This window comes from Phyllostomus hastatus, unplaced genomic scaffold, assembly GCF_019186645.2.
Source record: "Phyllostomus hastatus isolate PE091 unplaced genomic scaffold, TTU_PhHast_1.1 phas_scaffold_129, whole genome shotgun sequence".
In the NCBI taxonomy this organism is placed as follows: Eukaryota; Metazoa; Chordata; class Mammalia; order Chiroptera; family Phyllostomidae; genus Phyllostomus; species Phyllostomus hastatus.
Window position 1 is genome coordinate 8,264,883 of NW_025334009.1, and position 121,896 is coordinate 8,386,778.

Sequence of the window (121,896 nt, forward strand, 5' to 3'; positions counted from 1 at the left end):
GGGAGAGAGGAGAGGACAGAAGAGGAGAGGGGAGGGGAGAGAGAGGAGGGGAGGGAAGGGAGGGGAGGGGAGGGGAGGGGAGGGCAAATACTGCAAGGAGAGGGCGCAGAGTAGAGGGACAGCCTACGAAATGCTGCAGGGAAGGAACCAGGGTCTGACCACCCAGTCTCTCCCCTCCCTCTGGCTCCTCTGCAAGGCCCCTGGCCGATCCCTACCCGGAGTCACAGGCGAGGAGGCGGCCTGGGTGTGCCTTTATGATCCAGCCTCCTGAGACACACAGCGGGCTGAGAAGGGTGTGGGTGTCCCGTAGGGACACAAGGAGAATGCACAGCACACTTGCTGGGGACCTGGCTCCACAGATCCCCTGACAGCGCACCTGGAGAGCTTTCCATCCTGTTCGCTAGTGTGGGCTTGATAATAACATCGCTCGGTTCCGCTTCCTCACCTTCTCAGCCAGCACTGCCGTCAGACTGACGCTGACAGCGCAACGCCCCAGTGTGATGGGCCCAGGGTCCCTGCGTCAGCTCCCCTGCTGGGCTCACTGTCTCCTTCAAAACCCCCACGAGACGCTCGAGCCGCCAGCACTCCAGCACTCTTGCCTGCGTCTCCAAGGACTTCTGGGTGTCACATTCGAGAAGGGTGCCCACCCCTCGTCCTGCACCCTTGCTCCTCACCTTCCCCGCTCACCTCTGGTCCTCCGGACATCGCCTGGCTCTTCACCGTCCTCACCTGCCCTGCTTTGCCGGAGCAGAAACAGCTCCCCCAGCCCCACACAGCCCGACCTTGGGGTGTGCGGACAGCCGAGGAATACCGTAGCACAGGATAGGAACCACTTAACATCCACCACCCGACCTCACTTTGGTGGACAAACTCCCTGCTGGCCCTGCCTCGGGGACTCAGGGGGCCCTCCTCGGCCACCTGTTTCCCGGGTCTACGGCCGCTGGGCCTGTCTCCCCAAGACCTAGCCTGGGCCATACATGCCTGACGTTGGCCTATTCCGCTACTTTCTCTTTCCTCTTTCCTTCCTTACACCAACCAGTTGTGCTCCCATTTGCCTCCCAGTCTCTCCCACATCTGGGTCCGATAACTCGTCCTCCTAAACCATAGGGCTGATTTCTCCACCCCACCCCCCAGTTTCCCCACACCCCCACCAGCGCCGTGCAAGAGGAGTAGGATGTGAGCCACACAGGAACGGTGCAGGGTTCCAGTTGCTACCTTGACAAACTTAAAAGAAGTAGGTGGGACTGAGTTCCGTATGCTCTATGTAATCCAATGCACCCAAAACACTCTCATTTCAGCATGAACTCAGGGCAACATTACTAATGAGGTATTTTAACTTCGGCGTGTAGCCAGATACTTTAAATCCCACGTGTGCTCTGCGTGGAAGCCCACGCTGTGTGCCTAATGCACACATAATTTCACCCACAGCCCCATCATTTATTTCTCTTCCTGTTCATGAACACTTACCTGATTTCCGGGAGTCGCTGCATAAACTACGGTTTAATGAACATCCGTGTTCATAGATCTGTGCGGACGTGGGGAATGAACGTTCCTGCAGAATGCATCCCTGAAACTGTGAGTGCTGGCTGGGTGACACTTCCCATGCTCACAGCTGCAGCCAAGGCGCCCTCTGGGAGGCGGTGGCGGAAGACGTGTGTGAAGCCGCTGACTCGGCATGTGGGCGCCGGCTCTGGATCCCAGGGTTTGTTTCGCTGATGCCAGTTTGTGGGTGCAGAGTATAACTTTCTGCTCCCTGGTGTTACGTAAGATTGAGCTCTTTCCACCTTTGTTTTCAAGCTCTTGTCTGTGAATTATCTATGTCCTTTAGCCATTGTTCTAGTAGAGTTATTTCCTTTTTTAAAACAATGAGCCTGGTTTGTATTCTTGCTCAGTTCTCTGTGGGTCTTTTTCTATCTGAAGTACTTCTTCAGCACTAGGGTATTTTCTTCTACAATATCTTTTTTTTTGTTTTCTTCTATCCATTCTTTGTGTTTTTCCTACTGAGACTCCTATAATAAAGGATTTTTATTCTTTCATGTCACTTAACTTTTAAAAAGATGACATGTTTTTATTTTTTTCTAACACATTTTTGGAGAATCACTTAAGCTTGGTCACCCAGCTTACTAATTTGGTACTCATGGTCTGCTTAGCCCATTTATTACATTTTTAACGTCAGTAATCATGGCTTTAATTTCCAAGAACTCTCTTTTTCATAGAGACTTTATTTTATTTTTAAATGGATACGATATACTCTTAACTCTCTCTGGGATATTCATTTTAATCACTTAAAGATTTCTTTTGTTTTAGATACTAATTCTGCTTTTTTTGGAGTCAGTTCTGGTTTTGCGCCTCTTTCAGGCTCTAGCTTTTCTGAACTGCCTGCCAGTTCTTGGTCTTCTGTTGATATTTGCAAATGAGCACATGCGCTGAACAGTGTCGGTGGCTGGAGGACACTTCCTTGGGCCTGTGAGAACCCCCTTCCTCTGGCAGGACCATAGGAGATGGAGTAGGAGCTGGAGTAGGAGATGGAGTAGGAGATGGAGCAGGAACTGGGGTAGGAACTGGAGTAGGAGCTGGAGTAGGAGATGGAGTAGGAGATGGAGCAGGAGCTGGAGTAGGAGATGGAGTAGGAGCTGGAGCAGGAACTGGAGTAGGAGCTGGAGTAGGAGCCAGTGTAGGAACTGGAGTAGGAGCTGGAGTAGGAGCTGGAGTAGGAGCCAGTGTAGGAACTGGAGTAGGAGACAGAGTAGAAGATGGAGCAGGAACTGGAATAGAAACTGGAGTAGGAGCTTGAGTAGGAGCTGGAGTAGGAAATGGAGTAAGAACTGATATAGGAGATGGAGTAGGAGATGGAGTAGGACCTGGAGTAGGAGCTGGAGTAGGAGATAGAGTAGGAGCTGGAGTAGGAGCTGGAGTAGGAACTGGAGTGGGAGATGGAGCAGGAGCTGATATAGGAGATGGAGTAGGAGCTGGAGTAGGAGATAGAGTAGGAGCTGGAGTAGGAGCTGGAGTAGGAGATGGAGTAGGAGCTGGAGTAGGAGACGGAGTAGGAGCTGGTATAAGAGATGGAGTAGGAGCTGGAGTAGGACCTGGCCTCAGGGGACCATGTGTACAGGGCACAGTTAAGGACAATGGAGAGGAATTAGCTCGCCTGTCCTACAGCCCCTCCTGAGCTCACCCTCCCACGTGGCCCATTGCCTTTGCTCTTGAACTCTGCTGGCAGAATTCACTCTGTGATGACGCGGTATCCAGCTCTGTGGCCCTGTAGCTGCCATTCCATCCTGCCATCCATTTTTTCTTACAGTTGTTGTATATTTCTCAAAATCGCTTAATCTTCCGGATGTTGACCCCACTCCGCCTGACTGCCCACCACCTGCAAGATTCACTTTTCTCTCTGCTTTTCTTCTGTCGTTTCAGTGGGACTTGGGGGAAAAGAGAGGCACACACCAGCGTGTTCTTAGCCACGCTGAACTTCGGCACACTTATTCCACATTTAGAATTATTTCATGAGAATAGGTTGCCAGATGTGGGATTATTACATCAGAGAGCAGTAGCATTTTTGAGGTTTTCGACACATATTTCAAACTGCGCTCTGGACCGAGGAACAGAACAGAAGGAAGGCGCTGGCTTGGGCAGGGAGAGAGCAGAGTTCCAATCTTAGTGCCTTCCCTCCCCGGCTGCGGGACCTAAGTGAGTGAGGGCGCTTCTCTGAACCTCAGTTTCCTCATCAGTAAAGTGGGCGTGGCAATAATGCCAACCTTTAAGAATAAGCTGAGGGCGAATTGTGCAAAGCATCGTCCCCAGGGCCCAGCCAATAAACGGGGTTTGATAAATGCTGTTACTCAGCGTTGCTTCAAATAAGTGGTTTGTCAGCATCAAAGAATTGTGACTTCAATTAGGTGCTTGGAAAAGCATTCCCATGATTGGTCACCTGCATGTCACGCTCCCAGATCAATCACTTCCGAGCGTGCTCTGCTCGCCAAAGACAGAAGCCTCCCTCCTACCTGCCTGCCTGTGAAGGTGTCTGAAGATCCGCTGTCACTTCTGAAGCCCTCAGAGACAGCCCCTGAGAACCCCTGGGTGCGTTTGGGGTTGTTTTCACCGGAACGGTGGGCCCTGAGCCCCCGCCTCCAGCTCCAGACTGAGCCCCTACATGCCGAACGCCCTTTCTGAGGTTGGCCGAGGGTAAACTCCCGTGGAAAAAAAAATACCTGATCCTTATTCTGGGCCAACTTCCAGAAATTTAATTTCTTCCTCAGCTGAGATGTTGGTTCCCGTGACTTCCTTTTCCTATTTGACAACTTATTAATTGGAAATCCCCAGCGAACCTGCTGGGGTGGGTGGGGGTGGGGGGCAGGCGGAGCCCTCAGCACGCCCTCCCTCCAGGCCCAGGAAGGCGGGAACAAGTGTTCCTGCTCTGCAGCGCCCCCACCCCCCAGGAAGGGCAGGAGGGAACCTTGCTAGAACCTCTGACGTCACTGGCCCAGGATGCAGTGGCCTGGGGCGAGGGGGTCAGGAGGCATAAAGGGTAAGGATATTTCCAAAGAGACCGGCTCAGTGGCAGAGAGAGAGGTTGGTACTTGCAGAACCACGGCAGGGCCAGCGCGAGGTCGGCCAGGGGCCAGCCCTGGGAGAGGTCATGGAGGCAAGGTTCCGAGAGCCAGGCCAGAAGGCAACCTGAGGGGAGGGGTGGGAGGGGCCAGGAAGGGGAGAGCCCGTGTGGAGAAACAACAGGCGAGTTACAGGGCAAGCGCAAGACCTGAAGGGTGTTTCTTGTGTCTTTTATTCTACGGTGTTTCACTCTACTTTGGTTTTGACTCGGTAAGAAGTAGACAAACCCACAAGATGCAGGCGTGAAGATGACCGAGAGCTGGCCAGTCACTTCGCCCCTCTTCCCCTTTCCCAGCCCCACCCCCAGCAGGGCTGGCGGCCACCTGAGGCCCGCAGACAGGCCCCCACAAGGACCACGACTTCACCCTGGCAAAGAACCAGGCCTCCTCCTCTGGGTAACCGCTCCCAGGATGCAAAGCGGCACCCACCGAGGTCCAGGAGCTGTGCCTCGGCCACTCCGGGGAGCGGGTCCGAGCAGATTTGGCAGGCACGCAGCGGGCACCGTCGGCTGTCACCAGGAGCAGAGGAACATCCTGTGCCATTTTCACAGAGTCACATTTCCGACTCGATTGAAAGGAGAATCTTGAACAATATATAGATTTTCAGGGACTGAAAGCTTGCTCTCGCCAGATCCCAGCATAAAGCGAATTTTTACAGCTGGGAGGATAAGTCTCTGAAAGATGGCATTTACCATGGAAACGCTGACACAGCCTCTCATTCCCTTCACAGTGATTACAATCCTCATTTCAATTTGTTTTTCTTTATTTTGAGCTGGAGTCATTTGCAAGCCCAGGAACCTATCTGGCAGGGACAGAAAACTAAACACTGCCCTCTGTCGGAAACAAGGTGGAACTGCCGCCGACTTGCTATGGTGCAGATCGCGGTTTGAATTTTGGGCACCCAGGAAAACAGCCTTTTTTACTGAGAAATTCCCGCAGGACTTACCTTGTTTCCTAGAGGTAGTGAGGCAGGGAAGAAAAAGCAGTCATAAAGGGTGCTTTAACAAACCAGAGGCCCCTATGGGCAACTGGCCATTCAGCCCACTGGGGAATTCTGGGAGACCGTGTAGACTGTGCTTGTCAGTCATCCTGCCCGCAGGGCAGGGAGGAAGCCCATTGGTACTTGCAGAACCATGGCAGGGCCAGCGCGAGGTCGGCCACTGGATGTAGGAAGCTCACTGGGTGTATCAGTTCTCGTGCACCTCTAGCCTGCTGGCCTCCGCTGGCTCCAGCAGCCACAGCAGGTCCTCAGGCCGAGATAGAGATCCAGCCTTTGCCACACTGAGTCTCCCGTGGAGATGGGCAGCTACTGACCTGTCTGCCACACCCACTCCCCATTCATACTTTCATTCTCTTCTGGACTCTTTCACTTGCAGGCATATTTTATGCCCTTGAAAGTCAGGGACATAAGCCCTCTGCTAATCCAAGGCCTGTACTCTCTGCTGCCCCCAAAGCTCCGTAACCCTCCTAACCAAATGCCCAAGAACGGCTTTCTGCTTTCTTTGATAATAAAATCCATAATGGACCTGACCACGCTTCTCCATCTGCCGCTGGGATCGCGGTGATCTGGGAGCTGATGCGGTCTCAAATTCTGCCAGCTACACAGGGCTTCATTCGCTTATACACAGATCACGTTAGGACGTGGCCCGGCACCCTTCCCCGATTCTGCACACAGCCCGTGCTGGGGAACGGGGTTTCCCAAAGCATGTGCCACAGACGACCAGTGGGCAGAGGTACTCCTCACAAGAGTTCAGAGCCTGAATCAGGCTGGCAAGGTTGCTAGCTGTAGTGCCCTCCTAAAGGTCACGACACCATTGTCTGAAAGACTCTGCAGGGAAGAAACCCAGTTAACTTGGTTTTGCTCAGTGCCATTTATTTCCTCGTGGGACCACTTCTTCACGGAACATTCATTATCATCCTGTAACACACGGGGGTGCTTAGTCTTTTATTTGCCCTCTTTTTCCCTTTACTGAATTAAAAAAATATTTTTATTAGACAAAACATCTTACATGTTCATTGTAGAAAAACTAGAAAAATGCTGCCCTGGCTGGTGTAGCTCGGTGGATTGAGCACCAGCCTGTGAATCAGAGGGTCACAGGTTTGATTCCTAGTCAGGGCACATGCCTGGGTTGCAGGCCAGGTCCCCAGAGGGGGGCCACGTGAGAGGCAACCACGCATGGGTGTTTCTCTCCCTCTCTTTCTCCCTCCCTTCCCCTCTGTCTAAAAATAAATAAACAAAATCTAAAAAAAAAAACTAGAAAAATGCAAATAAGCAAAAAGCAGGGGAAAGGTACTGAGGCATCATTACCGTGGACATTGGGGTTCCCACGAGCGTGTCGGCGCTGTGGCCGTCCTTTGTGGAAAGGGGTTTTTGGTGCAGCAAGAGTTAGTCTGCCTTCCCCGAACTGTGTTCAATTTTATGGCTCTGATTCTAAGTGGCAGGTTTCATAAAATAAAGCCCACATTTCAGCCAACAAGGCCTGGAGAATCAGTTTGAATCATTTCCAAACCTCAGGTAGAGGAAAATTCCTCTAGCATATGTTAGAATTTTTATAGGAAGTGGCAGGCCAAGAAAATAAATGAATTGGTAGAGAGAGAGAAATAGGATACATAGTGATTTGTCATGTGAAAATATTGTTTAAAAGATTGGAATGAAATATGCTCTGGAAGATGAGCTCAAGGTGACTTCTCGTCTCTTGACTGTTGTCAAAGCAAAACTTAAAGTATATTTTAAAGTACCTTCCCCCCCCCACTCCCCCTCCCCCACACACAGCCAGTTCCAGCGGGGATTAAAGCAGAGCCAGGGATGCGGAGTCTGGTGGCGGGCCTTTGCCTGGGAGGGGCAATTGTCTAAGTTGTGGGTGTGTGGTGATGGGGGGTGGCGGTTCTCATGTCTTTTCCACCCAAGAGGTGCTGGGCTCGCTCAGGGTGTCACCACTTTAATTTCCTCCAGCTGCAACAGGCTGTGTGTGCGGGGAAGCAGGTGCTGTGGTCGGTTCACTGGCCCTCCAGCCAGGCCTGGGAGCGAAGGGCCTTTCTGACCCCTCTTCACAGATGCTCTCTGCACACAGGAGCGCCCCTCGGCCCTACAGGCTTTGCACTGGCTGACCCCTCGGCCTGGGATGTTCGTCTTTCAGGACTGAGCCCAGAGAGGGCCTGTGAGGACCCCTCCCCCCAGAGTGCACCGCAGGGGGCCGAACCAGTGGCTGCCCAGCTGCCAGTCTCACAAGCAGAAGCTGAGCCCCCAAAGGGTTCTCAGGCGACACAGTTGGAGGATGTTCCTGTTCTAAGTTTGACCCAGGAGGCCAGGGTGCCACTGAAGCCAGGTCTCTCCAGATCGCCTTTTTAAGGTAAGTCTGGAAGGCTGAGGTGTTCCGGCAGGCAGAGCCAGCCCCCCACCAGCGATAGTTGATGTTTACCGCGTGCCAGCCGGGCGCCCCACTGGCTCCACAGCTGACGCCTAAGCGCAGCACCCTCCCGCCTCGGGGGAGGGACCCGCAGAAAACCGTGCTCTGGGACTCATGGCTCTCCCCGACCCCATGCAGTCCGGCAGCCTCCGCCACTCTCGAACTCCCGCCCTTGTCTCTTTTTCTTCTCAGCATGTGTCACCCACTGCTGGGGCATTACTTCTCTCCTTCCCAGTAAGCAGATGTGTGCCTCGTCCTGTCCACCTCGACTCCCAGCACCCGGAACCCTGCCTAGCACAACGGGTTCTCTAACGTATCTGTTATTGAATGGCCACCTGTTATTTTGGGAGGCTGGGTATATCAGAGCATCTGGAGTTCAGGTAAGGGCTGTTCTGGGCGCTTCAGTCTACTTGACTCAAGTTCAGGCCCCACACCCAGCTTCAGTGATTGCAGCCGACAATGCAGACTTCAGGAGTAGGGATTCCTCCCTGGACTCAGCAGTCCCAGCAGCGCAGGGTGATGCTCAGGGACCCGGGCTCTGACCCCCTTCTCTCTGTGACCTCTGGCGTGTCTCTGCTCCTCCATGCCATCAGCTTCCTCACTTACATAAGGAAGCAGGTGCATATCTTAGCATAGGTTCCCTTGACAAGCATTAATGGGGAAGCACTCTGCATTAAGGAAAACCAGTAGGGGAAAGGGGGACCGGGAAGGAGGAAGGCACAGCGTCAGGCAAAGTCCCCTGAGGCTCCCACCAACCTCCATTCCACAGGGAACCCGGGACAGTGCAGGCCACACCCCAGAGTGTCTAGGTTGGGAGTCAGAGTGAGAACACCTATACCCCTGCCTCCCAGTGGGTGTCCCTGGAGGGGTGCAAATTTCCAGGCACCTCCAGCTCACCCAGGCCAATGGGCTCCAGCGGCCTGCAGGCAGCCCCCAGACAGAGCAGAGCCTGCCCCTGGGAGTGACAGTGGGGATGCGGGTGGAGTTCTGACACCATCTCTAACATGACAGGTAAGAGGGCCCTTCCCCACACAGAACTCTACACAAGCTTTGGAAATGTGGGCTTAAGTCCTGACGAAGGACTCGCCCCATGTGCCAGCCTTTGCCACTTACTGTGTCTCTTTCAGCCTCAACACACTTAGCGGGGAAACCACAGAGGATACGGTCTCCTCTGCTTGCATCCCTGCGGGGTGGGAGGTGTGTCCCTGATGAGCTTCGAGGTTCGCACAAGGGGCTGGTGATGTGACCACGATGCTCCCCATCAGTACTCACAGCAATTTCAAGCAATTTGGAGGTCTGCTCCTCATATTACTGTCTTGCGACCTGCCTGCAACAACCCCCAAACTTTAGTGACCTAACACAATAAAGGCACACATCTTACGTGTGTAACAGTACAAGATAGGTGTTTCTAGATTGTGGTGGGGGACCAGGTGGGTGGGGGGTATCTGCTCAAACCCAGGGACCCAGGCTGACAGCTGCTCTGCATCCTGGAGCTCCCAAGGTCACCCTGGACATCAACCTTGAGCTGACAGGGGAATAGAGAAAGGGTCACACTTAGGAGGCTGTAATGGAGCATGTTGCTCCTGTTCCATTGGCTAGAAGTTGGCCATGTGACCTCATCTATCTGCAAAGGAGGCTGGGAAAAGTGGTCTAGCTGTGTGCCTAGGAAGACACGGAGAAGGTTTGGCAGCGAGTGAGCTGGCTCAGCCGCACTCCTGAATTTTGCAGCTGTCATCGTGGGGTCATAAGGCTGCTCTCTCAGGAGCTCCTCCTTGCATAGGTGGTCTGTGGGCACCGCTGCACTGCCCCTCACATTGCCTACACCCTCTCTGCATGTGGACCGAGTCCTGGACTTCGTCCCAGCCTGGAGGACGCCCCTGACCACAGCAGGTCCTTCCCGGGGCCAGTGATGTATATGTGCTGTCTCGCAACTCCTCCCACAGACTCTTACTACCCAGCAGGTGAACCCCAGGCCTCCGAGTCGGCGTCGAACCCCAGAAAGCTTTCCTCCCCTGCCCTTTATTCCCGCCAGTGCCCGCCACTCGGGGGCGGCTGCTGCCCGCGGTCTCTGACCACCGCTTCAGAAAGATGCTGTTTCCACCCGGCCCGATGCACTGCCAGCACCTGGACACTTTCAGGAGGAGCCCGGTTCGCCCGCAGGCCGCACCCCACAGGCCGTAAATATTCCATTTCATCCACAAGACAAGCCGGGCACTGCCTGAGGGTCGGAGACCTGCCTCTGGGACTGGATTTCAAAGGAGCAAGGCCAAGTTCATGCCTATGAGAAAGAGGCCTGTGGCTACTGTTCAGATCTCGTGCTTCGGGACAGCAGTCTGGTTACCTAACCGGCGCAGACCGGAGCGACGGCCTTCTTCCGGGGCTTCCCATCCCTTCTCCCCGTACCTCTGGGATCTAGAAGCATCCATGATTGGAAGCTTGCCCTGTCAGATAAAGCACCGCGTGTCTGTGGGTTGTCCTTCAATTCCTCCCCCAGGCCTTAGATTCTTTGGAACCCAGCAGGTTTGGGGCGATACACAGCCACAGGAGTGACAGCCCAAATCCTGTGGCTGACTGTGGACACCGCCCTGTGACTGTGCAGCGAAACCCCCAGGGCGAAGGGTATTTTCCGGGCAGGCCCCGTCCTGCCGGTTTGGAGGTAGTGATGGGCCATGGGGATCACATGTGACTGCAGACTTGGAAGCTCAAGTCCACTAACGTGGTCTAAGGACCAGAATGAGTCCTTTCCCTCCGTGGGCCTCCATTTCTTTGTGTGTACAGTGGGCTGGCTGAACAACGGTATCTTTGAGGAAGAATAAGCCTCTGGTTGCAGCGGTTGCAGTTCCCAGGCGTGCCAGGAGAGGGCAGCAGGCAGTAAACGCAGAGGCAGGCATTCAGAGGAATGCAAGAGAGGTGTACCCCAGCCGCAAGGGAGAGTTTCGGGAGGAGTAAGAAGGAGGGCTGTTGTGGCCCGGGCCACTCCTCTCCTTGTCGCCCCGTTGTCATCACGTGGGCTGGTGCACCCGCCCCCAACCACCACGCCGCGCACTCGGAGACCCAATGGTCCTCTGTGCTTTCAGATTCGCACTGCTTGACTCCGGCAGGGTGACCTGGGTCCCAGGCCTCTCACCTGTTCCAGCCCCTGACTCCACATCTTGATTCACTTCAAAGAGCAGAAAATCAAGCTGAGTGACCTGAGCAAAATGGAATATAAGGTATCAGGGACATAAGGCATCGGGCAGGAAGCCGGGTAATCAGATGTGGGAAGAGGGCAGCAGGAAGGACCTGGTTGGACAGCTGAGGGGCTGGCCCTGGGACGGGCGGGCTCCATCCATCGCCTCACGTCACTCTGCCAAGCTGCAGGAGCCTGGGAAAAGTGACTGGCCCCGAGATGGACAGCGCACCGGGTCCCTGGTTTACAGCCTCCCGAGACCGACCGTATACCTCCAACACCGTCATAACCTGGGGAGGCATCCTCCGAAGAAAGCCGGGCGCTGATTGGAAGAAAGAGTGGCTGCTGGGAGGCCCAGAGCGCGGACCCGCCCTGTGCCGCGGTGCGCGGTTGATCGGCTCCCTCTCCCGCTGGACCGTGAGCGTGCTGAGGGCAGGGGGCCTGTCCCGTTCGTCTTCCCGGCCTCAGCACCTCCAGCCGCGTCTGGCACACGGTCCAGGCTCAACAGTTCTTCGTGGACAGAGGAACGAGAGAACAAATGGTTGGGGGAGTCTAAATCCTGTCCTTAGTTCTTGCCTGCCTGCCTCCCTCTGCGGCACGACCTCTCAGTGGGCTTTGGTGGGTGGAGCCAGTCGGACTTGACCATGGCCATGAAGGAAAAGGGTCAGAGCCGGTGCTGAGCCAAGGCCTTAGGAGACATCGTGTACTTCTGCCCACGGTCCTGCACACCTTGCTCTTCTTAGAACCAGTTAGAGAAATCCAGGAAGAGCTGTTTTCTGAGTCAGTGTCCATCCCTGGACCAATCAGTGATGGTTGAGAGGATGTGTGTCATGTGGCACAAAGGAGCTAGTGTACACCAGGGCTGTTCTTGGGGAAGAATCATGGTGAGCCAGGAAGCAGCCCCAGCCGGCGTGTGCAAAGCCCCCACCCAGCCAACACGAATTCAGAGAGAGAAGCTCCATCGTATAAATTGTATAGCCCTTAAGACAGGGCTAAGCACATAGTAAATGCTCAGTGAATATTGCATCAGGCTGTTCTTTCCCACGGATGGCTGCCCCAAAACCTCTCAGCCCCCTTCTCTTTTTTCAAAGTGACATTACTATTCCTCCCATTGAGAGGTTGGATCCATTCCCTATTCCTGCCCCCTAATTTTGGGTGGACTTGTGAGGATCATGGAAATGACATTTGTGACTTCCAAGACTAGATCCTAAAAGTTGACATAGCTTCTGCCTGACTTTTTCCGGATGCTCACTCCTGGAACTCGGCCTCCATGCCGCCAGGAAGCTCCAGCCCACATCCACAGATGTTGTGACCAGCAGCCCCGGCTGGGAGCCCGGCCAGCATCCAACACAAGCCACTGCGACATGTGGGTGAAGTGACCGGCCTTCAGCTGGTTCTGAACCCCAACAGTCAAGTCACCCCCAGCTCTCAAAGCCTCTCCAGCTGAGACCCCAGATGTCACAGAGAAGAGACAAGCTATTTCTACTGCGTTGTTCCTGAATTTCTGACCCACAGCACCCGTGGGCATAGTTACATGGGTGCTGCCTCCATGCCGCTAATTTGAGGCAGTTCGTGACGCAGCAGTGGTAACTGAAGCAGACACCGATGGCTTGATTTACGCACTTGTTCCGCTTTCAGTAACGCTGAGATCCGCCATGGACTGCGGTGTTACCAGTCTGATCTGCTCCTTATGAAGTTCCTCGTCAACATTCCACCCAGGGGTTTCGGCATGCGTGGGTGATCATTACCTACGGACATCACCCTGAAAGGTTTGCTAATTGTATCTTTCCATCTGCACTCACCAGCTGGAATTTTCTACAAAGAACTTTCACCAACTATTTGGTTTCCCTGCAAAGCAGTCCATGCAGAAAAGTCAGGACAAGTGTGTGATTCTTCCCCCCTCCCTCCCACTTTTTTTTTGTGAGGATCCTTAACAACTGCTGAAGATTGACAAGTTTTCTTCTTATAAATACTGTTATAAAGTTACAGATTTTAATTCCATCCATTGCAATTCCAGTCTATGGCATTAATTTTTTATGTCCAGATTGCTCCATCATTAGCCAGCAGGAGACCCTCAAGCGGACCCCTGGGTGCCTTCGATAAGAGACCATTCATAGTTGACGTCTCCCTCACTTTCCGGCATAACCCCGTGCCCCAGACTCTCCAGCACGTGTTCTGCCCCAGGTGTGGAATCAGCCGTTTCTCGACGATCCCCGATTCTTCTGGGAAATGGGATTTAGAGACTGAAACTCAGTCATGAAGGCCATGCGTTGCTTCTAGTTCTTTTCAGCCAACAAAGCTAGGAAACACTTCTTTTCAGAAAGGAGCAAAAGAAATCACGAGTTACTGAGATTTTCTATTTCAACATAAGGTGACGGAGTTTTTCCATTATTTCATTGATTACAGCTCTTTTCTTCTTCCACCCCCGCCAGGTTTTCCAGCTTCCCCAATTTTGATTGTACAGACCCAAGACCTAGACCCCCAGCGGGCTAGAGCTCTCCCTTACTTTCCTCCCCTCACTTTTCCACCTGAGCACCTGCCCACTCCGACAGGTAATGAGCAGTCTGACATTCTCCTTCGCTGAGCTAACGCCGTGCAAATCAGAAGGGCTTGAGGGAATGTGGTGAAATTCTTCCCACCCAGGACAGCTCAAGGTCATGTGAGCCACTGGATTTCTAAACACCAACCATTTCCACGCAAGTGCTCCCCAGCCTTCCCGGGAAATCACTCCAGGCAGGAACACCTCCCCCAGGGAAATCACAAGGAAAAGTAATTAAATGAGTATGATCGCTGAGAGCATATCGACAGCAATCCCATCTCCAAGAGTCCCTGGAGAGAAAGCGGAGTGTTTTTTGCATTCTTTTTTTTTTTTTAAACAATCTGGTCCAGGTTAAACTGTGTTCCCTGGCAACTGGCATCAGTGGCGTTGTCATGGTTACAGGTGAACCTGAACGCTAGCTGTGACAGCCTGGGCTCTGAGCTCCCTGGGCTGCTTGTATCCTTTCAGATGTGCCCGTTTGTCTTTCTGTCCTGGCTGGAAAAGTAATGAGGGCTAGTAGCATTTCCTGGCAAGGCGCAGCCTGTGGCCAGGTGCAGGTGAGGGAAAGGGGCCGCCACTGGCCTCTTCAAATACATCCCGGTGTACTGCCCAGGACACACCACACGATCTTCCCATGCATCCATCCGCCCACGCGTGGGGAGCAGCGGAGAGTGACTCTCCAAACAGAGAAGCCATGAGCCACTCCCGGAATGCTCCTTAGACAGAAGGTAAGAAATAGTATCTTCCTTCCTTCATCCATGGCAGGACGCCAGCCGCCAATGCGACCCACGCGTGTGGTGTTGCATTTTACTTAGTAGCCATACTTAAAAAGTTCAAGGAAATGGGCGAACTTAATGTTTTAATAATTTACCTTTAACCCGCTATGTCCAAAATATCAGCTGCCCCCTTCTTCACCGCCCCCCGCCCCCCTTCATCTACCCCATTCCTTCTTGTTCTTCAGCTCTCAGCCTCAATAGCACCTGTTAGGGCAGACCCATAGGGACCCCCTCCCCAAGCCTGCAGGTCTGGGTCAGTGCCCAGCACACCTTGTGTTGTATCTGCTTATTAAATTGTCTGTCAAGAGATCCCAGCAGACAGCGGTCCCCACCACGGTGGGGACTGTCAGTCTTGCTCACAGTTGCACTGTGTCCTCTAAAGCAGGTTTGAGGCCGGTCAAAGAGTAAACAGCCAACGAGTATTTGTTGAGCATTGTTGAGAACCAGGAAAAGAGGACCATGGAGAACCCAACAGGACGGGTGACCGTGGACAGGCCGGAGCAACTGACCCTCAGAAAAGCAATAAAGGCAACAACCCAAGAGACACCGCTCGGGTTGTTTCCAAGGGCAGAGCTCATGAAAAAGGACTCCAGTGGGTGTAGTTGTCAGGGGGGCAGCTGAAGCCGTTCTCCGACATTCAGATGGAATAGGGGGTTGCTGTCCACGGTCTCTGGAAGTAAGAGAGAACTCCGCCCAGGCCTGGTGTGGAAGCAAGGTGTGCTGGCAGGAACAGGCGGAGATGCAAGGCCTGGGTGCTGTGGTGCGGTCAGACTCGGGGGGGGCGGTGCGCCGGGGCAGGGTGGAGACAGTTGTGCAGGAAGACGTGTAAGCTGCTCTCCTTTGTCCTGGGTTCTTGTTTTTTTGGGGGGTGGCCATTGCTTCTCCTAACCCTGGGGAGAAGCCAGGGGCCCCCTCTCAAACCTCTTCAGAGATTCTGAGCCGGTGGAGAGAAGGCAGGGAGCATGGAAGCCATGTGGAGAGATCAAGAAGTAGGAAGAAAAATGAGAGAGGTGGGTGCAGCTACCGCTGAAGGTGCAGATACCGCTGAAGGTGCAGACCGCCCAAGATACTGTGGGGGCGGGGAGGCACTTGCGTTTCCACAGACTTCTCCAGTGATCGCAAGAAACACAGACCCCAGCCAACCCCTGCTGAAAGCCAGAATCCTGGAGGAGAGCACGGTGTTTGTGTGCTAAGACGTGTAAATTCCGTGTGCACGCCAGCGAGAACAAACAAGCGTGCACAGGCACCGGCCCCGGCTGGCTCGCGCCGGCGTGATTCAACGTCCTTGACACTGAGCCACACCAGCGTGTGTCCAGATTTTCTCCGATTTTATTTTCTCCCTTGAATGAAAACTGTGGTTTTTACACTGTCGCAGATCAAACACCACCACCGCTGGCCCATGCGCACAGCGTACACCTCCTTCCCTCTCCCTGATGCCGCTGAGCCCCCGAGGGGCTAAGTCAAAGGGTGATCCGTCTGACCGGACAGCGATGAAAATAAGGAGCCAGGAGGAGAAGAATAAGGAGACAACAGGAAAACAGGACACGGTAATGGCCACGTGACTCTCTGGGTTGTAAAGAGGGATCATGCCCTTTGAAATGGCCTGGGTTGCCCTGTGGAGCTCCCACTGGGGCAAAGAAGCTACAGGAAAGGCCAAGGCCAGGAGCCTTAGGTAAAGGCTCCTGGAAGACCAGTTCTCCTCCTCATCACCCCTCTGTCCCTGGGGGTACCAGCTGCCAGTTCCCCCCCAGAACCCAGCAGGGGCCGGGTCAACCCTGTGACCGTCGCCTACCCGGGTGTCACCCCTGGCAGCACAGTAGAATCACCTGGGCACTGTTGGGAAGGGAAATGATGCCTGCGACCCCACCTAGGGACCGTCCCATCAGAACGTGTGAGGGAAGGGCCTGGGCCTGGGCATTATAAAAGGAGTCGCTTCGGGGACTCACAACTGCTGCGCTGGACCAGTGGTTCTCAGACTAGAAGTGTACCCAAATCACCCAACTGGCTGTTATAATAATAATAACAACAATAACAACAACAACAACAGATTGCTGTTTAGGGGGACTTCTGATTCAGTAGCTCTGGGATGGGGCCCAGGTCCCCAGGTGGTGCTAATGCCACCAGCTGGGGACAAGTCACCGAGGACCAGGGCCACAGAAAGTTACCTCCAGCGTCCAGCACCTTCCCCCGGCCTTTCCTCGGTCCGCACAGGCCACCGCATTCCTGCGGCACAAGCCCCTGGTCGCTGGCGGGTCGTTGAACTGGAGAGTCATTCGACGGCTCCAGTGTCACCTTCGTCACACCCTCCAGGGCCTGGGCTTAGACCCATCCTCCTGCTCCCTTTGCCATCAGCCCTGACCTTGAGGGACCCCAGCCTTGCAAAGGCATCCTATTCTGTCATCTGCTCGCGTGACCAGAGTTTCCCCTGGGCTTGCACGGTTCCGGCCCCGGGATGGAGGGCACAGCTGGGGGGGTGGGGTGGGGGGGGCTGTCACTCGATGGTCACGTCAGGGGCCCCTGCCTTGTCTCAATGCAACACCAGTCTCAGACCTTTCTGCTTACGCTATTTCCGGGCATTTGGGAAGACGTGCCAACCCTTTCTGGGGACTAGAGATGTGCCATTTGCCGGCTTTCTGGCCCAAGTCCATCTACCCTGGCCCTCCGTTTTCAGGCCCATAAGAGAAGAGGATCAGACTGAAACATTGCCACAGCCTCTTCGACCTCCATGAAATGAATCATTTCCCTCTGATCCGAAAGGCTGAGCAATTAGCTCACGTTACCGGTATAATTAGACTCACCCCAATGGAATAAAATGTATTAATCTGGAACGGAGTGCGAGCGCGCACCTATGGCAACAAAGACGATCACGGGCTTTATTAAAAATAGAAAATTATAATTTAAAACTCTCTGCATTCATCTCAAAGGCACTTAGAGAAAGTGGTCTGGGCCAAGCCAGATGAGTCAGCAACCTTATTCCAATCTATCTCTGATTCTCGGGGGAACCGCTGTCATCTCCCGAATACTCCCCTTCCCCAAGCCCACGACCCCTCCGGGAGTGAAAAGGGGAGGTTTCAAGACGGTGTGCGCAGGGCGGCCGCACCTTGCAAACTGGCGTAACCCCGCAGGGCCAACGGTCTGGAAGGCGTCAGAGCAAAAGGCTCACGGTGGCCCCCTCTGGCTGGTGAGAGGAAGGGCAGTTTTAAATCGCCTGCTTCTAGCTGGTAGTGCTGCTTTCACCCACAACGAACGTGTCATTGCAGCTTCGATAAAGAAAACACAGAAGCTGTTTCAAAAAACCTTTCCCTTCCGGACTTGGGCCTCCTGCGCGGTACAAGCCTGTGGAAAGGACACTGTGTCGCAGGCATCACTTCCTCGGCAGCAGGAGCAGGTGGGGTTCCCTGGGCGCCTGTGTCCCAGCCGTTACTGCAGGTCCCGCCCTCCACCCACAGCGCCGGGTCTACGACGTCCCCCAGGGGAAACAGGTGGCTACGTCCTCACGTTTCCCGGCTTCTGTGTACGTAGGCAGTTTGGAGAGGCCAGAGAGGCGAGTCCATTGGTTTTTTAAAATCGTGCGTGAGGAAGGAAGAACCTTCCCGCTCCCTGCCTAGGTTCTCTCAGTGGGTCTCATAGTGGGTCTTAAAGACGTGAGACAGATTCACAAGAGAAGGCGACCCGATTTAATCCCGCGCGTCCATATAAAAACGCTGCACGCGTGAAAGAACAAGAGATTGCACGAGGCACGGGAGGCTTGGGGGCAGGAAGGGGAAACCAGGGGGAGAGGAGCTAAGGCCGGGGTCAGGACCCTTGGGCTTCCGAGGGCAGGAAGGTCAATGGCAGGATGGTAAGAATGCAGATGTTCTGTGATTGGAAGTTTGCCCCGCCCAACAGGCAGGTCATGAAAAGCTACCTGGTGCTCATGCTTATCATGGGCAAGGCCCCTGATTTAACTTCTGGAAGGGAAAAGTAAGTTTCCTGTGCTCTCCAAGCACAGGAAACTGTGCTTGCCTTCTGTTATTGCTGCCTTCAGCTCGAAATAACCCACGTGCCCAAGGAGCACGTCGTGGGGAGGCCTGCTCTGAGCCCTCCAGGTGCTTTCCACGCTAACATGTTACGTGCACGGTGAGCGCATTGCAGGGACTTTGAAGAATACAACAAAGACAGTGGGTTGTCTTTGTACGGAGGTGAGTCGTTCCACCCTTGTGCTTTCTCACAAGCACCTCCCCACACGCCCTCAGCCCTCCCCATGCCCTGGCGCCGTGACGGCTGCCTGCGGAGAGGACCAGGGATCCTCCAGCGGAGGGCTTTCTTCTGGAATGTTCAGTCCGAGGGTGTGGGGCGGAAGGAAGTGCCCCAGAAACAGGTCCTGCCAACGTGAACGGGAGTTGGAAGATAACATCTCCATCATTACCTCTCTCATGTCAGGTGACTGCGAGGAGTAAGTCCGGGCAGTGCCCAGAGTTCCCCAGGGTTCCCTAGGGGGCCGGCCACCGTTTCCCACAGTTTCCCACAATGGCGGCCTCCGTGTTGGCTTCTTCCCTTTCCTGTCTCCCTTCTCCACGCCCTGCCTGGAGCTTCCCGGGAGCACCTTTCAAATAAACTGCCTGCCCTCAAATTCTTGTTCTGGGGGGAACCCAACTTCAGAGAATGCTACATCGTATGGAAGGCGTGGGGCCGGGGGACACCGGGAGAGCCCTGTCAGTGGGGGTGACCTGGACTGGACAGGGGTTCTGCAGAACCCAGTACGTTCACTGGGCTCTGGAAGGCTGTGGTTGGGGGAGGGGCACGGGGGGAGCTCTGTGTGCAGAACTCCAAGGGGCAGGTGCGGGAAACAAGCAGCTGGGTTGTGGTGGTTCTTCTGGTCCAACGACTTGTCTTCGGTTAAGCAGGCTCCTCCCTCCTCTTCAGAGCAGACTGGGGATGCTTAATGTGCCGCCGAGACCACTTGTTCTTCAGGTCACGCTGCCCGAGTCCACCTTATCTCTGCTCTCACAGTGCGTCTCTCCCACCAGCCAGGATCGAGTAGTTGGCAGGAGGGAAAAAGATGGGACAAAGCAAATTCGAGAACCTGGCCTTCACCCCCTCAAGGGCAGGCCTAGGGCTGGCACTTTCTCCTGCGGCCTGGGGAGCGGGCCATGGCCTCCCGACGTCAGCAGACAGACAGACAGATGGAGGGTCTCTTCCTCCCCCAGGGTCCTGTGGACTATCTGTCAGGTGGCTGCCCCCATCCATACAGCTGTGAACCAGGTGAGTTCAATCAGATTAGAAGAATTTTCCCAAAAATAAGGGAAGCACGACCAGCAAGGCTTCAGCCTTGTGGTCGGTGCGTGTGACTTGACCCAAAGGCCTTCTCTGAGGTTCTGTAGCCCGAAAACACACACTGGAGGCCCCGCGAACACCCTCCCCCAGGTGGCGTATCGCGCAGAGAGTTTACTGGGGGAGGAACACAGGTGAGGCATGCTGCTCCCTGGGGAGGAGTGGGGACCCAGGTCTCCCTCCGGACCTCAGGGGGAGACCGCTAGCAGGGAGCCATGCCGTCCCACAGCATCTGGGTACAGGCCGACCTGCCCGTAGCTGGACCCCCACAAATTAACTAAATGCCCCCCCCCCCCCCGCAGGTGTTCTCTTGCTAGAACTGTACTGGGTACCCAGCAGGTCGTTTGCGTGGTTTGGAAAGAAACTGGTCTGTTGGGCTGCTAAACAACTGAGCGCCCACGAGGTGGCGCCCCTGAGCAGGGCAGTGGTGGCCGAGGAGGGCCGTCTCTCTATGGTTGGGGCAGCGGAGGTGGTTTGATCCTGGAGGCGGCGGGAGGCAACGGTTCGCTCCGCAGTTCTGTGGCAGGAACTGCTCTTGGAAGCCCAGGAACACTGCCGCCAGTGCACAGCATGGGTTAGACTCAGAATACACCTCCCTGGGGTGCCTTTCGAATGAAAACCTCCACTCCGCTGTGGGCTGGTGACTGAACACAGTCAGAGCTGGAAAGATGAACACAGCTCCCTGGTGCCTACAACCGAATAAATCGGATCCCTCTTCTCCGACTGCCCCATTCATTTTCAGGAAGGACAAAACCGTAGTTGGACGGTAGCTCAGGCTTTATTCCTCCCCGCAGACGGGGCTGTTCCTGAACAAATCTCCTGCAAGTCTCTTCCCAGGGGCCTTTTCAAGTTTTCACCGGGCAGGAGCTTTTGGTGAATGAAGTCACCGGGGAAGCCCTTTGCTTTGCGCCATTCGTCCTGCGTCATCATAGACTGGCAGGCCGGAGTCCCTGAGCAGCCCCCACTCGTGAAATGCCAATGTGGCACCACCAGCTGCCCCTCTTGGTTTGGAATGTGACGCTAAGAGGTCCCTGCTGTCAGCAGGGTAGCCGTGGGGGCCTTAGAGGGTCGTCAGGCAGACGACCTCCAACAAACAGAACACTGCCATCACCCTGCCCGTACACCCGTCTGGGCCTCCGCCTCCCCCTCTGAGGATGAAGGGTGGACCCGATGGTCTTCAGGAGTCCTGACCACTGACAGCCACGTTCTCCATCCTGGGCACAGAAGCCACTGAGATGACCTGGCTTTCTGTCCCTCCATCTGCTTGGAGTCTGAGTGTTCCTTTTAAACATCCTCATAGAGGCACGGGTCTCAGGCTGAGTGGAGTTAGAACAGGTTGCTACACTTTCCTCATTAGTTTAACAGACATGTCCCTTTTTCTTAACCTTATGTTTTTATGAAATAGCTAACACAGGTAGCACCACCCTGAATGCGGACCGTAGAAGCAAGGCTGGAAAAGGAGGAGCAGGAGAGACAATGAAGGGGTTGATGGAACTTGGCAGCAGGAAGCGGGAGGGAGCCGGAGGGGTGAAAGGTTCGGCGGGTTTGGCCCCTGGGAAAGGACGGGGAGGCTGCTGTGGAGTCGTGCTGGGGCTGCGTGCCTCTCCCCCCTCCATCCGCTGCGCCACGCGGCCTTGGGCAAGATTTGTAATGACTCTCCGCCTGTTTTCTCCTGTGTAAACTAGGGACAAAAATGGTCTCCTACGTAAGGTTGTAATGAGGATTAAATGAGATCATTTCCATCTGAAGCCAAGCACATAATGGAGACGGAACAGATGGTGTCTCTTGCTGTCACCGTGGGAGCCAAGAAGGTCTTCAACGGCCCCCTCCCTGGGTGTTCACGCCCATGCCTGGCCCCTCCCACACCGAGTCAGTGCTGGTCTGCAGGGCCAATAGAGAAGCCGCACAAGGGACAGGGGGAGGGGCCTCTGAGGCTACTGAAGCTAGATCACCACGGTCTGCTTCTGCTCAGCCTCTTGGACCCCTTGCTCTGGGAGGAAGCAAACCAGCTGGAGACGAAGACATTCAAGGGGCCGAGCAGAGAGGGCCACGTGCAGGGGGGCCTCTGAAGAAACCAAACCTGCCATCACTTGGATCTTGGACTTCCAGCCCCCAGTACGGTGAGAAAGTACGTTTCGATTGTTTAAGCCCCCCAGTCCACGGGACGTTGTGATGGCAGCCTGAGCTCACTAACAAAGCCATGCCTGTCCTTTACGTGTGGCCTGGGCTGCCTCACCGCAGGACGGCTGAGTTCCAAAGACACACACACACACACACACACACACACAGAGCAGCTGTATCATTTTTAGGACCTAGTTTCGTAAGTCATAGAGCATCACTTTTGATACACGCTATGTATTAGAAGCGAGTAGTTCAGGCTTGCCACTGAGTCGCTAAGTCATTCCAAGCAAGGGGAATTCGACTCCACCTTTTAAAGGAAGGAGAGCAACATAATGTGCAGATGTGTTTGAAGACCGTCCCCATCGTGACCATCATCACGCTGGTCACATAGATTTGACGATGCTGGCAGGCGGGCCAGGGGGAGCTGTGCCCCAAGCGACTTGATCACGAATGTGGATTTGGAATGTGTGTGTCTGGGGGTCACTCGCACGGAGAAATGTAAAGGCAATGCAACCCCAGGGAATGGGGGCAAGGCTCGGCCTTAAGGAATGCCAAACCCAGCTTGGTGCTGCATAAGTGTTGTCGATTTGCTGAAAATATTGGCAAGACCTCAAAAAGCCAGCTACCCAGCCCACCTTGGGCATTTACTAAAAGGAAAGTACTCACTTCTTCCAGTCTATTAAAGCTTCTACCAACAAACAAAGCACTACCTCACACTCCAGGGCCAGAGTAGGCTTTAAAACATGATGGGCTCATAAAACAAAACATCATCATTGTCTGCAAACTGGGTCCCAGGGACCCACAGGTCATGTCCTTTAGGGTCCTGACCAGAAGATTCGGCTTTGACCAGAACACAAACCCGTGGGAAGTGGGGATGGCTGGGGTGGGCGGGAGCGGTGCGAGGGAAATGGAGACAACTGTACTTGAACGACAATAAAAAAAAAGTTAAAAAACAAAAGAACACAAACTCCATCCACCTCCAGTGACGGGCCGCTCCCCTGGGCTGTCTGGTGCCTCTCTCTGTCAGCTGACCATCACTGGCTTTCTTGCCGAGGACCACGCACTCAGCACAGGGGCTTTTTTTTTTAAGATTTTATTTATTTATTTTTAGAGAGGGAAGGGAGGGAGAAAGAGAGAGAGAGAGAGAAACATCCATGTGCGGTTGCTGGGGGCTGTGGCCTGCAACCCAGGCATGTACCCTGGCTGGGAATCGAACCTGCGACACTTGGGTTCTCAGCCCGCGCTCAATCCACTGAGCTACGCCAGCCAGGGCAGCACAGGGGCTTTTGAAAACTAAAACCAGAGCAGGCCCTGGCCGGGCAGCTCAGCTGGTTTAAGCTTCGTCCGGATAAGCCAAGCTTGTGGGTTCAATTCCTGGTCAGGGCGCAGGGAAGAATCAACCAATGAATGCAGAACTAAGTGGAACAGTAAATCGATACTTCCCTTTCCTGCTCTCTCCACGATCAACAAATAAAGATAAATGAGTGAAACTCAAATCTCTCCCAGCAAAAACTCAAGAGGCCTATAAATGAAGAAATGGAGCATGTGTGTATTTTGAGCGCTGGCAGTAAGCGTCAGACGCAGCAGCCCTGAGAGCTGGGACTGGCTGCCCTTGAGGAGCTGGACAGTCTGCAAGGGGGAGGGGGAGGTCGGGACGATGGAGGTGACGCACAGGAGGAATAGTGTTTGTATTTAAGTAACCTGTCATACCACATTTTTAAAGCACCTACACGTATTACCGCATTTTGTCGTGTATAACGCGCACCCACATTTTGGTGTGTGTTACACATGGGATCATTATATGTAATATAATATTATTTTGTGTGCATTATACATGGGATTGCTATATGTGATGTAATAATGTATTACTTTGTGTCCATCATACACGGGATTGTTGTATATATTATACCCATGATATTGTAATTATTATACCCATGCATAATTAGCATCCTTATTTTTCCTTCAAAATTTTGTTCAACAACTGTGCGTTATACACAGCAAAATACACACTTAATTTGATTTTATAAATAGCATCTGATTATTGGCTTAAGTTGCATTTAAATTTATTATCAGGACTCCCATAATTGCATAAATTTAACACCAAGTAAAACAGCCTCTCCCAGAAAGCAAACTACAATTCCCAGGATCCCGCTGATTACAGAGACGGTTTGTTCCGGATTCAAACTACAATTCCCAGAAATCCGCGAGGCAAGAGGTGAGGATCTGGCCGAGGGCTGGGTGGCTATGCCCGCGACCCTGCGCACACGCACGGACTCCCGCGCCCGGGTCGCTCGCCAGCCGGCGCGCAGCGGGCACCCGCGAGCCTGGCGGTGGCAGACCGGACGGCACGGAGCTGCCTGCGCCCCTCGCCTGGGCCTCCCCGCTCGGAGCAGGCGCCCGGGCTGTGTTGCAGCGGCAGATTCGGACAAAGCTGTCGCAGCTGAAAGCACTCCTGCACGTGTGGGCGAAGGTGGCTTCAACCCCGCGGAGCCCGGGCTGCGGGTGAGACGCGCGCGCTCGGCGCTGGCGAGGGCTTCCCGACCCGGCTGGGTTTGGAGTTGCGAGGTGGGCCCCTAGACATCCCCGGGGGGTGGACGACCGGGCAGCCGGGCCTTGGGGAGAAGGGGAGCCGAGGGGAGTTTGCAGAACGGAGGGGTGATGTGTGATGAGGGCTTAAGGAGGCGCAGGAGGTGGGCAGAGGTCAGGGGGTGGACCCTAAGGGTCCTAGTGTCGTGGGCCCGGGCCTGCCCGCAGAAGCCCTCAGCTCCTGGCATGCGTTGCAGCCGGTCCCCAAGCCCTTCGCCTGGGGGATGATGGTGCGCGTGAGGCGCGGGTGGCGGGGAGCCAGCCGAGGTGTGTGAAGAGGGCCTGCGCCTCCCGAGCTCCCTTTGAAGGCAGTGCCTGGGCAGGCCTGCAGCCGATCCCTGGGCTGCTTGGGGCTCAACGGGGCACGCACTGTGAGTCTGGCCATAAGAGCCTGCCACACGTGCTTGAGGTGCCTGGGTAGCCCCTGAAGGAGGGGCCCCGTGGCCTCTGGGCCGCATGTGTAGGAACCAGTGTTTGGGTCACTGATGGAAATCCTCCGCCAGGGTCTGAGGTCCTCGGGCCAAAGCCCAGCACTTGGTGGTGGGCGCCCGGGTTCTGTTTCTTTCATGCCAACCAACTCGGAGAGCCTCTGCCTGGGGGAGGCAAGGCTGGGCATGGGCGGGGGCGTGGGGGGGGGGGGTGGTGGTTGCCCAGCTTAGCGGGAGGGCACAGACTGAACAGCTGTCCTTCCCCGGATGCTCCCTGTTCGCGTGCTGGACATTCGCACCCTGACTCTGGCTTACTGGCTGTGTGCCCTTAACCAAGTCACTCACCTTGTGTGGGCCAGTTTTGCCCTCTGCCAAATGGGAGTAAAAGCACCCTCATCACCGAGTGGCCATGGCAATTAAATGAAACAGTCCCGACAAGTCGTCAGCCCTGGGTCTGGCTCACGATGTCTGTCTGGCAAATGTCAGCACTGGTGGTTGCAGCCAATAGAAAAGGTTAGCAGTGGTGAGCTCGGAGCCCAGCTCTGTCTTCCAGCGGGAGCTTGCTGCCCTCTCTGCTCTCAGTGGCCTTGGAGAACCTCCAGGTCACCTTTTCACATAACAGATGGGGAGCCTGAGCCCCCCGGAAGGCGCAGCCGGGAAAGAACCTGGGGTCTCTCTTCCCCGGGGATGGGCAGCCCCTCGGGGAGGAAAGTGGAGAATGGAGATGCCCAGCCAGGAGGAGGGCGGGGCGCTGGTGGCCGGGTCCCCGCACACCCTGGCCGTGTGGGCCTCCTGGTGGCCTCCACATGGCGGGCTGTCAAAGCAGCTGCGGCTTTCTTCATCCTGGCCAGGAGGTTGGCAAGCTCTTGCTCTAAGCTTCGCTTTAGAAAATATTTAGCTACAAACAAAGGCTTCCCGTGACTATATTGAGCTAACTGGAAAATTAAATTACCAAATGCTTCATTCCCCAAGGATCCTCGTCTCTCCCAGTTTGGTTGTGAGTGGATACCCTCCCCCAGGACCCGCTCAGCACCTGAGGGGCTTTGTACACCGGTGTACAAAGGACGAGTGTGAAAGGGGGGCCCACACGTGTCACCACGGGCTGCGGAGTCACACTTGGGCTTGAATCCCAGCCCCACCATTTAATGGCTGTGTGACACGGGGCAATTCGCTTAACGGCCCTGACCTTGCGCCCTCGAATGTGAAGTGAGTAAGTGAGATAATGCTCATAAAGGGCTTCACATTGCTCCCGGCGGAGAGTAAGGGCCAGCAAATGGGACTTGTTCCGTCGTTATTACGACGAAGAACAATGATACAGAAATAATTGTCAGGCAGTGTGCTTGGCTTGTCTTGTCTCTTTGAATTCCCAGAACCACCCTGGAGAGAGAGGTGTCCTGTCTGCTCTTCAGACCAGGATGTGGGGGTGGGCTGGGGTGCAGAGCCTGCCCTCACAGACGCAGAAGAGCAAATCCTGCGTGACGCTGCGTGGGTGGTGGATCTGAGTCAGTCACACTTATATAGACGCGGAGAGTGGAGAGTGGTCACCGGGGCCTGCGGGGAGGGGACGGTGGGAAGGTCTCAGTCAAAGGGCGCAAAGTTTCAGGTGCACCAAGGACTGCAGCTTAGAGACCTGCTGGGCCGCACAGTGGCGACAGTTAACGACGCGTGTACATTGCTGTACACTTGAACTCTGCTAAGGGGTAGGTCTGATGTGCTAAGTGTTTCATCACAGGACATTGGCAGTCACAACAAGAAGGCAGGAGGGAGCGCGTGCAGCTGGCGGACAGGCCTGTGCAGATGGCGGCGATGGTTTCACCGGCGGATCCTTATCTCCGGGCCCTCACGTTGCGGGCATGAATTATGCACGGCTTTCTGCGCCTGAAAAGGAAGGAGAGGAGGTGATCTGGCGTCACGCTGCTGGCTGCCGCCGAGCGACAGGACAGGAGCTCACTTCCTGGCATCTTGGCTCCGGAACCGGTGCCGTTTAACTCTCCACCTCCCGGTCTTCGCCGCTTTGTAGCGCAGTCGTGGCCCGGGGCAGCCTGCCCTGCTAGGGCCGGGGGTGTTCTTGGACCACGTGGAGACGCCGCCGGACTCAGCAGCCTGGCTGCGTGTTTCCTGGCCCCGTCTGAGGTCCTGTGAGGCTGGAGGGGGCTGTCCACCGGTGCGTCTGGGAGCCGCAGTGTCAGGAAGGGGTGGCTGAAGCAAGCGAGGACCCACAGGGCTGGGGGAAGGTGCCGTCCAGTGAGACGTGGAGGGCTTGGCTATGAGAAGAAGTGGTCTTGCTGAGGAGCTGGGAAGGGTCTCGGAACTGCCTTCCTCTCTCTGGGCCTGCTCTCTCTGCTTTTGGGATGGGGGGAGGCCCACCCATGATGAGCCTGGACGTGAGGAGGAGCCATGGGCTGGCCAGCACACAGCAGTTCTAGGCTTGGTGGCCCGTGAGGGCCCACACTGCCCCTCAGGGCCTCTTCTCCAAAACAGGATGGAGCCCATCGCTTCTGAGGGCTCTTTCAGCTCTAAAAGTGGGATTTTGTGACTCTAAATTGATGGCTCACCCGTCTCGGCACGGCACCAGGTCAGGGGTGATAATGGTCACGGCAGCGTGCACCCAGAGGTCCTTAGGGGAGTGAGAGGCTCGCATGGAGCATCCAGCCGGGCTGTAAGCGGGCACCGTGAGGACCCGGAGAAGCGGTCCAGCCTTGCTCTGTTCCGGGGGCTCGTTACTCAGGGGGCCCGCCTCTCCCCGCCAGTGGGGAGGGGCATGCGACACAAGCTGCCGCTGGATCTGGCCTCTCCCTGTGTCTCCCCCTGGTGGCTGCTTCAGGCCCTGGGCTCCACCCTCCCTCCCGTTTATCTGGGGCCGAGAAAACCGGGGGCAGATCTTTGCCACTCACACACGCCCCAAGCAGTGCCGCTTGTGCGAGGGGGAGTGGGCTGGGGAAACTTTCCTCCAGAGGGGACTCTGAGTGTGGCGGGCCTCTCCGTGTGCCCTGGCGTGTGGCCTTGTGCATCATCTCGGCCGAGGCTGGGGACAGGATTTACTGAGCCTCCATGGAGGGGGTGGGTCATCCCCTGTTGAATCGGCTGGTCACCCCGGGCTGGACAGAAATGCCCTGCTGGGTATCGGGAAGCAGGGAATTGCAGAATTGGGGAGTGTTAGCAAAACCTCCGAGCCGTTCTCGTGAACACTGAGCTCATTCGTGTAAGAATCCCCGGGACACACAGGTTCCTGGGCACCCCTCAGAGATCCTGGGTCAGCAGGCCCGGGGGAGGCCCAGGAGTCTGCATTTCCCATATCCCAGGCGCTGCTGGTCCTGGGGCCCACCTCCAGTCCCAGCATGAGCCCTGCCCGGCCGGACCCAGGACCAGCCCCGCTCCGTGCCTGAGAATTCGCCCTCATAGGGTGACCTGGTTTTGCTGGCCTCCCTCCAGGCAGGGACCCACCGAGTGGCTGGCCCCTCCATGTGCAAACAGCCCCAACTCTTAGAGAGTCCTCTTCCTGCCTGCCTGCTGGACGCCTCCTCCCTGCAGACTTCACTACAGGGCCTGGGCCAGCCCACACCGCTACGCTAGGGGCAGGGGCAGGGCGGCAGTCCACTGCTGGGAATTAAGTGTGTGCCCGCAGTCCATACACATGCCCAGGGGCCTGGGTTGCATGTGGCATCACCATGCACACGCGTCCAGTCCGTCAGAAAGGGCTACAGCCCCCCCCCCACCTTGGGGTACCCTTGTTCTTGCCACACAGCCCCTCGGGTGTCGGAAGACTGACTGCCCAGGGTGCGGGGCGTCTCTTCCTTGGAGAAGTGCCCTGCCTGCTTCTTCAAGGATCCCCCCGCAGGACAGCGGTTCCTGACCTTGACCATGCCGGAATAGCGTCGTCTTTATGGTTGAGCCCGTAGGCTCTGATTCCTGGCAAAGGTGCACAGCCAGAGTACGCTCGTGAGGAAACATCAGGCACATTGAGAAAAAGACTGGGAAGGAGCTGACCCTCACTCTTACCACAGTCAAGGCCACGAAAGTCAAGGAGAGGCCGGGGAGCCGCCCCCGACCGGAGGGGACTAGAGAGACCTGATGACGGGGTGCCACGCGTCACCCTGGGTCGGGTTCTGGGCTGCAGGCTAGGGACCACAGATTAACAATCATTGCACACCAATGTTAACTTCCCGAATTCGTGTTGCATAAGAGAACGTTCTCTTTCTCAGGAAATCCGTGTCGGAGTATTAAGGGCTAGAGGGGCAAGATGTCTACAGCTTATTTTTAAACGGTTCAGGAGAGACAGGGAACGACAGAATGTGTCAAATTAACAGTTGGTGAATCTGTAGGAGAGTTCTTTGTATCATACATGCAACTTTGTGTAAGTCTGGAATTACTTCCAGATAAAAAGAAGAAAAATCAAGATCACAGATGCCGTCGCCAGCCTGCCTGGGTTCGAGCCTCCTGGTCGTTTCCTGTGTAGCTTTGGGCAGGTCCAGACTCTGGAGGTGCTTTTACCATCTGTGTAAAGTGCAGGTTGTTGTGAAGTGGAGAACCTGGCACCTAGTAACTGGCCAGCAATGCTGCTGCTGCTGCTGCTGTTGTTCTTAGGATGCTGAAGAGGCCAAAGGAAAACCCAAGCCAGCCCTGACTGGTGTGGCTCAGTGGGTTGGGTGTCATCCCACAAAGCGAAACGTTGCCGGTTCGATTCCCCGTCAGGGCACATGCCTGGGTTGCAGACTCGGTGCCTGGTGGGAGGCGCGTGAGAGGCAGCCGATGGATGTTCCTCTCACACATGGATGTTTCTCTCCCTCTCTTTCTCCCTTCCTTACCCTCCCTCTAAAAGATAAAGAAAACCCAAGCCAAAGCCTGTCACCTCCCTCCCTTTGAGGATGTTGCGTTCCAGGCTCCCTGGGTGGCTGGCAGGGACCACTGGTGCCTTGGCCCCTGGTCACACAGCTTCCCCTGCAGAGCCTGGGGCCCTGGCAGCTCTGTCCCCCATGTCTTCCCCTGACACCCATGCCCACGCTCCCCGGTTTCTACCTGCCTGGTTGTGCAGGGCCCGGCCGCCACTGCCCGAGGATGGGTGAAGAGCCTGGCGGCCTCAGGACTTGCTGAGCAGGCAGGTGTGATCGCTGGGCATAGCGGTGCCTGCTGTGGACTGTAGCGGTCACTGCTCATGGGGACATGTGAGCACTTAGCGGAGATGCTTGTCCTATCCCCCACGACCACCAAAATACCTTCAACCCCTCTCTGAACACACCCTTGCCCCCCCAGGTTGATTCTCTGGCGGGCCCCAGCCCCGACCAGGGCACCTTCCTGTCACGCACCTGCGCACTGTGCGCACTTCATGCATCTGTGAATTTGTATGCTTCCTATGATGAGTTGTTCTCGGCCTCTCTTGACGTGGCAGTCCTCTCAAACCGGCCCCGGGGGCCCTCTGGCTGTGTGTCCACAGTGGGGTCTGAGCATCCCTGGAAGAATGGCTCTTGTCTGAGTTTGCAGTTTCACCTAGAGAAGCCGATGCAGGCGTGTTCCGGGTCTCGTGTTGGAGCATCTCAGCAGCGGCTCCCAGGATGCTGCTCCTTGCTGGCGTCCCTGCTTCCGGCCACACGGGGGCGCCGTCGCGCCGCTCCCGGATGCGGGAGAGGACCCACACAGGCAGCTGTAACTTGCAGGGGACTCACGGGTGCCGAGCAGAAACCAGATGGTGTCAGAGCAGGCTGTGTGGCGGAAGGTTTCTGCGTTGGGAGGCTGGGGAGGGGGTGCAGGCGAGCCGGAGGGAGGCTGGGCTCGCCGCCGCCACCCTCACTGTCCTGCCTGGGCGGAGGTCCTTGGAGGCTGGGCTGTCCTCAGCCAAGCCTGACGTTGTCCACCGCGCCGAAGTCCCACGGACTGGGATTCTGTCGGGGTCCCCCTCTTTGAAGACATTCCATCCCCCTTTGCTGATGAGGAAGCCGAGTCCCAGTCACCAGCTGTGAACCTAGGACCCACGTCTCCAGCTCTGCCTCAGCTTTGCCCTTTAAACAAAGCAATGATTGATGTTAAGGTTTAGTCTAAGAATGTGAGCGCTTAACTGAGTGTTAAATGTGCCCGCCCAGTTAATCGCCAGGTTTTCCAAGGAGCACACAGAGGCTGCCGACATTTTGGCAAAGGGTTAAAGACTTATATCGGAAAACCCGTGGCCCTTCAAATGTCTAATCTGGGGGCACATTCCGGCAGTAGGTGGCCAGTCCCAGTTTTATGTGCTGCTTCTGGTAACAGTAAGGGGTGGGAGAGATCATTCTGAGGACATCTGAGGTTATCGGAACTGGTTTGCGCTTTTCTGACTGATGGGATGCGAGACACATCCATGCAGGACCAAAAGCCTCCGTCCATAATTCAGCTTGAGTAATCTAGGCCGCAGCTGCCAATGCAGTGCTTCTTGGGGACGAAACAAGCGTGCTGTAACTCTTGGTGAGCATTAGGAACAGCCCTTGGGAGTGAAACTGTTGGAAAATTATGTGACACCCTGCGTGGACGCTGCCTTGGCCGGTGGGTCTTCTGCAGCCGGGGGCTGGAGGGGGCTGGAGGGGGCTGGCAGCCCCTGAGCTCCACCACCCTGCTCCCGGAAGAGGGGCCGGTGCACAGCAGCTGGTTCTGGCTGTCGTGCAGCTGGGGCCTCGGGTGCAGTGGGGCGGCCAGCAGCCCCAGCCCTTGGGCCTGTACCTCATCTTCATTCAATGCGAGTGTAGTTGCTGGAAGTTACCCGTTAGCACAGTTCACGTCTTAGGTGGATTTCTGTCTCCCCTGGAAAGGCCCGCAGAGTAGTGTGATGGACTGAGTTGTGTTCCCACAAATTCACGTAGTCCAACCCTAACCCCCCAGAGGCCTTTCAGAAGGTAATTAAGGTTCCACGCGGTCCTCAGGGCGGGGCGCTGGCCAGGTGGGGCTGGTGTCCCTGTGAGGACAGGGAGAGAGACCACAGGCCCTGTCCCCTGTGCACACCCAGGGAAGAGGCTGTGAGCAGACAGTGAGCCAGCCAAGGACAGAGGCCTCAGGGGAGACCAGACCTGCTGACACCTTGATCTTGGACTTCTAGCCTCCAGGACTATGAGAAAATACTTCTGTTGTCTAAGCCCCCAGCCTGAGGCCCTTAAGGGTTAGGCGGCCCGAGCAGACTGCTACAAGTAGGTAGCTGCCTGCCTGCCCAGCCCTGTTACCCTGCGCTGTGCCCTGGGTGTTCTGTCCCCAGTCACACGGCCCAGGCACTGGCAGACCCAGAACAGTGACAACTGGCCTGGAGAAAGGGGACGTCCCTGGGGCTGCCGCCCACTAAGCGACGTGGTCTGTTCACCATTTTTTTAAAAGATTTTATTTATTTATTTTTAGAGAGAAGGGAAGGGAGGGAGGATGAGAGGGAGAGAAGCATCAGTGTGTGGTTGCCTCAACCACTCGCACACCCCTTACTGGGGACCTGAGCTGGCCCACAACCCAGGCATGTGGTCTGAGTGGGAATCGAACCAGCGACCCTTTGGTTCGCAGGCCGGCGCTCAATCCACTGAGCCACACCAGCCAGGGCCGCTGGTTCACCATTTTGAATCTTCCTCTTGGGAACTGTGTTCATTATCCAGGAACGTTTTATCCGGTGGTGGGGGAAAGCCCCTTTGATCTTCTCCAGAACTAGGGGTCTGATTAACGTACTTCCTGCCTCCATCGGTTCCCCTTTGAAAACCTTCCTGAGGATTTTGATTGATCTTTCAGTTCTACTGGTGTATGCCAAGCAGCATGGGGGGTGGGGACCCCGAGGGGAGTGTGGGTCCCCTGAATGGCCATGACTGCCCCAGCACTTGCTGTTGGCTTCGCCCCACATCACTGGGGGTGACTTCCCAGCAGGTGAAAGTCTGAGGGTGGCTCTCCATCTGTGTCCGAGGTGGTGAAATACCGTCTTATCTGTGGAATTCATGTTGCCCCGGAAGCAGACCCTGAGGCAGGGGCTCAAGTGCAAGGAGACTGTTTGCACTGGCTCCCAGTAAACATGAGTGGGGGAGCGGAGGAGCGAGACAGGGGAAGGGACGAGGTTGTGCGTCAGGCCCGTCACCACCACGAGCAAGCGCTTCGTCCTTAGGTTACTCCGACAGCCGGTGCGAACCTGCCTCGGCGCTCTCGCACCCGGGAGGGTGGTGTCCGTGCATCCGTTCCCACCGGGCACCGGTGCGGGCGCTCTGGCTGGTACTCGGTCCAGTCAGAAACCCAGGCACTCTGCACCGGGGCCCTGTGCTTCAACATGCACGGTTTCCAGCACGATATTCTGTCATCCCCCGGAAACCTTCCTCTCCACGCTTCCCCGGAAGGGTTCCCGAGAGCCCGCAGGGCCCAGGGGAGGTCCCTGTGCACGTCCTGCCTGCTGTGAGCACCAGCCTGGCGGCCCAGGGGGTGGATGGAGGACGAGCATCAGTGACAAACAGTCCCCTCCCATCCCCAGTCTCCAAGACTGGCTCCTGCCACGTTGCCCATTTGCCCCACAAGTTCCCAGCCCCCCTGGGTCACCTGGTTCCCATAAGCTTTGCCCCAAGGCCTGAGCTCAGTGGACTGGCTGCTGCCCACAGTCCCCCAGGCCCAAGGGAAACCCTGGCCTCCTTCCTGCCTGCGGGCCCCGCCCCACATCGCCCCCCTGCTGCCAGCCTGCCTTCACCGCAGCGCACGTGTGTGCGAGAGGGACAGGTAGCAGAGTGCCCACCGGAGAGGTGAGTGAGTACCCAGGGCTGAGACGCCCACTCAGGTTGGAGGTGCTCTTTGCCCTCTTCTCTCCTTGTTTTCCTGGGGGTGGTGCTTTTTGACAGTCCCAGGTGTATGGGTTTTAGCTTCACTTTGTGTTGGAAACTGCTCTCTGTATGATCAGAGCAGAACATGCATCCGCTTGTGCCGTGCAACCTGCCTCTCGTGCCCCCAGGGAGAGCTTCATCGTTTACCGCTTCTGAATATCGCTTTATGAGTCTTCTACTCTCCAGAATTCTGCATTTTTATAGTTATTTCTTTGATTCTTTATTGGGGTTGTTTGTTTGTTTGTTTGTTTGTTTGTTTGTGGCCTAGCCCAAAGCCCAGGTGAAGAGATGTGCACTGCCCTGGGGAAGCGGTGGGGTCTGATCCACTGTACTGCCTGCGTGCGCAGCGGCGCCCGGGTCCCCTGCGGCGGCGGGGCCCCAGAGCCAAGCCCCGCGCCTGGCCCACAGCGCCAGCCACAGACAGACGGTGCCAACACCTGTCCCCTGTTCTTCTTTCCTGTAGGCTTTCGCCCGTCGGTGCTCAGGGTGCCCGCCGGCATGGCCTGTGACACTTGGCAGCCGCCGTCGCCTCACTAGCGCCCCCACACGGGCGGCGGCGTTAGGATGCAGCTCTCCGCCGTGTTCAACGCCCTGCTGGTGTCCGTGCTGGCGGCCGTGCTGTGGAAGCACGTGCGTCTGCGCGAGCATGCGGCCAGTCTGGAGGAGGAGCTGGCGCTGGGCCGACAGGCGCCCGAGGCGGCCCCGGCGCTGAGGATCGACTACCCGAAGGCGCTGCAGAGCCTGATGGAGGGCGGCACGCATATGGTGTGCACGGGGCGCACGCACACCGACCGCATCTGCCGCTTCAAGTGGCTCTGCTACTCCAACGAGGCGGAGGAGTTCATCTTCTTCCACGGCAACGCCTCCGTCATGCTGCCCAACCTGGGCTCGCGGCGCTTCCAGCCGGCGCTGCTCGACCTGTCCACCGTGGACGACCACAACACCCAGTACTTCAACTTCGTGGAGCTGCCGGCCGCCGCCCTGCGCTTCCTGCCCAAGCCCGTGTTCGTGCCCGACGCGGCCCTCATCGCCAACCGCTTCAACCCCGACAACCTCATGCACGTCTTCCACGACGACCTGCTGCCCCTCTTCTACACGCTGCGCCAGTTCCCCGGCCTGGCCCGCGAGGCGCGGCTATTCTTCATGGAGGGCTGGGGCGAGGGCGCGCACTTCGACCTCTACAAGCTCCTCAGCCCCAAGCAGCCCCTCCTGCGGGCTCAGCTGAAGACGCTGGGCCGGCTGCTGTGCTTCTCCGACGCGTTCGTGGGCCTGTCCAAGATCACCACCTGGTACCAGTACGGCTTCGTCCAGCCGCAGGGCCCGAAGGCCAACATCCTCGTCTCCGGCAACGAGATCCGGCAGTTCGCGCGGTTCATGACGGAAAAGCTGAACGTGAGCCAGGCGGGGGGCCCGCTGGGTGAGGAGTACATTCTGGTCTTCAGCCGCACGGAGAACAGACTCATCCTGAACGAGGCGGAGCTGCTGCTGGCGCTGGCCCAGGAGTTCCAGATGAAGACCGTGACGGTGTCCCTGGAAGACCACGGGTTTGCTGACGTCGTGGGGCTGGTCAGCAACGCCTCCATGCTGGTCAGCATGCACGGGGCCCAGCTGGTCACGGCCCTCTTCCTGCCGCGGGGGGCCACCGTGGTGGAGCTCTTTCCCTATGCCGTCAACCCCGACCACTACACCCCTTACAAGACGCTGGCCACCCTGCCCGGCATGGACCTCCACTATGTCGCCTGGCGGAACATGGCGCCAGAGAACACGGTCACGCACCCTGAGCGGCCCTGGGACCAGGGGGGCATCGCCCACCTGGACCAGGCGGAGCAGGCCCGAATCCTGCAGAGCCAGGAGGTCCCGCGGCACCTCTGCTGCCGCAACCCCGAGTGGCTGTTCCGCATCTACCAGGACACCAAGGTGGACGTCCCGTCCCTCATCCAGACCATACGGCGCGTGGTGAAGGGCCGCCCGGGGCCGCGGAAGCAGAAGTGGACCGCCGGCCTCTACCCGGGCAAGGTGCGGGAGGCGCGGTGCCAGGCGTCCGTGCAGGGCGCCTCCGAGGCCCGCCTCACCGTGTCCTGGCAGATCCCCTGGAACCTCAGGTACCTGAAGGTGCGGGAGGTGAAGTACGAGGTGTGGCTGCAGGAGCAGGGGGAGAACACCTACGTGCCTTACATCCTGGCCCTGCAGAACCACACCTTCACCGAGAACATCAAGCCCTTCACCACCTACCTGGTGTGGGTCCGCTGCATCTTCAACAAGCTCCTCCTGGGACCCTTCGCAGACGTGCTGGTGTGCAACACGTAGCGAGCGTGCGAGGCCAGGCCCCGGGGGGGGGGGGCGGCTCCCCTGGCCCAGGGTCCCTGGGCCCGCCACCCCCACCTCCCCGGGGTGGCTTCTGGGAGGCGTTGGTTTACTGATTGAGCAGGCCTGCCCCAGGCCTGTGCCTCTGTGTCTTCTCACTGCGCCTGGGGTGCGGGGTCCGCAGCACTCCTCTGTGTCCTGTTGCCGTGGGACACTCCGGCCCCTGTCCCCTTCTCCCGTCCCGAGCATCCACACCCCTGGAGAAGGTCCTTAGGGGGAGGAGGGGGAGGGAGAAGGAAGGTAAGAATCCCATGGAACCTCTTTTTCTCAGTGATCATGTTGGTCCCTACCGAGTCTTTCTGGCCAGTACCCAGGTTTCTGGAAACGACAAGTAACCGACCATGTGGTGGTTTGGGCAGGCGGGTTGTCAGCTTCCGTCACCGTGAAATTCACCTGTAGCCCAGTGCAGGGACACGCATTAAATGCTTCTCAACATCTTTGTCAGGTTTTTTATTGGCCAGCAGGAAGTAGGACTGGGAGATGCCCTCTGGTCCCAATTGTCGACCACAGGGGTGCGGCAGAGGGACAGCGTCAAGTACTGGGAAGCCGGGCTGGCTGATTGGATTTCACCTTGACTGCCGGCTGAAGATCACAGTTCTACCTAAGTGGGACGGAAGCCTAGGAGTGGGTGGGGGAGGGCGTGGTGAGGAACAGCAGTGACCACCAGCGGTTCTCGGGGTCTGCCGGACATCTGCATGCAGGAGGGCATGACAGACACCCCTGGCAGGGGGTCCACTCAGAAGGACATGGGACAGGACGCTCGGCGGGGTGGCGGGGCAGTGTCAGGCGCTCGTCTTCCACGGGAGAGGGGTCCTCACGCCAGTCCAGAGTCCGTTCTCTCGCCCCCACCCAAGGGACTGCTCAGGGGTGAGGAGACGAGACCCACGGTGGGACTGTGGGGGACGCTTTGGCTCAGAAGCCCCACGGAAGCCACTGTCACTCACACAACTCCCAGCCCTAGTCCCCAGGGTCCCTCGGGGGACAGGACCGGCGTGAGAGCCCCCGCCCACTCCCAGGAGTTGGGTTCATCTCTCTGGAGCCCCTCCGCCCAGGCGTGGCTCGTCTCGCAGAGGTCGGCTTCACGGTCAGCAGTGTCACCAAACACACCTGACATTGCTTCTGCCTTACCTGGCTTCCATGCGCACAGGGCTGGAGAGTCACCCCGGGTCACATCTGTCCTTACAGGAGAAAGAGTCCTCACCTCTCCTTCAAAGGGAGGCTCTGCTGCTGGCCCGACTCCTGCAGAGGAGAAGGGGGGGAGGGGGTCAAGGAGGGAGTCCCAGCCCACAGCTCAGCTCTGAGAGGTGTGCACCAGGATAATCGGGCCCCTGAGCGGAGGTTGTCTGCCCTATGCGTGTCCAGTCCCTGGCTGCGAGCCACCGTGGGAAGGGTGGCCACAGTGCCGGTGTGGGTTCACGGCAGGAGACCCGAGGGGCAGGTTGTCGTGGTCAGCATGTGCCTCCATGACATTTTACCCAGAATGCCTTTCCCCCTAACTGGACCCTCCCCCACCTGCCCTCATCCCGGACTGCCGCAGAAGCCACCGTGACACGGCCGTGCAGTGGGAAGTCTCGGACCCTGCCGGGGCGGGGGTGGCACGTCCACGCAGCAGTCCCACTAAAGACACGTCTCAGCTACCGCTTCTCTCAGTGACTCTGCGTCTAGATACACACCCGGGAAGCGAGTGCCCATGTCCCCAAAGGACGGGCACAAAACTAGTCCCAGTGCTGACCGGGCGGAAGCTGCAAACAACCCAAATGTCCACTGACAGGTAAATTCACGCACAGCGCACGACAATGAAAAGAGAGCTTTGGGCTCGTGCAACGATGTAAATCTCACAGACAGACACATCAGACCCAAAATATATACTGTGTGGTTCCATTCGTGTGAAATCCTAGGACGAGAAACCCATCTGTGGCAATGAGGGTCAGAACGGAGGTTGCTAGGAAGGACTGGATGAACACGGGTGGGGGGGCGGGGTCTGGGAGGTCGGAGAAATCTTGATTTGAGTTACAGGGTTGCTGTAACTCGGGGTTACATGGTGTGACTGGCTGTCCGTGTAAGCCAGCATCAGCTTGCCCTGGAGGTTAGTGGGCCTCACACGCTGTATATACGCACGTTGCCCCTCGGTGACAAAGGGAAAACTCAGCTCAAGGGGTGGGGAACCCCGTGTGTGTCCCCTCCGGCCCCCTGGTGATTAGCCCTGCCACATGCCCCAGCTCCAGCTCCGCTGCCCGCGGGTCCTCCGGTAAAGCACTCTGCCCCCACAAGGGGGCGCCCACCGCTCAGTGCGGGTGTCGGAGTCCCTGCAGTGACCCAAGGGGCTCCGGCGGTTCCTGGGTTCCGTGAACCAGCGGGTTTCTGCCTGTGTCCAGGTCACTTTCTCCGAATCGGAAATCCTGCCTTACGTGAAGCCTCGTCCTGGTACTCTTTTCCCTTAACGTCGTAACATGAACCCTCCCCACGTCACCAAACATGCTTCTTGGAAGGCAAGGCTCTGGCTGGCTGGAGAACTTACCAGTGCGTGGCCTAAGAAATGGGTACCCTTTCCCCAAGTCCCACCCTTGGACAGCCCTGAGTATGGCTGGCTCTTCTCTGGCATCTTTTTTTAACGTATTTTTTTAATTGATGTTTTGCTAACTTGTGAAATACACGGGACTTCAGTGTAGAAATCCCTGAGCTGGACAAACGCGCCGGCCCCACCCCTCCGCGGTGTGGATGGCATCCACCGTCTCCATATTTGCACTTTTTTCCACTTCAGAAATTTAGCAGGCAAGATTTCTTTGTTATTATGTAGGAATTATTAAAGTGTGGTTACCATTAAGGGCATTATTTCTCGAGGCCGTTTGCTTTAAACCTGCCTCTTCTTAAACACAACGGCCCATCAGTGACTCGGGTGAAGGTTCAGGCGGGAGACGGGGAGCTGGCTGCTCAGGGAGCCCCTCCCACCCGCCGCCCGTGGGCCGCCTCCTCCACCAACAAGGCAGCCCGGTGCGTGTCCCGGCCCGGCTCCCCTCACTCATGTCCGGCCACCTCTGGGGCTCCCCGGGCTGCCGGCTGCCGCCTGTCTCTCTGCCGGGCACCGCCGTCTCCTCCCCGAGGCCTCCCCGGGGAAGAGTCCTGCCGTCCAACAGTTGCCCCAGCCCGTCACCTTCCACGTCCCTAGGACCAAACCTGAACTGTCTCCGCTGTGGAGTGAAACCTGAGTTTCCACCTAGAGATGCCTTCCTCGCTGGTTAACTTCCTCAGAAACCCGGTGGCTCTCCTTTTATCGGCTGGACAGAACCAGAGGTTACCCAGCTCTCCCACTCACCCTCAGAAAGCCTCCGGCCCCCGTACCCAAATGCCCTACCAGACCCCACCCCCAAAGGAGCCTCCCCTGAGCAGTGCTCACCAGAACCCCAGGTGGGCCCGCAGAGGTCTCCGGTGAGGGGCAGGAGGGCCGGTGATGCCCAGTCGAGGGGGCACTGCACGCTGTCCCTCCGAGGGGTCATAAGAAGTCCGCCCTCTGCCTGCCTTGGGGCAGAGTGCAGGCAGTTTCAAGGGGAAGAAAGGCCAACGTCCATGGAAAAGTCCCCAACCACAGAGACAGCCCTTGCCTGCAGGTGGTGGGAGTGGGCCCACAGCAAGGGTCTTACCTGGGCCGGCTGGCGAGCCTCGGGCATTCCAGTGGGATGTCCAAAAGCCCAGGCCACTGAGGAACATCTCAGGGTGTTCACTGAGGTCTCCATCCCCTCCCGTGTCTCCTGTGGCCTCCTCTGACCTCCTCGGGCCCGCAGCTGCATCCGCGGTTACAGGGGCCTGCGTTCCAAACACAGTGCCAAGGCACGCGCTCTGACGACCAGATGGAACATGCAAAACCGGGCCCGCCGCCACACATCTGGGCCGTGTGGCCGCCACAGCACACGGCCTCTGACTGCTTCCAAATTGTGTGTTCTCCGGGGGGATGTGCTCAGTAAGATTTTTAGAATGAATTGGGGGAAGGGAGGGAGAGAGGGAGGGAAGGAGGGAGGGAGAAAGAGAAGGGTGGGAGGTACGAGCAGAGGCTCTGGAGTCAAACAAACCTAGGTTCAAATCCCAGCTCCACCAGTTATCTGCTCTGTGATCTCGGGCAAGTAACTCGACCTCTCTGAGCGTTGGTTTCCTTGACTGTCAAATGGGAGCAGTAAAGCCTACTTGGAGTTGTTTTGAAGGTTTGCAATAAGGAGCACAGGTAAAGCTCTTGGCATGGAGGCCGCTGTCCGTGTTCAACTCATGCCGGGCGGTACCCCCAAGTTCACAGCAGAGTCTTCAGCCTCTCTCAGCGGCCACGGGCAACTCGCTCCCTGCCCAGCTGAGCGTCTTCATCTGCAGTGAGGGCCTGCAGCTGGGGCTGCTGTAGGCGTTTTAGGAAGTCATCTGGGTAAAGCACCACACCTGGCTTATAACAAATTAGTCATGACAGCTCTGGAATGCCTTACCCCAGCCCTGGAGGTCAGATGATCCGAAAACCTGAATTTTTCAGATAGAGAAAGGTGCCAGGTATGCAGTCTTCCTGGCAGGGGCTGGGGTTCCACCCAGTAACTGCCCACGGAGGTGTCTCTGCCGCGAAACACGAATATCCACACAGCGTGGGACCAGAGTTCTGGCGCCAGCCGACTGAAGAGGCTTTCCACGTGCAGAGCTTGGGGGCTGCTGGAGTTGCACCCAGGGCATCCTGGACCTCTGCTCCCGTCATCAGCCTCTGCTGCTTGGAAATGCCATCGTTTTCCTTGGAATGGCCTTTTGGGGGCAGGTGCAAAGGAACAGGGTCAGGCCTGGGCGAGGCCAGTCGGGCAGCCTAGTGGCAGCGGCTGCCGCGGCCTCACTGGCGCGCTCCGTCAGGGCTCTCGCTGAAGGCCGGTCCGCGTGCAGTGGAGCAGACACCCCTCCCACCCCGCCCCTGCCCTGCAGACCGAGGCAGCTGCTGCCTTGCAAGCATCTGGCATTGGCGGGCACGTCCTCGCCCCCACCCCTGGCAGTTCGCTTCCCTTGGCACATGCTCCTCGTTCCAGAGGTAATGGCAGGGGGCACACAGAGCACGCAGTGCACATGCGGAGGCTGAGCGTGCTTTTTGGAAAGGATAAAAAGCAGATGAAGTTTCAGGTGTGCAGGAAAGACGCAGTTCGTAGACTGAGCAGACTTTCCAGTGAAGAGCAACGGGCGGGGAGCCAAGCGCACGTGACCGAGCTTGGCCAGAGCCTCCACTGGCCGCTCGCTCCACAGTCCAGGGAACAGGCGGCCTCCCCATCGGCCCTGAATCCAAGGGGGTCAGAGGAAGAGGCGCTGCAGGCCAGGCGGGAGAGCGTGGTGGGAGCGGCTTTTACTGCTGGCCTTGGGCTCCAGAGGAGTTAGCACGGCTCCTGCCTGGGTTCGAATTCTGGCCCTTCCGCCTACAAGCTGGGTGGCCTTGCACGAGTTACTTACCCCCTCTGTGCCTCATCTTAAAGTGGAGGTAATAATCAATCACATCTGCCCACCAGGTTGTGGTGAGGCCAAGTGCTTCCAATCATGGGAACCACGGTCACCGTGGCTGGTACACAGTCACCGGTCATGAAATGCGAGTGGACTATGCGAGTGGGTTTTTCTTTTTTGAAAAAGTCAGTAAACTAAGCACACAAATAAACTTTTTAAACTTAATAAAAGATATTTATCAGAAACTATCTCTCTGAACCTGAAAATACTCAATGGTGAGATTCCACAGGTATTCCCATTAAAGTCAGGAGTAAGATGAGAATGTTCACTGCTGCTGCTATCATTCAAGTTCACCCAGAGGTCCCAGCCAAGGTAGTAGGACAACAAAAATAAGTAGAGGTCTTCATAAAGCACACACATTCACACACACGCATTTATGAAATAAAAAAGTAAAATTATCATTATTTAAAAATTATGTAAAAGAAATTCTAGGTGAATACTAGAATAAAGCAGAGGAGATTATTTCAATAATCTGGAAATAGGAAGGCATGAAACTCAGAAGACTTAAAAGGAAAGTCAAACAGACCTGACTCCATGGAAATTGAAATTTTCTACTTGGCAGAAGACACCATAAACAAAATCAAGAGACAAATGACAGGCTGGAAGGAAATATTTACAACAAAACCAACAGGAAAAAGACTGATTACACTAATTAGACTCAAAGATCTCTACCAAATTAACAGGGAAAGAACAAACATCTCAAGAGAAAAAGACAACTCACAAAAAAGCAAATATAGAGAACTAGTGAATCATTGAAAAGATAACTTCATTGATGATTACGGAAATACAGTTTTAAACATAGGTGTCCTATCTGTTGAGTAAAAAGGAAAAGTTTGAGCACAGCCAGTGCTGACGAGGTGGCGGGAAGACATTCAGGCCCCTCCCTCCCTCTTTGTCGGGGTAGAATTTGACACCACCCTTTGGCAGTTTCTCTCCAAAACAATAAATACTCATACATACCCTTTGATGCGGAAATCCACTTATGCAAATAGAGCTACCGGAAATAACAGCACACCACGCAAAGACGTTCACGGCAGCATTGTTTATACCTGGTGAAAAGTAGGAGCCACCTAATGTTCATCGTAATGAGAATAAGTAAAGCATGGCCTGTCCCCGCCTTGCAGTTCTGTGTAGTCACTGATAATAATTGAGTCCCCCTGCCCCATGTGGCTCAGCTGGAGGGGCATTGTCCCATGAAGCAAAAGGTGGCCGGTTCTATTTGCCGTCAGGGCATGTGCCTGGGCTGCAGATTCAGCCCCTGGTCGGGGCGCCTACAAGAGGCAACTGATTGATGCCTCTCTCTCTCGCATCAATGTTTCTCTTCCTCTCTTCCCCCCTTCCCCTTTCTCTAAAAACAAATAAATAAATAAAATCTTGAAAAATAAAACTTTCCCTGTTAAAAAAAAAGAACTGGGTCCACTCAGGTGGCTGACACAGAATATAGAAAACAGTAAAATAAAAGAAGGGAGCTGAGAAACATAAGTGACACTGCTTTCATTACAGTTTCACTTGCACGGAGTGTCAGTGTGAATAAAATCTCTAGGAAGTTCGTGGGACTTTCTTACATTTTATCTTCTGTGCTTCTATTATTTATGAAATTTGTTGTTGGTGAGTATGTGCTATGTTTATAATTCTTAGACTAAAAACATGGCTGAATGAGAACTGAACATCCAAAGTCTACGAAGACAAAACGTTTGGTGTTTCCTTTCTCAGACCTGAGTCGGCTTTCGGCCCGAGCGGTTCTGGGCCACGAGGACAACTCTGTGAAGACCCTCAGCTCAGCTCAGCTCACATACATGTGTGGGCATGTACACATGTCACACATACATGTCTACATGCATACACACACCGTTGTCCAGCTCTACACAGGCATGTGGGGTGCACAATTTTACAGTACACGGAACAGTCCACAGAACATTCTTGAATGTTTTTATTGGTGCAAGGAAGCACATGACCAGAGCCGACAGGGCAGAAACGAATGTGGTGACAGTGAGAACTCACCACCCACCCCGTGCACCGTCCCAGGGAGGTGACACACCCGTGACACCTGTGGTGCCCTCCAGGCTCTGGCTTGTCCCCTTTTGTCTTCAGATGAGCGAGCCCAGGGCAGCGTGGCCATCAGCATGGGGGCGCGTCCGCTCAGGTCGTGTCGTGAGCACCCCACCGGCGAAGCGGGAGCCCTGCCTGGGCGGCGCGGGGCTCATGGGTCCTCGTCCCCGAAGACTGTCAGGTTGTGCTCCCGGATGTGCCGCAGAAGGACCTGTCCTCGCCGCTCCAGGGTCTGCAGCGCCTGCCTCAGCCCCTGTCGCCCGCCTTGGCTCTCCCAGAACACGGGGTCCCTCTGCAGCGACCTGAGCAGCAAGTTCTGCAGACACCCTGACTGGAGGACCTTCACGGCAGACTCAGGGAACCTGGACGAACGTCCCCCGGACGTCAGAATGGAAAGGAAACACAAACGTGATCTCGGAGCGTTTTGGCGACAGGCGAGGCCAGGTGGCTAGGCGGGACACAGCTGGGGAGCCCTGGCGAGGCCAGCCTGCAGAGTCCCAGGGGCCGCCCGCCCTCAGTGAGAAACAACCCGGGGCTCTCCCTCCCGCTCAGCTGTGGAAGCAGGCAGCGGGTGAAGCTTCCAGGTGGGGCCCGTCCCCCAGAGTCACGGGGCGAATCGTCTCTGCCCTCCCGGCGCAACGCCCGCTGCTCCGCCTGGCCAATGCCAGGAGGAGTCCTAGGAAGGCTGAGCTGCCTTCCAGGCCTGGGCAGGGAGGACAGGCGGCCAGGCTAGCCGGCCATCCACTGGGACGAGGGAAGGGTTTGCCTGCCCACAGCCCGGCAGGGCAGCCGGTGTGCTGTGGGGCCAGGAGGCCCTCTGGGAGTTAGGGGAGGGGGCGCTCCATCCAGAAGATGAAGGGCCTGCTGCTGGCTCTATGCCTTCTCAGCTTCCCCCGGGCCCACCCCCCTTCCCGAGGCCCAGGTCTAATGGCTCTTGTCTGAGGATGGACGGAGGGCTTCTCGGGCCTCACGGTTGAAGGCCCACAGTGTACAGCAGGGCCGCCCAGCCTCTGTCCCTGAACCTGCACCCAGCCCCTCCGGCACTCACCCGTCGATGCCCTCCAGCAGCCGGAAGTTCAGCTTGTCCTCCGGCCGCTGAAGGTGGCCGGCGTTATCGATGTAGACCAGGTGAGACGGGTCACTGCTCCGGACCTCGGGGAAAGAGGGGCGGGGCGGAGACAGAGGTGGGTGAGGGTGCGGCCTAGCTGGTGCCCGTGGGCGCTGTTGGGGGAGTGGAGGGGCTTGGGGGCCCTGAGCTGCCGTCCCACCACCCGCCCTGCCACTTGTCCAGATGCTGAGCCGCCAGCTGGCCCGGCGCTGACACTGCTCAGTCTTCCAGGCATCGTCCCAGGGAGCCCTCCCAGCACGCTTAGAAGGGGGCCCCTCGTGTGAACCCCCCTTTCCAGAAACAAGGCACAGAGAAGTAATTCGCACCAGGTCCCACTGCTGATAAGTAGCGGGCTGGTTCAAACCGGGCCCAAACCACGGTGCCACCCTGGGGGACTGCAAGGCAGAGGGGCCGAGTCTCGCTCTGGTGGCCCGAGGGGTGAGGGGCACCGTGAGAATGGGCAGGTGCAGAGGTTACACTGCCCAGCGGGACTGCGGGGTGGAAGGCACCCATGCACCCTCACCCCTTGCCCCCCAACACACCTGGGCGTGTCCCTGAGAACACACGACACTCTCCTCCTCGGGGAGCAGAGTTTAGCGTCTCCTAGACCTCCTCAAAACTAGCCCAGCGGCGGAGAATTCTTTCGCACCTCCCCCACCCGGTGCACACACCCCATGCCTGAACATTCTCCAGGATGTCGTGGCAATTTCCCATAACTCTCTCCAGTGGCCTCGGTTCAGATGATGAATATTTGTCTCCAGGACCCCGGCTCCCCCCGTTTCTGCCCCTTTTCCCTCCTCACCCCTCTCCCCACAGCAGGACTCGTCTGTCTCTCGAAGCCTGGTGACTCCTCCCTCTGAAGACCGAAGGGTCAGTTAAACGGCTGCCCATCAGGGTAAATGATGGGCAGAAAGCCTTACCTCTGACTGAGGAAGGGGCGAGCGGCTCTGGGGGCCGGGGATGGAGCATTCCCAACACCCAGCGGGAGCCCTGGCCGCCAGGCTGGTGTGTGCCGCCTGAAGCTCAGCCTGGGACGCCGCCCACCAGACCACCGCCCACCAGAAGCAACCGGTCTGGTGAGGCCGCACGGACACCAGGCCTCACTGGGGGAGAGGCCCTGCCTGCACAGGGGCCCCTGACTCCTCGTGCGGGACGGACGAGTGGCCATCCTGCCCCCGAGCGCATCCCTCTGATGGTCTGGGCACAGCGCTTCCCGCCCCGGGTGCCAGCTTCAACGGGGGCAGCAAGTCAGTGTTCCTCTGGTTAGGTCGCCTGCCTGGGAGTTATCGGGCCCACGGAGAGAGCTCCGTCGCTGCCCCCAACCAGCCAGGCTGGTTCCAGGTCACAGTGTGCGTGTTGACTAGCACAAGGAGGCTGCCGACCGCATGCACGGCTCTGACTCTCTGCGTCCAGGGGCCCTCGGGGCCCCCTGGCATCTCCTGGGGACCGTGGAGTCGGTGAAAAAGGCTCCTGCCCCACCCGACGCCTCGACCCCATTCTCAAAGCTGCACTTCTCTCAGTTGTATGTATTGTTCACACAACGGGCTCTGCTGCTAAAATGCACAGGACTGGGAACCCCCAGGCGGCACAGTCTCTGCAGCCCGCTCGCAGCATCTTCCGCGGGAGGGGGGAAGACGGGCGTCTGGGAGACGAGGGCGCCTACCAGGATGTGGACCAGCCGCAGCTCGCCCGGGTTCCCGCACTTCTCTCGGAGGCCCTCCTCCGCGCAGGGCTCGGCGGGCTCGGGCTCAAAGCCGCAGCAGTAGCGATCCAGGCGGTCGTGGACCTGTGGGGACACCCATCTTCTCAGGGTGGGCGGCACAGCGCGTGTCCCCAGCGTGTGGCCCAGCACCCAGGCCTGGCCCCTGGGCCACACGCTGGGGACGGTCCTCGCTGGCTCTGGAGCTGGCCTCCGGCTCCTACTGGGACTCCCGCTCCGCTTCTCTGGCCGGCGGCAGCCCGCCCTGCACACCAAGAGCCGTTTCCTCAGGCCTCAGCCCGGCATGGGTTTCCAGCCGCACCCTCGGCTCCATCTGCAGCTGCTCCGGAGCTCTGGCCTGAGGCCTGGGTTCTGACGCTGACCATGGGTCTACTGGGAGACCACACAGGCCATCCCGTGCCGATTTCAACCTGCAGCCATGTTTGTCTCCAGAGAAAGCTGCTGGGAATTTTGGGCCCTCCAGCAGCGCGTGCATGGCTGGCTTCCCCAAATCCTTCACCCATTTAAATGTCTAACAGAAAGGGCCTGGCCGGGCCCGATTTCCAGTTCGATTCCTGTGCCACACCCTCCAGCTATTCTTTCCACTTAAGAGAAATGCAGTTTAAGCAACAGCAGACTAGCAACCAAACCAGACCAAGTGCAAGTGTCATTCCCACAGCCCTTCAGGATTTGACTCTTTTCCCCCTTTTTGAAAAAATGACCTGGGTCAGTGGATTCCAGAAGAGCTGCTGGCTGTCCCTGGCGGCCCGTGTCCCCCATCACCCCTGCCTACCAGCCCACCAGGCCGGAGCCCTCCCTCAACGTGGGAGCAGCCACGGGATCCTTCCGAGTGGAAAGGGTGGCTCTGGGCTGGGCTGGCCTGCAGCCTGGGGTCAGGGCACGGTAGGGGGGCAGCTTCCCTCTCCTGGGAGGGCAGGGGGCTGGTCCCACACAGACTGGCTGTCTGTGAAAGGTTTTATGAGGCTTCGGGGAGGTCAGGGCTTGGGGGAGGGAACTCGCACTAACTCTCACTCTCCTCTGGGGGATCCCGACAGAGGGCGGTCTCCCAGGAGGCCCTGGGGAGGCATGGCAGGGTGCCCCACCTGCACCAAGCCTGGGGAAGAAGTTGAGACAGCAGCTTAGGATTTGGATGAATAGCTGATGGGCTCTGAGGAGATGGGTGGAGGAGAACTAGATCTGATCTGAAAAGACGTGTGTGGATCACTCCAAATTTTAAACATCAACATAGAACCCGGCAGCTATTAAAAGATGAATCCGCCCTGGCTGGAGTGGCTCAGTGGATCCTGGCTGATGTGGCTCAGTGGGTTGATTGCTGGTCTGCGAACCAAAGGGTTGCCGGTTCGATTCCCAGTCAGGGCACATGCCTGGGTTGCAGGCCAGGCCCCCAACAAGGGGCACATGAGAGGCAACCGCACATTGATGTTTCTCTCTCCCTCTCTTTCTCGCTCCCTTCTCCCTCTCTAAAATAAATAAATAAAATCTTTTTTTGAAAAATGAAACTTCCACAACAAAAACACCAGAAATTTCCCCAAGTCTGCAGAAACAAGTCACGTCCATGGCACCATCAGTGTTTACCGCTGCTCTGGAGGCACCAGCAATGCAACGCGGTAAGAGAAAGAAGAAAGAGGTGAGGAGAAGACAGAACAGTCATTACGGATGAAACGAGGGTGAACTTGGAAAACCAGGGGCAAACCCAGCAACTGGTGAGGCAAAATGCGGTTAGCAGGTGGCCAGTAACCAAAGTAATTCACAGAGATAAGGGCCTTCACTCAGACCGAGAGCTACCGGTCAGAACACATAAAGGAGGAGAAAGGTCCCATTTCAGCCGCCACGGGAGAAGAGATACCCAGGAATACCCCAACACGAAATCAAGGCTCCAGCCGAAGGGAACGTCGGGATGCTTCAAGGGGCGTGAGCACATGGAGAGATGCGTCCTGTTCTTGCCTAGAAGACGCTACATGTCAGGGTATAAAGTCCCTCTATCTAAGTCCACACAAATCTAACTTGATCCCAATAAAACCCCGAAGGGACTGGGGAAGGAGATGGAGCTAACAGGCTGACTGAGTTTTCCCTGAGAACCGTGTGCGGGAGTATCAGGGAAATCCTAAGAAAGAGCAACGAGAGAGCCCACGCCCCGCTGGTTATTAACATGAAATATGAGCACAGTCATTAAAACAGTGTGATTCTGGCCTAGAAATAGAGCCTTTACCGGAACGGAACAGAGCCCAGAAATAGACCCACATACACACGGAAACTGGCAGTATTTCAGACCGGGGTAAAGACTGATTATTTAACAAATGGTGCTGGAACATTTGGGTTGCCATTTGAGAGAAAAAAATCGCTGTTTTGTGCCTTATCGCTTCAAAAAAAAAAAAAACCCATCCAGATGGATCAAAAATATATAAAAACACATGGGAGAGTCTTTAAAATAACCCTGAACTGAGGATGGCCTCTTAAAATAAAATACACGAACCTAGAAGTTGTCAAAGAAAAGCTCGATCATTTTACCATGAACGTTTTTTAAATGTCTGCCCAGCAGAGAGGCTGCAAACAGAGCTTAACAACAATTGAACCCGAGAGAAACCGTGCAGTACGGTGAAAACAAAAGAACAACTTCCCCAAACTCTAAAGAGCTCTCGAAACCATTAAGAAAAAGACCAACAACCCAACAGAAAATGGGGCAAAGATATGACCAGACAGTTCTAGAAAATGTCCCAACAGAGACCAGACTCGGGCGAGGAGGAAGGAATGGGGGTGGGGATGGGGGGAGGGGCTCTCTCAGGGCCCCGCAGTGCAGGGCTGTCGCCTGCAGGGGGCCCCCCACTGTGTTCACCCCCATGGCCCTCCCTTGTCTCACAAAGTCCTGTCCTGCTGCTGCGTAACAAATTACCAGGAGGTTCGTGCCTTAAGGGAGCACGTATGTCATCTCACGGTTTCTGTGGGTCGGGAACCTATCACGCGTTTGCCGGGCTCTCCGCTCAGGGTCCTCGAGGCTGAACGCAAGGCGTCGGCGGGGGCCGCCTCTCTGTTGCAGCTCAGGGTCCCCTCCCACACTCATTGCACGTTGTTGGCAGAAACTGTCCCTTGAAATTGTAGGTGCTTTAAAGCTGCTGCGTGTTGGAGAGGTTTGTTACGCAGCATTATCTCTGCAATCACTAACTAATGCAGAGTGCCTCACGGGATTTGCAGAGCATAGGATGTGTGGGGGTATGAGGAGGGTGTCTGTGTGCAGGGCTTGCGTGTTTTGTGTCCAGGTAAGTGGTACATCGTGACACACACACACGCGCGCGCTCACACACACGCACACGCAGGAGAACAAGGGTTTATCTGGATCACACAGGACAGAGGAGCAAGCCTACCACAGAGTGGGCTGTATGTGGGGTTTGCAGCCAGCTCCCGGTCAGCAGGTCCCTCAAGCTCCTGAGCTGGGAAGCCCACAGCCCGGCCTCTCCCGCTGGCCGGCGGTTTCTAGGAAGAAACAGCATCAGCCAGACAGGAGTGTGTGACTTGACCAGTCTGCAGCAGCCCGGGGGGAGGGGGTGGCACGGGGCCAGCTGAGTGGCGTCTGACCGCACGCCCAACCTGTGTGTGCTTTGGCTGCCGCGGCTTCCATCCCGCAGCGGCCCCAGGCGGCGGGGGTGGGCCCCCCACCGCAGCCCCAGGAGGCGGACAGAGGGCCTCTGTGTGGAGCAGAAAGCCGCTGTGTGTGCATCAGGGGGACCCGGGCTTTGCAAGGAGGTGCCTCCAGGCCCCAGGCGTCCCTGCAAAGGTCCCCTCTTCCCGCCCTCCGTCGTGGCCAGGTGAATGGCGGCCGGGATGGAGAGGGTGAGCTCTGGAGTCAGACTGTCCAAACTGCCTCTCCGTTCTGCCATCTGCGACCTTGGGCAAGTAACCTCGCCACTCTGGGCCTGTTTCTCAACTTTGCAATAGAGGTAAATGTAGTACCCGACTCATACGTTTGCCATGAAGATTGGATGAGTTGATTCGTGTCGAGTGTTGGGGACAGTGCCTGCTTATTGTGGAGCATGTCACCACTCACCAGGCACCGTCTCAGGTACATTCCACGAAGCATCTTGTGTACAGAAACCACACTAGGCCAGGTGACCCCTGGACCCAGCTCCTCCAGAGACACACCTCAAGATGAGCATTCAAGCCAACGTGGTTTATCTGTGAGCTAATCCCAAAACACAAGCAGGGGGCGCTACTCAGGGAGGGCCAGGGGTCACCACGGCGGGGGCCTGGGCACCGTCCCCGTGGGGCACTCAGAGGGACTCACGGGTGTATGCCACAGAGCAGCCCGGGCCAGCCCACAAATGGCTGATGCCTGCTGTCCCCCAGGTACCCCCTGCCCTGATTGGGGATCCCTGAAACTCCAGCCCCTTCCCCAGGGTCCCTAGAAACTCCAGCTTACTTCCCAGCACAGCAGGGACCTCGGCTGCCCTGTGGCTTCCTCCTCACTCTTCAGTGCCCGGACTGGACCGACACCACCTCTCTCTCTCTCTCTCTCTCTCTCTCTCTCTCTCTCTCTTTCTCTCTTTCTCTCTCTGCCCTCTGTCTCTCTGTCTCTCTCTTTCTTCTACCTCTCTCCCTCTCTCATTCATAAATTACACAACCACCTCGGGTCCTTGCTGAGTCATGGATGTAACGTTGTAAACAGCGCTGGGCTGATAAATGTTTCACTCCCCGGGGGTGGGGGAGGTCCCGACACATAGCCTGGGCTGGTTCTCACGGTGTGAATCGCCCCACCCCGGCCAGTCCCAAGCTGCCAGCACGGCCGGGCGTGAGGCTGGCGGAGGCGTGTCGCCACCATCACATAGTGTTCACGAGGTAGACAGTAATAACCTCCACAGCCCGGGGAACAAGAAAAATGTAGTGAAAGAATTAGGAAGTAATGCGTTCTGAATGTTTCTTCTCACCTTTGTTGCTAATAGAATTATTATATTTTTGGTTCCTATCATTTCATTGTTAAAACGCCTGTGTTTCACAATCACGCCACACGATTCCTGAACATTTTAACCATCAGCTCTCAGGAGCTGGTGCAAACCGTTCTAGCTCAGGGTGACTGGAAAAATAACCCCAGGGACTGACCACGTGGGGCTTGGTGGTCAGAATGCAGGCCTGCGGGGGAGAGGCCCCGGCCGTCCCCCCACTCCCGCGGCTCTCCGGCCCCGCCCGGCCCGGCCCGGCCCGGTCCCCGTACCTGCAGCAGGAAGTCGAAGAGGGCCAGGCGCGCCCACTCGGCACGGTGGATGCCCAGGCACGACGCCGCCGGGCCCGGCCCGCTGCAGCCGCGCGCCAGCAGGGCCTGGTACTGCAGCCAGCCCAAGGCCAGGGAGTTCTGGTCGTCATCTGGGTCGCCCAGGTGCCGCACGTCCGGCGCCCACCAGATGACGGGCCTCGCGCCCCCGTCCGTGTAGCGGTAGGGCAGCAGGGGGCTGTGGAAGCGCCGGGCCACGGCGGGGAGGCTCCGGCGCAGGCCCAGCACGCGGTCCAGGTGGAAGGACAGCACCTCGGACAGGTCTCCGGGCCTCTTGATCAGGCCGCAGAGCCCCCGGGAGCAGAGTCCGCCGAGCCCGGGAGACGGGTCCTGAGGGGCGCCCTCTGCGGAGAAGCCCACCTGCAGCACCTGCCCGTGGCCGGGGACCCTGGCTTTGCCCACCACCTCCCCCTGGGCCAGCAGCTGGAGGGTCTGCACATCGTGCTCCGTGAGCCATGGGGGCACCTGCCCGCTGGCCCCCCGCCCCGGAGTCTCAGCGGCACACCAGGTGGATCCTTGCAGCTCCCGGACAGAGCCAGGCCACCGACGGGTCCCTGTGGCTGAGGTGGGACCCCACGCTCTCTGCCCACCAGTCAAGGCTCTGTTCCCAGCTCCCGGCAGGTCCCTGTTGCGGGCTGGATGGGGCCGGAGGGGCAGTCCAGCAGCGGCTCTCCGGTGTCCTGGGAGGGCGCCGGCCAGGGGGCCTGTCTCCCTCTGCACCTCCCGGACTGGACCGTCCTTCCGAGGGGGCCGCAGGTCTCTGGCTCCTGGAGCCTCGACCTCATCCTCCCTCAGGCGCACGAGACGCTGAGTGCTGAGTCCCAGATCTCCGACCAATGATGCCACAGCAATGTCCCTCTTGGCCCGCCCTACATGCCGGCTTTCCCCTCCCGGGGCCCTGCTCTTGTCCACTGCCCTCCGGCGGCCTCGCTCCTCCGCACACTCGGGGTCGGAACTCCCGGGTGGGGCCCGGCCTCTCCAGAAACGCAGGCTTCTCGTCTGCGGCCTCCAGCGGGAGCTCAGAGCCTGCGGGCCGTGGGGAGCAGGGGTGTCGGTCACCCCCCGGGGCTCCGGGGCATCCTGAGGCTGTGCGGGGAAGCAGGGGACAGCCATCACAGACAGAGTCATCAGGAGGCAGAATGCCACCACCAGCCGCCTCTTGCCACGTAGCTTTCTCCAGAGCCAAGACGCCTGGGGGACGGGGCAGAAAAAGAAGATTTGAGACCTGGGACAACGTCGGCCCCAGCTCACCAAGCAGTGGGGGTGGTGAAGGAAGGCCCTTCCCAGATGCCCGCAGAGGGGAGAGAGCGGGGCCCAGGTGGAGGACACCCCGCTGCCTTTGAGGGGGGCCGGCACCTCGGGCAGCGCTCCTGCCCCAGAGGGGAGCATCCCGGGAGCCTCTGCGGACCCCTGCAGGCAGACTGGGGTCCCCCCTTTGAATACACCACCAAATGACACTGTTCACCATGCACTGTAAGGGTGTCTTCCACATCCGTCCCCACCGCTGGGTGCCGGCCCGCTCTTGATCTCCCGGTGTGTCCCCGGGACACTCTGTCGTCTCCCACAAACACACTCTTCCCCTTACCAGGGGCACACGGCTACTCGGCTACGGATGGCGCCACCAGCCTCCCTCGCAGGTGGCGGGGAGACCCAAGGCCACGTGACTCAGTCCTGGCCGGTGGCAGGAGCCCGCCACTTCTGCCTGCCCCTCTTGCTCAGGAGGAAGTTGTCTGCCCGGCCACCAGCACGGCAGGTGCTGGCAAGGACACCCCGCCCCGGGGCAGTGAGTTTTTTCAGCACGTGGTGGCGGGACCAACAGCATCACATGGGAGCATGTCAGAAAGGCAAATTCACAGGCCATACCCAGAACTACTCAATCAGAAGCAGGGAAGGAAGGAGCTCGGGGGCCTGTGGGCGCAATGAGGACGGCCAAGAGCTGCTGGGGCCACTGGGCTTTGGAGTCAGAATGTATTCATTGCCCTGGCTGGCGTAGCTCAGTGGATTGAGCAGGGGCTGCGAACCAAAGTGTCGCAGGTTCGATTCCCTGTCAGGGCACACGCCTGGGTTGCAGGCCACGGCCCCCAGCAACCGCACATCATTGATCTCTCTCTCTCTCTCTCTCTCTTTCTCCCCTCTCCCTTCCCTCTCTAAAAATAAATAAATAAAATCTTTAAGAAAAAAAGAACGTATTCATCTCGTAACCTTTTCAACTTGCAACATGTGGTCACTGTCTCTGCAATATACCGAGAAACCTCCGTGCTGTCGCCCGTAGTGGCTATGCCCGTTTTTCAGTCTGCTACGCACGGTGACTGTCTTTAGCACAAAGGCGGCGGCCGGCCCACACCTGGCTTTGGCTGGCGTGCCGGCGTGCCGGCGTGCCCCGAGATCTTTTGCACCATTGTCTCCGTCGGTGGGGCGTCACCGCAGGGCCGCACACTCGTTCGCCGGGGGACATGCCAGAGCTCCTCTGCCTACCCCTCCGCGGGAAGGCCTTTCAGACCGCTCCCAGTCTTTGTTCCGGCAGACAGTGCTGCTTGAAGAGCTGGTGCGTGCAGCTCTGGGGGAAGCGGTGGGGGTTTCTACAGAGGCCGCCCCAAAAGAGGACATGTCGGGACCCGCTCTGCTCCCTGGTGTTCACTTCCCACTGCACGTCGGTTACTCTCTCCCGGGACCCTCCAGAACACACACGGAGGTGGGAATCCCACCACCCCCTCCCGACAGATGAGGAAACCAAACAGTCCGGAGCGCCGAGATCTGTCCGGGCTCACACGGCCGGCAAGAACGCCCGTATTTCCCATGAAAACTAAAAGGAGAAATGGTCACGGACAAAGACTCTGTTCGGGGTTTGTTTTTTTTTTTAATTTTTTTCCCCTTCCTTCTAAAAAAGACAAATATGGGTTCGAGTTGGATTCGTCATCTGGATTCTCGAACTTTTGGATCCCACTGGGGAAAAACAAATCCTCTTTCTCAAATGCTTCAAGGAGACGGAATGTTTTGATCCCGCTCCCGGCTTCAGACAACCTGGGGAAGCTGGCGGGTGCGCAGCTGTGCAGAGAGAGGGGTTCCAAACGGCCCTGAGCAGACAGACGTCCCCGCGGGCCACCCAAGCAAGGCTTTGGGGAAAGAAAAGCAGCTTTGATCAAACTGAAAAAAAAAAAAATCCTCTGAAGAGAACTATTCAGCTGAATGGTAAAGAGTATGTTAGAGAAAGGAGAAGTGGGGGGTGGGGGGCACCCAACATACTAGAAAGTTTGCAGGCAGAACCCAGGGAGTCCCACGGCCGCCCAGGCCCCAGCTGACCCCGCCCCCACCTCCCCATTCTTCCCCACGCAGCCTGGCAATGATGGGGGCAGGAGGGAAAGAGGAACAGGAGACCTTCACTGTCTGGCTCTCAAGTGCCCCTTTTCCCCTCCCTCCTCAAACCCCGCCTCCCACCGTGTACTGAGGCTTCCCCTTCATTCCTCAGAGAAGACGCCCGCTGGCCCAGTTCCAGGGGACGTGGCTTTGGGGCAGACGCAGCCGAGTTCTCGACCAGCTCCTGCCCGTCTGAGCTTTGTTACAGCAGCTCGTTACACAGCCTCCTGCCCCATCGCCTCAGCTCCAGAATGGGGGAGAATGAGCTCATTCCTCCCTCCCAGGATCGGGGCGGGAAATACTCGCACCGAAAGAGGCCGAGGGCCCGCCGCACAGTTTGGTACATTTAAAGGAGAGGTGGGACCAGCCCTTTTCTGCCTTCACTTTCCGAACCCACCCCCTGCCTTCTTCCTGGGATCTGAAAACGCCCCTTCCTGGGTTTGGTTGGGCACACGGTGATGTCAGAGTTAAAAAGTAGAGATATTTGAGAGCATGACTCAAGGTTGTCAGAAAGAGAAACTCGTTCATCATTAAACCACAAGTGTCCCCCCGGGAGGAGGCCGCCTCGGCCGTGAGAAACGTGTCATCCTGCTGAGGCTCTGCCCGCAGATACCGGGATGGCACCGGAAGGAGTCACTGGGCTGGAAGGCACGCGGGAAGGAGAGGAGAGGAAGGAGGGGAGCCAGGGGGAGTAGGTCGAGGGGCCAAAGGAAAGACTGAGCATTGACATTGACGAGAGTGGGTTTCGGTTCCCTAGCAACGGAGGGAAGGGGAGCCAGCCAGCGGAGTGGTAAAGCGCCAGGTCCACCGAGGAGCCGGGGACCGCGCGGGGGCTGGGGACAGGAGCCACCCCCAAACTCCCCGTCGTCACCTCCGCGCTGGGTGGAGGGCAGATCTTGACCATGAAGGAAGGACAGTGTCAGTGAGGGAATCACTTGTTCACGGCCCTCCCCTCCGTCTCCCCTCGCCGCGTTTCACTGAAGGAGGGTGGAGCACACCCCCACCTCGGCCCTTGCCTGGGCAACGAGACTTGCTTTTGCCGATGGGATGTGAGTGGACGTAACGTTTGCCGTGTCCAGCAGAGGCTTTCAATGTGCTTGTGCGGTGAGCATGGCCTCCTGGCAAACCTGGGCTCCGCCACGAGAGGGGGGAGTCCCGGGTGAGGCACCTGGGGCAGACCAGAACTCACGCCCCAGCGCTGTGACCAAGATAAAGGTGTAGGTGGTTGTAAGTCTCCGAGACGTGGGGTTGTTTGTGATTCAGCCTCGCCGTTAGCACAGCCCAGCGAACTCGGGTCCCTGGGTGGTTTCTGCTGGGCTCAACGTGAGCCCCTGGTCAGACGGCAATAAGGCGGTTCAAGTCTGCAGTGATGGATGGTAACTCAGCTTACAGCCGTGAAGCCTGTGTAGTGTGTACAAGTATTGAATCACAATGCTGTGTGCCCGAAAAAACACAGTAACAGTAAGGCAGGTCAGCGATAAAGTGTAGCGCATCCTTCCCTTGACTAGGTAGGGTACACGCACTGTCACTCCAGATGGGGCTCAGGCTGTGATGACGATGGCGCAGCCTGGCCACAGGTATTCATTCCTATGGACCAGGGTCCCCAGAAGATGGGCAGATGGCATGGGGAGAGGACACCAGAGAGGTCGTTTGAGAAGGACTTTAAAAGCAAGTCCAACACTCACTAGTGGCCTTTGCGTAGAGCCAGTCTGGGAGACAAGGACAGTTGGAGGAAAGGACTTGATTACAGTTTGTACTGCAGCCGCCAGCAGGAGACTTCGTCTCGCTCCTAAAGGGTCACAGGGAAAGGAATGGTCTTCCACTGTGGGAAGATCCAGCCAGACTGGACCTCTCACTCTGGAGCACTAGCTGCCCCTTCCCCAGACCACCCCCGAATGCCCTGCTCTAAACCCTGGCACCCGCTGGCTGCTGAAGAGGACCTAACAGCAGGGATGTCTTGATGGGAGTTTTCTGGGTGGGAGAAGAGGCTAAGGGGAGCCATGCAGTGATGATGATGATGATGATGATGATGATGATGGTGTGGTGATGATGGTGGTGGTGGTAAGGTCGTGATGGTGGTGAGGATGGTGATGGCGGTGGTGGTGGGGATGGTGGTGGTGGTGGGGATGGGGATGGGGATAGTGGTGGTGGTGGGAATGGTGGCGGGGATGGTGGCGGGGATGGTGGCGGGGATGGTGGTGGGGGGTGGTGGTGGGGGTGGTGGTGGTGGTGGGGATGGTGGTGGGGATGGTGGTGGTGGTGGTGGTAGTGGTGGTGGTGGTGGTGGTGGTGGGGATAGTGGTGGTGGTGATGGTGGTGGTGGTGACAGTGGTGATGCTGGTGGTGGTGGTGGTGGTGACAGTGGTGATGCTGGTGGTGGTGGTGGTGGTGGGGATGGTGATGGGGATGGTGGTGGTGGTGGTGGTGACAGTGGTGATGCTGGTGGTGGTGGTGGTGGTGACAGTGGTGATGCTGGTGGTGGGGGGTGGTGGTGGGGATGGTGATGGGGATGGTGGTGGTGGTGGTGGTGACAGTGGTGATGCTGGTGGTGGTGGTGGTGGTGACAGTGGTGATGCTGGTGGTGGGGGGTGGTGGTGGTGGGATGGTGATGGGGATGGTGGTGGTGGTGGTGGTGACAGTGGTGATGCTGGTGGTGGTGGTGGTGGTGACAGTGGTGATGCTGGTGGTGGGGGTGGTGGTGGGGATGGTGATGGGGATGGTGGTGGTGGTGGTGGTGACGGTGGTGGTGGTGGTGATGGTGGTGGTGGTGGTGACGGTGGTGGTAGTGGTGGTGGTGGTGGTGGTGGGGATGGTGGTGGTGGTGATGGTGGTGGTGGTGACAGTGGTGATGCTGGTGGTGGTGGTGGTGGTGGGGATGGTGATGGGGATGGTGGTGGTGGTGGTGGTGACAGTGGTGATGCTGGTGGTGGTGGTGGTGGTGACAGTGGTGATGCTGGTGGTGGGGGTGGTGGTGGGGATGGTGGTGGGGATGGTGGTGGTGGTGGTGGTGATGGTGGTGATGCTGGTGGTGGTGGTGGTGGTGACAGTGGTGATGCTGGTGGTGGGGGTGGTGGTGGGGATGGTGGTGGGGATGGTGGTGGTGGTGGTGGTGACGGTGGTGGTGGTGGTGATGGTGGTGGTGGTGACAGTGGTGATGCTGGTGGTGGGGGGGTGGTGGTGGTGGTGGTGGTGGTAGTTGAGGTGGTGGTGGTGGTGGTAGTTGAGGTGGTGGTGGTGGTAGTGGGGATAGTGGTGGTGGTGATGGTGGTGGTGGTGACGGTGGTGATGCTGGTGGTGGGGATGGTGGTGGTGGTGGTGGTAGTTGAGGTGGTGGTGGTGGTGGTAGTTGAGGTGGTGGTGGTGGTGGTGGGGATAGTGGTGGTGGGGATGGTGGTGGTGGTGACAGTGGTGATGCTGGTGGTGGTGGTGATGGTGGTGGTGGTGACGGTGGTGATGCTGGTGGTGGGCATGGTGGTGGTGGTGGTGGTAGTTGAGGTGGTGGTGGTAGTTGAGGTGGTGGTGGTGGTGGTGGGGATAGTGGTGGTGGGGATGGTGGTGGTGGTGACAGTGGTGATGCTGGTGGTGGTGGTGGTGGTGGTGGTGGTGACGGTGGTGATGCTGGTGGTGGGGATGGTGGTGGTGGTGGTGGTAGTTGAGGTGGTGATGGTTGGGATGGTGGTGCTGTGTGTGTGCTATAAAAACCAAGGCCGGTTCTGGTTCTGGAGTCATCATTAAAGATGTGACAGTCCCTTCTGTGCCGTTCCCTGACCTCTGCCCCCTTCTAAACAGCCCCACAGGCTGATCACCGATCCATCACCACTCAGACTCTCAGGGAGACTGACAGGGCTTTTGGAAATGCAGTTTCTGTTCCATTTTTAAAAAATCGGTGATGTAATTTTCACAGCCGTGGCCAGGGTGAGAGGTGACACGTGAGCACATTGTCAGCGCGCAGGATTGAAACCACATGTCCGTCCTGTGAGTACTGCTGCCGACCCGACCTCATCACACCCTGCTTCCCTTGGCTGAACCCAGAGTCAGGCCCCAGGAGGGGGGAGCTGGGCTGGCACAGGCCTCTGTGGGCAAAGGCGACAGGCGCAGCCCGTCAGAACCCCCAGGCACGTGGTGTTCCTCCCCGAGTCAGACCTGCTGGGCCCGGGGAGGCTGGAGCTGCCTGCTCCGCTGCGGCCGGGACCCCAGGCTGCCTGTCTCCTGCGCCACCACTGGGCCAGGCCACATCGCTCAGCGTCACCGGAGAGCTGTGATTTCCCTTCCACATCAGCAACTTCAAGACAAGAAGGACCTTTTGTCCCTGTAATTTCTGGCCTGGCCAATTCCCAGGAAAGAGAAAAAAGGAAAAAAAAACCCCAAAGAATGATAACTAGCATTTATACAGTGTTCACTATATGCCTGGGGCTGTTGGGAGAATTTTGCTTCTATTAGCGCATCTAAGCTGCATGCCAGCCTTACAAGGTAGGTGTTAGTATTTATTAACCCATTTCACAGGTGAGAAAAACAAGGCATGGAGAAGCAGGGTGACCCGAAGTCCCCAGAGCTAGCAAGGGCACCACCAGGACAGGGAGCCAGGCAGTCTGACTCCGGAGCCGGTGGCCTGGTCGCCGAGCCACCTTGGGAAGCGGCGGCTGCAGCCCTGATTCTGAAAGCCTGCGCTGGGTCTCCAGGGTGGGCCCGGCTCTCAAAGGAGGGTCACCTCTTTGGGACCGGGCAGGTCATCTGTAAAATGACGCCTGAATGAGCTCAGGGTAGGTGGCAGCCAGTTTGCACAAGTCGATGGAAAATACACGTGTTCTCAGGCTACATTTCATTTTCTCCCAAAATGAGAACAATCTCGTTATGTCTCCAGTCCCGCCTCATGAAATAGAAGAACACTGATGAGAAAATGCCACCGTCCGACCCGCCCAACTCCGGGCGGTGCCTCGAGAGGTGACATCAGAAGCAGGTTTCCCACCCATCATCTGTGACCCTCAGGTCAGGTCTCGGGCTTGATCCCAAAACCAGGCGGGCGTCTCCGCCTCCCGCTCCTTCCAGAACCAGACGGGGCCCAGGTTGCTTCCGGCTCAAGCATCCTGCAGACTGGGCCCGGGAAACTGAGTGGATCTGACCTGAGGGGTGAGTGCGGCGGATCCTGTTAACAGGAGCCACTCACCGGGCACGTACCACGTGCCGGGCACTCTCAAACCCCTGCAAGGTACGCACCGACCCGGTGATTTTACGACTATAGAAATTAAGATGTAGAGAAGCACCTTGCTCAAGGTCAAAGTCCACAGCAGGCAGGATGTGGATTCTCCCCAGAGCCCATTGCTCCATCACAGAAGATTCAGGAGGGAGGTACGGAGGGAGGGAGGGAGAAAGGAAGGAAGGGAGGGAGGGAGGGCAGGGAGGAAGATTCAAGAACCTTGGAGACAGAGGGGAGGTTAGGGAGGGGCTGAGCGTGGGAAAGGAACCTGGGATTCTGCTGCCCGTGACTTCAGGGTCTTGACTTGCAGCAGCCAGTGGGTGCCGAGTCGAGGAGACAGCCCAGGCTTGTCAGAGGTGGTCCACACAGCAGGTTCTCGAGGACAGAAAACAGTTCTCGAACATGAAAACCTCCGTTCACCTCCTCCTCACCCTGCCTTAACTGGCCCATGCAAAGGCTCTCCTCGGCCCATCAGGAGGAAAGCATTGTGACAGGCAAAGGCCCTTGGAGGTTTTCGGCACAGACGGGGCCGACCGCCAGGGCAGGGGGTTAGGGCAAGGCCTCCTGACTCAGAGTTGAAGCGCATGCCCCACAGGCAAATGAGTCCCCGGCTGTCTGCCTGGTGCTGCTGCTGCTGCTGCGCTCCCATAGCCTCGCTGCAGGGACACAGCGACCTGGGGACACGGTGGGGACCTCCCTGCAGAACAAACGGCAAGCGCTGGCCCTGCGGATGGAAACGAAGACCCACTGACGCCTTAGAAGAGTGATGGCTGTCAGTCAGGGGGAGGCAGAGCCCCAGGAAATACCGTCTACGGACACAGTAAGGAGGAGAATGCTACGTTTGGAGACAGCGGAGATCCGATCCAAAGGCAGGCTCCACACCCTCATGGAAATAAGAAAAGCAATTCGAGAAATTGCATTGGCAAAGGCTCAGCCAAAATAAAAACGATTTTTCAAAAACAGTAATAGAAAGGGACATTTAAACTCTCCCAGCCCGCTCGGCCGCATTTCATTTGGAACGTAAGATGCTAACAGGTGCTTCCCCCTCTGGGGATTGAACACAGGCAGAGCTCCTGCCGGCGGGAGGCCTGGGCTGCAGAGGACAGGGTAGAGGGGGTGCGGGGGGCGGGGGGAGCGGGGCAGAAGGACCCCGGAGTAGAGCTCTGCAAGACTCATTTCAGACCTCCGGAATCAAGAGCTACACAAGAATCAATTCGTGTTGTTTTAAGCCATCGAGCTCATGGCAATTTGTTAGTTATAATTATGCAAACACGGATCTAACCAAAATTACCGTCTAATCACACTGGGAGGAGGAACGATGAGACCGTGGGTATGTGTGCATGTGTGTGTGTGCGTGTGTGTGTGTGTGTGTGTGTGGTGGAGGTGGGAAAAGACCCAGACCCTCGTCTTCTGCAGAGGAAGTTAATGGGCGACAATCAAAACTGGAAACACTTCGAGAGGCTCTCTCATGTCTGATAGGGGAGGAGAAAGGAGCCCGGGGAAGCCGCGGTTAGTCATCCAAGGAAACATCTTCTCATCCAAGGAAAGGGCGGCCGAGCGGGTGTGGGCGCTCCTGTGACAATCTCTCTTTAGCTGGTTGATGTTCTGGGTCTTAATGAACCAACGAACCACCGGGCAGGTGAGTCCAGAACCCTGAGGGGACTGCGGGGGAAGGGTGCGTGCGGGATCTCCCGAGGTTCCCTGCTACTCGGGGGGGCAGCGAGCCTGTGATCGGAGCCGCTAACCCTCCTCGTGGCCCCTGAGCAGCTCTCGCTGCCCGACCCTGACATCTCCGAGAAGTCATGCTGAGCACCGGAGGTCACCTTGGCCAGCCCGAGACAAGAGGCCTCCATTCCTCACCTCTCCGTCCCCAAGCGCCGGAAGCCCACCCAAACTCCCTCCAGCCAAGAGGCGGGCAGAGAAACAACCGATTCAGAACCCAGAGCAATTGCCACCAAATGCCACCAAAGCAACTAACTGCCTGGTAGATCCCCAGGGAGTGTGTGAGTGAGGGAGTGAGAGAATGAAGGACACAGATTCAAAACTGACGCAGGGGTGGGGTTCAACTCACCCCAAGGGGCACAACCCCTTTCTTTGATCCAGACGTCTCAAAACCTGCTGATGACATCCTGGGTGGTACAAATGTTGACAAATGATGTTTCCCAGTGTTTACGAATCATAAGCGGGTAGCGCTACGTGAATATATTCATTACAAAACGTGAACAAGAAATTAAAAAATCATAAAAGGATTAGGTAAAGTAAGAGTCACCAGAAGCTCTGAGTTTTTCAGACTGTAACCTGGTGGATTGCCTGGGGTGCCCGCGCAGGTGAGGGAGCCCCGCCCTGGAGACCTCTGACCCGGAAGCAGTCTGCCTTCTCACACACAGGACGGCTCTGGCCGGGAGTGATTTGGGTTTGACCGTGCTCATCTGTTATTCCTTAAAAATGCATACTTACCCACGGCGAACTGAAGGTCATTCGAAGGGGTGATGGGACCAAATAAAATAGACGTTTTCTTGTGTGAACCAGGAGAGCACCAAGATGGAGAAATCCATGGAACATGGAGACCAGGGGCATTGCAATAAGAAAATGGGGGTCTCGTGGCCACCTGGAGCTCCCGAACATTCAGAGGTGAAGGCGAGGGAATGGGGTCAGGAAACCAGGGGCGTGGGGTGGTTGAGCGTGACCTCGGAGGCTGGAGGCGCTGGAGAAGGAGGTTCTGCTCCGCACCTCTGTCCTCCCAGCCCCACGCTGCCCGACAACACTGGGGTCCTGACCCCACGTGGAACTTTAAATGCCCCATCAGCCACATTTCAAAAGGGGGGAGGGGGGAAGCCAGATGAAACTGATTTTAATAATATTTATTCTTAGCTAAATGGATCCAAAATATTATCATTTCTACATGTTATCAATATAAAAAGTAGTAATGAGATAGTTTATGTTTCTTCTGTCACACGTCTTTGAAACTCAACGTGGATTTCACACGTAGGTACGTCCCGGTTCAGACCGACCACCTTTCAACAGGTGGCTGGCGGCCGCCGCACTGAACTGCCCAGCTCCAAGCCAGGGCACAGACAGGTCCCGGGGCCCCAAAGAGCCCACAGCATGTTTGAGAAATGCCGCATTGAAACAGAAACGGCTCCAGACCGCTCGGGCCGATGCCACGGAAGACACAGGCGCCACGGCGAGCGCAGACCTGCAGCACGGCGCAGCGCCAGCCGCCGGCGCTGTCGGCTTCCCACAGAGCAGATCGGTGGAAAACAAAGTCCCGATCGAAACCACCCTTGACAGCCCCTTAAAACAAACAAAAACGGAGACACTCTCCATTCTTCCTCCTACCTTAGAACAGACACTGAGTCCTGTCTCAACAAAATAAAACCACAGAGAAGGAACATTCCGGTAGCACCCTCACCCCCGAGACCATCCGTCTCAAGGAGTACACTAGGCCACCTAATTAACATGGGGCTGTGGCGCAGGAGGCCCGATCCCCGAGCCACCTGGCCCCACTCTCATTTGGAAGGAGGGTAGCGATGGCCCACCCAGGTGTCTTATCCACCCAGTTTCCAGTCCTAAGAGGAAGCCAGAGAGGGAAGGAGGGTGTGGGTGACCATAACAAGGGTCGGGGGGCTGCTCGGGGGACGCCGCGAGAAGACACACACTCGCGACTTCAGGGCGCAGGGAGGGTGCCGGAGGCAGCGGGCTGGGTCCCCGGAGCCCAGAGCCCACAGGAGAGAGCGGCCAGGCAAGGATCCAACTGGCCCTCGGACATTCTGCCTCCAAAGCAAGTGTGACGGCCTCTCCCTGGCCGCATAAGTAGAAGAAGTACCGGTGTCCCAGAGCGCCCAGGGCTCTCACCACCCAGGCCCTCACCTGCCCCGCTGCCTCGAATGTCTCCCCGAGGCTCCTGGGACAAGTGTTCCCGGAAGCCAGAGAGGGCCCGACCTCAAATCTCACTTCTCCCCTTTCGAAAGGGACGCCTCCAGCCCCTCGGCGTTCCCCTCGGATAAACAAGCAGGCACTGCCTCCCTGTCCACATTCTTGGTAAGGGCTGCTCGAGCCTCACGGAGACAGATGGATATTTCACGACGCTGGCTCCTTCTGGGCCGTCCTGGCCTCCTGCCCCGGTCCGGCTGGGCCAAACCCAGCCCAGGCCGGATGAGACCGCAGGCCATGGGGATTAGGTTGCATCCAGTGGTGGAAGGCAGGAGGCAGGGCCCCTCACCCCGGCCTGTGGATCCCCAAGTTCCACCAAGGAGAGGAACTGCAAGGGTGACCCTCGGCTCCTCTGGGTCACGAAGTGGAGCCTGGTCCGGCACGTGACCCCAGGCAGGCTTTCTAGTCTAGTTCGCAGTGCCCTGGTGAGACCGAGTTCTGCTGAGCTGCTGAGCTGCAGAGCTGACGCCCGGGCGTCTGGAGTGGAGTAACTGCTGGCCCGGGGCGGAGAGGGTGGGGACAGGGGTGGAAAGGGAACGAAGAGCCCTCCTGTGACAGGCGTCTCCTGGGTCCCTCACCAGGGCACGGTGGGGCCATGGGGTCCCATGGAATGAGGTTTTCCCTGTCTTCAAGAAAATGTGAACTACTCTGAAGTCTGGGAAATAGGTCCAGGGCAAGACTTTAAAAGGCAACACTAGCGAGCAGGAGAAATTAGTGTTCAGCGTCCCCCACGCCGCATCCTGCCCCTCGTACCCTGAAAACTAAAGTGCCCATAATGTCAGTGGCCGGTCGGACGAGCGGACGGTTAGCTGCAGGGGCGCAGTGCTCCAAAACAGCACATGTCACAAGGAAAGTATTCACAAAGCAGGAATGCACTTTTCCTGTTTGCATTCCTGACAGCCTCAGCTACCCAGAAAAGTGTTACAGGCGACGTGACAAAGAGTTACACCAAGGAAAGGCCCACCCTCTGACACCCTGGGGTTGGCTGGGGTGGAGGGCACTGGCTGTGGAGAGGCGCCCACGAGCACCCAGCTGGTCCAGAACACACCGAGGGCACGCTGGCAGGGAGGGGTGTGGTCCAAAAATGCAGCAGCGGGCACACTGCCCCCCAAACAGGCTTCCCCCTGCTCCACCCCACCCCGGCCCGGTGTCTGCTGGTGGCAGCTTCCCCATCAGCTACCTGCACCGGAGTCCTTGTTGGAAGGTCTGCTTCTGGGGGAAGCCAACCTAAGACACGACCTTATGGGGCAGCCATGCAAATTAGAGGAGGTAACTGTCGGACGCTTACCATTATTCCAGACTCACGGTGCATGCAGGCACGTCAGCTGGAAGGAGGGGGCGGCAGCCGAGGAGGCTCCTCCCTGCACGGGCTCTTGTGACGGGCGGCTGGGAGAAGAATCTGCAGCGACTGCCCTGGCTGAGAGCCCCGGGTGCACTTTTGGAAAACGATGTGCTGCTTTCCGATCGGAAGGTTGTCCCCGGGTCTGTGGACCCCAGACCTATCTGCTGACCCCGCCCTCCCCGACTGTCTCCAAAGAACAGCAGTCTGCACACTGAATGCCTGCCACTTGGGAGACAGAATAGTCAGGCCAAGAGGGGGCGCTGCTGCAGCACAGGGGGTGCTGGCCAGCAGCAGGACCAACAGGACCTGTCGAGGGTCTGGCCACCCTCAGACCTGGCAACTGGATCCCAGGCTCCTTCGCCAATCCCCAGACACAGCCACACACAAAACTACCTTCCTGTGACTCTGCTTGTCACCCGAGGCGTGGATCGCAGAGGGTGGAGAGTGGGCAGGAAGAAAACTTCTGCACCACGTGCACCGAGCAAGGAGCCCTGGCTCGTGGGGCTGCCCTTCCCAGGCCCCCCCCCCGCCCCACCACCGAGGGAGCAGTGCTCCAGCCCATGTCCCAGCCCCAGCTCTGACTCACCCACCGCTCAGCACGCGGAGGGAGTGTGGAATGTGCGCTTCTGCGCAAGGTCCCTGGCGCAGCCGGCTGCCCGGTCTCTGCTCCAGGGGCAGAGTAGCCTACGTGTCCTCAGAAAGACAAACAGCCTCTTGGGGCTCACGCACATTCCCCAGAGAGGCCACAGGTCCTCAGGCTCCGTGGGGATGGCCCACGGCCCGCCAGCCTCGGCTCAGCACGGCACTAAGCACCCGCATCCAAATACTCCCGGAGGCCCCCCTGGGTCCCCAACGGAAAGATGAGCCCCCGGGAGAAGTCTGCTCACCACGACCTTTCTCCAGCCCCCAGGCTGGTTGCCAAGTTTCACTCTGGGGCCCAGAAGAGGGGCAGCTCACCAGGCTTCCCTACCATCCCCAGCCCGTTAACGCCGAGCTCAGAGCCAGGCTGTCTGGATGTTGATTTCAGCTCCAAGGACTGTGTCCTTGCCGGGTGGCCCTGGGCCTCAGTTTCCTCATCTGTACAACGGTGATAAGAATAACGCCTCCCTCCAAGGAGGCCCCGCCCATTAGTTCACCGGGCAGACACTCCTGAGCCAACACTGCTCCTGACCGAAGAGACGCATCGAGCACCCAAAGGACGAACGCCACTCCCCTTATGAAGGTGATGTTCTCGTGGGAGAAGAGTGTGACTTGTCACTCATGAAAACGAAATCACTCCACTAAGCGCCACGAGAGTTTTACGAGCTGTTGTAGGCACAGCAGTCAAAACAGAGCCTGGTGCGGGGTCGGGTTCAATGGGGTCACTGCTGTCACTATTGTCACCATGGTGATAGCCTTCTGACAATGCCCACAGGGTTCGCCCCGTGGTGGGCACTCGTGGAACCCGTGGGGAGAATGCAAGCCCCACAGGTGGGCTGTGAACTCTTCTCCCAGATGGGAGGGAGTTAACGGTCATGTCTTTTGTTTCTCCTTCCATGTACTGGTCATTGGGCTCTGGTCTCTACGTTGATTATACGCTGCGGCAGCCCTGCCGGCCACAAGGGCCCTCTCCCCATCCCAAACTGAATTAACCATTTTTTAAAACATTTATTTTTTTTAGAGAGAGGGCAAGGGAGGGAGAAAGAGAGGGAGAGAAACATCAATGTGTGGTTGCCTCTTGAGTGCGCCCTACTGGGGACCTGGCTCACAACCCAGGCACGTGCCCTGACTGGGAATCGAACTGGTGACCCTTTGCTTCGCAGTCCAGCACTCAATCCACTGAGCCACGCCAGCCAGGGCTGAAACACCATTTTGTTCCAGCTTACAAGAGCACCAGTGTGGGGACCCCAAGGAGAGACGGAATTTTGGAGCTCCTGTCATTGGTTGGAAATTTTTTCCTTTTGCCTTTGGACTAATAGCCATACATTTTGCTCTTGGGCTGGGGTGGGGACTGCTGAAAAGAATTAGGTGCATTCTCTCTGGGCTGCCCGGGACAGAGATGTGCTGACAAATGCACTTTCAAAGCAGTGAGGAGTGAAGGCGATATTTCAAAGTATCTGCTTCCACGCACACGATGGAAAATGCCTGTTTCCTCGTGGTGACAGGCACAGGCTCTGCTAGTCCCGCCGTGGCTGGGGCCTACGTGCACTGTCGAGGACATGCTGCATTTCGGTCAGAGACGGAACTTTTCTCCCATGAAGTCTAGGGCTCCCCTGAATCTTAAGGTCAGGAAACCCTAACTAGGCTCCCTGGGTGACCACTTTGCAAGGTGCATGAATGTCTGATCACTATGCCATACACCTGAAGCTACGATCACACTGCACATCAACTGGAACTGGAAAATAAATTAATTTCTTTTAAAAAGGAACCTTGAACTAGGCCTGCTTTTACGTCTACCACTTGATCGCACCTTTCTCTAGCTCACCGTTACAGGGGCGGATCCACAGGCTGACCTGAAGGTGGTCCATTCACAACGCACATCCCCCAACCCAGAGCCCCTTCTCACGGGAGCTAGGGTCCAAGGCTGCCCCCCAACTCACGCTGCCCCTGCAGCTCCCTGCAGGGCCCTTCTAACTGTCCTGGACGCCCAGGCCTTGCTGCGCCTCCAGCCCCGTCTGTTGCCCTGGGGACGAGGTCACCACCGCTCCCATTCATTGAACACGTTACTGCCTGCCGGCGGCTGTTGCACCAAGTGCGCATCACAGCATCGAACACACCAGCCCACCAGGGGGCAGTGCTGTCTTCACGGGGAAACTGAGGCTGAAGGGTAAAAGTTCGCCGACTCATCCAAGGTGCTGAGCAGAGTTCAATCCGCTCCTGACTACCATTTCGCTCTGAAGTCCTCGTGCACCGAGTGCAGAGCTGTGGCAGCTACGGTTGACGCCCCGGCCGCGCTGGGCCCCTGCCAGGGGCGTGCGTGCGTGTGAACGAGGCGCCAGCAGCCCTTCCTGACTGCCAGCAGGGGGAGCACTGCCGCGTCAGCCATCCACGCCCCCTCCCCACAGGGATTTTAACTGGAGTGGCAGGAGAAAACGTTGGGAAAGAAGGGAATACAGTAGCAGCTTTGTAGCTGCAGCGGCTCTCTAGGACTCTGGGAAAGTGGGGGTAGCTGGGTGTGGCTGGAGGCAGAGAGCACTCGGCCGGCAGACTCCGACCAGGACCTGCAGACCGTGTCAGGGGAGTGGGCGACCAGCGGGGAAGGCCCATGCTGCCTAGGAGGCCACCCACTGCCCACGGCCAGGTCCAGAGCCAGGGGCCAGGTCCCCCAGGAGGTGCATACTGAGCTTCTGTGCAGACAGACAACAGAGCCACTCAGTCCAGGAGAAAGAGGCCTGTGTGGCCGGCCCACCCGCCTCCCAGCACGGGGACGGACATCCACACGCGGCCCGTTCACTGGCCATCCCAGCCTCCAGGCCAACCAGCAGCTGCAGCCCCACCTCCACTGGACCCAGGCACCCCAGACAGTGCGACCCCCAGCCCCCACCGGGCGGAGCACAGCTGGAGTCTAAGGCTCCGGCCCCTCCCCCCCGAAAACACTCCTGTGTCAGAGCAGGGTGTGGTGGCCCACCCTCAGTGGCTGCTTGGGGGGCCGACCATTGTCCCCGAGGCTGGACTTCATTCGCCTCCTTCGGGGGAAAAAGGATGAGGGGCGTTGCGGACCCTGCACTTTTGGAAATTGTGATGACCCTTCGAAGTTACAGGTTTGACTACCTGGGGTCTTCCCTTCCCATGAAACACATCCCCAAGCATTTAGATGAACTAAAGCCACTTTTTAAACCCTTGACAGAGTGTCTGGAGAATCCCCCGGTGCCGGGTGCACTGGCAGCCACCTCACGGTGCTGGTGCAAAACCAGTCCGGACAGAGGTGAGGCCGCAGCGTGCAACCCTGGACGAGCCGAGTCTGTCCCGCTGACAGTGCTCCCCGGGCAGGAGCCCAGGGCTGACCTGGGCCGGGGGCAGTCAGTCCTCGCCAGCCAGGCTGGCGGAAAGCATCCCTGCTGTGCTGCGGGGCAGCACCCTGCTGAGAGCCCGCTGGGAGCCCCAGCCCCGTGCAGCCCCGGGCCCCAGGGGCACGCGGTCACTCCGGTCTGCTCCAGCCCGGGGGTCCCCAGGCAGGAGGACCTCCACGGCCAGTCCGTCCTGTCTCAGCCTCGGTCTCCTCATCTCCCATCCACGCAGCTCTGGCTCCCAGAGGTCGCTCTGTCTTCTCCCTTCCTCTCCTCTAGCCCCAGCCCCTCCGCTGTCTTTGACCAGCTTTCTGGCGGACGGTGTATCTGGAAAAATCCCTACATGACTTGGCTCCTCAACGTGGAAACACGGACCTGCTGCCCAAGCCAAGACAGAAGGATTCGAATTCTCCAGATGGTTCTGAAGAGGTTGTTGGCTCATTGCAAGCAAACACCCTCGAAAGCCAAACAAAAACTGCCCACAAGTAAACAGCATGTGACACGGTCCCTTCCCACTGCCACTTAGCAGAAACCCAAGCCCACGGCAGTGAGGGAAGCCGGGGCCAGGTGAGATGGAGTGGCCGCAGCCCGGCCCACCCTCCGGCAGGGCGGCCAGCTGGGCCCGCGGCCAGGAGGCCAGACCCGGCGTGGCTGCGCTGGCTGGCAGAGGGCACCGGGGACCGAAGGCAAGGTGGTGGTGGAGCGGCATAATGACCGTCGCCATGTAGCATGGCAACTCTCCCTGTCCTGTCTTTACAATGACCAAGGCCACCCCAGTTCAGAGGATGACGGGGGAAGCGTCGAAACTTCAGCATTGCTCTTAAGAAGACAACAGAATTATCTGTCTGATAGAATTAGAATGACTGACGTCGTTTTTAAATAAGCTACCTCTATATCATGGTTACGGCTAAGGGTGGCCGAAGGGCGCATTAGATCAGTAAGGCTGAAGGCGAGGAGGAGGGAGGCAGGCGGGCAGGAGAGGCCTGTGTACCCAGACGCCTGGACCAGAGCCTGAAGTCACTGCTGACCTGTCTGTCCTCCAGCTCCCCGTCTGAGGCTGCCAAGGGCTGGAAATTCTCCCGCCCGGCTGCTCCCTCTGCCAGCGGAGGGCCCACTCCTCCCCCAAGATCACTGCCCCCCTCACACGCTCCCCCTCCACTCCACTCCCTGCACCCCACCCCCAAACTGCTCTCCAAAATGCAAACATGACCTCTCCAACCTCAAAAGCCCCCCGCTTTGCCCCCCTCTGTCTCGGGTAACTACACAAACTCCTGGCTGGGTGTGGAGACCTCTCAGGCCCCAGAGCAGGGCTCTGCCTCCAGCCCCACTTCTAAGAGGTTCCCCCGAACTCACTCTCCCAGCCAACTTGCACTGTTGCCCCCAGGGCTCTGCACATGCTGCTCCTTCTGCTAGGCTGCCTTTCCCTCCTTCTCTCGTTATACGGTTTTTTAAAAATTTACATACAATAAAAGTAAAATGTTTCATGTCCAGTTCTAGGAGGTTGAACACATGTACAGACTCATGTGACCACCCCCACAATCAGCACCTAACAGTTCCGTCACCCCAGAACGCTCCCCCGTTCAGCCCCCCGGGGAGTCACAGCCTCTCCACCCCCCACCCCAGGCAACGATCGCCTGTTCTCTGTCCCGACAGCTGCAACCTCTCCGGAATGTCGTACAAAGTGCGTCCCACGGCACGGAACCCTCGGGACTGAGGTCTTCCCCGCTGCCTGACGCCTCCGGGACTCACCCACGCTGCCGCATGTATCAGCGCCTTTCTCCTCGCGGCCGAGCCCGAGGCAGACCGGGCTCACCGTGTGCTCGCCCAGTCCGCAGCCGAGGAGCGTCTGCCAGTTTGGGGAGACCGTAAACAAAGCTACAGTGACCAGCTGGATCCGGGGCCTCGTGGAGACATACGCTGTCGTTCGGCTCGGGGGGACACGCAGGATTTCTGGGTGCACGGGAAGCGTGTGTTTGACCTCAGGGGAGACGGACAAACTGCTGCCCGGCGTAGCCGTGCGGCTGTGCGTTCCCACGGAGCTGCCGTCACCCTGCGTCCTGGGCGGCCCTGGACACTGCCAGGGCGGTTTGTGCTTTAGTTATTCCGGCAGATGTGTCGTGGCTTCTCTTCTCTTGGCTCGACAGAACCCAGGCTGTCCTCAGACACTCCCCAACCCTGTCCTGGAGCGCCCCCCGCCGTGTCCCCCACTGCTCAGGCTGGGGGCACCCAGCAGGAGGGTCCTGCCTCTGCATCCTCATCAGAGCGTTTGGCTCACGAGAAAGAAACGTTTCTCTGTGCTTCCCTCTCCCCCGAACCTACTGCCTGCTCCGCCCCACGTGCACACCCGCACAGGTGCACAGCCACAAGTGCACACACAGGCACACGCCAGCAGCCACACTAGACCGCATAGTCCCCAGGAGCAGCGTCTGTGTCACTTGTTGTTGTACCTTCTGCCCTCGCACAATGTAGACTCAAAGCGGGCATTTTCTGAATGAATGAATGAATGAATGCATGCATGCCAAGGCAGCCGGAAGAGAGAGGGAACACTAACACACACTCCTGCACAGATTGTGAATTCCCCTTTTGTGGCCTTCTGGATGTGCCACTCAGGAATTCCAAAGCCACTGGCCCAGACCCTGCCCAAGGGAGACACATGTCGTTGGAACCACTCGAGGCCTGGAGACCAGCGCAAAGCCCCACCGGTTCCTCACCCTCCAAACCCCCTTCTCCCTCCCTTCCACTCTCACCTCCTTCCCCCCCAGACTCACCAGCCACTACCTCAAATCACCACCCATTCTGGAGGCGCCAGGCCCTTGGGAATGCGGCCAGATCCTGGTCACTTCCAGGGATGTGAGTCTGTGTTTATGCGGGGGCGGGGACATGGGGACACAGGGGTCCACACAGAGAAGGGCCACCCACACACCACTGCTGCGTCCTCACGGTCAGGCCGTCAGACACAGGCCGGTGTGGACACATCGGACAACACAGGGATTGCACCCCAGAAGCCCCAGGCGCCCCAGGTGCCCCAGGTGCCCCAGGCGGAAGTACTTCTGCAGTCACATCCAAAACCGTCCAAGCAAAGGCAGCCCAGGTGGCTCGCGGGTCCGGGGCCTCGAGGAAGCCTGACGCAGTCTGTTCCCGTGTTGGTACGCTGGGTGCAGAGAAAGGGCCTCTCGTGGGGGCGGCTGTCAGCATCTTTAAGGCCCATCTGAAGCCCATTCTCCCGCTGGCCCCTGAAACAGCTAAGGAACTCATTTCTTTGTGAGGCCAACCCACCCTCCACCCCCACTTCCAACCCAGTTTTTGGACCAACCCCTGCTTGCTGTGGGTGGGGCCAGTGGGTTGTTTAAAACCCTGCGCTCACAGCCAGCCCTGCGCTCACCTGGCGCAGGTATGCAGCAGGAGCTGCAGGTGAGGGGGTGTGACCACAACTCGGAGGAGTGTGTCAGATGCCGGCAGGTGGGGCCAGGCCGGGAGGCCTGGATTCCCAGGTCTGATTCCAAAACCGGTTTGGCTTCCTGAGGGGCTCCCCCAGCCCTGCGCTGGCTGCCTTCCCGCCCAGCAAGGACGGCCGGGGAACAAAGACAGGGCAGCCGTCTCCCGCAGAACGGGCATTTCCTGCCTGCCGAAGGGAGAGGTTTAAAGCAGCAAGAGAACCATCTGAGACTAGAAGCTGCCTGCACTGGCCCACACGTAGAGAGGAGTCCCAGACGCACCCCCTGGCTGGTGCTGGGGGAGCACGTGGTGACTTCCTTGCCGTTTGCTTCGGGCCCTGACGAAAAGAAAGCCTGCCTCTGTGGGAAACCCTCGTTGCTATAGCACCTCCGGGGCTCCCAGTGTTTTCATCTGCGGTTCCATTCACTCCTCGGAACACCCCACTGTTAACACCCCGTCTTACAGAGAGGGAACCTGAGGTTCAGAGCGCCCGAGTGATCACTCGGAGCCGCGGGCGGCCTCACCTGCACGCACCCCATTCCCATGCCAAACCCCTGGCCTCTTCTCCAGCACCCCAAGCCGCCCCAGATGTCTCCAGGCTGTGAAGAGGCCCCTGTGTCTGTGACGGGGCCGTGTGCTGGTGGTAGGCGGAGCAGAAGAGCTAGGAGACTGAGGCCCTGGGCCGGCTCTGAGGGTGGTCTCAGCTCCCTCACCTGGAGACTCCCCTCCGAGCTCACCTCCAGGGGTTTCAGCTCTTGGTTCTGTCGAGGAGAGCTGACCCACGCGTGGGCTCTCCTGGGACCCCCCCCATGCCCCTCAGCACAGAGCAAACACAGACGCCTCCCGGGCTCTGGACACCCGAGGGTGCCCGGCTGCAGCACAACCTGAGATGCAGAGGCTGGAGAACCCACTCGTCCCCAGGAGCTTGCTGCTTCCCACTCAGCCGGGCCCTCAGAGCCCCTGCGTCCCGGGACCATCGGAGGTCGGCCACGGCCCCTGAACACAGCTCCAAAGCGGAAAGTCCACAGGCAGAGAGATGGCTATCCAACCCCTGGAAGGGAGCGTTAAAAACACGGTCATGCGGATTCTTTGTGGAGAGGTCGCCATGGAAACGCGCTCTGATAAAAAGGCGAAGGAAACAAATCAGGCTGTAAATCTGCACGTTCGGTACGATTTCAACTCTTTAAAACACTTCTCGAGAGCAGGAGGTACAACAACGGTAACCATGGTTACCTGAAGACAGCCATTGCTGGATGGCTGTCAATGCTTTACTCCCCCGCCCCACCACCAAGAATCAGAAAGAAAACTTTTTCTTTTTAACTGTGGCAGTCACAGTCTTCACTTCAGCATTTTTCGCCCGCGCTCAGAGATGGAGCGAGCGCACGCCGAGTCTCCCAAACCGTTCCCACCAGGAAGAGCAGCAGCGAGGGCCCCACCCACGCTTCAGAAACCTGCTCCCACGCCTGGCAGAGGCCAGCAGCCCCTCAGGCCGGTCAGTGACACCCTCGGGTCCTGCGGCTCGGGCAGGGGTTACTTTTGTCAAAAGACATGTAAGGATTCCGGACTATCGGCTTCGTGTTCCTGACTCAGGCTTTCCCTGCTCATGGCCCTGGGACCCGCAGTTCGGCGGCGGTAAGGAAGTCCCGGATAAAGGTTTTCGCCCCCAGAGAACTTGGCCAAGTTCACATCTCCGTTCTGATGAGTTGAAAGAGATTTCTCTGGGGAAGGTTCCCCAGGAGGCGCATGCAGCCTGTATCATTTCCCTGGTGAATTTCACCAAAACCCTCCGTTTCAGGACCTCAGACGGAGGTGGGGCCGCTCTGCAGAGGCGGGGACCCCCAGGGAAGGGCGGATTTGATCCCTCCCTTCCCTGGTCCCTCGGCCATTGAGGCTTGGGGTTCTCAGTCCTGGCCGCATGCTGCGGGCACCTGGGGAGCCTTCAAAGCATCCCATGGTCTGGTCCCACCCCAGATACCTCTGGGGAGCAGTCAGAACCAGGGCTGAGAACCCCTTCTCCCTCACACCCTCTAAGCTGTCCATGCTAAGAAGAGGACACCGCCAGGGCTGGGCTCCAACTTCAGCCTCATCCACTCATCCTCTACTTTTGGAGCCAAGTGGAGCCTCCGTGGACATCTGGTCCAGTCTCTCACTTTACGGAGGAGCGAACTGAAGTTCCTCCCGAGGAGTCCTGGCCCCCTGCCCCGTCCTTTGCTGGGTCCAGCCAGTGCCTGCCTGCCTGCCTGTCTGGGTCGCTTCCCCGAAGCGTCTATCTTTCCTGCTCGTTGGTGTCTGTGAGCTCAGCGGATGGAAGAGCTACTTTCTCGAGGCCCCCGGCTCGGCTTCGGGAGTGACATCCGGACTGACCGGCGCTCCCACACCTGCCCTGTGGTCCTTCCTGGGAGGGGCGGCGGGGGGGGGGGAGTGGGCACTGGGAGCCGGGCATCGGAACCTGACCGGGGACCAGTGTGGTTCTACGGCAATAAATGCAGGGCGTTACTTTTCAGCATTCAAACACAGCTCAGTTAGAGAAGATGATGTAAAGTCTGAACGCCTTTTCCAGCAAATCAAGTGACTCCCAGGTGCCTGGCCCATCAGAGGCAGCCCCGAGTGCCCCCCAGAATCCTCTCCTCCCCTGCGCTGTGGGTCGGACAACGTTTGTGCGGAGCGGAGAGGGAGTCAGGGTGCAGCCAGGGGTGCGGGTCCGTAACCAAAGCCCCAGATCACGATCTCCCCGCCAGGGCAAGCAGCACAGCTGGCCACCCCTGTCCCGGGTCAGAAATGAAAGCCGCCACCGCTCCCATGGAAACCTGGGGAACGACTCTGGCGCCAGAAGCCTCAGGGCTCTGCGCGCCCATAGTGGGTGCACGCTGCCCGCGGCCACCTGTCCGGGTGCCCACCCCACCCTTCCGCAGCGCAGCGCTTCCCCTCCGGCGGCTCCTACCATGTCCCCCGCGGTGTGGCTGGACCCGCTCCTCCTCGGCGCTCGGTCGGCTCACCCTGCCGCACCCAGGCCGCCCGGCACAGGGACTCGGGGGCTCGCCGGGCTTCCTTGGACGTGGGTTTCTCAGACCCAAGTCCACAGCTTCCTGGCAGCCAAGTGGCCCCAGGACCACGCCTGGGCGGGCAGTGCACGCGGGATGTTCCCTGGGTGGAGTTACCAGAGGAGGTCTGGGCTAATGCGCGCGGGATCTGGGGGTCCGAGGGAGCCCTCCTGCAGCCCCGAGCCACCGAGATCAGCTAGGGACATTTGCAGAGTTTGCAAAGTCCCTGCCGCTCCTCCCGGCCCAGCCTCCCCACTTCCCCGAAAGCACGGAAGGGGGGAGCTCCTTTCACAATAAAAGCCCTGCCCTGGGCTCCGGCAACTGCAGCCGCCTGAAGCAGGGTCCCAGGTGCTGGGGAGGAACCGTCCTGCCCGCTGGGTGCTGATGAGCTGAGGCGAGAGGCCAGGGGCCCGTGGGCGTAGGGCCCAGATCCCACCTCCAAGGTGTGTGGGTGCGCTGTGAGTCTGCAATTTGGAGGGACCTGCTGAGAGTCGCCAAAACCATCGCTCTCCCCTGCAAAGCCTCAGAAAGACAAGCCCTTTTTCCTGTCACCCCACTGCCCCTTTGGGGAGCTGGAGTACCTGGCTGATACCGACCCCTCCGTTATCAGAAACACAGACAGTGCCCGTGCCCCCTGAACCACCTCCGGGTGGGCTGTGCACAGTCCCCCAGGACGGAAGAGTCCGCATGCTCCTCGTTGGAGAGAGGACAGCGCGTGGCGTCCACAGCCCTGCAGTTCATTGGGGGCTGGCGCCCGGGTTAACAGCTTAGTGATGTCCACCCAGTGCCTGGACCGTTTGGAGACCCCGAGTAGCCCCTCGGTCCGCTCCGCAGCCGGGGTCCCCACGAGCACCTGGGACCAGGCTGAAGCATTACCCTCCGAGATGGAAGCTCACTAACGAGATCAGTGTCAGATGTGCCTGTGACTCTGTGACAAAACGTGTCTGCAAGGCTGACAACCTGTGTCACGTCCTTTCCTCCTCCCTGTCCCCACCCCCGCTCCCCCCTCTCCGTGTCCTCATCGGGGAACACCGCCACACGCCCTGTGTCTGGTGCTGCACGTCCATGACAGGCAGGACTACCGCCGCGTTGGAAGACACTCTGGCCGTCTCCGGAAACCGAACATCCGCGGGCTCTGGGGTGCAGCACGCCCACCCCCAGACCTGCGCCCGGCCGAGCTGCCTGCAGATGGGCCCCGAGAGCCAGGCCCGAGAACACCCACCGCGGCATTATTTCTGCGGCCTCAGGCCGGAAACAGCCCAAAGACTCAGGAGGTGAGTGACCACATCAGCCAGAAGACATGGAGGAGGAGGTTCATAGTAACTTCATTCACCCCCAAATGCCCACCAACCAGCAGTATATTCGGTCAGTGGGACGGCGCTCAGCGAGTTTTAAAAGGCCTCTGCTACCTGCAACAACATGGACGCATCTCACAGGCTCGATGCGGTGAAAGCATCTGAACCTAAAAGTACACACGGTCCGTTATTTCCCATGTACACAGAGCACACAGCACTCACCGGCAGTACACAGTAGACAGGGTTCGCCCTTGGTCAGTGGGGGGGTGACTGGGGGGGAGCCGGGGAAGCCTCCCAGTCTGGGCGGTGGGCTCAGTCCTCTCACTGTCCGCCTCCCCTGGGGACTAACTCGCTTTTCTCAAGCTTGCTCTTCCTCGCTTAGCAACATACTGTGACTATTTGCCTGTCAATAAAAGCAGCTCTCCTTCATCAATTTTAAGTTGCTATCATCTTTTCTTGATTAAACGTACTTTTAGAAGTCGTCTCCCTAAGTTAGTTGTGAGTGCTACGGGGATGGGGCGTCACCTTGCACATCACACAGAGAAAGAGAACCTGGGAGCTGTGCAGAGTCACCCCTGGGCTGTGTAGCCTCGGACAGATCACGCGCCCACCCGGCCTCAGGTTCCTGGTCTATGACATGGAAGTAACGCCCAGCTCATGACACACATGGGGAAGTTTTAAACAGATGGTGAAGGTAAGGAGCTTAACGCCTTATGGGGACTCAGCAAAGGGCAGCTCTTCCCTGCCACCCTGACCGCGGCCGTGCTCACAGAGCCCCCGATGAAGCTGTGATGGCCCCCTACCCTGTCCCCGCACCCAAGCAGCAGCCTAGAACAGCAGGCTCCCAGCCTTTCTGGCACCAGGGACCTGTGTGGTGGAAGGTCGTCTTCTCATGGACCTGGTGAAGGGGGGTATGTTTTGCAGATGACGCAATCACACTACATTCAAGCTCTCACCTCCCGCTGTGTGGCCCGGGTCCTAACAGGCCGGGACTGGTAGCAGTCTGCAGCCCGGAGGTGGGGGACCCTTGGTCCAGAGGGTGACGGAGGGGCAGCACCAGCTCCACAGGCTGCTTCTCAAGGCCGGCAGTCACTGGTTAGCCTCTGAGCACACACCCTGGGATCTCGGGTAACAGGGATCCTGAACGGCTTTCACCGTGGCAGACAGTGCTCCCTCAGAAGGCACGCCAAGGAGGAAACGCACTGAGTGTCAGGGCTGGTGGACGGGACTGGATGCAGCCAGGCCGTCCCAGAACCAGGGGTGCCAGAGGGAGATGTTTTAAACAAGGAGGCCTTGAAGAGGTAAACAGCACCACCGTGTGGCCACACGCTGCAGTGAAGCTGTTCTGCGCTTTGGCTCAGCCTTGGGTTGAAGTCACCACGTGGTATTAGTACATCCATTTCTCTCTCAGTGCCACCCCTGTATCTCAGAGACCCTGATCTAGATGAAATGGAAAGACGGAGCGAACACACAACAAGCCACCAAAAGCAAAAGGCATCTAATAGACTTAGAGTTCCTGAGGGCTGTGAATCCCAGCATCAGACGAAGCATTGGCGGGGGTGGAGGGGTGCTCTCGGGAAATAATTCAACTGAGTGTAAAGAGGACAGGTCGGAAGTCCTTCCAGGTGGCCCAGTTTATAGCACGAGAAGAACAAGCCAGGATTCAGGGCAGCAGACCTGGCCAGGAGTCAAGACTCCCCTGGGGCTCGCCGGCAGAGCCCGAGCTTGGAGCCTGTCACACACAGAGGGGAGCAGCGAGAAGAATCTCCCTCACACATTCCACACCGCAAGGAGGTGCAGTCTGCTCATGCAGCAACCCAGTCCCGGGGCTGCTAGGAAAAGGGCTCCCCCAAACCGCCTGAGGCGGAGCTGGGCAGGCTGCCTCCTCCTCACCCTCTTTGTTCTCACAGGGTCTGATTCGCACCTCTTTTACAGCATCCCATTTTGCTGTAATCAGACGCTTCCGTATCATGTCCTATTACTAGATTGTGAGCTCTTCTGGGATAAGGGCCACGTATTACTTTTTTTGGATCCCTGGCAACTCACACATGAGCAAAACACAACTGTTTACTTTTAAAATATTGGTTGACTCTAGGCCATCTGTTCACTTGGGGTCCAAGACCCCAAATCTACCAGATTAAATGAACTGTGCCAATCCCGATCGAAGCCGGAAGCTTGGGGGTTACGTTGGCTCCTGGTCGAGGAGCCAGGGGTACACCAGGCACGCTGTGAGCTCGGTGACTCCGTGCCAGGCCCCGCTGCTGTGCTAGGGGGACACTGTGTCTGGGCCGAGCCTTCTGGGGCAGGGCAGGGTGGTACAGCAACAACAATGGCAACGACAACAACAAAACGGACAGCCTGCCAAGACACACAGAAGGCTGGCTCAGTGGGAGGAGCGGGGCCGAGAGGAAAGGGGCGGGGGTGGACGTCGTAAAAGGGGACGCAGGTGGGTGGACAGACAAGAAACAGACGACCCGGAGCTTGGGAGCCAGAGGAACATCAAGGGCAGGAAATCGAGGAGCAGGGAAGTCGTTGTCCCACCAGTTCCCCAACACATAAACACGGGTCACTCCCTGTAAGACGTCAAGAAGAAACAGGAAGGACTAAGGCCTCGTCCATCCCGCGCCTGAGAAAGAAGCAGGAAAGGGTGGGCCGGCCAAGAGCGGCTCCGGGGGCTGCGTCGGGAAACGGCGGCCCATCCACCGCCATCTCTTTCCCCGAAGGGTCCATGGAGGGTCTGTCTACAGCACCCATAAGAGATGACCTCACACCCTCACCCAGCCATCTCCAGAGGCCCCTTCTTACTCTAGTGGTGGACACCTCCAATCACAAAGGCCGGCTCTAATAAACTACTCTCTGGGCTCGGCTCAGATACGTCTCTTGGTAACCCCCATCTGAAGCCTCCCAGGAAACAAATCAACTGTACACCTTCCAGATGATGACCTTTTGATGCTGCTGAAGCCAAGAACTATGCGATCCCCAAGAATTCGCTTCTCTGAGACAAAAGTGAGCTTGGAGTGGGAGTCAGTGCTCTGGGGTCTGCTGTGGGTCAGGGAGTACGGGTTTGGCCTAAGGGATAACTTAGCCGTTGGCTGTCTGCCTGAAGTGCAGATGGGACGTTCCCTTGGGTGGCAGGGAGAGGAAGTACCGAGATCCTGAGAGTGCAGAGCACACCGGTAGTTACCTCCTTCCATCCATCCCGCCCCTCCCCCACTGCGGAGCAGCCACGCCCTTTGGGTGGGAACGATCCCAGCCCCAGCTCCTAGCGTGGGCCCCTCCGTGGTGTAAGCTAAGCCGGTTGTCCCACCCCACTCACTACCTGAGATCAATTCAGGGAACGGCAGCCCAGGCCTCGTCAGTCCACGCACAGCATTTCCCTGGCCGCAGAGATTGATTGAGAACTTAAGATGGTTCACGGGAGCAGCAGTCTGGACTCTGGTGACAGAGTGACAGCTCAAGTCTGAAGAAGGGTGCCCTGCTGCTCCCCTGGGAACGGTTCACAACTGCCGATCACCCCACACCTGAGAGAGGAGCCGGACCGCAGGCGGAGCCAACACGCAAAGAGAGGAGAAGAGCAGAGATTGCAATTCCGCTCAAACTACCTGCAGCCCCTCTCCCCATGCGCTTCCCAGTCCCAGGAAGCAACAGATTGGAACTGGGAGTTTCTTACATGGAAAGACTGGCAGACACAGCAAGGAGCTGTGAGAATGGAGAAGCCGAGGGAGGAGTTCGAGTCTCACTGTGACCACAAGGATGTCCCTGAGGGAGGGAGACGGCAGGGGGCCAGTGAGGCAGCGAGGGTTCTCGCTGGGAAAGCAGGAGCAGCAAAGCCCCACGTGGGCCCTGAAGGAACCCCAGCGCTTTCCCCACCGGAAATCCCTGAGGAATGGGAACCTTCCGGTTCAGGGGTATTGAAACTTCTTCCTCCTTTTTGTAATCCTCACTGGAGGACATTTTTTCATTGCTTTTCGAGAGAGAGGGAGAGAGAGAGAAACATTGGATGTGAGAGAGAAACATCGACTGGTTGCCTGCCGCACCCTCCCGGACCGGGGATCCGTGCGTATGGTCCACGCTGACCAGGGATCACACAAGCAAACAAGGCATGTGCCCTGCCCGAGAATCGAACCCGCGACCTTTCGGTTTATAGGCCGACACTCCAACCAACTGAGCCACACCGACCAGGGCTATGGAAACTTCTTGATTTCTTTTTTTTTTTTTAATGATATTGTATGAATTTGTGATGTTCTTTTTCTTTAAAGATTTTATTTATATTTTAGAGAGGGAAGGGAGGGAGAAAGCGAGAGAGAGAGAGAGAGAAACATTAATGTGCAGTTGCTGGGGGTCATGGCCTGCAACCCAGGCATGTACCCTGACTGGGAATCGAACCTGCGACACTTTGGTTCTCAGCCTGTGCTCAATCCACTGAGCTACGCCAGCCAGGGCAGAAACTTCTTGATTTCTAATGCGAAAGATGGCCGTGATGCCCCGAAGGGCGGTTATAATCCCCATCTGCGGGAGATTATAAGTGGCCCAGGAGAGCAGAAAGGTCACCTCAGATCAGAGTAAACAGGAAGTTCAGGGGTGAAGACACAGCAGCCATGATAAGAACTGTGGAGACGAAGAGAAAAGGGTGAGTGGAGAGGGCACCCAGAGGAGCCGCCAGGATGAATGAAACACGAAGGCGGGAAACGTGGGCCCAGAGGACAGAAAGCAACCCCGCGCGTGTCTGACGGCGCTGAGAGAAGAGAACACATGCCCGTTAGATGGTGGAGATGGAGGCCAGGGCACTGGTCAGATGCCCGACACTCGCGCCCCCACTCACCTGAGGACACGCCCCTCGGGCCCTCTCCGTCCTGCGCTCCCCGAGGGGCCGCGCACCAGGGTGCCTCCCCTCGCTCCAGCTGGGGACTCAGACTCAGCCGGTTCGGTTCGGGAGATGGACATGCTGCTCGAGGGGAAGGAAATGGGGCGGGCAGGTGAGTTGGGGCGGGGGGGCACAGAGTAATCCCAGGGCTCCTCCCAGGCCAGTGTCCCCAGGGACAGGAGGGGAAAGAAGGGACATTACTAGGGAGAACAAGGAAAGGACATCCAGGGAAGGGGGCAGGAGACCCAGAGCAGAGGGGCAGAGGCTCCCAGAGGTCAGGGAGTCGACAGCGTAGCAGGTGCGCAGTGAATGTGAGTGAGCAAGTGCGCGACTGCACTCGCGGGAGAAGGGAGCTTTCTGGTTCTCGCCCCGTCTCAGCGCTCAAGCTCAGACATCTGCAGGACCGGGTTGGTTTGGGGCCCGGTCTTCCAAACTGAGGGGCTGGGGCACCGAGGCCTCGGTGGGCACCAGGAGTCTGGTCTCTTCCCACTGCACCCACAGCACAGGGCGAGGGCGTGGGCAGCCCTCACCCCGGGGCAAGGAGGTCCCACGTGAGGCCTGAAGGTTGGACACCAGCACTTCCTGCTTCCCAGGAACCACTGCGGTCGGCCATTAAGAATCCAAGAGCCGCTCTGGCTGGCGTAGCTCAGAGGATTGAGCACGGGCTGCGAACCGAAGTGTCGCAGGTTCGATTCCCAGTCAGAGTGCATGACCCCCAGCAACCACACATTGATATTTCTCTCTCTCTTTCTCCCTCCCTTCCCTCTAAAAAATAAATAAATAAATAAATAAATAACATCTTAAAAAAAAAAAAAGAATCCAAGAGCCTGAAGTCCCTGCTCGGCCAAGGGCTCTCAAAGACGCCAGAGCCTCTGAGGAAGAAGGAACCTGGAAACTCTGAAGGGCCGAGGCACGGTCGGTCCAAGGGGAAAGGGCCTCACCCAGGGCAGCCACAGCCCCATAAATTATTCTCCAGCATCACGTCCCTGCACGGGGCCCTCTGCGTGGGGGCCAGGCAGGTCCCTCCACCCTCAGAGAAGCAGACAGCCACGTCCTCGATGGTCGCTGAGTCCTGAAACGACACGTGTTTAAATGCCCCGGGACGAGCCCAGGTCCCAGGCCTGGAGTAAGGGGTGGACTGGGCAGGAAGAACCACTGCAGGGGGTGCTGGGCCAGCTCCCGGTTCTGAACGTCTGCAGGTTCCGCCCCTGCTTACGAAGGGGAAAGCCATCGGCCATCGACGTTCTCCTGTCTCTTCGCCTGTCCACCAGCCAGCAAACCCCCTCTCAGCTTTCTCACCAACCTGTGCAGGTTTTCCCTGCTCGCCTCTTTGCCAGAAACAACGGTCTGTGCTCCAGGGGCTGGCCTTTCTCCACCACGAGTCCTTCTCCCGAGGTCCGAGGTCACCAGCCCCGACACCAGGAGCCACCACCACTCACTGTGCCCGCGCCAAGCGCTTCGCAGCTATTACCTTGTGCCTATCTCTCGCGAGACTTGTGGGGGTGTTCGATCCCTGTGATGGAAGAGGAAACTGAGGCTCGGAGAGTGGCTGCCCTCACAGACGCAGAACTGAGGCCGAGCTCCGGCCTGTGTGACTCTCTGGCTCTCGCCCACTGTGCCACCACCCTGCCTTCTGCCCGCCCTCCCGCCACCCCTGCTGCCCCCACGTGGGGGCGCTGCTTCTCCTCTGCCTCCCAGTCACTGCCACCAGCCGAAGAGGCAGCTGAGGGCCCCTCAGAACACTCAGGTCGCCCTGGGAAGCACTCAACCGGACAGACGCGAACTCTGACTTCACTCCCCGCACTCCCCGCACTCCCCCGCCCCCGGCACACTCTCTGAAACACCCCACCCTGCTTTTCTTCCCCAGGTGCCTGTCTCAAAGCCCCCCTTTCCTCTGTCTCCGGGATCCAGAGCCCCTGCTCCTCCTCTTTCCTGCTCTCTCACCCTCTTCAGAAACACAACAGCGCTAACTTAGAGGCATCAAAGTTTCTTACGATTCCCGACCACTGCCCCGGTCGGGACAGCGATCTCCATGCAATAATCCTGGTCTGTTTCGAGTCAGCTCTTGCCCTATGAAGTCCCCACCGCGGCCCGCCCTGCAGTCCGGGGCCCAAGGGCTTCTGCTGGCTCACCTTGGCCTTCCTAAAGGAGTCCAAAGCCTCAGCACCACAAACAGTTCCATTCACTCTCCAGGGGCCCAGTTCACCTGCCAAGGGTCGTCTCTTCAGCCACCACCCTTAACCTGCCTCCTGTCACCATCCTGTTAAGAACCCAAACGCTGTCGTCTCCCAGACCTGCGCCCTGGCGCCCGGAACCCCCCTGCCTGAAGACCGGTTCCTCCCTCCCGAGCCTGCAAACTCACGCCCCTTTCAAGACCCACCCCAAACGTAACCAGCTCTGCAAACCGGTGTCACGTTCTGGACCTTGTTCGCTGCGCACAGCGCTGGGAACGCCTCTGCCGCGGCACCGGCTCGGGCTGTGCAGCCAGCCAGCGGCAGGTGCGACTCCCCTAGGCGGCACTCTGCGGGGTGTCACACACACCTTGCGCCCTGCCTGTTCCTCCGGGCCCTCCGCTCTGGGAGGTACCCTAACTTCCCGGTCACCACACTGACTCCTTTCCGCCCCTTATCTGGGTGGAGAGCCCGGGGCAGACCCCAGCTGGCTTTGTGGTGCCCGCCCCGCACTCACGGGGCGCATCCGGGCCCGCACGGGCTGTCCCTGCAGCAGCTCCGGCACGGGACTCAAGCGCACCCGGTTTGCCCAGCTCGGCTTGGCCTCGGGCACCCATGGGCAAGTGAGCCTGAGTGGGGCCCTCCCGAGAGCTGCCCAGGGTCAGCAAGGGACGTTCTGGACCCAGGCGGGCCTGGCATAGCGGCCTTGCGCCCGGGGATCCCAGCTCGACGCCCAGCTCCCCACGCTCCGCCTGAGCCCGGGCTCCGCACCAGGGAGGTGGAGGCTGCAGCACTCTGCCGTTCCGGCTTGTCTAGGCCGAGGGAGGGCGGCTCATCTCTGTGGTCCTCCTCGCTTCCCCGCGAAGGAGGGAGGGGAGAGGGGTCCAGCTCTCCCTGAAACACTGACCCGTCCCCAGGGGCGCGCCGCTGCAGGGATGGGGGTAGATAGGAGAGCGGTCAGCCGGAGGGGAGGCTGCCTCGGGGAATCCTCTCCCGGAGGTCTTCCCAGGGACGGCCCTTCTGCACTCCGCTGGGCCCTTGCAGCGTGGAGGCCGACAGGGAGCAGCACACACTGCACTTGACCAGGCCCGTTCAGGTGTCCACCTGCCTTCACTAGGTCTCACATTCCCAGGGAACAGCCTGCTTCCTCCATAGGTTCACCCTTGTGCCTCAAACAGCCGCCCGATGTCTAGCACCTCTTAGGACCCAGATTCTCCAAGTGCCAAGGAATAGCTGTTGAGTAAAACAAACATTGAACCAGTTTTTCAGTTGAAGAAAATAAGGCCCCAAGAGAGGAAATGGCTTATCCAGCATCACACAGCACAATCGGGAAGTTACGCTTTTAAACAGAGTTGTGGAAATAAACAGAGACCACCCCTATGAGAAGAACAAGCAAACACGATTTATTCAGAGGTTATTATAGCAAAGGAGCCGGCCATAGTCACTTACTTGCATCTGCCGGAGTCTCTAAGTAGGCAGAGACGTGGGAAAGGGTTACAGTAGAAAAAAGGGAGGGCTTCAGGTATGCTCTGCTTGGACAGTGTGGGCATGCGGGTTAGGTGGAAGCAAAACATCTCTTGCAATTGGCTGGGGGACCGCATTCATCAAATTCTGGCTGTTGGGGGCTGCGGGGATTCTTTTGGCTTCCTGGGCTGGTTGCTGAAGATGGAAGGTCCGAGTTCTGTTTTTTCCATACAGTCGGGCCATTACCCACGGGTACACGCAGTCCCTTCTGGTCCCGTAAACATTCTCCTTCCCTCCGTCCCATAATTGGAACACTGTGTGGGCTTCTGCCTGAATCAGAGCTTCCCGAAGAGCTATCCTTTGATCTCACATAAACACCGGCTGCCTCTCACTTTGGCTTTTAGTGCGAGGTTGGCACAGGAGTGTGTGATGCTGACTGGCAGGTGGTTAACCTTGGGCCAGACAGTCAAGAGCCCCGCTGCCGTGCCGAGTCTCCTTCCATTTCTGGAAAAAAGGAAGGATCCTGGAAGGCTAGGCAGGTGCAGAAACCATAAATAAGCCCATCGCTAAGTTAAATGAGACTACGACCCAATCTAAAGGCAGCGTGAAATGATTCTCCCCTGCATCTCTATTTATTTCAGCGGTGCCCGCTGTTGCATCCTGGGGGGGCGGGGGCAGCCGCAGAAGTGGCGAGCATTGGGGGAGCAGCCGATGTCATCTAGAATTGGAACAAAGGGCAAACAAGACTGGGGTACGGACGGTGCAGCTGGACTAGGGAACCGGCAGAGAACCCCACGACAGGATCCACAAGAGGTCAACAGAGCCCTCTTTCTGGTCGGTGCCCAGTTGCTCAGAATCCTGGACAATGCATGGATTGGGAAGGTGAGAGCAGGCGGGACCAGGGACTCGCTGGCGCCCTGTTTAGGGAACTCAGCCCACCCCCCTGCCCACCATGGAATGTGCAAATAAGGCGGAAAACAAGCACCCAAATTGCTGAAGGACCATGAAACGAGGCTTCCGCGGGGCGCGGGAGGTGAGAGCTCCCGGGAGCCTGAGCCGAAGTGGCCGCTGCGCTCAGCGCACAGGTTGGAAACCGCTGTAGCTGGAGGGAAGGAGGCCCCGCTGGCGCCAGTCCTCCGGCGGCCCCAGCCCCGCTCCCTTACTGACTGCTGAGCAGACCAGCTGACAGACACCCAGCGAGTCGGTGCAAACTCCAGCAGCGACCGACAGAGAGCGCCTCGGCACTGAGGTTCGGCCGCGGGCGGGCCCAGAGGTGCGGTCGCGCAGGCGTCCTCTAGGGCCCGCGGTCGCCCTAGCGCACGCCCGCCCCGAGGCCGCCTGTCCTGTTGTTGATTCCTCCAGCCCTCGCCCCCACCCTCCCTCGGGGCTTTGGCGGAAGGGTGGAAGGCAGAGGCGTGTGGAGGCTTCGCCCTGCTCGCCATGGATTGCTGGCCGCGGTTCCCACGGAGGGTTGGGAGGGCTGGGAAGGCAGCCGCGTGGGCTGATTTCCCTGGGGCAGGCCAGCCTCCGCCCGCGGAAGCCAGTAGTCACTGCCTGTCCGTCCCGCGGCCCCTCAGGGGCTGGATCCGGACCCCCGGGTGGCCCCACGGGCCGGTGTGAGAGGGTTCTGTGAAGCGTGATGGGCCAAAGCGCGGATCCGCGCTGAGCCTGCGGAGCCGCACCCTGCTGGAGGCGCTTCCCTCCGCGCTGCAGCCACACTGGCCCACGTGGGTGCGCACCCTGCACCTCAGTGCGCCTCTGCCACATGCTTTAGCCGCCCACCCCACCTCTAGCAGCAGCACCACCACACACAACTCCCATTGACCTGGCTTTGACATGTGTCACGTATGTTCGTGACAGAGTCTTTCCTGTAAGTCAGCTGGGCAGCTGCTTGGCTCGCTGCCTGCTGAGCAGCCCGGCACCAAGGAACAGACACGGGTCACACGCAGTAACCACGCTGTTCACTCAGCTCTTGTTGAATGCAGGTTCATTCAAAGTAGAGCATCAACACACACTAATATCCTACTCACATTCTCACAATCTAAGAGAAAGATAACACACACAGCAATCAATGGGGGATAACGAACCCAAGTCCCACAGCCGCAGTCTGCAGGTCTGGGAGACCCCACAGTGGGCAAGGGAGTTGTCAGCGTCTTGCCAGAAAAAATCTCCGGAGCCAGGCGGGCAGCGGGGCAGGCGAAGTCCTCAGTCCAGCAGGGCAGAGCCTCCAGCAGCCGAAGCCAAGGGAGACCGGTGTGGCGAGGAGCGGCACTCTGGGGTGTGGGGCTCGGCGGTCTCGGCAGTGGTCTGGAGCCCGCCTCAGTTAGACCCTAAAAACGGTGGGCTCCACCTTCTGGGCCTTTGACGAGTGTCTTGGCTCCCGTGGTGGCAAGTGCAGATTTGCCCAGGAGCCTCTGGGTGGTACGTGGCTGTTCTGCTTGGCCCCCATGATGGCAAGTGGGGAACTTCCCCAGGAGCCTGTGTATGGGTGGTCCCGCTCTGCAGACACAGCTATTCCGGTCACAGGTGCAGATGTCTTAGGTGCGTCTCCTTGCCAGATGTGTCTGTTCCGACTTAGGTAGTTTCCCTCTTGAACCAAAGTGTCATGGCTGACTGGCAGCCACCTTGGTTGACATGAGCGACTCCACTTCGTTTGAGATGCTTTATGCCGTCTCGATCAGACCAACGCCGTTTTATGGGTCCTGCCCTCCACAGCATCCTCCAGGCCTTTACCTAATTACCACCCGAGTAATGGTCTTCCTGGCTCCCCACCCCCTCTCCACTCCGCTCTTCTCCTTTGCAGCACTTTACACAATTGGGATGACATGTTTCTCTGGGCAATGATTTGATGTCTTTTCCCCTCCCTCAGGCCATAACTCTAAGGAGGCAGAGACTGTGTCTGTCTCCTTCGGGATTGTAGCCAAATTACTGGCAGCAGGTGGCCAGTAAATCTCTGTTCAGTGGATAGATGGGGCTTTTCCAAGGAAGGAGGGAATGAATGAATGAATAGGTGTGAGGAAAGGAGTGAATAAAGGTGAGAATGACTGTAAGGTGGTGTTGCCACCCATTAAAAACTGGGGGACAAAGTTCAGCTCACTGGAGTTGGCCCAAAGATTCCTAGTGGATTCTAACGCTGGAGAAAGTTCATGGTGCTGAGTACTTGCTGTGCCCTAAGCAATCAGAGAGGACTTCATGGAGGCAGTGTGGATATTTCCAGCTCCTGTGGAAGGGAGCTGCAAAAGGCAAAGGAAACTCACTCAAGAGGGCATGTGGAAATCCTCTGGCTATCTGAGGAAGCAGGGTCCCTGTTTGAAGGTCATTGAGAAAGTTAGAGTCACTTGGGGGGTAACCAGAAGTGGCTGAATGGAGTCTGACCTTCACCTATTGCAACAATGGGCGAGGCTGCTGGACTAAAACGTCAGAATCAATGGCACAGGTTTCTCCTTGGGACCTGATCTGACATGTCACAGAGGCCCTGAGCAAACAGTCAACTCACCTCACCCAAGCCATGCAGCCGTCAAAGTCCCCATTTCACTGGAACGCTATTGTGAAATAAAGCCATCCGTCTGCGGTCTCTATCATCCCTGGGGCATTTCCTAGTTTCAAGATTTCCAGTCTGCACTGGTTAGAGAAGTGTGCAAGCCTCTAGGGCCAGGGGCAGGGCGTGAAGCCAGAGGCTCGGAAACTGAAGTCACATGGAGAGAGGGGGTATGTGAAACTGGGCGCCCGGTGCATTTTTGATCAATCAGATGGCAAATCAGTGAATCATTGCTTTACTTATTGCACATGAGTAAATGAAGTAGTGGGTGGTCAGCAAGCCGAGGGGGGTGGGAGTGAGGCCAAGGAAGGCTTTGTGGAGAAGACGCTGGAGCTGTGTCTGAAAGGCCAGAGCATTTATTGCCTGAAGCTGGCAAGGAGGCTGTGGTCACAAGCCAGAGGCCTTCTTGCGGTCCCAAAGGTCCTCCCATTGGCTCCAGCAAGCAGTCATTCCACTCCCACACGCCATTTCATCAGGGTTATTTATTATAACTTGCAGCCACGGGGCAAGGTCCAAGCGGGCAGACCTTTCCATTGTCAAGGCCTCCCAGCCTCTCGCCGGCACCCAGAGAGCAGCGTGTCCAGATCTTAACCCGGGAGGGCACAGCCATGGTGCTCTGGGGGCCCGTGCTGGGAGCCCTGCTGGTGGCCGTGGTGGGATACCTGTGCCTGCGGGGGCTGCTCCGGCAGCGCAGGCCCCAGGAGCCCCCTCTGGATAAAGGCTCTGTGCCCTGGCTGGGCCACGCCATGGCTTTCCGGAAGAATATGCTGGAATTCCTGAAGCACATGCGGGCCAAGCATGGGGACGTGTTCACCGTGCAGCTCGGCGGCCAGTACTTCACCTTCCTCATGGACCCCCTCTCCTTCGGCCCCATCCTCAGGGACGTGAAGAGGAAACTGGACTTTGTGGAGTATGCCGAAAAACTGGTGCTGAAGGTATTTGGATACCAGTCCGGGCCGGGAGACCACCGGATGATACACTCAGCCAGCACCAAGCACCTCATGGGCGACGGCTTGGAGGATCTCAACAAAACCATGCGGGACTGCCTGTCCTTGGTCATACTGGGGCCCACGGGCCAGCGTCCGGACGCCAGGAGGTGGCAAGAGGACGGCCTCTTTCACTTCTGCTACAACGCCTTGTTCCAGGCTGGCTACCTGAGCCTGTTCGGCTACACAAAGGACCCGGAGCAGGACCTACTGCAGGCAGAGGAGTTATTTGTGCAGTTCCGCAAGTTCGACCGCCTGTTCCCCAGGTTCGTTTACTCCTTGCTGGGGCCCCGGGAGTGGCTGGAAGTGGGCCGGCTCCAGCGTCTCTTCCACCAGACCCTCTCGGTGAAACACAGCCTGCAGAAGGATGGCATCAGCAGCTGGATCACCTACATGCTCCAGTTTCTGAGGGAGCAGGGGGTAGCCCCGGCCATGCAGGACAAGTTCAACTTCATGATGCTCTGGGCCTCCCAGGGGAACACGGGGCCCACCTCCTTCTGGGCCCTCCTGTTCCTGCTGAAGCACCCAGCAGCCATGCAGGCCTTGAGAGAGGAGGCTGCCCAGGTCCTGGGGGAGGCCAGGCTGGAGGCCGGGCGGTCGTTCGACCTGGAGGTCGGCGCCCTGCAGCACACGCCGGTGCTGGACAGCGTGATGGAGGAGACGCTGCGCCTGCGGGCGGCGCCCACCCTCCTCAGGGTGGTGAACGGTGACCACACCCTGCAGATGGCCAGCGGGGAGGAGTACCAGCTCCGGGGCGGGGACATCGTGGCCCTCTTCCCTTACCTCTCCGTGCACATGGACCCCGACATCCACCCCCAGCCCACCGCCTTCAAGTACGACCGCTTCCTCAACCCCGACGGCAGCCGGAAAGTGGACTTCTACAAGGCCGGCAAAAAGATCCACCACTACACCATGCCGTGGGGCTCGGGCGTCTCCATGTGCCCCGGGAGGTTCCTGGCCCTGAGCGAGATGAAGCTCTTCGTCCTGCTCATGATCACGCACTTCGACCTGGAGCTGGTGGACCCCGACACGCCCGTGCCGCCCGTGGACCCCCAGCGCTGGGGCTTCGGCACCACGCAGCCCAGCCACGACGTGCGCTTCCGGTACCGCCTGCAGTCTCCTGAGTGAGCGCGGCCCCGGGGGCGGGGGGCCGCAAGCCTGGCCAGGGGGCGCCCTGGGGGTCTCCACCTCTTCTCGCCCCTCTGAAGCCCCAGACCCCCCACCAGCTGCTGCTCCTGGCGGCTCTGGGGGCACCCTCTACCTCTCTGTCCTGGTACCTCTGTCCTTCTTGCTCTCTGGTCTCCTTCTAGACACCTCCCAGGCTAATCACTGTCTCTTTAAAACTCCTCCTCTCACAGTGGGTTCAGCAGAATCCCCCTTGCACCAGAAATCTGCAGGAAGGGGAACTGCGCGCAGGAAGCTCTGTTCGGGGAAGAAGGCCCACCTCGACCAGTCGCGCCCCCGGCACAGCAGCTGGTCCCCTCGAGCGGCACAGCAGCTCCCAGCTGCGAGTCCCCACTGCCCCCCACTTAATTCCTTTCTCAGTTCCATTCCATGTCTTCTGGAAGTCACATTCTAAAAACAGTCTTGTTCAATAGCAATATAAGGCAAGCCACATGGGTCATTTTTCATTGATTCCCTACTTGACACATCTCTTAAAGTAAAAGAAACAAGTAAAATTTCATTTTTATAATGTATTTCACTTACCCCCATGTAGCCAAAATATTAGCGTTTCAACATGTCATCCATATAAAGAATAGTTTTGCATTTCTTTTTTAGAATTGCCTTCAACATCTGGTAGGCACTTTTTTTTAAAAAAATTGAATTTATTGGGGTGGCATTGGTTAATACAATTAATTATATAGGTTTCGGGTGTACAATTCTAGATTGCATCGTGTGCATATTGTACTGTGTGTTCAAAACTGGCGTGTGCTTTCTGCCCTTGCGGCAGGCACCCCTCGGTTCCGGCCGGGCACAGGCAAAGCGCGCGGCTGCCCTGGGGAACAGCGGGCCTGCAGAAGCCCCGCCTTCCCTGCAGGCGTTATCCACGCACCTCCCTCCACACCCAGCCTGTGGGCCCTCTGTCCGTCCTGCTGCTGCTCCCAGACACCGGCTTCCAAAAGCACCTCTCACTGGTGCTATTTTATCTTCCAGCTCCCCATTCCCTTCGCACACCCGACATTTAAGGTTTGCCGCAGTTGGTCCCCACATTTCCCACGCAGGGCAATCCAGCTTTTCCCCAGCCTTCCCTGGTGGAAATGTCTGTAAAGCACGTTACTTGCTTTTCCTGCCAACCCTGGTGCCAGCTGCTCCTGAAGCCTTCTTAGACCCGGCCCGGCCCATCCCCCGCCTCCCGCTCCTGCGGCTCCCCTAACACCTCCCGTATCACAGTGCGTCTGTTAAGAGTCCTTGCTCTCTGTCCTGGTTTCCTCCTCCTGCCCCTTCCCCACACTGGGGTCCATAGGGCCCCGAACCTTATTCTTTCATCTCTGAGCCCCCAATTCCCCAGATGCAGATTAAATGACAGAAACCCGACTTCCAGTCTCGGCTAGTTTACTTTGTGCCCTCAAATCATTTCCTTCCCCTCCCTGTCCGCCCTCAGCTTTCAGGCACCCGAACTAGAGACCATCCCTGTCCCCAGGCATGCTTACCGGGGCTGGGAGGGCACGAGATGGGGTGGCTGCCGGAGTTCAGTGGGCTGATGGCAGGACCCTGGCTGGGGCTGGGACTGTCCCTGCAGCATGACCCCCTGCCAGGATCACCCAGTGGGGCTTCTCCCTGCTACCCCCTCCCACATCTCTGACTGGCCTCTTCCCTTCTGTTCTGCACTGAGTTTTGCCAGGACAATAGGCCTGGGCTGAGGGCATCTGCCCAGGCATCTGCCTGGAGCCTGATAGAGGTTTGACTGGTTAGGAGAAGATGGGATGTCCCATCCTACTCCGCAAGGGGCCAGGAGCACAGGAGAGGGACAAGGGGGCTGGGAAATGGGGGGTTGTCCATGAGGAGCTTCCCAACCACCTGCTCACAGAGCCAGGCCCTGTGCCCGAGCAGCTGAAGGATGGAGCGAAGTGGTGAGGCCTTCACATACCTCCTGGACCCTGCCCAGGCCTTGGTGCTGCATCCTGTGCTTTCCCCCAGGCCCAAAGGAAGGCGGACCAGGAGCCTGGCCTGTGGACAGGCTGGCGGGGAAGGGCTGGCTGCCCAAGCCCCCTGAGTAAGGGACTCAGGAGACCAGGCTCAACCGAGAGCAAACTTCGTGGAGCCTGTGATTGGTTTGAGGGTGAGCCTGGGACCCAGAGCAGCCGAGGTGGGTCAGGGGTGGGGTGATCCCAGGTGTCCCATCCCACAGCCAAGGGTGTTCCCCATGACCACAGGCCTCCCAGGAAGCAGGGAGCACCCAGAACTGGAGTGGGCACGTGGAGGCCAGCTCCCACCACCGGCGCCCGTGGTTCTGGGGCCCCTGCGTGGGGACGGCTGGAGACACGCTCTACCAGGGCCGCCCTTCCTTCGCTGGCAGCAGGAAGACTGAGACCCGCAGGGGTGCCCCCAGTCAATCACTTCCTGTCCCGACCCGGAAGGTCTGTCCCCAGTTCCTCGTTTCTGACCCAACTCTTTTCTCCCCCAGAGAAAAGCCCACCGTGTGTACTCCCTGAGGACAGCTTACAACAAAGCAAGGCAGGCGTGACAGGCCGAGGGTGGAACCCCAGAACCTGGGGAAGAAGGGAGATGATTTCCTAGGCAGCAACGTGCCCTGCATGCCCTCACCATCCTTCACAGGGCAGAGGGTGGGCAGCCCGGCCCCCAGGCAGAGCCCCGCTGCCCTTCACCGTGGGCCACTCCGCAGGTGGCATGTTGCTGGCAGCGCCTCCTGGCTGCCCGACCCTGGGGCCACCCCCAAGGCTGCGATGTTAAACAAAATAACAACGATATTTCCCTGGCTGAACTAGAGGGGTGGGAGCAGCCTAGTGGGGAATGGACCTCAGGTTTCTCTGAAGATGGGAGTGAAGGTTGAGGGTGCTGTGATCACTCTGGCTGTTGGGTGCAGAGTATTGGGTTAGCCAAAAAGTCTGCTTTTTCCATAAAATAAGACACATTTTTCATTTTCACCAATGACTTCATGGATTTGGATATTGAGTATGTGGGCTATCTCCTGCTATTGGCTTCTGGTGGGCAGAGGCCAGGGGTGCTGCTAAACATCTTCCAGTGCATGAGACAGCCCCACAGCAAAGAATTATTTGGCCAAAATGTCAATAGAACCAGGAAACTTCAAAACCACTTCTGAACCTTTCCATCAGTCATAGCACCTTCTCCATATACTGCACAAGTATTTTATTTGCATTTCAGTTGTCTTTTTACCTTTTTTGGAAAAAATGAAGCATCATATGCCAAAAATGTTGTGTATTTTCATCCATCTTCAATATTGAAATGGACGCACAAAGACTTCCGATCAAGATGACAACGAAGACAGACATGGCTCGCCTCCTCCCACAACCACATCAAACTCACAACTAAACTATAGAACGACCGTCACTCAGAACCATCAGACATCAAGCTGAATGGAAGTCTGACAACCAAGTAAAGAAACCACATCCATCCAGACCGGCAGGAGGGGCACAGATGCAGGACAGGCTGGTCCCAAGTCCATGTGTGGTGAATACAAATTCAGGAGACATATCTCAGGACCGAGGAGTCCCAGCCCCACACCAGGCCCCCCAGCCCAGGGTTCCAGTGCCAGGAAGGTAAGTCCCCACAACTTCTGGCTGCAAAAACTAGGAGGGATTGAGTCAGTGGAGGAAACTTCTGGAGCCCCAAGCAGTTCCTTATAAAGAATTCACACATGGACTCACCTACTCAGACTCCTCCCTCTGAGCTCCAGCACCAGGGTGGCAGCTTGAAAGGCACCGGTGGCACACAGGGAGAAACTGAAGTGTCTCGCATCAAGGTGAGCAGAGGCCATTGTCCCTTTGCTAAACCTTCTCCCCACTGACCTGGCAAGCTGGTGCTATATCTGAGACTCCATCAACCTGGCTAACACTGTTTGCTTCACCCTGGAGATCCCTTGAGACTCCACCCCAACAAAATTATGGCCCCACTCAAGCTGCTTTTCCATATGAATGGCTGGTATTGGCTCATGCTTCACAACTTCCTCAACCCTCTTAAACGAGCAACAACTAGCCTCTGTGAGCCCCAAGCCCAGCACTAGCAGTAGCCAGCCTAGAGTCACAGCTTGGTTTCTCCTGGGAATCTCCAAGCACAGCACCAGTAGCAGCCATCTCAGATTGCTTTACAGCTCAGATTGGGTGGTGCCAGGCAACACAGGTGGGGGATGGCCTTGGCCTCCACCACTGGGGAAACCCCAGAGACTGCACAACCAGTGGGCAGCTACAGACAATGTGACAGCGCCACCACCCTGACCCTGCACAGCTGATCCCCCACAGAGGGCGGAGGTTGGTGGTCAGTGGTCACAGCCAGTCCTTGCAGCTGACTGGCCTGGGTAAACCCCTCCCATTGATCTGCCAACAGCAATCGAGGCTCAACTACAAGAAGAGGGGGTACTCAGCCCACACAAAGGGTGTACCTCGAGTACCCATCTTGGGTGATAGGGGAGGCTGTGCCAGTGGACCCTATGGGACACCTACTACATTAGGCTATGCTACCAAGACACGGAGTCAAAGCAGCTCTACCTAATACATAGAAACAAACACAGGGAGGCTGCCAAAATGAGGAAACAAAGAAACATGGCCCAAATGAAAGAACAGATCAAAACTCCAGAAAAAGAGTTAAACAGAATGGAGATAAGCAATCTGTCAGATGCAGAGTTCAAAACACTGGTTATAAGGATGCCCAAGGAACTTAGTGAGGACCTCAACAGCATAAAAAACATCCAGTCAGAAACAAAAGATATGCTAATTGAAATAAAGAACGATTTATAGGGGCACAACAGCAGAGTGGATGAAGCTGAGAATCAAATCAATGATTTGGAACATGAGGAAGCAAAAAACAATCAATCAGAAGAACAAGAAGAAGCCGGAATCCAAAAAAATGAGGGTAGTATAAGCAGCCTCTGGGACAACCTTAAGAGGTCCCACATTCTCATTCTAGGGGTGCCAGGAGGGGAAGAGAAAGAGCGAGAAAAAGTAAATCTATTTGAAAGAATAATGAAAGAAAACTTCCCTAATGTGGTGAAGGAAATAGACGTGCAAGTCCAGGGAGCACAGAGACTCCCAAACAAGATGGGGGCAAAGAGGCCAACTCCAAGACACATCATAATTAAAATGCCCAAGGTTAAGGGTAAAGAGAGAATCTTAAATACAGCAAGAAAAAAAGCAGTTAATTACCTACATGGGAGTTCCCATAAGACTGTCAGCTGATTTCTCAAAAGAAACTGCAGGCTAGACGAGACTGGCAAGAAATATTCAAAGTCATGAAAAAGCAGGGACTTACAGCCAAGATTACTCTACCCAGCAAAGCTATCATTTAGAATCGCAGGGCAGAGAAAGAGCTTCCTAGACAAGAAAAAACTAAAGGAGTTAATCATCATCATACCATTGTGGTAGGAATTGTTAAAGGGACTTATTTAAAAAAAAAAAAGAGGATAAAAACTATTAACAACAAAATAGCAAAAAGTACATATGTATCAACAATTGAATCTTGACATCAAACTAAGCAAACAGGAAGAACAGAAATAAAATCACAGACCCAGAGAGCATTGTTTTTAAAGATTTAATTTATTGATTTTTAGAGAAAGGGGAAGGGAAGGAGAAAGAGAGGGAGAGAAACACCAATGTGTGGTTGCTTTTCATGTGCCCCCTACTGGGGACCTGGCCTGCGACCCAGGCATGTGCCCTGGCTGGGATCGAACCGGTGACCATTTGGTTTGCAGGCTGGCACTCAGTCCAATGAGCCGTACCAGCCAGGGCCCAGAGAGCATTTTGATGGTTCCCCGATGGGAGGCGGGTGTGGGGGAATGAATGAAGAGGTGAGGGGATTAAGAAGTACAAAGAGGTATTTAAGGAAACTGGTCCCTGGTTCCAAAAAGGTTGGGGACCACTGCAATCGACGGTAGGAGGACATGACGATAGGAAACAGAGGCCAGCTGGGCAACTGTCGCAGCAGTCCGAGGAGTGTGATGTCCTGGAAGGAGTGAGCGGATGCTGGTGATGGTCGAGAGCTGAAAACTGACCACTGAGTTTAGCAACATTGTCAGTGAGGCCCTTGGAGAGAACTTGGGTGGATACCCAGCTGAGCTGGGTCCCATCCGCCATCATCAGACTGTGGCATGGCCACTTGGGTTTCCTTTTCCCCCACACCCTCCTTGTTGGGAGAGTCCTCCGCCTGCCTCTCCCCAAGGTCATTCACGCTGGTCATTTCTTCTTGGCCGGTGAGGTTGCTACTCTCACAACAGCTGGACAGTGGGGCCCGGGGAGGGCAAGGTGCCTGGTGCCACCCACACACAGCGGCCAGGGAAGCCTTCAGGTACTGGCCGAAGCAGCGGACGGAGAAGGCGTAGAGGACAGGCATGAGGCAGCAGTGAAAGAAGGCGATGGTCTCTGTTACCTGCAGTGCATAATCCAGGTGCTTGCTGGCCTTGCAGTCCCATAAGACTTTCAGGTCCATCAGCGAGTGCAGAAACAGGACGAGGTTGTACGGGAACCACAGCACGAAGAAGGCCACCACCAGGGCGAAGGCCATCTTCAGAGCCCGGACCCGGCCTGGGGGCTTCAGCCTGACCAGGACCAAGGCGATGCGGGAATAGAAGAAGATCATGGCAAGGAGTGGGAGGAGAAACCCCAGAATGTTCTGCTGGAAGCGCAGGAAGAGCTTCCAGAAGGTCCCGTGCCCCCCGAAATCCGGATAGCAGTGCCACACACCCTTGGGGTTTTCATGCACCTGCACGAAGACCATGTCAGGGATGGAGACAGCCAGGGCCACAGCCCAGACCACGGCAACAAGGACCCAGCGCTTGACCCGGGTCCTCAGCCTGTGGTGGGCCTGAGCGTGGACGATCTCTAGGTACTTGTCCAGGCTCATGCAGCTAATGAAGAAGATGCCACTGTAGAGGTTGATGGTATAGAGGATGCTCACCGCCTTGCACAAAAAGCTCCCGAAGACCCAATGCCAGGCCACGGAGATGACCCAGAAGGGCAGGCTCACCACGAACAGGAGGTTGGAGATAGCCAGGTTCAACAGGTAGACCTCTGTCATCCGCCTGCGAGGCACGTACCGGAGCAAGACCACTAGAAGGAGGAGGTTCCCGCCCAGGCCCAGCGCAAAGACCAGGCTGTAGAAGACCGGCAGGAAGACCCTGCTGAAGGACAGCACCTCGTCTTTCCTGCAGAGCAGGAAGTCCTCCAGGTCCAGGTAGTCCTCGTAGTCAAAGAAGGAGCTGCTGTTCTCAGAACTGGCGACCTGGGTGGTGAGCAGCGGCTGGGAGGAGGCGGTGGTGGCCATGCTGGGAGGATCCGCCCAGTCCTGGAGCTCTGCCAACCAGAGAGTCGTGTGAGAGACAGATGGTGAAGCCGGGCAACCCCGCTCTCTTAAACCCCATTGCTAACGCCCCGGGAGGTCCGACAGGCTCCTCGCAGCTACCACCCCTGCAGCCCAGCAAGTACGAGCCCAAGTGCGGGGAGCTGAATCTGTCACTGACTGTTTATGTCACCTTGGGCAAGTGGCTTAGCCCCGGGTGTTCTCTTAGTATCCACTTCTTTCATTACGGTTAACTTTTCTCCCTCATTGTTTGAAAAAAACTGGTACTGTCTTTCCTATTTTCCCCTATCATTTAGGGCTACCAATCTTCACTTATCTATTGTGTCTCCATACTCCTCCCCATGTCTGGCTTTAATTATTCTGTGTGTAGCTTATGTTTGGTTTTTAAATGAGAGCTTCTCCTCAGTGGGGCCTATTTTCTCTATACACGTCTGGGGTGCCCACTCTGGCTTTGAGCTTTCTTCCCTCCCCTGAGAATTTCCCTAGCTTTTATTTAAAGACTTCCAGTTATAAATATTGTTTTACATCAACACTTTCTTTTATATTTTATGTTTTATTTTAACCAGAATATTTAGGTGTGTAGCAGAAAGTTGTGACCTAATATGTTGACAGACTCAGAACAGCTAAACTTTTCCATCCCTCAGTTTCCCCAGCACCTACTCGTGGGTTCTTGTGAGGCTTAAGTATTCACCTGAAGCACTTCAAGTGCTACGAAGAGTGCCCAGAACATAGTAGGTGCTCAATAAATGGTAGTTTAAATTACTGCTTTACTCAGACCTGAGTCGACCACCCTCCCGCCAGCCTCTCCTCCTCGCCTGTGTCTGTCTAACTGAGTGGCATCACCGACTCCTCTGGCACCTAAGACCGAAATGTGTGTGGCATCTCAGGTTCCTCCCTCACCGCCCTCACCACCACCCGACTGCCTTGGGAAAAATGGCCAGTCTCTCAAAGTCCTGTAAAAACATAGACATGATATTCTTTTACTAAAACGAAGACAAGTGTACTGTGCACATAGGAGTTGAAAGAGATGAGAGGGAAAAGCCAGGGAATGACAGGCGCAGGATTCCAGATGGCGGCTGCCTGGGCAGGAGAAGCCAGAGGCGCTAGAAATGGGTGAGAAATAGAAGCGGAAGGAACCTGTCGATCTGATCCAAGTGCCTTTATTTGATGCTGTGCTGAGAGGCGGGCTGATTCGGGGTCGACTTCAGCACCAGAAGAAGGCAAGAGTGGGGTTTTCAAAAGGAAAAGTGTGGGGTTTGTGGAGGGATAGGGGAGGGGTTAGTCTCTTGTTCTTCCAGGAGCGTGCCTCAGGGTTCCAGGGTTAGGCAATCCAGGACAATGGGTTAGACAAAGGCTGGGCTGTTCCCAGGTACAGGAGGGTCAGTCTGGCCCCTGGCCACCATCGCTGATGCCAGGTGTCTATTGTGCGCAGTGGGAGAGAGTTGGGAGTAAGCCGCAGGCTACCAAGCGAGTCAGGACAACTGAGTCATAGGCAGGCCCGAGGGTTGGAGACTGGCCTGAATGGGTTGGGAGCAGTCTGGCAGGCTGGGGAACTGGCCTGACCCCTTCATCCCAGACTGCTTTTTATTATGTCTTCAAAGCTGGGGGTAAATGACCGAAGGTCTGTCTTCTGGAACTGCTTCCCACTGGGAAGGGTCGTAGAGCTGTCCCTAAGCCATCTCCATGAGCTGTACTTGCACTGCCCTGGTTGATAATGTTGCAGGGCAAGTACTGCCCTGATTTGATTTTTGAACTGCTCCAGCCTGGAAGGTATACACTTTACAAGCAGGTCAAAGATACATGGTCTGAGCATAAGGAGAGGAGTATTGAAAAGAGGGGTCCCAGGATAGGCAGTAGCCAGGTCATGCTGGAGAGCCAGGAGCGAGGATTTATGGAGGGACTCAGAGTCTTGATTTCAGAAGCAGACTCCAGTATACCCTGAGTGTTTTGTTGGGCCTGACCTGATTTGTTAACGTAGAAACAGCACTCTTCTCTGAGATAGAGACATGTCCCTCCTTCTGATGCGGTGAGTAGGTCTAGGGCTCTGCGGCTTGGAAGGGCTACCCCTGCTAGGGAGTCCAGGTGTTCCTGGAGTGCAGCTAGGGTTTCCCCCGTCTCGGTAAGTGCCTCTGCTGTTTCTAGAGATAATTGGTCATGAATACCTAGGGAGGTGCCACCCACTGCAGTCCCAGCCACAGAGAGGACTCCTGGCAATGCTATTATGGGGATCAACGGGCCGACCCTTTTGAATGAATGTCCCCAACCCCTAAGGGGAAAGGGGAGTGAGGCATTTTCCCATGCAATCGATATGTCAGGAAGAATGTACCCCGGGGAGCAGATTCCTGTCCATTTGAGGGGACAGGGTCCAATAGGCCCCTGATCCACAAATCCAATATACCCACGAAGAGTGGTGGATTTCTGCAGAAACTCTGTATTCTGTCCACAGAATGGGCTGGGTTTCTACTGACACATATCTACCGCTAACCAGTGTTCTAGTCCTAGAGTATTTGGTGGCCCGGTAATCAACTCCTTGTGCAGCTAGAGATGCAGTGACTAGGGGGTCAATGATGGGATTTGGGAAGGGTTGGTCTATAAATTCAGTGCAGATAGAGCCCTGCTTTTTCCTAAAATGAACCGCCACAGTGCGATCTCAGTGTAGGGGGAGATAGTCCTGGCCCTCCTGGGAAAGAAGGTTGAAGAAGTTAACTTTTCTGGCTGGCCTCTGTTGCAGTAGGTGGATGTCTATGTTGGCATTGCGCCAGTGAGAGTCGCAGTCATGGGAAGTGAATATGTAAGAAAGTAGTTTCGTCTCCTGGATTCTGGGTTCCGATGACCCCAAGGCTTGGTAACCAGGTTAGGGAGAGTCTCGAGACATTTCTGAGAGGGGGTTGTGGGATTACAAAGCTCCATTGGCAATGGTTTGGGTTAAGTGAGCCAACCAGGGTTCCCTCACTCCTTTGACTTGTGACGCAGAAGGGAAAGGTGGCGTGCAAGTGATTGATGACGTGCAGGAATAGGGGACCCTTGGGACAGTGCCAGTCGTGGGCAGAAAAGGTGTCTGGTAACTTATTTTGGTAGTGTTTGGTAACCTCAGGCCCCCAAGCATCACTGTGGGTGGTTTTGGAGTCCAGACGGCAAGAGACATTACCCCGCTGACCTGGCGGGGTAATGACCCCAGGTGGGGCAACCCACGCCAGGGGCTGGACATACCCCCAGCTACAGGTGGAGAGGCAAGGCCAGCAGGAGTAATTCAACTTTAAGAAGTGGGCTACAGGGACCTCTATGTTGGAAGAGGAGTGTGGTAAGGGTGAATAAGAGAGAGGAGGGAGTAAGAGTAAGAAAATGCCAGCTAGGGTCAATCTAATTCTAGCCACATGGAAACTAGCTCCCAGGAATAGTCCTGGACACGCCCCAGAGGAAGGCATCCCACAGTGCTTGGAGTATGTCCTGTTCGGTGGAGTGCTGTGGTGCTCCCTCAGCTGGGATGCTTATGCAGAGGTCATAGAAGGCCTGGCCGCTAGCTGACGGGGAATCCTTACTGCTCCTGGAAAAGCGAGGGGTGTGGATCATGTGGGGCATGTGGGGAGTGCAGAGAGCTTCTAAAAGGACAAGGACAGTTATAATAATAGCAGTGAGCAACAGGAGAAGGCAAAGGAGATGCTTGAGAGTTCCGCATTGCTCAGGTAGTGGGACACATTCCGGTTGGGTCCCTAAGGAGAGTGGTGTGGTTTATTTCTTCCTTCTGCTCCAAACCGTTGATTTCAGCCCCAGTTTCCTTCCCTTCACGGTTGGTTCCCTGTATGTTTTTCTTTATTTCACTCTTTATAGCCTTCACTTTTTCCCTCTATTTTGCAACCCTACTCAACCATTTCTGTAGGCATCCTGATTACCTGTGTTTTGAACTCCGCATCTGATAGGTTGGCTATCTCTTTATTGCTTAGTTCTCTTTTTGGAGCTTTGTTCTGTTCTTTCATTTGGGCCACATTTTTTTGTCTTGGCGCACCTGTTATGTTGTAAGGGGTGGAGCCTTAGATATTCACCAGGGCAGGACAGCCCATGTCACTGCACTGTATGTGGGGAAGTGGTCAGAGAGGGAACCATGCTGCTTGCTTGGCTCTCAGCTGGCTTTCAGTCACTTACCCCACTACCCACTAGCAAACTGGGACCTTCCGGTGCTGGTTCCCGGGTGGGTGGGTTTGTGTACATTCTAGGGTCTCTCCAACAAATTCTCCTGAGAGGCTGGGAGTTTCTCCCTCTGCCACAACCCCCCCAGGTTTTCACAGTCAGAGATTTCCCCACACTGGAACCGTGGGTTGCACGGTCTCTCCCACTCCCCAGTTGTTCCTCCCAGTGTATCCACATGCAAATGTAGGACTGCCTGGTCTACCAGCCACCGCCTCACCCACCAGGTCCTCCAGTCACCTTGCCACTACACTCATCCTCTCTGCCCTGCCTGCCTGGCTCTGCCCCCCCCACTACCAGTCTTATGTTTCTTCTTTAACTCCTTGGTTGCTGGACTTTCATACAGTTCAATTTTCTGGCAGTTCTGCTTATTTTTATTTTTTGGTTTTACATTTGTTGTTGTCTTTCTTTTGGCTGTGTGAGGAGACAAAGACTAGCTACCTACGCCTCCATCTTGGCCAGAAGTCCTCAAGATTGAATTATGTAATACATTCAATGCCAGTTTATATTCCTTTTGTGAATGATTTATTGTTTTAATTAGTGGGATTCTCATTTTACAAACGGTTCTAATAGTAACAATTTTAGCTTTTTACATAGATGTTGTTAACATTTTCCCCAGCCCTTACTGAGAGAAGTTTTGTCTATTTTTTTCCGGGTGGAATTTTGAAATAAGTGTTGATGCTTCTACTTTCCTTGACACTGTGATCTCAGAGCAGATGGGAATATCCAGTGCTGTGGAGGCGGGGCCTCTCCCAGGGGAACCCTGATGTCCTCCCACTCCTTGTCCCACCCTCGGGCTCCTGGCATGGCGTCTGGGCCAGATATTTGTGAAAGCCACACACACACACACACATCCTGTTGAAACCCCAGGGGCTCAGAGTGGGTCGCTTTCTCCAGGGCCAGGCTGCGCTCTTGACTGGCCTGAGGAACCTGGTCCTGTGCCTTCCTTTCCTGGTCTTCCATTCTGCCTGTGCACCTGGGGTCTCCTGCCCCTGAGCCTCTCCCTTTTCTGAGCAGCGGGAAGGACACCCCCAAGACGTGGCTGGGAGTCTGTGAGCTGCTGGGGCTTGAAGGGGGAAACGCTCTTCTGTGCTTGGGCCCGATTAGGATTTCTTCGTCAGGAGCTGTCGCTGATTAAACACCAGCAGCTCTGGTCTGTCAGCCCTGAACTTGAACCTGACATGGGTTCGCAAAGTCCTTGACTTTTGCTTTAACAAACAACCAAGCCTGATGGTCGCTTTGATCAAAGCTGGATGTCAGGGCAGCGGGCTCTAGGTTGGACCACACCACCTGGAACACGCTGTTCCCTCGCCTCTCGGGGCCTCCTGATTTTTCACTCTGGGACTGAGGCCACCAGCCCCTCCCATCGCTGTCATCAACAACAGCAGCCACACCCCCGCGGAGACCCGGGATCTGGCCAGGCACCTTCATACCCACTAGGGCAGTCCTGCAAGGCAAACCAGGAAGGAGCTGTCGGCACCATTTAACCTAGGGCACAGCAACTTCTTCATGATCTCATAGGAAGTCACTGGCTGAGCTGCAGCTGAACCCTGGTCTGCAGACACCAGGAACACTGTGTTGTCCCCAGTCCATCTCGTCCTTGGCCTCTGCTCTGACCCATCCAGCTTACAGAGAGGGGTCACCTGAGAGAGGTGTGATTTGGGCTCAGGAGGTCTCGGCTGACCAGGACGTTGCCCTCCTTGGCTGGTCCAGCCTCTATAGAGTCCACCATCAATGCCTCAAAGACTTTACTGAGCAAAGCAAAACTCGGCCTCCCCGTGGTCCACAGGTAACGGCCTCCCAAAGGTGTCCACATCCTAATCCCCGTGACCTGTGATTATCTTACCTTGTCTGTCAGCAGCGCCTTCACAGACGTGATCAGGTTAACGGCCTCGAGACGGAGAGGGTATCCTAGATTATCCAATGTAATCACAGATGTCCTCGTAGGGAGAAGGCAGGAACACCTGAATCAAAGATGGGGCGATGGAAACAGAAGTCAGAGTAAAGCAGTTAAAGACAACGATTCTCTGGGAGCTGGGAGAGGCGAGGCACAGATCTCCCCCTGATCCTCCAGGGGAATGCAGCCCTGCTGACCCATTTTAGACTTCTGAGCTCTAGAACATCAAGAGGATAAATGTGGGTTGTTTCAAACCACCGATTTTGTGGTATGCAATACAGGGGCAATAGGTAATATACTTGCTGTGACCTTTTGTGCCCTAAGCATCTCAGAATGAGGGAGTGAGAGAGCATCGTGTCCACCTCCTTCAACTGACATGTGGGGAAACTGAGTCTCAAAGAAGGGGAACAACTTGTGCAAAGATACAGTGCATAGTCAGTGGCTGGACTGAGCCATGAACCCATGGTCCTGCCTGCCCTTAGGTCTCTGTGACCCACACCGCCGCCCCGAGCTGTCCTTCTAGCCCCATTCTGGTTTTTCCTTTGTTTTGTTTTCACTTGTCCTAATTGCCTGGATTCACTTAGTTTACCCAGCAACACCTTAAGTGGAATGAATGGAGGTATCAGTTATGCACATCCTAGTATGAATTAGCAGGTAGTAAGGCCACCCCCGATGAAGCTCGGTAGTAGAACTTCTGGAGAATCCAAAGAACTATATGCAGGCTACAGTGGGAGGCTTTAAAAAGGCCCCAAGGGATAGCAAGGGCAAGGGCTGCTGAGCTTCCCCTGCAAGGAAGCCAAGGGCACAGAGGCAAACCACATCTTGTCTCTAGGGCAACAATAGCGTCCTCCTGGTGAGTGCTTGAGGCTGCTGGCCTGGGCTGGCTCCAGCTTTGAGGTAGCAAGAATCTCTGGCCAGAGAGTCCTGTGTCCTCCTGACACCTCGAGGCCTCTCCAAGAAGTCTCAGTTGAGGGGGTGAGAGAGAGGATAAGGCTCCATCCGTCTAGACAGGAAGGCAGCCATGTCCGCTGGATTCCTTCTATGAGCTACACACTCACGTGCAATTTTGCATCTAATCCTAACCACAGTCCTGGGAAGCAGCGTTACTGTGGTCCCCGTTTTCCAGATGAGGAAACTTGATATCTGGAGAGGTGAGGCCCCAGTGTCCACGGTTTTGCAACAGCCAGTGATGGGCCCAGGATTAGACGGCCCAAACAACACGAGGTGGATCTGACGACCCTCTCCTCCCAGCTGCCCCTTCCACATGGACCACACTTGGACGTCAAGGATGAGCCTCTGACTGTAGGACTTCTGGCCTCAGCCACGAGCGGCAGAGAAGCTTCAAAATCAGCCACGACTTGGAGCCAGCCCCTACGGGCCTGCCAGAGCCAGCTGTGCCGCGTCTGGGAGGCGTTCGGCCGACAGCCATGGAATTAACAAATTCTACTTTCACTGACGGCACGTTGGGAGCCGGAAGGGTACGTGGTGGGAATGTTCACACCGTGGCCTGTGCTACAAACCGGAGCTGCCCCCGCTCCTGCGCATGCCCTGTACCCCACCACCTTTACCAGCACAGCCCTTATCAGGACCCTGTGGAGCTGGACTGCACCCTGTCTCTGTCTCCCACCACCTTCCCTCTTCCACCTCCCACAGCAGTCCCACAGCTGCCCTCCTCCTGAGCCAAGAGCTCAAGGACGGGGTCACAGGTAGGTCCCCTCACAGGTGTCCTCGGCACACCCATGCGGAGAGTGCTGGCCACAGTGCAGCTGAGACCAGTGAACAAATAAACAATATTGAAAGTGACCCCAGAGGCCACACCAGCTTTCAAAAATATAAAACCAAAACCAACATTTGAGATCACTCCTAGTGGACAGTCATTTCTGCTGGCTTCTTTACAACTTAAAAGTCATATCCTTTCAAATGTACCCTGAACCCTCCCTTCCCAGAAGCCTGCCAGGGCCACTGGCCCAGTGTGACCCCTGCCCCCGCCCCCCAAGCCCTCACAGGAGGTCACTTGCCAGCCTCAGTATCCACTTCCTGAAAGCAGAGTCACCTTTTAAGGGGTCCATTGGCCTCCGGTGATAGACGGATGTCTCCCAGGGTTGCTGGCAGCAGAGACGCACTCACCCAAGGATCCTGGGATTAATCAGCTTGGCCACCTCTCCCCTCCCTTCTCTCCACCCACTCTTTCCTCGCCTGGTGTTCTGCCTCTCCCACCGCACCCAGGACACAGCTGAGCCAAGACCCCCCTGGAAGTCCTTTTCTCAGCTCAGGCCGGCTCTGCCCCAGCAGCCTTGGGAGCCCGTGACCGTGCAGCGTGACCGGCCCAGAGCTCCCACTCTTTCCACTTGAGTCATGTTCAAATGCCACGTCCGGCTGGTGCAGCCTCCCTGGACCAGGGTTGTGTCACGGCATGTGTCCTGGGGCCACCCCCACTCCATCCCACACAGTCCTCCTGAAGCAGGCGAGGGCACCTGAGGGACGGAGTCCCAGGGCCTGGACAGGGCCCTGCGCCGGTTTGAGGTGGGCCCGCCTCTGCCTGTACCTCCGGCATTTCCATCCCGAGGTCCCAGCCTGGCTGTGGCTGGGACCGTGGAGGCAGGAGTTGTGACATTACTCACACTGACCACAGGGTCTGGCTGCAGAAAGCACTCTGGTGTGGGGGCACAAGAAGCGGAAAACCTGCCTTTGGGGGGACTGGTGACAGTGACGGGCTCTCTATTTCCCTCCTTCTGGGATTGGAGAAACACCAGGTATCAAACTGTCCCGGGCATATAGCAAAAACAACAGCGATAGTAACACCCACCACTTACATGGCGCTTACTATGGGCCAGGCTCTGTTCCCAGCATTTTACATGCATCGATTCATTTTCCCCTGCAATAACACTTCGAGGCAGATACTCTGACTATCTCTGTTTTACCTGGGAGGAAACTGAGTCACAGAGAGGCTAAGGAACTTCCCTAAGGCCACATAGCTGGTCAGTGGCAGAGCTGAGGTGGGAAACCGGGGCTAGCGCGTTCAAAAACGGGAGAAGGAGGAGGACCGGCGGTGAAGAAGAGGCACACGACCGGGCTGCTACCATCCAGGACGCCAGATCAGAAGGCCGGCTGGGAGGCAGATGCTGCGCAGATGGAAAACAGGAAAAGGAAGTGACAGCCACGTGAGAAAGGTATGAGGAAAGAAGGCCAGTGCCACAAGAAGGACCGCAGGGAGAGGACTCGTGAGTGACCAGCTCGGACAGAGCAGGGCTGGGTCTCCGCTTCCCCACTCAGGTTGCCCTGCCGGCCCCCAGGACAGAGTCAGGCTTCTGTCCGGGAGCCCCTGCCTTCCACCAGCCTGTGCGCTCACCCATAAAACAAACACAGCCAAAGAATTTGTGAGGATTAAGCCTGATGCAATCATATAGCAGCTACCACCATGGGACCCTGACAGGGAGCTGGATGCTGGGGCAAGGGGGTTTGCAGATATTGACTTATTTATCCTCTCATGTACCTTACGGAGGTTAAATACTGTTATTAGCCCCGATTTACAGCGGAGGACACGGGCACGGAGCTCATAGTGACACTGGCCCAGTGTCGCGGAGCAAGTGAGTAGTGGAGCCAGGAACCGAAAGCCGCAGTCCGGGCTCTCAAACACTAAGCGACATTACCTCTCAGAGAAAGCAGCGAGTGGCCCTGGACAGTTAGCTCCTTAGGTTAGACCGTCATATGATACACCAAGACCATGGGTTTGATCCCCGGTCAGGGCACATATAGGAAGCAACCAATGACACTGGAATAGGCTCAACAACAAATCAATCTCTCTCTCTGTCTCTCTCTCAAATTAATAAATGGGGGAAAAAAAGTCAGTTGTGGTCCCATCCACCAAGCTCTATATGTACTTTAAGTATATTTTACTGATTATGCTATTACAGTTGTCCCGTTTTTAATCCCCTTCGTTCCCCTCCACCTTGCACCCGCCCCCCACCAGCATTCCCCCCTTAGTTCATGTCCACGGGTCGTACATATAAGGTCTTTGGCTTCTCATTTCCTACTCTGTTCTTACCCTCCCCCTGTCTATTTTGTACCTACCGTTTATGCTTCTTATTCCCTGTACCTTTTCCGCCCGCTCCCCCATCCCCTTCCCTGCTGATACCCCTCCATGTGCTCTCCATTCCTGTGATTCTGTTCCTCTCCTAGTTGTTTGCTTACTTTTTGTTTTTTTTTTTCTTTTTTAGGTTCAGTTCTTGAGAGTTGTGGGTTTGTTGTCCTCTTACTGTTCACAGTTTTTATCTTCTTTTTCTTAAATAAGTCACTAACATTTCATATAATAAGGGCTTGGTGACAATGAACTCCTTTAACTTGACCTTATCTGGAAAGCACTTTATCTGTCCTTCCATTCTAAATGAAAGCTTTGCTGGATAAGGCAATCTTGGATGTAGGTCCTTGCCTTTCATGACTTGGAATACTTCTTTCCAGCCCCTTCTTTCCTATATGGTTTCTTTTGAGAAATCAGCTCATAGTCTTATGGGAACTCCTTTGTAGGTAACTGTCTTCTTTTTTCTTGCTGCTTTTAAGAGTCTCTCATTCTCTTTAATCTTGGGTAATGTAATTATGATGTGTCTTGGTGTGTTCCTCCTTGGGTTCAACTTCTTTGGGACTCTCTGAGCTTCCTGGACTTTCTGGAAGTCAATTTCCTTTGCCAGAGTGGGGAAGGTCTCCTTTATTATTTGTTCAAATAAGTTTTCAATTTCTTGCTCTTCTTCTCCTTCTGGCACCCCTGTGATTTGGATGTTGGAACATTTAAAGTTGTCCTGGAGGTTCTAAGCCTCTCCTCATTTTTTTTGTTTTTGGAATTGTTGTTTCTTCATTCCATTCTGGTTGAATGTTTATTTCTTCCTTCTGCTCCAAATTGTTGATTTGAGTCCCAGTTTCTTTCCCTTATTTCCTTTGGCATAGCCTTCACTTTTCCCTCAATTTTGTGACTGTATTCAACCATTTCTATAGGCATCCTGATTACCAATGTTTTGAACTCGGCTTCTGATAGGTTGGCTATCTCCTCATTGCTTAGCTCTTTTTCTGGAGTTGATCTGTTCTTTCATTTGGGCCATATTCCTTTATCTTGGTGCACCTGTTACGTTGTAAGGGGCGGAGCTTTAGATATTCACTAAAGCGGGGCAACTCACGTCTCTGCCTTGTGGTGCTGTATGTGGGAGAGTGGTCAGAGAGGGAACAGTGCCACCTGCTCAGCTCTCATCGGGCTTTCAGTCACTTCTCCTGCTACTCACAAGTAAACTGGACCCTTCTGGTGCTGATTCCAGGGTGGGTGGGTTTGTGTACATTCTAGGACCCTGTTGGTCTCTCCAGCAAACTGTCCTGTGAGGCTTGGAGTTTCTCCTGCCACAGTAACCCCCACAGCTTTTTACAGGCTTTAGAGACTTTCTCTTCCTGCTCTGGAACCCTGGGTGGTACGGTTTGTCTCACTCTCCAGTTGTCCAACCTGGTTTATCCGCACACAGAGGTGGGACTGCCAGCCACTGAATCACCTGCCAGTCCTCTCCACCCCAGGTGCCAGTCCACCCATTCTACTGGTCCAGACAAATGTTTCTTCTTTAACTCTTTGGTTGTCAGGTTTCCTAGTTTAATTTTCTGGCAGTTCTGGTTGTTTTTGTTTTTAATTTTTTTTGTTGTCCTTCTTTTCTTTGTGCAAGGAGGCACCTCCATCTTGGCCGGAAGCCCTCCATTTTGGCCGGAGGTCTATATGTATTAGCGTACTTAGTGCTCACAACAACCTTATGGGCCAAGCACTATTATTCCTCTTTTACAAATGAGTAAATGAGGCTCAGAGAGGGGGAGTAATGTGCCCAAGACCACACAGCAAGTGGATTTCAAGACTGGAAATCAAGCCCCTGTAGCTGGCTCCAGAGCCTGAGTCCTGAACCATAGGCTGGGGCTGAGCCCTTTCCTTCGACTCACGGGAAGACGGCCGCCCTCTGCATGGTCCACCATGGAGACCATTGCATTTGGGTTCGGTGCAGTGTAAAAAATACAAGAAAAACAAGAGTAGCTAGCCTTGTCGTTTTCACACGGCTCTGTACTCCCCAATACTCTTTTACATCCCAGTCCTTGCGGGTCCTCCTGGCTCCCCTGTGAGGAGGCAGCAGGTGCCACCTCCCTGGCTGCACAAGAAATCCAGAGCCACGCCACGAGCTGGGCAGAGCTGACCCTTCAGCTCTGACCACTGACTGAGTGCTGGACCCCTGAACAGTCACTGTCTTTCTCTCTTCCCCTTGTAAACATGTATTTTTCCTAGTTACAATAGTGATACATGCTCAATGTAAAATATGCAGATACAGGAAAAAATAGAAGAGAGGCTAAAAACACCCCCATAACCCTAGACTCCCTTCCCACCCATTGTCATCTTGGAATTACCCTCGGGGCCGTTTCAGTGTGTCTTGTCTGTTTTCATGCCCAGAGTCCCATCTGCTGCACTAAACCTCCTTAGCTGTGCAGAATCAGAGTCTGGCTGGAAGAGAGTGGCTTTTCCAGGCTCCAGCAGGGCAGGGTTCTCCTTGATTAACATGCTGCCTCCTGCTCCCTGGCGAATGTGAGGTCTGCCTCCTCCCCACAGCTCCCTGGGACCTCATATCATTATTCAATGCTTTCCTGGCTCTTATCAGGAAATGGGGATGTTTGTGACAATGATAAATCACAAGGAAACCCCTCCTCCCAAAGCTTATTTCAGTGAATAAAAACTAAACAATCTCTGAGCCTGACTCTCCAAAGAGCTGCTGCAGCAAAAGAAACTGGGGTTTTCACATCTTTCCCGAATTGTTCTTGCTTGTTAGCCTCTGTCATTGTTGCTTGGAAGTCTACCTCTGGAGCTCCCTGCATTTGTACCTCAGCATTATGCTGCTTCAGAATGAAACACCACCAACAGCCCCAGGGAAGGTGGCACACTCAGCATGGCACAGCATGGAAGGACAGACAGCATAGATTAGTCCACTTCTTAATGGCTGAGTAGCCCTGGGGAAATTACTTAAACTCTCGGAGCCTTAGCTTTCTCACCTATAAAATGCCTCCGTTGTGGAGTTTTTATAATAAATGAATGCACGGCCAATAACTATTGGTTCCCATCCTGATTTAGGTTTCCCTTCCAGCCCCTAAAATGACACTTAGCTCCATCTGGCATGGATAAGGGGGGGCCCTGGGACTGTTTGGGGGTAGAAGGAGAGGCTGAGATTTGGGGGGCGCAGTCATGAGAAGATGGGGAGCACAAGGAAAGACTGTGGATGTATGCAAAATATCACAGAGTTGAGGAACTTCTGCCCCAGAAGAGGGAACCCTTAAAAACCATCTTATCCAACCCCATTATAGTACCGCTGGGACACTGAGGTCCAGAGAGGGGAGTACATGTTCGAGGTCGCCCAGCCACATCTGATACCAACGCTCAGGGATTTTCAGATTCCACAAAGCAGATTGTCAGAGCTAGAGTCAATCTGGGAAGGGGCCATCAGACCACCTCACTCCCCAGTCGCCGGGGCAATTGCCCCAACAGACGCCCTAGAGAGAAAGCTCCAGAGTGACCCCTGGTAACACCTCCCTCTCCCCCACACATTTCCCCGTGTTCCAGGCCACTGGATTCCATCTCTCCCTGCCGTCCCTGGGCAGGGCCCACCCCACTCGGAAAGTGGCCGTCACATACCAGAGCCAGATCCGCTTGCCTGGAGATGTGCACCCAGCGCGCAGGAGGACAGCAGCAGCGTCTAGGTCCTTTGCACTCAGGGAAGTGCAGAGGATGTACTCTTCCTCCTAAGCTCTTCCGCCCTCCGGACATCCCCTACACATCCTGATTTAAGGCTCAAAGCCCCCGTTGTGCTGCCGCAGCCCATCCTGGCTGCACAGACACAGACTGTTTTCTCTGCCTGTAAATAAGCCCAGCTTGGCTGCGGCCCAGCAGCTCAGTTGGTTAGAGCATCATCCCGATACCCTAAGTTGCAGTTTTGACTCTGGGTCAGGGCTTATTTGGGAAATGTCTCTCTCTCCCTCTTTGTCTTCCTTTCTCCCTCTCACTTTCTCCCCCAAACAGTGTTATTAGTAAGCACGTCTCTGACCACACCTCTCAGAAAAGATTACTAGCACTTTCCAAGCTGGGGAGTAGCCACAGTCTGGCTAGTCGGGGAAGATGTAATCTGTGGGTTATACAGACCCCAGATGAACTGCTTATCTCAAAGCTCACCCCCAGTGCCTAGTGGGCAGTGGGCTGGAGCGACAAAGCATTTGCGAGCCAGTGGGACTTTCTCCCTGTCTGTTGATTTTCGGAAGGGCTTTGGTCTCCTAGCTGCAGCTATACAGCTGGCTCACTAGGGGATGGCGTCTAACAGGATGCCTGGTCCTAGAGGGCCTCGTGCTGTGTGGGCCTGAACCACGTGGCCTCGTGTGTTCGCCTTACCCGCCTCCTGTGCCTCCTGTGTGTGCCTGCATGCGCGCGCACACACACACACACACACACACACACACACACACACACACACACAAGTTTGTATCCCCCGAGTGTCTCCTGCCATCCCAGGAGGCTTTTCTGCTGTGCACGGTCCCCAAAGAGCAGATGCAGGGGGCTGTGCCTGGACTTCCCCCTGAGCTGTCCTGCCTCCCCAGGCCAAGGTGCGTTGTGAGGAGCAGCTCTTCTGCTGCCCACATGGCAAGCATCACTGTGCTTGGGAAACCACGGAACACCGACTGGATAGCGTGTCGGATTCTCAGAGCCGGCGTCCCTTCCTGCTTTGGGATGGCTGTGTCTCATCCACTGGGCTCGCCCTTTCTGCATAGTCGCTTTCTGCCCAGATCCTACCTGTCCTTCAAAGTCCCAGGTGGACCTAGCAGCTCGGTAAGTGATTCCTGAATAAAAACCATGGCTTGGTGCCCTGAATCATACGAGAAGAAGATTCAAATGTGACAGCACCTTCCCATCTCTCCCTTGCTGACATCTCTGTGAGTTAAAGAGGCAGAGTCTTGGTCCCGGATATTTTTTCCCCTGCTTCTGCCTTGCCTCTTATGACACGTCTCCTGTTAGAGCAGTGCTGTCTTTGAACACTCCTGTTCTAAGGAATCCCAGAGCCTAGGGTCCCCAAGGCTGGTCAGTCAGGCAGCCAGAGAATTTCCCTCCTCTAAGTCACAGAAACACTCCATCCCTGTTCAGCAGGAAGCAGTTACAGAGTTAGGATACTCATCTCTAGTCCCTCAAGGATGAGAAGTAACGAATGTCAGGGGGGAATTGTTAGAGAGGACAAGGGTCTCAAAGTCTGGGCAGTTCTTACTAAATACATTCTTGCCAAATGTTAGAATGTAGCACACTGTTTTGTAGATGCAGCTGTAAACACCATGAGCTTGACAGGAACTCAATCTGCTGAGTGTAGCCAACTGGGAAGAAGAAATCAACATGCAATTGATCCAAGAGTGTATATAAGCAAGGGTGAAGTCTCCCTTTGGGGAGACAAAGCTTTGGATATAAATCCTGTCTCCTTTATATGCTGCAAGTAAATGAAACCACCTTGTGACAACCACGTCTCCTTGAATTGAACACCGCAAGTGGTGAACCCCTTGAGTTCATAACGCCCTATCCAGGCAGCCCTCCCAACCTCCAGCTCCATTCACCCCCAGCAGCATCCCACCTCCACCTTACCCCAGCTTTTCTTCTTGGACTAGAACTCCCTTCCAGCAGTGCAGTGTCGGCTTCGCCCACAGTGCGTCAGCTACCTTCTCATCTCCTGGGCTTCCTAAACCCTCTTCCCTCTCCCCCCGCCATTCCCAACACAGCATGTATCTCTGCATAGCCGGCTGCCTGTTTACCTGCCTGCTCCCCTACGAGGTCAGGAGCTCCCAGGGTAAGGACTGTATCTGGCCCACCAGCCTGAGCCCAGGTCTGCGCAAGAGCAGAGCCTGAATGAGCGAGTATGTGTGTGTGACACAAATGTGTGTGTGACACACTGCCCACTCTGTGTCGGGCAGTATGAAAGTAGCTCTCTGCCAGGACAGCATCTGTGGTCCAGGGTCAATGTCTCAGCCACCTTCACCTCCAGCCTCACTGCCAGCCTGACGCGCGGCGGGTGCTTGATGAATGCCCGCTGCCTCTACCTGAACTGAGCAGCAATCGAATAATGCCAGGCAACTACGGGCACGGGCATTGGGGTCACACCGAGTGGGGCTTGAATCTGGCTCTGTGTGTGTGGCAGGAAAAGAAAACTCCAAAAGTTTCTTATGCTCTGTAACTGTAACACTTGCAAAGTTTCACACAGGACTGTAGAAGCTGACAAGTCGTAACCAAAGCAATGGCCAGTTACTCAAGGTCGTACACAGACTCCCATGATAAGCTCCTGTGCTCTGTAGCTTCTGCAAATTCCTCCTGCATTTTCTCTTTGTCTCCCATATAAGGTAGCTGGACCTAACTTCCGCATTCGGCTTCTGTAACCTTGATTCACCCATGTAGGTAGGAAGCCCGGGACTATTTAAACCCCGGGAGAGTGAGGATCAGGGCTCAGAGGATTTGGATGCTAACCACCCCCTCTGGGCCCCCGGGTAATAAAGTTTGTGCTTCATTATCTCCCCGCGTGTGGGTGGATTTTCCACAACATGTGGACCTTCTGTGTGACCCAGAGACAGTGGCTTCACCTCTCTGAGCCTTGGTTTTCAGTCGGATTGGTGGTGGTGACAGTGCCCTCCTCCGACAGGCGCGGTGAAAGGTGTGCATGTTCCCAGAGCAGTGTACAAGCACCTGGACATCTGCTGTTCCCTGGGGTCCACAGGCCACCTAGTGGAATGGAGACCAAGCCCATGGTGGGTTCTCACTCCAACCGAGGGCAGGGGGACCTTCCAGGTGTGTGGGTCTCCAAGTCCCTAGTCTGAACGCTAGTTTCCAACAGGGAGAAGAAGGCCCAGCGAGCTGCCCAGCAAAAGCCACAACGTCCTGGTTCCATCCTGGGGAACAGTTACGTTCTAGAACCTGAGTCCTTTCCTCATGCCCCCCTCTTCCTTTTTCACCTTTTTTTTATTTCAGAGTCATTTTTAGACTTGCAAAAATAGAGCACAGAACTCCTGCACACCTGTCAGCTGGCTTCCCCTAATGTCAACATCTTATAAATCACAGCGCCACACTCTAAGCCAGGAAGCGAACTCTGACACAGCACTATTCACTATCCCAGAGGCCTTATTTAAATGTCGCCAGCTGCCCGACGAACATCCTTTCTCTGGTCCAGGGTCTAAAGCAGAACCCTACACTGCATCTGGCTGCTGCGTCCGTCTGTCCATCCTACGATGCAGCCCCAGCCTCGCTGTCTTTCCTACCCACGACAGCTCTCAAGAACTGCAGAATGGCCCTCAATTTCGGCCTGATGCCTCTTCCTGAGCAGACCAAGGGCGTGCGCTCAGACAGGAGCACCCCAGAAGTGACGCCGTGTGATGCCGGAGGTACGCGGTTTCCACGCGGCCCTGGAGTGACCATGTTGACTTCGGTCACTCGGCAAAGTGGCGTCTGTCTGCCAGGATGTCCCCCTGTAAAATTACTATTTACTCATTTGTAATTACTAAGCGTCTTGTGAGGAGGTAACCCAGAACTATGCAAATATCCTGCTTCTTATACTTTCACCCACTAATCTTAGCATCTGTGGATGACACTTGGCGACGACAGTGAGTACTGCGGTATTGGCCAAATGGTGGTTGTCTACTTCCATCACCCTTTCTACGTTTATTAACTGGAATTTGACTGTGAGAAAAAGCTGACCCTCCCTGTATCTATTTATTTAGCAGCATGAGCCCGAGGGTGTGCGTTTTATTCCATTATCGTCATTATTTCGCTGTTCCAGTTGTCTCGTCCTCTTTTGTAACCTCAGCCACCTGTTTCCTGGTGAGCTGAATCCGCGGCCACCGCCCGTGAAACACCTATTCCCTGGTACACAGGGCAGGTCATGGGGGCAACTCGGAGTCCTTGCAGGCGTCTCCCCCTTGAACTCACTGGGCCTCGTCCCGGCAGGGGCTGGGCCTTTTTGCTGGAACTGAGCGGGTTCCAGGCAGGGGAAGTCAGTGAGGACTCCAGGGGCAGGGAGCTCCAGGAAGGCCTGGGCCCGGCCAGGTAGTCCCGTGTCACCCACTACTCTCGCCATGTGCACATACACCCCTATCCCGGCCCGGCCAGGCCCGGCCCGGGAGCGGCACCAGCCAACCTCACATCCTGCGTTTTTCCTTCTCGCCTCCCCCTTCTCTGCTCTGCTGCAGAGATAATTGCCGAGAACCCCAAGTGGCGGACAGCTGGACAGCACTTGCCCAAGTTCTTTCACGCAGAGGAAGTGTTCTCCACCCAGGGGACAGTGCCAGCTGTTTCCCAGCAGCCCCCAGGGCAGCATCTGCTGATGGCACGTTCTGACCGTCAGGACTGTGGTGTTTGCCAAGCGGTGATGGTCCACTTCCATCATTCTTTCTATGCGCGTATCGACCGGCTGGGATTTTACTGTAAGGGAGCAGAGATAGCAGTGCACGGCAGCAGGAGAAACTAGTCGAGGAGGAGAGGGGCTAAAGGGAGAAGAAGGCTCTGAGCTCCCCTTCCTTGCTCTCTTTCAGGTGTGCAAGGAAGATGGCAGAACCATGAACTACGGTAAACCGCGCTCGCCTCCTCCGTGACCACATCCAAATTACAACCCAACTGCACAACCGCCACCCTTGAGGACCACCTCAGAGTAGCTGAACAGAGAACTCGTTGAACTAAGGACACAAAGAAGAAGCCACGTGGAGGCTGGGAGGAGGGGTGGAGATGTGACGGGCTGGTTCCACACCCAGGCGTGGCAGTTAAGAATCAGGAGGGCTAAGCCCTGGCTGGCGTAGCTCAGTGGATTGGGCGCTGGCTGCGAACCAAAGCATCGCAGGTTCGATTCCCAGTCAGGGCACATGCCTGGGTTGCAGGCCACGGCCCCCAGCAACCACGCATTGATGTTTCACTCTCTCTCTCTCTTTCTCCCTCCCTTCCCTCTCTAAAAGTAAATAAAATAAAATCTTTAAAAATGTATTTATAAAAAAGAATCTGGAGGGATATCCTGGTTGTGGAGGTGCCCCATGAGGAGCAAGGGGCCCCAGCCCCGCACCAGGCTCCCCAGCCTGCGCCACCAGAGCTGGGAAGAAGAGTCCCCTCAACAGCGGGCTGTAAAACTAGCAGGGACCCATCCCGGTGAGCCGGAGGGCTGCTGGCATTGCAGGCACCCCCTGCCCACACAGAGCAGGAAACAGAGGGCGAGCCAGTTGGTTTGCCGACAGAGCCCGGCCAGCTCTTGACACGCCGGCTGTCTGGTGGGAGAGCCCGGGTCCGGCCCCCATCTCACGCTCCGTCTTGCTCTGTCCCTTTCTCCCCATCTGTCCTCCCTGGGCAAAGGTCACCCCATTCTGGGCTGAGGCCACAGGAGGGTCAGTCTGAGTCATCCCTGAGGTCTTGAAACTGGGATTTCTGAACCACACACTGGCCTTCCACTTTAAACGTTCAGTGAGTGCCCATGTTCACTCGCTTCAGTTAGCTGCTGGTACAGAGTCTCAGACCCACTCCGTCCCATGGCGCTCCACTGAGGGCCCAGCGGGGAGCAGGCCCCGCTCACCTCACCGCCTCCGGGTCCCCTGTCTGCGTCGCCCCCTGGCGGCCCCTCCCGCCCCCCAACACGCGTAGTCAGTCTCTCCTTTCGTACAGCCGCCTGGGGCCTTGTGCTCAGGCCCTTGGGAGCGGCTTCTCTCTGCCACGGTGAGGGTGGGCGGGGTGCAACCGCTTTCCCCCCTACCAGCCCCTTCCTGGCCTTGGTGCAAACATACGGGTTTGAAATCAATATGTTTGCTCATTTCTCAAAACATCTCAACCGTAAATTACATGTAAAAGTTCAAGTAGTCACTCTCCAGATGTTTTCTCTGCGGGCTGGGCCCGGCTGAGGCGGCCACGCCCATTCTGCAGGCCGCGTTGCCAGGGCTCGGAGACGGAGGGGCACTTGCGCGCGTGCGCAGTTCGCAGGAGGCGCCCCCTGACTCTCTGACTCCCGCACTCCCGCTCTCTCCGGCGCAATGCACGAGGCTATTCTGTTCGACGCTTCGCTCCGCCCTTCCCACCGGCCCCTCCAACTCAGGCCTAGTTAGCTGTTCCAGAAAAAAAAATTCTTTCTTACTCATCTGGGGATCCCTCGCAGAGTAGTCCAGCCAGTACTCCTGGAGCTGTCCACACTCAGTGAATCCGTTGAGTGAACGCTTGTTTCTATGCAGAAAGACCCCCCCACCCCCGGGGACCTACTCTTATCGAAGACGTGTCCCAGTGCTGTTTGTACGCGGACTCGACTCCCTGGGGCTCCGTTTCCCTGTCTGTAGAGCAGTTACAGAGGGCTGGACGTGCTGGTGTCCCTAGTCCCACCAGCTCTGACCCCTGTCGTTGGCTCTGGAAGTTTGCCCATGAGGACTGCTGTCTGTGCTTCTGGGGACAAGTGATTGGAGGCAAGGACGCCCTGGAGGCGAGGAGGCCCCGCCAGCCCGACATCGGGGAAGGCAAGTGGCTGTGGCTGGGCACACCCTCGGGCACCAAGCAAAGGAGACAACATCGTGTAGGGCTTTGGAACGTGGTCATGGTCAAAAAAAGAAAAAGAAAATCAGCCTTGAAAACTTCACGAGCAGACAAAACCAGTCTGGTCATCCAGTCTGGTCAACCACGCAAAGCTTCCTTTAGTTTCTTTTGCAAGGTTAACTTGACCTTGGTCATTTCTTGCTTAGGCCTCTGAAAACTCATGAGCCAAACTTGAACTGTTTCCCAAGGTTGCTAAGAGGTAACCGCTGGCCAAGTTTTTAATCGCTGAAGGAAACTGTAGCATTACAACCAAGTGCCGTAAAGAGTGAAGACTCGCCGCTTTCTCACTTTATCAGCTGCTTCGTAACAAAACAAAACAAAACAAACAAACCCACCCCTGAGCTTCACTCTGAGTTTCGGTCTGTGTGCTCCCTGTGGACACGCGGTCTCCTTGGTGTGCGCACAGTGAGTCTCACGAACGCTACTTCAGTGTCCCTTGGTTTTACTCGGGCTATGTTTAACTCCTTGGCAGCGTCCCCAGCTGAGCCTGGAAGTGGTGGCAGCCAGGGGCAGGCCCAGCTGCCAGTTTTCTGTAACCAATTTCATTCCGCTGAAGTTATTTTCTTTTCGACGCTTTCAGATTGAAACCCTGGCTGCCAGTTGGCGGTTTAGAACTGGAAATGTTGCCTGACCCCTCCTTCACCTTTTCACCCCATCTGTCCACCTAGAAGGCGCTCCCCAGAAGTCTGTCCCCGCCGCAGCCCGTCCAGGTGGCCTGACTCCCCAACTCCTACCCTCGACCCCCAGCCAGCTGGCCGCCTGCACTTGCCTTCCTCACCCAGGTGTTCCCTCTCCTCACCGGGTGAGTTCTGTGGTTCTAGTGAGTCGTCTATTGTGGCAATTTTCAAACACATATCCCCCAAGGCACCAGAATGGAATCGTGAACTCCTGTGCGTCCATGATCCGGCTTCCAATGATCTATTAGTAACCAAGCTTTTTCACCTACACCTCTACCCACTCACCCCTTCCTATATTTCTTGAAACAGATACCGGGAATCATATCGTGTGATCTACAAATATTTGAGTGTGTGCCTTTAAAAAGATAAGGGCTGTGACCACGGCCACACTTTAAAAAGCGAACACTAATTCCTTAACACCGTCAAATCACCCAGCCAGAGACCTCATCGGGGGCCATGCTCTGTGAGTGGCTGGTGCATTTTTTAAATCTTTAAAAACCTATGGGCCCCCTCCCCACCTGCATCTTTCTTTATTCCCTGAGGCAGCTGGTTGTGCCTCCTGCGTGTAAAGTTCTGCCCAGCCGGGCCCGTGCCGACTGCGTCCTTGGTGTTGATCGACACTCTGCGCTCTGTGTGTCACGGACACTGGAAGCTGGGGGTTTGATCCGGTTCACGTTTGATGCTTCCCGGCTGGTGCCGTTCATCCAGCTGGAGGGAGGCACAGGCTGCCCGGTTGTCGCTCTGCTCGTGGAGAGCAGCAGCCTCCGACAGCCAATGTCCGGACCTGCTCATTCTTTCCCGGTCGTACGATGGCGGCAGCGGGCTTCCTTTTGACCACTTACGGTCTCCTCTCGCAGACCCTCGCACGCCCGCGACCTTGCTCTAGCAGCCTCCTCCGACTGGCGTCCTACCCACGGGCATTCCTGGGCACTTGGCCGCCAGGCTCCTGGCAAGGCCAGCGAGGACCACAGATGGCCGTGGGCATAACAAGCAGGAGACAGCCCAGGTTCCACCTGGAACTCCCCCGTTTGGGGCTGGGATGCTCGGTAGTTATCGCAGTGTGAGGCCTGCCTCCTCCGACTGAATTCTCAGCAGGCCAGGTCGAGCGTAGCTCAGTGTTGGCTGAGAGCGCACGGTCCTTCGACAAGAATGGACTGGGCTTGCCTCTGGCAGGGAGCTGCTGCCTCGCTGAAACTCCCAGAAGCTCCTGTTGACACGGTTGTGTCTGGTTCTTAGCATCGGCTTCCTCGAGCTCCCCGGCCCACCCCCCCACAGCTCACCCCCCGCCCCGGCTGCTCCTCGGCCCGCAGCCCCGGTGGCGGGCCTCCGTCCCGTTCCTCTGCTTTGCCTCCTGAAGATCACTCCTACGACTCACTTGTGAGTGTGGCAGATACTCCTTCGGCCGGGGGCACTGACTGGGCTTCGGGGTGCCGTGTGCCGACCCCCCCATTACAGTGGAGATGGGCTCGGTGATGTGGTTGTGATGACAGACGAGCCGCCCCAGGCCTCCCCCGGTGGCACAGCAGACCTGGCCAAGCCTCTAACTGCTGCCTCTCCCTGTGTCCTTCCCCACCCAGTTCCTGCGGCTGGAAGGGAACAAATAGTGTGGAAATACAGGCTTCTCGCCTTAGAGCCCAAGTTTCCTGCCAATGGTCCCTGGGGCAGGGTGGCAAAGGGCTGGATTCCCTCTCAGAATAATATTTTTAAAAACATAAAACAAAATGCGTT

At 56.7% G+C, this 121,896-nt stretch overlaps 4 protein-coding genes across 17 annotated transcripts; 2 read left to right on the forward strand and 2 right to left on the reverse strand.

Annotated features, from left to right (window-relative positions):
- The first annotated feature begins 24,144 nt into the window (after positions 1-24,144).
- POMGNT2 (protein O-linked mannose N-acetylglucosaminyltransferase 2 (beta 1,4-)) lies at positions 24,145-36,525 on the forward strand. The gene is made up of 2 exons (XM_045856937.1): positions 24,145-24,437; positions 34,190-36,525. The coding sequence occupies exon 2, from the start codon at positions 34,291-34,293 to the stop codon at positions 36,031-36,033; it is 1,743 nt and encodes a 580-aa protein (XP_045712893.1). The 5' UTR covers positions 24,145-24,437; positions 34,190-34,290; the 3' UTR covers positions 36,034-36,525.
- A 6,970-nt stretch (positions 36,526-43,495) lies between these two features.
- Positions 43,496-85,081, reverse strand: GASK1A (golgi associated kinase 1A). 9 transcript variants are annotated; one of them, XM_045856500.1, is made up of 8 exons: positions 84,294-84,466; positions 83,465-83,674; positions 83,103-83,233; positions 82,120-82,242; positions 51,661-52,908; positions 46,404-46,526; positions 44,681-44,784; positions 43,496-43,994 (listed from the first exon to the last, which is right to left on the reverse strand). In XM_045856500.1, exons 5-8 carry the CDS (start codon positions 52,843-52,845, stop codon positions 43,784-43,786), a joined length of 1,623 nt encoding a protein of 540 aa, XP_045712456.1. In that variant the 5' UTR covers positions 52,846-52,908; positions 82,120-82,242; positions 83,103-83,233; positions 83,465-83,674; positions 84,294-84,466; the 3' UTR covers positions 43,496-43,783. The 9 variants fall into 9 exon arrangements, with proteins under 9 accessions (XP_045712456.1, XP_045712454.1, XP_045712457.1 ...); XM_045856498.1 differs by lacking the exon at positions 82,120-82,242 and having other exon boundaries at positions 83,633-83,674; XM_045856501.1 differs by lacking the exon at positions 83,103-83,233.
- Positions 85,082-89,814: 4,733 nt separating this feature from the next.
- Positions 89,815-117,605, forward strand: LOC123830673 (5-beta-cholestane-3-alpha,7-alpha-diol 12-alpha-hydroxylase). 3 transcript variants are annotated; one of them, XM_045857168.1, is made up of 2 exons: positions 89,815-91,444; positions 91,679-92,855. In XM_045857168.1, exons 1-2 carry the CDS (start codon positions 89,943-89,945, stop codon positions 91,851-91,853), a joined length of 1,677 nt encoding a protein of 558 aa, XP_045713124.1. In that variant the 5' UTR covers positions 89,815-89,942; the 3' UTR covers positions 91,854-92,855. The 3 variants fall into 3 exon arrangements, with proteins under 3 accessions (XP_045713124.1, XP_045713125.1, XP_045713126.1); XM_045857169.1 differs by lacking the exon at positions 91,679-92,855 and adding an exon at positions 117,475-117,605 and having other exon boundaries at positions 89,818-91,444; XM_045857170.1 differs by having other exon boundaries at positions 89,820-91,822.
- Positions 97,153-121,656, reverse strand: ACKR2 (atypical chemokine receptor 2). Of its 4 annotated transcripts, none has more exons than XM_045857175.1 (3): positions 121,544-121,656; positions 104,836-104,953; positions 97,153-98,800 (listed from the first exon to the last, which is right to left on the reverse strand). In XM_045857175.1, the coding sequence occupies exon 3, from the start codon at positions 98,769-98,771 to the stop codon at positions 97,524-97,526; it is 1,248 nt and encodes a 415-aa protein (XP_045713131.1). In that variant the 5' UTR covers positions 98,772-98,800; positions 104,836-104,953; positions 121,544-121,656; the 3' UTR covers positions 97,153-97,523. The 4 variants fall into 4 exon arrangements, with proteins under 4 accessions (XP_045713131.1, XP_045713130.1, XP_045713129.1 ...); XM_045857174.1 differs by lacking the exon at positions 121,544-121,656 and adding an exon at positions 120,291-120,420; XM_045857173.1 differs by lacking the exon at positions 121,544-121,656 and adding an exon at positions 119,046-120,179.
- Positions 121,657-121,896: the final 240 nt, after the last annotated feature.

Excerpts from the sequence above, each read along its gene's own strand:
- POMGNT2 (XM_045856937.1), top strand. The coding sequence starts at position 34,291 with ATGCAGCTCTCCGCCGTGTTCAACGCCCTGCTGGTGTCCGTGCTGGCG.
- GASK1A (XM_045856495.1), bottom strand. The coding sequence starts at position 65,510 with ATGCACCGTGAGTCTGGAATAATG. Across the intron at positions 46,527-51,660 it reads TCTTCGACTTCCTGCTGCAG|GTCCACGACCGCCTGGATCG; the intron begins GTACGGGGACCG and ends GTGTCCCCACAG. Across the intron at positions 43,995-44,680 it reads CTGCTGGAGGGCATCGACGG|GTTCCCTGAGTCTGCCGTGA; the intron begins GTGAGTGCCGGA and ends ACGTTCGTCCAG.
- LOC123830673 (XM_045857168.1), top strand. The coding sequence starts at position 89,943 with ATGGTGCTCTGGGGGCCCGTGCTGGGAGCCCTGCTGGTGGCCGTGGTG. Across the intron at positions 91,445-91,678 it reads TACCGCCTGCAGTCTCCTGA|TGGGTTCAGCAGAATCCCCC; the intron begins GTGAGCGCGGCC and ends CTCCTCTCACAG.
- ACKR2 (XM_045857175.1), bottom strand. The coding sequence starts at position 98,771 with ATGGCCACCACCGCCTCCTCCCAGCCGCTGCTCACCACCCAGGTCGCC.